Below are 144,179 nucleotides of genomic sequence, written 5' to 3'. Positions count from 1 at the left end.
ATGACTCTTTGCAATCTATAAACATTTTTTATAATTAAATTAATCAGTCTGGGTTTTTTTTTTACACTACACTTTCTGGGAATGAGAAAAAAAGTTTGGTACTTCAGCTTTCAAAAATGAACATTTAGAAACATGTATTTCTTTACTTTTAGAAAAGTGCTTGACTGACAACCACTGTGGAGCTCAAATTCAGTTCAACAACAAGCTGACACTTTATGGGAAATAAAACGTAGTGGGATACAGCGGTGGTGAAATGACTATACCACCCACTTTGTTCCCAGGCGCAGCGGGAGGAGCTGGAGGAGAAAGTGGAGGAGAGGTGCTCTGCTCGTTTGTTTGTGTGTGAGGGCGCGAGGCTCATCAGGACGGGCCTGAGCTCAGCGGGCCGCTCGACGGGCACTTGTCATCTGGAGAGAGGCAGCTGGGGTTATCCTCAGAGACACAGCGAGGTGAAGTGGGTGACTATGTCTGAGGTCCGCCCAGCTGTTATTGCCCAGGCTAATATTCAACAGATGTGTGGAGCTCGGCCGCTAAGTCCTAGCACATGCCGCTGCAAGAAATCAAAGCAGAAGGCAGCAGCCGGCCACAGCCAGTGCACACAGACAATCACCGTCATTAACCATTTAAGGCAATAATGGACTCAATTAACATCACCCCAGTGACACCGAGGCACAACCTCAATTATCCTCTACAAACTATGCTACGGACACATTATAATGTCAAAAGACTCAAAACATGTTTAATCATACTTCGTTTGACATGATCACACTCATTCAAATTTAGAGAAACTGATGTGAAATGTAAATCTTACCAGATTACCAAAGTATTTGCCTTCGACATCTGTTAGTAGCGGTTTATGTTGCAAAAATATTTGTTACTTCCCTTTTTATCAATTTCATAATATTAGCCCAGTTTTCATCATGTCAAGCTGACTTTCTGGAGTGAAACCCAACTCTTTTAAATGTGCAAGTGAAAATCAAGTCAAATCAAAAGCCCCTCTGTGTGCGCACACATAATCCATGCAGAGGCTCTCATTTGGGGGCGAAAATAAGAAAGTGGGGAGTTGCTCTGCTCCAAGTGGTCACAAGGGGGTTGACCGTTCTGAGCTGCGCGCTTACTTTGGAGAGCGCTACACAGAAGGCAACATTAGATATAATGAAACATTCACTGACCTGCTCCCTCCAGCCTCCGCTCATTTGCTGTGATAGGGAATATTCTAGCTAAACCTTTTCAGCACAACATCTGTAAGTCTAAGCAGAGTCTAAGCACAAGGAAATTACAAGACTTAACTATATTTGACATAATATTTCTGACCCTAAAGTACAGAAATTGCAATTGTAGATTAATGTGTTACTTTAGGTTTGTTGATCTCCAGAAATACACTCGTATAACGTATAAGAGCGCATCATGCACCCTACAGAATGTATTCATGACTTGGAATCTTTTATGAGGAAAGTGATGGCAGATTGACACCTGAAGTATCATGAATTAGTAGCAAAGGTGCCAAGACAAACATAAATATGCTGTGACTTGGCCTTTCTGTTATGATAGCATATTAAGATATTATTTGAATATGATCTAACGGTAATTTAAGATATTTACTAAACTTTATATGCATAGTATTTTTGTGTGTGGTTTGAAAAACGAAACATAATATTGATAGTTAACTTTGTTAATGGTCTTGTCTCATGTTTGCCTGTGTTAGGGATCGAACGACATTGTGAGCCAATCCAGGGCCTGCGGCAGCACCAGCGGCGGCATCATGACCATAGACCGTAGACTGTAATGGCGTCATGGCGTACATCAGTGAGGACCTGAGCCCGAGTGCCAGACCAAGCACAGCACAAGTGAGTAAAGAAGCCCTTCATAGCAGCCATCTCCTCAACTGCTATTAGACTTAAGCCTCAGGTAAGTACACTTTTGTCTGCTATGCAGTAATCTATACAAGTATATCCAAGGATCATCAGGGGGAACACAATTTAGCTTAAGCCTAAGCAATAAAATTGCCTTGTAGATAAGTAAATCAATAAATAAATATGCTTTTAATCATAATTATGATAATAATCCTTGTTATTGTTATCCTTATTACGTAGAGCATTACAGATAGACCGGTGGGCATATCCCCTTCATCTGATTCATCCCGTTTGGATTTCAATTTGTGACGTCAGAGCAAGTTGGGGTAAAGCTTGGAAATAAAGTTTCTCAAACGTGCATGAATCATTCTAAATACAACTTCGAGAGGGTCAATGAGAACATAGTTAAAAGCATTAAATCAGTCTGGCTTTGTTGCAGACAAACAGTTGCACACAATACTAAAGTGTATACTTCCTGGTTCTATAACTTCTACATAACCTAACCTACCGTCTGGCCCATTCTGGACCAAAGCTTCTCTAATTCAGACAGTTCAACTTTGTTTTTGTTTTTTTACAAATGGCCACATCACCAAATTTATGATTGGGGATGTCACGATTTCAAATGTCAGTGTAACAATTATTGTGTGAATAAACGTTGCAAGTTAAGAAGATAAAAAAGCGCTTTACATTTAGGGTTATTAAGGATGAGCAGGAAACACTTTGAAAATCTTTACATTTCTTTTAATTGAACTAAAACAGACTTAATTTGTTTCAATATGTTCACATCTCTATAAATTACATTTTAAAAACAAAAATTCTTCTTCTTTATTATTATTATTCATCACGATTATCGATTAACTTGGTAATCTTGACATCTCTACTTATGATAAATATTGACCACAAGTAAAACCCACCAAACAAAGTAATAAGTAAAAACATGAAAACCTGTCATATGCACTTTAAGTCACCTATAGTGTCAAGAATAACTGTTAGTCGAAGGGGAGCAACTAAAGAGCTCCTGTTATGAGCATTGTGTGTTGATTTAAGTGCTCCGAGCTGACGTAACCTGGGTTAAAGGTGTGTTAAATGGTCTGCATGAACTAATGCAATGTGACAAACTGTTTCCACACAAACATCGTGTGTTCACCAAACACACACACGTATGTTGTTGACCGGGCCAGTGGTTCATTTAAACAGAGCTGGAGTTAAAGACGCAGACTTTTACACGCTAACGTCTAAAAATATCCACTTCTGAAGTCCTTCATCTGGCACTTAGCTTAAGTATCTAGACAGGAAAGCTTTTGTTGTCTAAATATGAGTGGTGAATCCAATTAGCAGTCATATTTTTTGTGTGTTAAATGAGGATGTTGGTGTACTTTCAATGATTTAAATTAGGTAAATGTGTGTGAGAAATAGTTCACACAAGGGAGAGGAGTAAGCTGGCAGGAGTAAGCTGGCAGGAGTAAGATGGCAGGAGTAAGCTGTGTTGGGCTCATTATTCTATATTACATTAGGCCATCGAGTCGTTACGTTCTGCTTTCTCCGTGGAGGTTGAAATCCCTGAAGTTAGTGCTGATTTGGAAAAAAACTAAATCCATTGTAATTTTTCACAGAAAAATATCACAAACAATGATATTGTCTCTAAAATAATAACCTTAAAGTTGAGTGAACCATATTGTAAAAACATTTAACTAGCAACATATAAACACTTAAGTAGTTAACTTACTCTATAATGTGTGATATTTGTGACATTTACAACTCAAATGCTATCATAGGCATAATTCTACATAAAAATAAGAAACTATTCCCAAATACTGCTGAGAAAAGGTACACATGATATATATTGAGCATGAAAAAAATAATGTCCATTTATGAGGGAATGAGATATTACACCGTATTGTTCATTTATCATTTATTGAACGTTAAGTCGATATAGTGATTATCGTGACGGGCCTATGCCCCAGCTGCTTTCCTCCACGTAGCACTCTTGTTTCCTAATGTATTATAAAAATGCTATTATTATTATCACTTATTTCATCAAGATAATTTATTTATCAAATACATCAAACTAACTATAATGTATAAACGTTTGCACTTCTGTGGACTCTCTCCCACATTGTAAGAACCAGTAAACCAACTTCTACTTATTCTTAATCAAAACAGGTCAAGGCTGCACTCAATAATGTATGAAGCTTTCATCTGTCCCTAGTCAGTACAAATGTTGACCTTTTAGAAGACTCCAGAGGTCGGGCCATGATCAAATTAGGAAGTCATTTGTGCTGGATGTGAAAGGTAATATATTGCCCATAAATATTGTCTATAACATACCCTCTGAAAGCAGAAGTCCCCAGCAGCACTGCAGGGCTGGGTGAGCAGATTGGTGATGTCCCAGGCCAAAGGGGCACAGGAGCTGTGGCCTGTGGAGGTCCCAGTCGACCCCCTTCTAGGTGTCAGTGTTATGACATGTGCACTGCTCCACTGTTTTCTCTCACAACAAGAGCACTTCATCGTTCAGGGTGGCCAGCCTCATAAAAAAAGCCTGATTTACTGCTGAGGATCAGACCGTCCACATTCCCCTCTTCCTGTTGCACTTCGCTTCACTTCCTGTGGGCCTGCACGGAGCGTCAGGGCCGATAAATAATGGCTGAATGAACTGGGGAAGGCTACATCCAAATTCTATTTCATACAATTTAGTGAAATATGTCCATGTGTCCTTTTTTCTCCGCCAGTGTACAGTACCGGTATGTTAGGGTATGACAATCGTATGTTGTCAAACAGAATTAAAACTTGTTACTGAGAACACAGCTTTGATTTGAACCATACTTTGTATTATCGATCCAAGTGAAAATACACATTTGAAAGATATTTGCTAATCCAAAGATTATTGCTCTGTAGATGCCTTTGATGTGTGGATTTTTTTTTTTTTTTTGGCCTTAAGGCCTTCATTTCCATCACACTGAAAGCCTGAATAAAAAGGGTGCACATGTGTGGAGTGCAGAACATCTGAAATCTTTCATTTGGTCCAGTCTGATCCACATAATGTGCCAGTGACACAGGGACGCAACACTTGAACAGACAGATAATCACAAATGAGCACAGTCCTGAGGAAGCCCCCTCAGAGACACACCCACTGTCAACACGGACTCTGATCACCCGCTTAATCAAGCCATGGGCCATAAGGCCTGGCGCCAGCACAAAATACACTCATCTTGTGGCACAAATAGGGAAGACCTTATGCCCTGTTGCCATCGCCAATTTACCCAAACCATGATGATGTTCCCATACAAATATTCCATGTTGTACGTAACATCCAAGACACACAGTGCATAAATACAAGAGGAAACCTGCGTTCTATCACTCTTAAAGAGCAGCCTGCTAAAAGTCAACAAGGAAAGTCTCCTGACGCACCACCATGAAGGTAAAGCGCTTAGTACTGCTCTGTGTTAGAGAGCTTTTTCTTCACTGAGCTCCACTCATTGTAACTGCAGACACAGCCCATGCTTAAGCCTCTGAACTTTGGCCACAAGGCCACATCTGATTTTAACTAGAAGTGAAGTGTTCATTGAATTGGCAATTTAATTATTTAAAGCAAACAGGAGCTGAAGTGACTCCTGTATTTCAAATATGGCTAATATATGCACAGAAGGGTGTTATAAATGAGTTTTTCTTTGCCAAGTGTCCCAGTGTATTTTTGTATGTCAAATCAAATGATTGACTGCACTGAAAAAGAAAACACCTTAATGTAAGTGACGGTCAAGGGCAAAGCCATTCATACTCATTTGCGGCTCTAATCCGTCTCCTCTGGCTGGTTGTTTGTGCTGATGCAAAAGGCCAATTCAAAATATTTAATTTAGAAATAAAATTACTTGCATTGCAAATTGCAGTTTTTGTGACATTCTTTTACATGAAATGTTTATGGTGCTCAGTAAGTGCGAGCTCTAAATGAAGCACACTCTTGTCTGTGCAATATCTGTGTAACATCTAAATCAAACTAAACCAAAACTAATTTAACATCCATCACCTCTGGTTAGCATTACATCTAATATCTCCAGATCTACTAATTTGAAATAAAATCCCCCATTTAGTGAGTGGGTTGTTGAAATCTTGGCATAATAAGCAACCTTATTTATACTTCCCGTGTGTCAGGTCCAGTTCACAGCAGGGTGCCGTTCTTTCTATCAATAGCTCCCCTTTTTCCCCGTTTTCCTAAAGTGTCTGAAGTAGTGTTGGCAATTTTTCCTATAAAGGGCCATTTCCAACATTTTCTTTACACAAAAACACTTGACAAGAGCTAAAGTGGTCAAGTGCAGAGAGAGCTCTATTTAAAAAAAAAAAACACTTGTATCTTTTTCATGTATCCTATATAACAATATACACAACATGTTGACAGCAATGTGATTTTCTTTTGTTGCTTTGGACCAACAATAAAGTCTTATTTCAATAAAAGTTAACTAGCAAGCACTGAAAATGACCTCATAACTTTTGGCTTATTAGAGTTCAGCAGCGTGGGACTGTGGCAAAGCATCAGAGCCTCCCTGTATTTTGACAGGCAGAATTATGCTTCACAGGCTCGGACTCACCACTAAGGCCCATGAGCTTGTGGAGAGCTTTTAGGGCGCCACAGGGGCCCCTTGACTTGAGGAAGCTGGAAAAAAAAGAGTGACAAATTGGTACACACACGCTGTAACACAACTGATTGTGTTGTACTGTTTAGAAAAGGTTCACTTCTAATGATGTTTAATATTAATGCCAACCTCTGAATCTCTGCCACTCCAATTACCGGAAGCAGTAGGTCTCCTACACCAGCTAATGATGAATGAGGCACTATGTAGGGGAGACCAGTCCACTTTTTTGACTTGCAAAAACTGACCAAAATTGTTTTTATAAGGCAATAAATAAGTAGGCATGTATTCATATGGTTGTCTTTTGAGTTTGAGTGAGAGAGAAGCACTTGATTATGTGATGGCTCATAGACGGAGCAGGTATGTGGTAAAAGGGGTCAAGCGGCTTGTGCTCTGTGGCTGGAGAAGGTGCTGCTTCACCACACTGCTCACTTCATGAGGACCAGCCTCTAAGAACCCCCCCTGGGATGACTGAGCATTTGCCTCCCATCTTGTAATTAAGAATTTCCTCCAGCCCAGATACTTATTTCTCTATCATCCATCATGAGAGTGGTTTGCTTCCATCTTAGCGCTCCAGGCTGAAATCTTACAAGTATGTCTTTATAAATGTGCAGGATTTTGGCAGGAGTCTCTTCTCAGTTTGGGCACAGTAGTTGTTCAGGCTGTGATAATGATGTGCATCACTGCTCAGATCAGGGAATGCTGAGGTGTCTACACCCTCTGTGTTTCTGTGCTGGCCCAAGGGGCAGGAAAAGAATGCACGTCTTCATGGAACACTCACCTTGGTGGTCTTTGGCGGGGCGGCTGTCAGGGAATCCCCCGGTGTGCTGCTGACCTCTTCCCCACGTCTTTGCACTCATCTGCAGGAAAAGAAACAAGCCACGCGGCCTCCTCTGCTGCTGCTCCATGAAACTTGAGAAGGTTACTCACTTTGATCAGAGGGCAAGCAGGAAGTAAAGCCCGGTGCTAAATTCATTACTGAATCCAATGTGCTTCATCACTCACAGCGTGCAAAGCTTAATGGTGCTGATTCTACTGTTGAACTCAACATCCACTGACAAATGGAATCAACAGGTATCTTGTGTATCAATTAAAAAGCCTTTTTACATATTTGTCGTAACAATACAAAGAACAGATAATAAATCATATTTTCATGTTTAGGTGTTGCTCATAATAAGCAAAAAAAGAGCCACCAGTACAATGTAATCCTACTTGGTGTTCTCATTAGTGTAGTTCTGTGCACTGAAGACTGCGCGAGCAGCAGAGGCTGAGGCAGAGCGGCCCAGGGTCTGGCAGGTCACAAAGGGCGCTTTGTAAAAGAGCTTAATGAGCGTTTTGTGAATGTTCTGATGCTCTGCAGTTCTGCAACACCTCCGCTGTCCATCAGCTACAACTGTGTGAACGTCACTATTTTTGTAGACATGGTATTTGTTCAGAACATCTGTAAGTAGTGATTTATAGTGTTAATCGACTGTCAAAAGATTTTGTGGTTGGAGAGTTGATTGCATTTCCAAGCAGAATATTATGGAAGGTTTCATTTGACTGACGTTTACCTTAGTCAAAAGATACTGTAGTATCTTGCTGTTATTTCAGCCTATTATAGTAGTTTACTTGTTACATGGTTAACTTTGGAGAAAGATATTCTAAAAAATTAGAAGGAAGATGAGAAATATTAGCCTAACAATTTGTATTTACAATTTACAATGACCGTATAGAAGACAAAACATGAGTAAATTACACTGCAATAATTCATTTTTAATAATTTTAACCTAAAGGTAATATTGCTACGATGTATTTAAAAAAACAACAACATTGCATGGAATATAAACATGTTTTACAGAGCTCATGGTCCTGCTAAAGCTGAGGTGGAGGTTGTCTTCATGAGGTCAAAGGTCACACAGTCCAGATGAAGGAGCGCTGAATGACAGGAAGATCGCCCACACCTTTTCCACACGCTTCCACCCAAAAGCCTGACCCCTCTTGTCCCCATGGATCCTCACCCACCACACGCATTAGCCACTTTAAAGAAACCTTACACCACAAGAAGCACATGGCACCAGGATCTACATGACAGGAAGAGGTGACAGCAGCCTGAGCATGTGCTGTGCCTGCTCCACTAAAGGCATTACAGCAGCCCCATCCTCATGTACAGGACCTGACTGTTTGAGAAGCATTTTATAAACTTGTAAATGGGGCTGTTGAGAGAATGTTGGAATATTACAGTGATTTTACAATTTTATTGAAATTAACTGCATAGTACACATTTGAATTGAAAAGATAAATTTTAAAAACACATTTTATTATGCTCTTTCGGGTCCTCAGGTTTGAACTATGACATGTGTAAATATTTTTTTATTTTGTTTATTGTAAATAGCGATATTAATCCAAAACAGCAAAATAATATAATGATATTGTTCAAAATTGGAGAACTGATAAGCCCCGCCTCTTCACAGTTACGTTTCACTGTAACAAGCAGCAGATTGTCATTCACGTTTTTTTATTTTTCCATAGTGATTATGTGAGTTTTTATAACCCAACATGTCACTTGAGTCTTATTTTTTTTAAATAATCGCAACAAAGTTCAACCCAGTGGGCGGGAGGGGGTAGGTGAAAACAGACATTTTTTGGGGGGCACTCGAGCAGAACAATAAAGGATTACTCAAACGCACATGAATCAATCTAAACACAACTCTGAATAGGCTGATGATGAGGGAGCACTATTAAAACAGTGTTAAAAGTTCATACATGTTATGTTTGTGTAATATGTCTCCTTTAAATAAATAAAATACAATAAATGGTACAACTACATCTTCTTTTCTCCAGCAGGTTTCTCATCTTCACGGCTCATCTCGGAGCCCCTCCCATGCCGCCTGTGGAGATGCAGCACAAAGCATGCTGTGTTGAACTGCTGTCTGTCCTCTGAGAGCCGGACTTGCTTTCTTAGCTGGAGAACATAAGTGTTGACCCCAAGACAGAACCCTTTCTCCCCTACTGTGAGTGACAGGCCGGTTAGAAATGTGGACACAGGACCTTGTTGCCCCCTAAGGGAGGTAAGGGGCACGCTTCCTCACAACACTGCAGTGTGGGTGGGCTCTATCATGGAGCACATCTTCCGCCAGTGGTACAGTACATGCAAACATCTCCAGTATGAATCACTGTATTAAGTTCCCTTCAGTTACACAGTCATCACTAGCATGAAATAATATGTTTGTGAATGAAAAAACTGAACCGGCAAGAAGTTTTCAAAATGTTCTTGTGATGCTAGAATTTCTTGTTTCTTTGCTTGGCAGATTAAGACCAGTTTGTAAAACAAAAAATTTAATAACCGTTTAACTTGGCTGTTGAAGAGGAGCGCTACACACACAGCTCTGGCTGTTCATAACATTGTATGAAATCTAACCTGACTCACTAAATGACTGCCATTTAAAACATGCTCCTTCACTGGGCCAAAATCATTAGTGAAGTAATCCATCAGCTCGAGTATTCCTCACTAACCAGACCACAATGTGAGTTCACATGGGCCGAGTCACCATCAAACGCTGAAGCAAAGACCGAGCTTTTAAAGGTGAAAGGATTAAACTTCTAGTCACAGTTTGACAAAGTGCTTCAGCTCCTCCTCTTGATGTTGTAGTGGTCAGCGTTTGGTTGGGGACCTGCTACAAACCTTCATGCAGCAGATGTCACTCATGCACTGCCACTGTTTTTGTAGTGAAGTTTTGTGACGTGTCAGTTTTTCTCGTGTTTACTCAAAAATTAGCCACTTTGTTAGCTCGGAGCCGCACATGTTCAACTTCAACATGTTCAACTTCGCTCACCCAACTTACCAGGCTGATTCCAAAATGTGACATGAAAGAAAAAATTAATGAGAATGTAACTAGTGTTTTTGATGAGACCATTATTGGCCATAACTCTAGAAAACTATAATAATTATGATTTATTGATGGAAAAAAGTTGTTTTACAAGCCTGCATCAACAGGTCTCTTACTGTTGGTTTTTTAAGTAGGGGAAACTTTGCCCTGCATCTTGCCAAGTGTAAAGCTGTGTGGTGTACAAACAAATAAGGCCACAAGTCCAAATAAAGCAAAGCACTTGGCTTCATTTCTGTTTCTAAGTTTATTACAGTTGGAATGACCTTGTCTCTCTTTTAAGCTACCTGCTTCATGATGCAGTCTGGACCCATCATCAGACACAAAACATAATGGTTGCAGTGCACCTGAGAGCCACACACCACAGAGCAAGTGGCATACACTGGTATGCAAGAAAACCAGCTCTATTTCAGTCTCTTCCAAATTGCTGAGAGGCTTTCCTTGTAATGCCATCCTTCATATTTACTTCAGTGCTCCAAACATCCACAAGGGCTTGAGCCCACCCCCTCTTCAAACAAGCCCTCTGGACAGGAATCAAAGTGGCATCTGAATGAGATGAGGGCTAGAGGGCTAGCCGTGCTGATCGGAGCTCAGTGTCCCGTTTAAAATCAACATTGGTCAAGTACTGGCTCTGAGCATGTGATGCTGGTTGAGATGTTGGTGAATCACTTTGTTCAGAGCAGTAGGGCCCTCTAGGTCCAGCCAGCTCAGCCGCCTGTCAGCCAGTCCCACTCTTAAAGAGGCATTTAAATGTGTGCCTGCAGCAATGCGCTCACTCAATGAGCTCTTTATTTGTTAAAATAGATTATTTTAAATAAATTACAGAGCACTTTCACTGAATAAACAGAGACTTTGGGGCTGCGGCCGGCATTGCATACTTCCCACAGCCGCAGAGATCTGAAATGACTGGTGAGCTGTGTAATCGCTTTTGATTTCACTGATAGGACTCTTATTCTTGGGGCAAATTTTTGAAAGGTAACATTATCTGATGGGGAGGGTGCAAAGCCTCGCAGGAAAGATGAAGTTGTGATGTTTCTTCCCTGCTATGCAAACTCAGGAGTCTGCTAAAGAACAGGAGGAGGCTTAGTCTTGTCATTGCACTGCGTTCAGCTTGTTTTCACACTCTTACTGTATGTTTGGTATGTGCCATACCAGAGAAAGCTCCTGCTGTACAAGGCAGCACAAAGTGTGAGAGGGACCACAGCGCTTAAACCCAAAGTCAAGCTGATGAACAGTTATTGCAGTTCTGCTGTGACGGCTGCAGATGGAGGGTTTCAGTACCAGCCACAAAAACACACAAGACCTAATGTCTAAGTCAAAACCAGACTAAATCTGCGACCCTCTATTTACTAATGAGTTGATTTCACACGTGGGTGATGTTATTCTACCTCTGAGAATATTATGCAAAAGGTGGGAAGCGTACACTCTTACTCTGCTCTACATCTGTTTGCAGCTAATTTAGTGTGGCAGGACCTATGGTTGGATTACAGTTGCTCACGAGAAATCTTCAATAATAAAATGACAGGCAAAACACTGGCTGACCAAAGCTGAGAAACCATGAAGTAATTAGATTTGATTAACCTTATGAGTGCTTGTTTCAATTCTCCCAGGTCTATTTATTTTCGAACATATGGTTGACATTCCTTCTCCTGCACATTTCCCGGCAAATCTATTACATCTAATCTGTAAGTGGATCCAAAAAATAAGAAGCAGGACTTGTATGCGCACATACGTCATACAAGCAATTTGGAGGCTGACATTTGAAATGGTAGTGCTGCAGTGGCTGTTTCTACGGCTTAAGACAGCAGAAGACAGCAAAATTGTGCTTGTGTTCAACATAGCAGCTTAGCAACTTTTCAATTGTTTTATAACTTGACGTTATAATAGTACACTAAAGTTTTGAAATATAGTTTTTAGAACTGCGAATTGTATTAGTTTGTATGTAATTAGTAATTGCTAAAATATACTACTTCAAGTCAAATAAATATTCCAGGTAATTGTGTTGATTTTAAAGGCAAATATGTAATTACTTTTTGTTACCTGTGCTATTATGAATAATTAGGAGGAAAACTTAATTCATAAGTCATTAAGTGTTATGAATAGAAATTTCTGTGACTCTCTCAGTGGCTCTTTAAGGCCGTGCTGAATGCAGTACTCAGAGCCGGCTCAGTTCACCGTCTTTCTGGCAGCTATAATTGAGCCTAATAGCTGCTGCGCAGACATAGGGAACCTCTTTGACACCTAGACCAAATTTTCTAATGAAACGATCAAATAAGCTTGTACCAGCTCAGGCGTATCACAGCGAGCGGCCGGCAGCTGGCTGCATGTCACGAGGAGACGACTATTTAAGACCAGCCTTTCCTTGTGCCCTATGGCCTTGTATTAACACTAATAATAGGCAAAGGTCTGTGAGTCAATGAGATTTGATGAATGGAGAGTTTTTTTGCCAGCTGCGGAAAATGTGGTGCGCTCTGTTTACATCTGTAAGAGACTACGGCAAGTCTCAGCCTGCTTTTTTGAGAGGAAAGTAACAAATAAAGAGAACTGATATTTGCCCAAGTTTATTGTCTAAATTGTTGTTCCTTAATAATAATAATAATATTAATAATAATTTTAATATTCATAATAATACATTTGCTTTATTGCTCGAAGGGGTGAAACAACATTTTTAGTACCCCTTTTATAATAGCTACGCCTTAATTAGCCTTAATAAATATGCACAAAGTTTATTCAGAGTTGTTCAGGCTTATTTACTAGGCTATACTTACTTAGGGGGTTAAGGCTGGTTAGGAGTTAAAGTATTAATTAAGTAGTGACTAAGAATGAATCCGAATGAACAGTTTATTCATTATTAATCAAGTCTTTATTCATGATTTATAAAGTCTATTAAAAGTCTGGTTATTCAGTGTTACCCACGTTTCTCATTTGCATATCTCCAACACAACAATACAATAAATGTTTTGATACATCTCTCATCTCTTAAAGTTATTGCTTTCCATTGATCTTGCTCTTTGTGACCCTTCTCTCCACAATAGCTGTAGCACCTCTGTCGTTGATTTCTGCCGGCTGAAATTCCATGGGCAAATGCAGAAAGTGGTGTGCGTTGAATCGAGATTGGCTAAACACAAACTGTAGCATTTGTTGTGGCTGCTCTTTTTAAGTTTGACACCGCGGCCCCTGCAGGAGTGCTTCGGAGCCTTTCAGGAACACCCAAAGGGGCCCCGGGATGTCGTCAGCGCGTCGCCTGCTTATTTTACCGTCCTCTTCTGGGACCGAACACGCGCAGACCGGTGCCCACTTTCTCTGGCACTTTGTTTGGTTACGTTCGACTCGGCTTTGGATAAGAACCAGATTTAACTCTTATAGTGCTGGTTGAGAGGACGCTGACAGGCCAAGGGGCTGAATAACGTCTGACGGTGTCCAAAGTGTTGCCTGCTCAATTTCGACCCTCTCGCCCCGATTACATTTCTTTGGAGTGTTTAGTCACAGGAGAGGTGTGACTGGTTTCCCTCGGCAGCAGAGAAAACCACAACAGTCTTTTACATTTGAACAAAAACGTGATGCACGTTACACACTGTTTATGGAAGGATGTTGTCAATGGCTTATACTTTTTTATTGAAATATATTTGAATTTGGATTTATTGTTACTTTTAGTCTGTCATTGTTAACATTCTGTAGATTATGAATAAACATGATGACAAGTAGTGAAAAAATTATGATCAAAATATCATTGGTAAAGCTTCAAATTAAAATAAATTTCTTTGTAAACTATGTACAAGGAATTAATAAAAAATAGGTATTTGTTGATGCACTTATACACATGGTAGATGGCTTATAATAATTACATGTTAATAAGCCATTATTGTTTAAAATGTTAGTAAGAGCATTAATAGGCACCATTTTCAATAACTAAGTGATTAACGCTTAAATAAATAGTTTATTAAGGAACCTTGTATGATTATAATTATAATTTTTTCTAACTCAATCTTTTTAGCTTTTTTTATTTGAAATGTTTCTTGCAATTTCTAGTGTTTTGTAACTTATGTCCATCGTTTGTTTATGAGGTTTTTAATGTTTTACTGTGCATTCTAAGCTTTTTCTACAAGTTTTTCCAGTGTGATTTTAAACTGCAAATGGCAAATAAACAAAACTAAAGCATTACCTAATCATATTGAATGCGTTCCTAACTCATTTTTGCCATTGCCCAATATAATTAAATGACTCAGAATTGTTTTAAATACAGTTCTTGTCCATAAATACTGCTATGCAAACAATTACGCTAAACTGTTGCTTGAAATCGTTAAGAATCCTCTGAAAAACACGCAGCATAAAAGAACCTACATGACCATTAAGATTCCTTGGCCTTCAACATGTTCAGAAACAGCAGACACATCCCCGTCCATCTTTTGTCAATCTCTTTATGCTCTTTATTTGTCTTGACTGCTGCTCTTGCTAATCCGCTGAGGAGCGTTGACTTATCTCTGTTTGGACAGGATTGCCTCCATAGCACTCCACTGATTTGCCAAAGGCTCTTGACAATTAGTTCAAACACATCTTTAAACAGATAGGGATTTTTCTGGCTCTAGTATATGGTTTTTTCCCTGTCGCTGCTGACTAGTGCTGCCTGAGGCTTCGTCAGTTTGTGAAGCGCAGCAGTGGACAGGTAAAGCTAACTTAAAAGACTGGGAAATGACTCTAATTCTCCGTTTGACATTGAAGTCTTCTCTCATCTCTATCCCCCTTTTCACTTCATCCACGTCGCTTCACCATCTGGCGCAGGGTTCTTCCCCCCGTGACCCTGTTGTCAAGGGCGCAGATGTGAATTACGAAAAGTGGACTCGTTTCAAACAATTATAGAAATTACTTTAATATCTTAAAACAAAAACGATGTAGAAATATATTTGTTTGAGATGTTGACTGTCAGCTTAGATTTCCACTGGAGTGTGTGCTTTGTGTGAACGTTTGGCGGCTGAGATTGCGTTTGGTGTGGAATAGTCTTCTTGTTTGTGCGTACATTTTCAATCGGGCCTCGTGAAGCACCTGTTTGAGCTGCGCAGAAGAGCGGGTCGTGACCTTTTGCCTCCGACCCTGAAACCGACACCAACTAATAGAGCAGCGACTATTAAATTGTAATTGAATGTTACATGGCACTCGGGACTCAGAATGGTCTTTTTTCCCGTAAGCGTGCAGGATTGAGGCAGACGCTCCAATGACAACTTAATTTGAGGAGCGAGGAGCAGCGGCCTCTGCAAATACGCCTCTCATTGATGATAATTGGCAAACGGTGACACATGTCGGACTTCTGTTTATCTTACATTTCTGGATCATTTGAGGCACACGTTTTCACAAATTAAAATAGGAAGATTTTTTTACTTAAATAAGTAACCAAAATAATTATAAAAATTACAAATTCTAATAAGAAACTGTTTAAGAGAAACATGAATGATAACAATAAAATCAAAATACCAAGGAATTTCTTCATTTGTTAAAATAAAACAAGCAGCAATGCAAAAGTTAGAACTACAAAATAACTCACAACCTTGTCCAATCACTTTGCCATAAAATAGGCTATGTAAATATAAAAATATGCAAGACTTTACATTGATTAAGAAGGCGCTTAGATGAGTTACAAGTAGATAAACACATAAGTTTAAATGTAATAAATGATTGAACCTGCTCTGGCCTCTGTCATCATTCTTGCTGCTGCTGCTACATTGACTGTGATGTGTTTTCAGAGGACGGCAGCAGAGGGAGTCTGGCTCTGTTAACAGAATGTGCCTTTTATATTTGTACATATAGAAACAAAACTGCAGACAATATTTACAATGACAATTTACCCGCATGAGATTTTAGCAATTTTCAAGCAATTGCCTTGTTTATGTTTATTTGTGAAATAATTCTTTTTTTTTTTTAAATTTCCTACATCCAAATTGATATCCTTGAAAAATGAAATAGAAATCTGTTGGAATGAAGCTCGTCTAATGTTTCCAAATGTCTCACTGTGAAAGGCCCCGTAATTATTAGACAGGCCCCCAGAGGGCACGACTCCTGTCAGATCAACGGCTCAAAGGAGCAGGCAGGAAGCACGAGCTGCAAACGCCGGCTAATTAAACCTGCTTAAACATTTCCTGGTTTGAAGAACCTGAAGAGACTGGTTACAATTACAAGGACAATAGTTTCTCATTTAAAACTTCACTACAAAAAAGGACTCAATCAGTTAGTCTGGCTCTTTGCTAATTCTGTTTTAAAAAGATGCACGTCTGGTATTTATAATATAAAAATCAATAAAATAATATACATTCATGTTTGTGGTATTTTGTTGATAATATACTATATAGAAATGTATCAAATACTTCTCCCCCAATGGATAGTCAAAATGTGACTTTTTTTTAAATTGATAAATGAAATACAAAAACAAAACAAAATATGAAAACCAAAATCTACAAAAAAATATTTATACATTTGTTTCTACAATAGTAAACTTTTGACAACTATTAAGTAAGTTTAATGGTACAATTACATATTTATGCCATAAAATACTTGATAATGCAAAATGTCCTGCATTATTAGGAGCTGAAATATGTGTGTATTTCAAAAAGCTAAATAAAGAGGACCTTTAGCAGAGCTTTGGTGCTCCTGACAGTCTGGTGTCTCCATGCATAACAAACAGAGCGTGCACAGGACAATCGACATCAATAAATAATAACCTTCAGACCGAGCTCTGAATGCCAAGTCCACACAATACTTACCTGAAGGGGGCTTCACCCAAACACCCCTCCCACTCCAAAAACATCATTAAGAGTTCTAGTGTGCAGGCTCAGACACACACACTGAGCAAATAAGATTTTCATCAGTCAGATTTGGACTAAGCTCAGTGTCAGCAGTGTAAATACAGGATTAAACAATGCATGAATCACTATTTTCAATAATAAAATTGTGCTTTCTAAAATGCATTTACAACTAAAATGATGCCAACATAAGCTTTGTTTGTGTGAGTTTCTTTTTGATGGTGTTGTCTGCTCCTAAGTGGACAGACAGGTTGTTCAGTTATCTCATATCAGGTGTGTTTCCTGTGATCTTGATTCTGTTGCTAATCTTGTAGTGAACCTTGGTGCTTTGTGCTCCCACCTGGCTTCAGGTTAGCAGGTCGCCAAGTAAGCATTTAACAAGCCCTCCATTGGCTTGCCTGCGCCACTTAACACCTGACATGCCCCCCCATGCCGACCTCTGACCCCTGACCCTAGACTGACAACCTGGGAGATGTCTCGCTTACTTTCCTCTCCGCGACGCTGCTGTCTTTTCTTCTTTTCTCTTGATGAGTGCTGTAGACTGAGGCGGCTGAAAAGGCATTGAGGTATTTAGTGCAGGGGGGTTGTGCAGGTGTTCGTACCTCCACTCTTCAAGTTCAAATGTCTTCAGCAACAGGCTAAAGTCAAGCCTTGTGTAAAACACCCTTTGGCAATACTGTTCACTAGAGCTAATCCCAATGGCCCACATCATATCTACATTGAAATAAAAATGCTGTATTACTCAAGAGCATTTCCAACACATGTCATGCATGTTATATTATATTACAGTAAACTTCAAATGACAAGAACATGAGCAAAGACAAACATTTGTAATGCTCTCATATGAAAACACACACCAGTGACTTGAGCACATTGTGCCTCCTTTTTTCTTGACAACATGCCTCGTACTTCCAGCTCCTGCAGGTTTAAGAGTGGGAGCAGGTCCAAGCATTACTAGTAACATTAGTGTCAGTAATTTAATGCGCAGGTGTGAATGGATTCTCAAACAAGCCGGGGAGGCCCCCGGCGAGGCCTTCACGGGAGCACCAGGGCCAGCGGCAGGTTTAAATAAATATGCTGCTGAGCAGTGGTGTCGGCAGCTGGGGCCAGATACGGCGGTCGCTGTTTGTGTTGTGGCTTTGAAGGTCGCTGTGGAGAAAGCAGAGGCCCGTAGCAGGAATCCTGGGAGAAGGAAAGTGAAAAAAAGGCTGAGTGACACCTGAAGACGTCATAGAGGTGCTGTGTGGGGCCATCACTTTCCTGCATCAGACCTTTTGTTACTGCCAAGTCCCGTGGTGTTTGTTTCATTGTCTTTCCTTTTAACTACACTGTTCATTTATTTGGAGGATTATAGTGTATTCAACCATGTCAATATATGGCTGATGTCATATGAAGACATTGTTTTGTCTTCATATGACATCACTTGAAATGCTCCTTGACTGTCAAAACTTTACACAGGAACCAATGTTACCAGTTCCTGTTTCTGAATGACAATGTGGCAGAGGCAAAAAATAAATGACAGAAGAATATCAAGGATGTGCTGTACGTTTTAGAGCAACCACAATGGATGATTGTGGCCTCCCTTTGCTGGATACTATATATCTCAGAGATGGTTTATGGATTAAGGACCAAGCAAAGGTAGAATATCGCTTTCAGTGTATCTGTCCAAGCTGCCAAAACTCTCATAGATGCGCTGACAGCCATGGATACCCCGTGCATGCTGCCAGCAGTGGTCAGACATGAGGGCAGCTCTAATCCTCTAAAAGTTTATCCTGTAAATTCCCTTTGAGCCCCTTAAAAAAGCTGCAGGATGTGACAGAGAAGACTAATTAAGAATAGTACGTCCAAACTTAAATGTATTTATGCTCATTGCTATTCTTTTCGGTCATTGAGATTTTTAATGAAATGAAAAAATTGTATTAAGTATTTTGTTATTCAAATTTGTCAACAGCCGTTTTATTAGTTTAAAAAGTTTCTCTTACATGAATAGCTTGAATTTATTGGTAATTCTTCATATCACGTGCCAATATATTAGTCTCAGTCAAACATTTTTTTAAATGATAGCCATCCATCAGAAATATGCCTTATCGTCTTTTTAAATGTCTTGGCTGAGGTTGAAGTATCGCACACAAAAGAACATGCAAAAATATCACTAAATTGTAATATTACACTGCAAGCTTGTTATTTTTCCTAAAACTTTTAATCTGCCCTTATACAGCCTTTTGATTATGTTTTACCTACACCATACAGTCGACATTCTAATCATACTCTAAACACAACAATGGCAATATTATAGATTTTTTTTATATATAGTGCACCGCTGCTTTCTTGTTTTTATCCGCGTGTGTATCTACTGTGCTCGTATTGTAATTTGCCTCCACTGTATATAATGACAGTGATATTCTATGGACTTGGCGTGTCCTTAACTTCAACTGTCCATCACTGCTCTTCTAGAGGGGCTCATGTGATGGAGATGAACCTTTGTTGCCGTCTCCTCATTGTCCTCCTCTCAGCGGTGAAACTCGGCGTGCAGAACCCTATCCGCGGCTCTATGAATAGCCAAGCGGCATGAGGCTGAACAATAGAGCGGGTCTAGGGTGTTTCCCGGCATCACACACTCGCAGGAACACCTTTGGTTCATCCCAAGACCCTTATCAAATATTAAGGCCCTGTCAGTCAGGACGGGGCGCAGACAGGGCTTTTCACAGCTATTGGATCTGCAGGAAGTAGACGTATTACAGTCTGCGGTGTCACGCGATGCCACGGCAACTGTAAATACATGTGGAAAATGTTTGGGATTGGATGTATATTTTATGTCCAAGAAAAAACATAATAATTTGAATAACTAAATAAACCTTCAATTGCATTAGGCTAATATAAACAGCAGGTTATGATGTAAAGTCATCCCTTTATAATTACTCCACACACAAGCAGGTATATTTTACATATCAGAACAATTCTTCTATAATACATCTAAATTTATCATATTTTGTAATTATGAGCGTTACGTTGAAACTGTGAGTATTATTAATTATTACACATTTATAACTGCTTCAACTTTTTTTCAACTGTTTACAAAATAATGATCTGTTTTTCCTGATCCGCTTGATCACCATATTCTTTTGGTTCATACTTAAAAGATACATTTTTCCGGGTATTGAGTATTAAACTTTAACATACGTAGGTCATTATTATAAACTGAAATATTGATCTAAAACAACTTTATTATAGAAACTGGTTTATTTACTTCCTGTTCAAAACTGCCGAACTGATAAGACCCTTCTCGTCATTTCAACAGCATGCAACAGATTTAAATTCACATTTTAATGTTTAGAGCAGTGGGCGGGGATAGGGGATAGGTGAAAACAGACTTTTTTCTGAGCTCACAGGATTACTCAAACATGCATGAGTCAATCCAAACACAACTCTGGTAAGATAATGATGAAAGTCAAGTCAGTCAAGTCAGCTACAGTATATTTTACATAATGGAGAAGTGTTTTTTAATTGTGGTGTGCCTTTTTTCTTCTTTTTTTGCAAGAATTGTTCAAGCTTAATTAGACAGAACAGGTTAGCGTGAAATGGGGATGAGAGAGAAGGGAGGACATGCAGTAAACTGTCAGAGTCAGGTTTTGAGCTCCCGACACTGCGGCCGGCTGCACGTGGAGCTTTGCATGCGTTTGTTGAATGAATCTGTTTTGTTGTTTTGTTGAGGAGGATAAAAGTTAAAAAAATAATAAAAAATAGAAACTTGCATATAAAGTGATATTTTGCAAGTGCTTTTGTGTGCGATAATTGTAATTATGAATATGCCCTTATTTTTCTTTCTTTTTTACTTTATTTATTGCTTTTTCAAATATAAGAACATCACACAGAAGTACAGCAGTAAAAATATCAAACTCACTGTTAATGAAAAATAAGTCCCATAAGTTGCTGTATCACATGACCATTCACTAAATATGAAAATGCCCTTTTTAACCACAATAATTGCATTGTGCGTTAGAAAACCTTTGACATTTATTTAATTATGCGCGACATTCTGTATGACTGAAGTGGACCTGTTAAAAGCGGTCACAGATCACACTGAACAGGTTGTACTGGATTGAGTCGACATTGTTCTGAACAGGGATTAAGTCTTGTGAATTTGTGAATGTGAATTTGTCCGGACGACACTGAAGATGGGGAGACACATCACACACGCCTCCCTTCCTCTACCACTCCTTTGTCACGATTTTAGGGATTAGTCACCAGATACAAGGGATACTAATGACTTCTCATCCTACTGCCTGTGGTATGACTTCATTTCCACACTCGCAGCATAACGTAGGAAAATAGGAGTGCCGGGGCTGTCAGAAGCCTGTAAGTGCATGCGCTACGTCCTGTCAAAGAACAAAAAGGAAGAATATATTTTTTGCCGGATCCAAGAGGGCGATAGAGTTTCAGCTGACATTCTCCCGCGATACACCTGAGACCGGTGACTTTTGGCAGCCGGGGGATTAGCTGTTATGGGGTTTGAAGAGCGAATATGAATAACCAAGGAGTTGGCGTCGCTACAGGAGCTGACACAAAGGCACGATTAGCTCATCCGAATGTATGAATTAATAACACAGCAAGGGCATTTTGGATGAGAGGCTATAGGTGCATTTTGAATAAGTGATTGGGTTTCCAAATTTGACTCAATAATTCAGAAGATAATTGGCTCAGCTTAATTGCTAGTGGAGCATAAAAGATTCAAGGTAGCTCTTAAGTGCAGCACATCAGGCGCCACTTATAATGATGACAGATGGCTGTTTGTTGCCTGGGTGTCAGATGGAAGCCTTTGTCATATTCACACTTCCTCTTGTTCGGAGACAGATCAGGTTTTTGCTCCTGGAGCGCTACACTCTTTCTCTTTTTCATCGGCCAACTGTGACTGTTGTGAATTATTGAGTTGATCAAGTGCAAACCACTGGTCCTCTGTCAGCCTCCGCGTCATGAGTTTTGTTTGGTTTCCTTTGAACTAAATCAGCTTAATCAAGTACTTCACTGAAAAAAGGGTTACCACCTCAAGGACACGTTTTTGTATCAGTGCTAAAGGTTAGACAAGCTTTAATTAGCTTCTCATGCTATGATGCCCAGAAGGTCAGGCTTGTCTGGTTGCATTTTGCATCACCCTGCTAATAATATAGATTAGCAGTGTGTTTTCTTTTACAAAAAACACATTTTGAACATTGTGAAAGAAATATGCCGCTTGAGGTTTGTATTTTATTGTGTCTATGGGCAAGACTCTTCACTCAGTTTACCTTTGACTGTGTTGTGTGTGTCATTGGTCAGAGAGGGCCCAGATTGGCCACTTCCAACATGCAGTACCAGGGTAGATTGCTATATTAAAGGGGCAAAAACTAATTTCTTTAAATCTATTTGCCTCCACACACATTCCGATAGTGACTACATACGTACATACACACAACAATGGACTTCAACAAAATACTTTTCTATTACCACAACATAGAAAATCAGGGATGTGACTGGGATCATTTGTTGGTATATCGTTAATGGCATTGCTGTTATATCACAGGCTAGGTCAATAGCTATTTTTTTCTATCCTTATAATTACAAATCAGTATCAGTATAAATAAAACAACAATATTAATGGTATAAGGAGGGGCTTCGTGGTGCTGAACAAAGTAAGCTAAAAACACACAACTAGTTTATTGCTACATGTTCTGCAGTGCATTTAAAACTTAACATAATATGGAGCATGGAGGCCTGCTGTCCATAGTGAACCTCCTTCTGGCTGAAGTTTACTATAAACCTTGCTTCTTTGTTGTCTTCTGGGACAATACACTGGGCATGTGTTTTTTTTTCTCGTTTATCTTTCTACTTTTCATGTGGTCAAACCTTCACACATCCTACATTTTACAAATCCTAACACACAAATCTGCACGATTACACTTACACAGATACACCACACTCATATTCAAGAGAGTTCAAGATTCATCCAAACACCGCCCTCCGTTTCTCCTCTGATTCTGAGTCTCGTCACTGTTTCATGACACATGTCTGATGTACAATCAGTGTTAAGATTGTATTTCACTTGTGTTGTAAATGTACTGGTGTAAACAAAAGGTCCCTGGTCCGACTGGAAAATACATATCTGTCCATGTGTGTGGCTCCAGTTCCTAGTTCTCAATCTGTGGGAATTAAATGGTGACTGGAACAACAGCAAAACTTTACCAGGAACTGTTAAAGGTTCCTACTGTGCATAAAGCCCTCTTGTCTCCATGGTGAGGTTATTGCTTTGCCTGGAATGTTCCACTGTGCGGTATTAAACTTATCTGTTTTATCTTGCAGTTATCTAATTATAGTTTTCTAAGGTTAAAAAATAACATGAAAAATATTCTTACACTGAGTAGAATCCCCTCACCACAGATTTGACCCGTAACTTGTTTGTCTCCATGGAGATAGATGATAGATCAATGCAATATTATAACATTCTAGACAAAGTAATAACATCTCTATGGAGACAAGAGGGTGGTGGACCCACAATGATAAAAGTTACATTATTTCACCTTAAATGTATTTTATTATACATTACATGCCGTAGCTTTTTCATTTTTTTCTTTTCATATTTTACTTAGTCTTAGAGGGTGCTTTAAAATGTTTTCTATTAAGGTGTACCCCGCCTAAGGCCCAAAGTCACTGGGATAGGCTCCAGTCACCCGTGACCCCTAATGAGAACAAACGATACAAAATTAATGAATAAATAACCAAGGGTCTGGTCAATTTAACACGATCACTTCCATTTTTCAGTCACTAATGACAAACAAATTCACCACCGAAAAAACTGAAGGAACTTGATCATTTTCACTCCATAACAGAGTTTGTGCCACGTTTATAGACACATAGACACTTAATGCCACCCAGTGTTGAGTGTTTTCTACATTTCCTCTCTCTAATTGCCTAATAATTTAAGCACACTTAAGTGAGCTCATTAGCCGCGTCTGAGGACTTAAGGGGGAAACACCTGTTCATTTACTTAATTAAGTAACTGTGTTCACCGCCATGAAAATAAACCTGGAGCCAACACGGCTCTCTCTGGACCTCAAGGCCCTCAGTAGTGCTTTAATACTATAAGGTAAATATCTGTATCTATGTTTTCTGCTAATCTGCCTGCAGCGGCTTTGTGAGGCTGTAAATCAAGCGTTTCCTTCCTTTAGCCATGCGCTGGTGTATAAAGGAGGGATTCATGTAACCTGCAGCTCAAGTGAGTTTTGATTAAAAAATAAAGCAAACATTCACCTGGAACCATTTGGATTGTATTAATGAAGTTTGGGCGAGACGAAGCTGGTGATGTGTGGGCTGCGAAGAGTGCCAAGCTCAGTGGGAGGGTTTCATATAAAGTGTATTTTTGTTGTAATATTGATTAAAATGGTTCAATTTTAAAGCGGCTGACACCACAATACAAACATTATTCACTTTATTTATTAAGTGCTTTTCATACAAATATTGTAATCCAAAGCGATTTACAGGGCACATACTCTGAACCCACCCCACCATCCCCACATAAACCCTTAGCACACACTCACATACACACTCACACTGGGCCCAAAGGAGGGATGGAGCAGACCAAACCTCCACCAGGGGCCCAAGAGCCAGGCCCCAGCAGCTACAGCCAACCACCACTCCAGGAGCAGAGAGACTTATCAGAGGAAACTCTGGAGATTAAAAACAATGATAAAAGGATTAAACTGCAGTGCCTGTCCAAAAATAAAAGTTGCCATTTGGATTCAACTAAGCAAATCCAGTAGGTCTCCTCCTCCTGGAGAACTGCAGCATGTGATGATCTTTCAGCTGCAACACAGTATTTAAACCGAGCTAATGCAGGGCGTGGATTCTCAATTGTGAAACAACCGTGTGGAAAGACAAATCCCGTGACTATTAGAACCTAAATAACATAAAATAGTAAGCCTAAAATAAATAAATATAATATATACAAATAAATAATAACTATTAATCAAAAGCAACGTAAGCTAAAAAGGTGCGTTTTGAGCCGGGTTTTGATTGTTCTCTACGTCCTTCGAGGTCCTCCACAGACGAGGGCCTGGGGCCTGGGGTCTGGGGTCTGGGGCCTGCTGCAGGAAGAGTGGTGGAAGAGTAAAGGCACTTCTGACGAATAAGAAGAAAAACAGTAAAATAACATGTAAATCAATCCTTAAACACACAGGGAGCCAATGTGGTCCTGGCCTCTGGTCTTAGTCAGGATACGTGCTACCTTACCCTAGCCCTTTATTAAGTAGTTACTAAGCCTGAATCATCATTATAAAATAAATACATGAGTTAATTTTGAAGTAAGGCTTTGTTCATGCAAAGGCTGTAAATGGTGTAGTTATTATAAGTGTTGCCAACTTAATTATAAAGGTACATGGTGAACCTTTTGTGGCCTCTTGACTAACTTTGGCCACAGTCACAAAAGCAGTAGACACACAAGTGATGGTTAGCCCAATAATTATGTATCTGAATATATATTACACTGATTGAAACCTCATATGTTCCAGTATTCTCTAGGACAGATCTACCAGTTCACTCGGTACAAACCAGTGGAATATGGTCATAGTCGCCGCAAAGGCCACTTGTGTTCCCTGCTGTTTCCAGACATCTGAACTACTGCCCAGTCCTCAGTCAGACATTATAGTTGTGCAAATTGGTTTAGTGTCTAAAGCTGTGCCAGTGCTTGTTAGGCAGAGGCAATCCATAGCTGGGAAATACAGATGGAGCTGCAACGTGTTTTTTTTTTTTATGCTGCAAGTTGTTCATAAAGTTTTGGTTTACTTATTCTGACAGTAATTGTTTATTCCCATCAGTAGCATTATGGTATGTTTTAAGCATGGCTGTCATTAGCATCTACCATCCCCATTTCGTCTTTGTCTGTAAAAAAAATAAAAAATAATCACCCCAAAATTATATCTGATCTTTGTGGTTCCATGTCCATTCAAACTACTGTCATCTTTCAATATTCCCCTTTCAAATTCCTCACAGTTTAACGTTTTTATTTCACTATGTAACATTTCTAGTACTGGATCCAACAGCTTCTTATGGCTTTTCCTGGAATGTTCCACTGTATGGCATTAAACTTATCTATCTTTACTCACTAACTGGTGTTTTAGTGCAAAAAAAAAACTAAAAATATGTACGATAATCAAGGCTCGCCTCTGCACAGATCTGACCTGTAACTTGGCTTGTGGAGCCACCTAATTGTCTCTGCGGCAATAGATACGTCCAATGTCGATGGAACATTCTAGACAAAGCAATAACATCTCTTTGGAGTTGTGTTATTGCAATAAAAAAATGTCAAACTCGACTTCGATGCTAAGGCTTGATACTTGATACCGATTTTGGTACACAATTTAAAAACATATAGACAATAGAATATAATTTTCAACCCAAAATAATAATAATGTTTTTGATATTACCGTGTGATCTTACAGTATAGTAGGTCTGATATAGATGAAGATCATACTAAAACTACTCGGGGAAGGTCCTATTTTGTCCTTTATGTGATCTTTAGTATAAATTCTTGTTCAAATGATCTATTTTCTAGTTTTATTGTGTCAATAATTATTTTGACAACATAAACCTTGGAGACAAGCAGGTGGTAGACACTCCTTAAGTGAATTTGGCATGGACTGCTGTTTTACTGTAGACTTCCTACAGAAATGCTAATTCGATTAACTTCATCATGTTTTCCTAGTACATGAAAAATAAAACTGCATTGTGCCTAACTGCTAATAGAGCTAAACAGCATGTGTCTTCTCTTTCACAGCTCTGGTCGTATGTGTGGACTCCGGCGTGCACTTGTCCAACCTCGCCTGCGCCCTCTGCTCTCACCTCAGCGTCCCGGAAACCCGATCTGGCGAGCCACAAAGGGCCGTGTAAAGCATCTCCCCTTCCCTCTCTGTCTGGTAATTAACCTGCCTCTCACCTCGCTGTCCGCCGCATCCCGCAAAACAACAGACACTTCACACAAGCGCCCTGCACCCGGTAACACTAACTTCTCTTTTTCTCTTTCCAAATTACCGCACTCGGCCTCGGCGCGCGCCCGCAGCATGTCATCGCGCGCGGTAATGGCCTCGTTCTCGATTAAAAAGGTTTGACAGAGTGCCGTGAATTAGTAGGCACTCGTAAGTGAATTCATATGTTATAATAGGGATAAATTCATGTTGTGCGTCTCGGGTGGCTGAGGTCGATAAATCACGGGCTCCACTCTGTCCATAAGCAATTTTCAAAGTATGAAAACATTAAAGTTTAGTGGATTTTTAATACAGGTCAAGCAATGGAAACAGACTAAACGGCCAATGAAAGCATGAGCACTTCAATGGCCTGGGACATGACAAAAGCAGCTCCTAAATCAGATGTGAACAAATCGGCCTTGTTCGTGAACCAAAGCCGCATTATAACGCGTTTGGAGAACTAGAACTGGTCCAGCGCCTTCATTTCCATCAATAATTTCCTCTCGTCGGCTGATGATGACCCTGGAGACCTTTCAGAGCGGCCTGCTTTCGATTACGCCGCAGCCGACCAGAAGTGCTCGCAACTCCGTGATGGATACTCAGCGTTTCCACACTGCCCATATTGTGTCGGACAGAGGGAGGAATTCGAACGTCGCCTTGCATTATATCAAAGCTCTCGTGCCTCTCTGTACGGCGCCGCTGCTTTTTCCAGTCAACAATCTGAATCCGGTAAGAGAACATTGTCTGTTACTACCGAGAAATGGGAAAAGTGCTGTCTCTGGCGATTTCTCTCAAATACGTCGAGTCCGAGGGGGCGAGGCCGTGTCGTGCTGGTGCAGAGGTGGACCTTATATTGTGGTTGGCCTGAGCGGCAGGGTGGTGTTGTGATTAGTGTCAGGGGCCTACAGCGAGAGTGTCCGGGCTCAGTGTTGTCTGACAGAGAGGTTTCACCCTGCTGTGGGGCGGGGCGGTCAGGTATGGATACACAAATGTAAAAAGACAGTACTCCGGAAGTGCTGCTGCACAGTAGCATATTGAAAATCCATTGTGTACAAACTTGTATTCACATGCATTTAACTGGCAGAGGTGGGAAGAGTAAAGTCAAGTTACTATTACTCAAGAAGAAGTACAAAGTAGTGGTCCAGGAAATCTGATTTATAAAATGAAGTTAATGTAATTGAAAGGACAAAATATTAACAAATGCTCTAGATATAGTGTTTTTAATTGATAGTGTGAAAAAACAACACAAAAAAACAACCAAAATGATGAAAAATGCTAACAATGAACTCATGTTGGAAGGAACACAAATGTTCAAATCATTTCATATTGTCAACATAAAACTTTTGTCACAGATGTACGGTACTCACAGTGAGAAGAGGAACCAAAAAAGTGAGAGTACTGTTACTTCAGTAAAAATAATACTCAAGTAAGAGCTTGAAAAGTACTCTTTCTTTCAAAAGTTACTCAAGTGAATGTAACTTAAATTAGCCTCTGTTGTGATCTTAAACTCTTCATATTATTGAAAAGTCAATGGGAAAAATGAATGGGAACTTTACTTGCGGAACCACAACAGGTTCTGAAGTGAACAGGACTGAGCTCCATCAACTGCACACGACTTCATCCTCTCAGTCGCTTTGACATTAGGTGAGAGAAACGTAATATTCTTTCCTGAACCATGGACATACATTAAATACGAGCCACTATGGGTTGTAGAACATTCAAGAATACAAACACTAAGTTATTATTTTTGCCCATCACTATTTTATCTCACTCCTATTAACAGAGGTGGGTAGTACCATCGTTATGTGGTTACTAATGCCCATAACGTGTTTGTTTGTTTTTCAGTCCAAACACATTTAAAACATTGGTAGAATGATTTATTAGTGGGTTTTTTTAAGTTTCAATTTATTTTTTAAACATGTATAGGTCTTGTGGTTATTATCTAGCATCCCTGAGCAAACATTCAAACTTTTAATATAATTTTTTTTTAGGAAATTGACTTCTAGAACCTCGTGGTGGGCGGTCACTGTTGAGCTCCAAACAATACAAGTGTGCTAACCCTACCTACCATCATAGCTTATTTACATTATAATAAAGTAAATAAAAACCTTTACTTCAGTCATTGTGTATAGGTGACCTCATCTGGCAGGTTTTCATCTTTACCAGAAAAGAATCAAACTTTTTGTTGTTGTTGAAACCATTTACGTTCCATAAAAACGTCTGTGGAAGTCTCATCACCTCTGGCTTCTGTCATTTTAAACGTATGGTCAGTTTAAATGTACCATTTTATTTATTGTCTTTGGGCTGAGAATAGTATGGCTGTCTTGGCTCTGGTAAATCCCTTTGGATAACATAATGCCGCGCTGTCAAACTCAAACTCACTCATTTGTCGCGATGCAGAGGTTCAGCGATCACGTGCTGTCTTCATACACACGATGAGGCACACGGCGCATGTAAAGACACCTGTGGATGAATTCATTTTGCTGCCTCTTTTGTTAGCTCTGACAGGGCAGACAGACTGCATATTTTCAGCACATTTTTCCTCGCAGCGACGTGCACACCTGAAGCAGTCACTCATGGATGTCAATAAACACCGTGTGCCGCTGCGGATCACGCCATCTTCACTCCCCATTGTTTCCCGTCGGCGGCTCAAATGGCAGACATTTTTGAGGCTCTGTGCCCAATGAATTTTCCAGTCTAACGTTCCACACTGTCGCTGCTGGTATTGGACATCGTTTTGAGGCGCTGGTCAATGTGGAATTAACATATTTCTCAAACCCAAACGGGATGTGCCCGCTATAATTAGCACTTCTCTTCGCGACGACTATGGGAATTTTCTCTCTACTTAATCCATCTAATCCCAGAGCCAGACACTTACGGCGCTACTGTGCAACATCAACAACCAAATCTTGTTTTTCCAGTTTCATAACAGCAGCTCCTAAGTAGCCTTTTTGAAAAGTCCGGAGTGTCATCTTTGGATAAATGCTATTTTCAGCCAGTAATGAATAGCACTTAAAGAAGTCAATGGCTCCCGTATCAGGTGTGGTATCCCCAGTAGTTTGAGGGACAATGAGGCTGGAATCACAAAAGCAGAAAGCGACAGAGAGAGGCTGGGCTGAGTAATGAGTTGTAATCGTTCCCCGAGCATCAATTTTATGGATATTTATCTTCTGTAGATGCGGTCAAAACGTGACACCCGCGCTGGTCCCACCCAGGAGCTGCTCTTTTGTTCGGGGAAGACGTGGACCGGAGTGAGCTGTTGGGGAAGAGCCAAATACTCAGGGGGTGGATCATTAGTGCCATTTTTACAGGGTGAAATCACTGTCATCTTTTATCCAGCTCATGATCCAAACAGAGCTCCCGGTTATAAAGATCTCAGTTTCCCACAGACACATGCCGTGGAAAAGCATCCAGGTGTTGTTATAAGTCAAATGTGGAGTTTGGGTGTAACTACTGTAACTGTGTTCTGGTCTTTTCCTTTTTACTTATAATAATGCACATGCTTTAGAAAATGTATTAAACGCTTGTAGGGGTGGGCGATATTTACAAAAATGAAAATCTTAATAATTGTTTTGATTATCCCGTCACACTTTACTACTAAAATGCACCTGTAAATGTCAGGGTTGAGGTTGAAGTATTGCCCAAAAAGTGAATTGACCACAAATGTAAACACAAAAGTGCAAAAATCCCATTTTTAATCAGTTCTTTTTCACCCATTAAACTACTTTATATTGTCAGATTTTCTCGACATTCTAGTTGTGTTCAAATGCAAAACTAGAATTAATTTATTACGTATTACATTACATATCACATAAAAAATATATTATCCATTTTGTGATATATCTCCCAGCCCCTCTTGCATGAAAGTTTTATACAGGACAGTGGTACCAAAATATTCACATCTTCAATCCCAGTATCAAATATAGGCTACAGCTAATAATTTTGCTATTCAATTAATTGTGATTATTCCTTTGATTAACCGATTAGTTGTTTAGATTGAACATTTGTCCCAGATAAAGGGACATAATGTGACTTGAGTATACTTGCAAACATCTGAAACACCAAATATTCATGTTTCCTTGTCTTTTGCATATAGTGCTGTGTCTGGGCCATAAAAGCTGTTCTCTCAGGACATGGCATGATGTGGAGTCTGTGCATGGTTCAGATAATGATTCAATTACAGCAGTAGTTGACAATCATCTCAATTATTGATTAGTTGCGATTCATCGATTAACTTGTTTACCGTAAGTTCTAATTCGATGTAGTAATACAGTCACCTTAAAATCTCGTATAGAGTATAGCTTTTAATCTTGCCCGTAGCAATATGTTCCATTAATGATCATTTCTATCACTCTTGTTATAATGAGTATATAACCCCCAAAAGTTCAGTTTTTACATGTGCAGCTCAAAAATTCTAACAAGTGCGTGTCTTCATTTATACTTTACAGGCGGCAATTTCCAGTACATGTAGTTTTATACATATCGCACATTGCATGTCTTGTATATTTTGGTTGTATAGGTTGACATTTCTTCTCTCGGTATCATGCAACTTCACTTTTTCTCCTTAAGCTTGTCCAGCAGAATTTATGGAGAAAAAAAATGCAGTTCTCTTGTTTTAAAGGCCGTCTCCGTTTGCGCCATAATCACTGGTGCAATGTTATTCCTTTATCAGCACTCTATTAGAACTGCTTTACTGTTAGCAGTAAAGGGACACAGCACAAGCCTTCAGTCATATTTCATTTGCAGCTGCATGTAAAATCTGATACAAGAGCTGTTTGGCTTTAAGTGCTATTGAGTACAGCCCAGTGAAAATAGCACTCATCCATGGGCTCTAAAGAGACTTCGAGCTTTGTGTCCCTCTCTTTCAGAATCCCTGCTTTTACTGGCACTACTTCTCAGCAGACCGATGCACTATAAATACGACCCTCTGGACGGCCACATCCTTCCACCCAAAATAAATCTCGGGGCCTTTGAGCTGAAGCAGACGCACACTACGAGAACGGTGAGTTAGTGTTAATCCTACATAAGAACCAAACAAGAGACTTCCTAAATCACAACCTGAGGAGACAACAGGTGGTGATGCCTTGAGTTATGCCCGCGAGGAAGTGTTTCAGTCTGATGAGGTTTTCTCAAGGTTTTATTAGGAGACACGTCAAATCTGGAAGTAAAACAAAAGAAAACAAACTATTCTCTAAATTTTTTGTTTTTGAGTTTGTTCCTTTAAAATAATCCTTCACCTGGAAACAGATAAATTGCCCAAGCTACATTTAAAGATGTTTTGTTATTTCACAGAATCACCTTTGACCTTCAATGGCCGTTTTGTCATAATTGATGGTCACGCTCTGATATAGATCTTAAAGTATTGCCAACATACATATATATTTAATAGTTATTTTTTGTAGGTTGATTTATTGAGGGTTTAACTCCAAAAATAGTTCATTAGATACCATAATACCCCATGATATATTTCATCTAAAATTTCCAAACTTGGCACTAACCAATTTCTAGGTAAGCAATTTTGGGGCCAATTTACACATAAAACACTTATAAATCTAAGACATTTGTTTTTATGATTTAGTCAATATATCAAAAAAAGTTTGATTTGTTTTTTTAATTAAGGCTTTCCCCCCTCACAAGTGACATTGTAGCTGGATTGGACTGACAGATTTTTAAATAACATTTAAATAAGTTTCTCTTTATCCCCAACACTGACGTTTCTAACCACAAGCTTACCAATCTTTCCATCATCTGGACAAACCGTACAGCCAGAGGTAGTAGTAGTAGTAGATATGTATTGTATAAGCAAGTTTAAGTATTCTCTGTCCGTTATAATAACTTGAAGACTTGGGTTTTCCTCAGAGTCTTGAATCTGTCTGCTGGATGAACACAGTGGAGCTCCTGGGACGCTCTGGCCCTGATGCAGGTGGAGAACAGAAGACGGTGAGAGGCCCATCATGAGGGTGTTGGCTCGCTCTGTCCCGCTGCACACAAAAACTCTGCCCACAACTGCTCCCCTCTTACCAGCTCATCCTGTGTGCTTTTTACAACTGTCATCTCACATTTTCACTGATGAGAAACACAGACGTCAGAAAGAGGAGGAGAAAAATAACCAGACAATCTAAATTATGTTAAAACATATCATTTTTGTAGGGATTGTGTTGGCAAATGTTAATGCCATGGCTCAAAGTCCTTTGAATCGTCATCAGTCGTACCTGCAGTATGTGTTTGGATAATGTCACCAATTATTCACACAATTCAGAACAAATTATTACAGCGAGGTTACATTTGTGCTGGTGAGGAGATGACTTAAGCTCTTTGTTTCTTGTGGATAGGCCCAGTTGGTTGTCTAGTAATTGCCAGATAAAAATGTTTGTGTTTTACCCATGTTTATTCAATGTTCCTGTATGTGTGCGTATGCTTGGTGAAATGCCACAATGCAGTTTTGAACACAATCAATTATTATTAAGCCGTTTTAGATCAATATTGTGGTTTACAATAAACAAAATGTAAAATAATCATCTATATATATTAGATTATATATATATATATTATTACTAACTATGTAAAAAATCATCTTTGATCAAAGCGTTTGCATTTTCCCTGACCTCAATCTGAAACTATGGACTCTTTAGAACGTTGTGATGTCACACAAACCAAATGTTTGCATATTAGCGCTTAATCTCAAAAGAAACTACACTAGATGTGTACTCATTTTTCAAAGGATCAAATCTGCTTCATTTCCTGGTTTTATGTTGGAAAAGGTACGTGAAAGCACAATTCATTTTTCAGGACAGGTAGACAAATTCAGCCCAACTCAAACCATCCTTGTCTTCTGCCAATCTGTCACAAGCCTCACCCTCGTAACGCACGATACACAGCGCGATATTCTTTCCTTCCGTCTGTGTTGTTAGCTGGAATTGACCTGCCGTTGTTTTCTTTGCAAAAACACCTGTCTAAACAGCGGCAAAGCCAAGGGCACGTCTCGCCTGTCAGCGGCGGTGACAGCTCTCGACAAAAACTTCTGCCGAGACAATTCCTAAGACGTCCAGCCGAGCGAGACGACGCACGTGCTGCAGGAATGACCCCAGCTGCTCGCCCGCCCGTCTCCCTCCTCGCTCAAAACGCCAGCTCGCTCGTGGCGGAGTTGAACCTTTGTCACGGAGCACACCTGGATGAAGATTCAACAGCGGCATTGTGGCAGAGGAGACTTTGTTTTGTTTGTCCGTGTGGTTTCAGAATCCTTCCAAACACAGGAGCGGTGTCAGTGACTCGGCTACAAAATAATCCCAAAAGCAGAAGCCTCTTACAGTCATGTGGAGCCAACAAAAGACGAGACTATTTAAGCGATTCATTAATAGAGCTTACAAGCGTTTATGAAGGCGTTTGTATCATCTGTCCAGAGTGGATTCAGGGGCCGTTTCAGTGTGGATTTACTGAACAAAAACCAGGCGGCTCATTAGCTTTAGACTTAGGTGGATTTGTATAGAGGGGGATCTCAGAGGTGGTCAAGTTTCAGCCTATTGGTAGAATTTCAACACACGGATGCTTAATCTGTAGTGCCCTCATCAGCCATAGTGCGGTTCCCACAAGATGAGCCGCTCCAGGGCCCGTTTCTCTTTAGGTTCTTGTTGTTGTCACAGGATGAAAAATTGCAATGAAACTGAGGCCAGGAGGCAATGTACTTCTCTGCAGCGAACAAAGCTGGCGTAACGGGAGCCTTCGCCCAAGCTTTGATTTGGATTCAAGTGCTCTAGGTTTTCAAAGTCAGAAAATCAGATAAAAGTGTGTCAGAATGTTGAGCGGTTTATTTCAAAGCATGTGTTTATGATGCTTTAACCATACAAATCTTCTCATGTTTATACTTCTCTTTTCTACATGATCAGAAACAATACTACAAAGGCAAAGGCAATAGTTAATCAAATAAGAACATAAAATGTAATGTCTTCTACTGAGCTTAGCTTATTTTTCTCTACAAATACATATAGTACACATATGGCAAATATACAGTACTTAATCAGGTAGGTCAGATGCCTATTTTGAGAGAGTAAAGGAATAAAACAGATGAATCATGTAATTTGCTATAAAACTAAACTGAACTGTCCAATATTGAAGAAATCCACAATGGAGAGAAAGTCGGGACACTGACATGTGAATAGTATTTCAATTATCTTAAAATCTCATTAAAAATATATTTTAAATCGATAGAAAACAATAGAATATAGAATAGGTTGGTTTGAGTGCTTCCGTCCGTATTTCCTTGAGAATTTGGGGAATTAGGTTTATAATCAACACTGAAAAATCCATTGTCTCAATTTCTTCATCAAAGAAATACGATAACGGGACAAGGACCAATTAAATTAACTAAAGTATTATTTATGTGCAGTAAGTCATATATTTCGATTGGCATTCATAAATATGTGTATATATTTGTAACTCACTCTTCTCTTTCCTGTGGAGCTCCTGTGGAATGTACTAGAATTTTTCAGTAACTCTAAAAAAAATATCAGCAGCCGTATTTCCTGAAAAGCCAGCGTAATACCAACACACAAATCAAGTATTTACCACTCGCCTAGATATTAATAGTCGAAAAATTTAATAGCTGCGCGTAAACCTTAAAAAGGTGAGGTTCCGTTTACTTTTCGCTGAACCACCCAAGAAATCACTCCTGGTAAATATCCGAACTACAGACCAGGCCCTTGAAAACCACACAGTCTGTTTTTCATCTCATCAACTGGCAGCGCACATCTCACCAGTCGCTTTGAGAGGAGCAATACTGATGCACAATTTACACCTTTCAGTCACACGTTGGCGTTTTGGGCGGTCACTGCAGCGCACACATGGAGCTGCGCGGCGGGTTGACTGTCCGGGCCACCGAGTCCTGGCTGTAGTTCACGATGTCGGCCTTCACCACACGCTAAAACATCCAAACAGGGGAAAAACAGCAGATTGTTAGCGTGGATGCAACAAACAAATAAGAAAATAGTAACTTACAATTCAATACACTGCAAAAAGTACTGAAAAAGACTTGAATTAAGAAATGTTTTTCAAGATGTTTTTTGTTTTATTCAAGTGCTTATTATAAGATAAGATAAGATAAGATATTCCTTTATTGTCCCACATGGGGAAATTTCATTGGTGCAACGCAGGAAGATACAGAGGTAGATACAGAAGAACAGATCGCTTATAGGAAGTTTGAAAAACACTTTCAGTAGAAGATCTCCTATAAACAAAAACTCCCATAGACAAATAAATAAATAAATACCATTGCATGTGATCCCGACAGTAATTGCACATGCAATGGTATAAGTGCAAACAGTCTAGTTCCATTGGTAGATAATGTTACTTGTTAAGTCAAATTAGCTTAAATAAAAAAATATTCTTTATTCAAGTAATATTAACATACCTGGATATTACGCTTTGCATGGGTTGAAATGTATTCAACAGTTTTCAAAATATTACTCTGGATTTGATTTCTGGCATTTGGTATAATGAGCTAGAAATAAGGAAAAAAAATAAAAAGTACGTTCTTTTTTAACCCAATTAGGAAATAAATTAGATCAAATTAAGAAGCAATGTATTGAAACTAGTCAAGAGACATTTTAGCTAGTCTAATTTTTTAATCAAGTTCCATCTAAACTAGTCAAAACTACTACTACTGTATTTTCCGGACTACAAGTTGCACCTTTTTTCATAGTTTTGGTCGGGGTGCGACTTATACTTATGTACTTATACTTACACTCCGGAGCGACTTATATGTGACATTATTTGTTATTTTCACACTTGCAACTGCATTTCATATTCCAGTGCGACTTATACATGTTTTTTTCTTCTCTATTATGCATTTTTTGGCAGGTGCAATTTATACTCCGGAAAATACGGTATTTTAACTAAGCTAGATTTTTTTTTTTGCAGTCTAAGGACGTCTATCTATGGGTGACGACTACATTTAAAATACTACTTTAGTGAAATGTGTTATACAAGGAGATTTGGCATTTAAGTGGAGCTCCATGAAGTGATTTAGGAGTCAGTGGTCATAATGTTTGTAGACTCCTGCCCCACACCAGACAGGAGGCCGGGGGAGGCCGGGGGAGGTCAGGGGAACGGAGCCGTGTGCATTACCAGCGAGGAGCGTTTTCTAACCGCGTCACACTACTTAGTCAGCAAAACGCACAACCTGGATTCAACATTAGCTGAGAACGACGGATTAGACTAGTGCTGAGAATCTACAAAGCAACACAAAAGTTCTGACAATGTGTAGAGAAGTGTAAAGAAAACAGTATACTATGGCATTGTTTGGAGATTTTATATAGTATTTCAGTAACAAATGGGTGTAAATGTGTGTAGCTCCTTGATTGTATGCCAGCTGCACACACTGTACTGCATATTGTGAATGAAACCTTGTAGTTTTCTTTACATTTTACACATAGTCACAACTTTTACAGGTCTGGGTTTGAGGGGAAAACTACCTTGTGTGCGAAACACTTCTGACTATTGAACAGAACATATTTTGCTTTTCTGAGGGATCCTTTCTTCACTATTATGGCCTTCAACTTGGGGATAGTCCACCAAGCTAGCCTTCACAATCATCTGAAGAGCGCATGAGAGATTCAAAGACAAGAAACAAGAAATGGATAAGGAAGACATGAGAAGACATGACAAACGGCATGTAATGACTGGCGAGAGAGAGAAGAAAAACAACAGGTTAAAGGCAAGATTTAAAGAGCAGACATGCAGTGGAGAATGTCGTAATGGTGCAGGGAGGCCCACTGCCAAACCAATATTATGACATCATGTGAAGCTACAGTTGCTGCCTGAAGATTCTAATTGAAAAAGAAACCATAGCATAATATGTACACTTACTGCTCGAGATCTGTTCCAGCAATGTGAGAGTGGCCACAATAACCTTTAAGAAACTAATTAATGAATAAATGTCTTGGATTTGACGGTTGGAACAGGAGTCGTATCAATAAGACGAGGTTCCTGATTTTAAACCGTGAACTCACTAACTTGTTCTTAGCCCTCACAAAACCTTTTGGCAGATCACTCACATGCAGGGATTTGTGTGCACAGCTTTAAAACTACTTTTTTTAAACTGAAGCGAAGCAGAGTGGATAGAGTCACAGTCTAGGGATGTCAAGATGAATCAGTTAATTGGGATTATATATTTCACAATATAATCGTAAGAACTAAAAGTGTATTAACTACTTTTCTCTCAGGCTCTTTGTGTCACATTTACTTTATTTTGTCATTCAGAAAGTTGAATTTCATAAAGCTGGTCCCAAACTTGAGAAATAGAAAAGTGTTGGACGAGATTTCACATGGCATAATCGTGAATAATCGTTAAATTGTGATGTTTTTTCCCCCACAATAATCGTAACACTAAAATTTGACATCGTGACAGCCGATGCGGTCATCTTGAGCGTTGTAAAGATGACGTGTTGCATTTGATAACAATACAATCACAATAGTTGGACGCAGACAGTGAGCAGCGGTCTCATTTTGTCACATGGTCTTCTTGAATGCAGCCTTTGGAGGCGCCTGAGATAAGTTAATCTGCTTTATTGGTGGAGCGCATGGCTTAACGTGGGCTCTGGTTGGCTGCGGGACAGACGAGGTGTCAGAGTGGGCTCTGGAGCCAGTGAGTGATGCACGACTCGTTATCTGATCTGGGAGACACACAACCATGACGGAGCAGACTGTCAGGAAGATATAATACTGTCGGGGGTCACGACCTCTGTGTTTCCCTCTCTAATGCTGACAACTGATAATGAGGCTTCACTGACCAAGGGCTAAACCCAAAGCCATGACCTGCTCAGAGCGCTAGTTACCTGGGATATTTCTTCACATGTACAAGGTTTAAATAGTGAGAAGTAGAGTTGTAGTTCAAATTTGTTTAACCTGACCTGTGTCCCATCCAATATTGTTGTTACTGATAACAATTGTAATGCTGATTTATTCTTCATTACAAAAACATTGGACATGATGGACAAGCTGACGTTATCATTTGCTGTTTTGGTTCTCAAGCTAATTATCCAATCAGAAAGCAGAATGAACCTCACGCGAGTCTCTCATTTGCGTTGCCAGTTTCAAAGCTGAAATCCTGTTGTTTTAAACCTATGAGTCCCCTCTCTGGTCACTACCTGAAGCCCAGTTCCTGCACCAATCATGAGCCTGGACTTCTGGAGGAGAAGGAGCTGAACACGTGTTTTCTGTGCGGGTTAAAGCACTTGATTTGAATTCCTTTTTAAACCAGTAAGAGCACGGGCTACATACCCTCCCTTTACAGAGGTTAATATGCAAATGTGTCTTTTTGGCATTGGAGAGGCAGATACTTATGAAGCAACCAGACATGCCTCAGACATTTATGTTTTTCCCCTAAAGAACACTTGGTACTTGGCATGCACTGGAATTGTATATATAAAATAATAACACAAGCAATAAGAAGTTTCTCCTTATTCCCTGCACAGCACATGAGATTCTGGTGCTCATCTGTCTTGATTGGTCTACTTTGGATTATAACACTTGCGCTCACTGACACGGCGTTTAGGGAGGAGCGGAAAAGGCCGTGAGATGGACAGCTCCATTAGCCGTGGGCATTCTCAGTCAGCCAGGAGTCGTGTCACTGATGGGAGAGGGCCTTGAGAATTTGCCTAGACTTTTCCTTACATGCTTTCCCTTCCTCGAGAGTCCTGACCTCTGATGAGCCTCCACGCTCCTCTTCCCCTGTCCAGCCAGAGTGGCTCCAAGCGCCCATATCAGAGCCAGGATTAATGCCTTTGGGGGAGGTGGGCCTGTAAATCCTACAGCTGCCAATATTGGGAACCCTGGTCGGCTGGAGGAAGCTGTAACCTTGTCACCCCTAAACTGGACTACCTTTGACCTCACTTCACGCGTTAATGTGCTCAATGTGGGCCTATTTACAGATGGTCGGCATCACAACAGGAGTAAATGCAACAAACTCGTGTTTACACAAGAAAAGGTCATTTACTGACTGTGGTCGTGGGAAAGCTTCATTTACTGAGGCAGTGACGACGACTTCACCACGTCCGACTACTACGTCTGTAACTCTAAGACTATAGTTGTAAAACGATAAAACAAACATCAATGGCATTAAAACGATCTGCCGTTTTGTTCCAAATTTTACACTTTAGCCATGTTTGTACAGAAAACATAATCTGATTAGGTCATTCAATTCAAGATATTACGCAGTATACTGCATGCTGGAGGTTAAATAAACCAGAGAGCGTAAATAAACCATATTAATGACATTATATGTAGTGATTCCACAGACATAGACATTGGAGCACAGGGACATGTCTGACCTGGGACTGCTCAAGCTCAGCTTTGTTGAGTTTTATACCAATGATCTCAGCTGCCAGTTTTTGGAAAATGAGATGCACCTGTAACAGACAAAACATGTAGTTTGCAATGACCGAAACAACTCCAAGTTTAGCAGTTACTCCACTGTTGTACTTACGGAGTCGCCTGTCTTGGCAGAAACAAACTGGCTGAGGAGGCTGTTCTCTTGGCAGAAGCGCTGGTGTTTGTCAGCTTTCACTGCCCGCATGTGCTCCAGGTCGACTGTGAAAGAAACAGCGGCACGTGACAAAGATAATAAGGTAGATTTATACAATTGTTATTCTAAAGCTCTTGCAGGGTTAACTACCACACATCTAAAAGTAAACAAAGGAGATAACCGTTTACTCTTGAGCTAAGATGGCAGAAGGTCTGTCCAGTGTACAAAGATGCTAAGTCTTTAAACAAACTATAACTCAATGTTATTTGCAGTTAATATATTTTAAATCAACCAAACTAATTTATCTTTTAAATGACCCAAAGATGTCACTGTCAGCTCATGATACACTGACACATTCCACAATGTAAGCTTATAGGCTCTGTGCATTTGCACCCTGAAGCCATGTACCTCGATTAACAAACCAGTTTGAACCAGGAGAAAGTTATGGCATAAATAATATGTGAAAGACCAAAGACTTGGGGCTACAGTCCTAGTTCAGAGCGAAGATGAAAAAGATTCTGACTTATGAGATTCAAGCCTAAGAACCAAGTTTGTCACCGCTGTTGATTTAGTGCAGAAGTTTCTTTTTCACTATTGTCGAGGTGTCCCTGGTGTCAGTGATACCCAGCACTCTGCTTCTCACCTTCCTCACTGCAGGGTCATGCAGGGGTCAGTCAGCAAGGTCACCCGGGGGTCTGGCTCCTGAAAGCAATAGCCGCAGTCTTTATTTCTGTCTTTGTGTGCAAATGTGGCAACGCCCAGTATCTGGTGCATGTGTCTGTGTTAGCTAGAGGAGGTCAGGCTACTGTACGGTGTAGCATTTCGCTAGTCTCCCTCCGAGTTTTACTCTTTGTGTGTGGTTTCATTGAGTTTGTGAAGGATTTAGTCTGTTCTCATGCCCCTTGGAGTGTGTGTGTGTGTGTGGATTGGTGTGTGTGTGTGTGTGTATTGGTGTGTGTGTGGATTGGTGTGTGTGTGTGTGTGTGTGTATTGGTGTGTGTGTGTGTATTGGTGTGTGTGTGTGTATTGGTGTGTGTGTGTGTGTGTGTGGATTGGTGTGTGTGTGTGTGTGTGTGGATTGGTGTGTGTGTGTGTGTGGATTGGTGTGTGTGTGTGTGTGTGTGGGTTGGTGTGTGGATTGGTGTGTGTGTGTGTGGATTGGTGTGTGTGTGGATTGGTGTGTGTGTGGATTGGTGTGTGTGTGTGTGGATTGGTGTGTGTGTGGATTGGTGTGTGTGTGTGTGGATTGGTGTGTGTGTGTGTGTGTGTGTGGATTGGTGTGTGTGTGTGTGTGTGTGTGGATTGGTGTGTGTGTGTGTGTGTGTGTATTGGTGTGTGTGTGTGTGTGTATTGGTGTGTGTGTGTGTGTGTATTGGTGTGTATTGGTGTGTGTGTGTATTGGTGTGTATTGGTGTGTGTGTGTATTGGTGTGTGTGTGTGTGTATTGGTGTGTGTGTGTGTGTGTGTATTGGTGTGTGTGTGTGTGTGTATTGGTGTGTGTGTGTGTGTGTATTGGTGTGTGTGTGTGTGTGTGTGTGTGTGTGTGTGTGTGTGTGTGTGTGTGTGTGTGTGTGTGTGTGGATTGGTGTGTGTATTGGTGTGTGTGTGTGTGTGTGTGGATTGGTGTGTGTGTGTGGATTGGTGTGTGTGTGTGTGTGTGTGGATTGGTGTGTGTGTGTGGATTGGTGTGTGTGTGTGTGTGTGTGTGGATTGGTGTGTGTGGATTGGTGTGTGTGTGTGTGTGTGTGTGTGTGTGTGTGTGTGTGTGTGTGTGTGTGTGTGTGTGGATTGGTGTGTGTGTGTGTGTGTGTGGATTGGTGTGTGTGTGTGTGTGTGTGGATTGGTGTGTGTGTGTGTGTGTGTGTGTGTGTGTGGATTGGTGTGTGTGGATTGGTGTGTGTGGATTGGTGTGTGTGTGTGTGGATTGGTGTGTGTGGATTGGTGTGTGTGGATTGGTGTGTGTGGATTGGTGTGTGTGGATTGGTGTGTGTGTGTGTGTGTGTGTGGATTGGTGTGTGTGGATTGGTGTGTGGATTGTGCGCGCGTCTGTCTCGGAGATGACTGGACCAAGCCAGGGGAAGACAAAAAAGGGCAAAATGCAAACATTGAGCTCATCCATATTAATTAATTTCTCAGTAAACCATATGACCCGACCAAGCAAAGTGCAAATAGTAATGACAAAACACACAATTGGAAAAATAAATTCAGACTAAAACAGACCATTACAATCCTGTCATGTGCAGTTTCAACATAAAGCATTGTGGGTTAGGGTCGACACTTTTACATCAGCCCCGCAGACTGTCCAGTGCCTGTGCATAAACAGAACTGTCTCATAGGCGTCAGTGCATTATTAATTCCTGTCATTAACAGCAGAGGTACCCTGCATGCTACTAGATGTAAACACGACTAAGCCGTTGGATCCTGCACACTTGGGAAATGTTATTAATCATGTGTCATCAGATTGGGCAACATTTACTATTACAATGGTATGAAGACCCACAGGAGAGAAAGCAATGAGGCTGTAAACAGTTTTAAAAAGGCACTGTACCTGATTTAAAATGTGAATGTAGTGTCTAAAGGTGGATTTAGAGGGCACTTTGCTCCTTACTTAATTATTTTAACTAAGTTCAGGTTTGTTTTTTTTCCCTTAAATGCAAGGCGACAGATTTAGAGGAGTTACAAATGAGTTGTTAGAAAATGTAACAGCAAATATTTTTTATTAATAAAGAAAATGTACAAAAAAAAAAACACTGGAATTTTTAAAAAGAAATAAATTATTAACAATTAAACCATTATATTTGAATTATCACCTTCAGCCTATTATTAAGTTAATATATGAATACATTTGTACTAAAATATTGTATTGTTGTTATTTTATGCATAGGTCCAACCAATATCTACCAATGACACGTATATTGGGCTGCCCCACACTCTGCAGCCTGTGGCGTCTCTCTGTGTGGACAAAGCCCCAGACTAATCCCACTCTATTAGTGTTTTCTTCATTTTTCTCACTAATGTACCCATCTCTACTTATCAGGTTAGAACAATCTCGCTTCGATGATCTGGTTTCCTTCCATTTCTGTCAAACGCTACATCAGCTTAACAACCCAGAGGAAGTGACTGCAAACACAAAATGAACTGTTTAGGCCTGAGCGCGCGTAGAGATAGTGGAGGAGATCCTCAGCGTCTGGAGCCACGGCCCCCCCTCGCTCCAGCCACCAAGTCTGTTTATTTAAGAGCACCGCCTGTCACTGCCGTCACAACACAACACTCAGATAAATATCGGCTGGACAAATTGGGCTTTTAGCATAAATAATTGAATTGTTGTGACACGCTGTACAAATGGGAACACCAAACAAATGTAGACAAACTACTTGTTTTTCATTATCAATATTTGCACTCAAATACAAATTCTTCATTATATACATTATCACTACATTGCTTTATTATACTTACCGGTAATTATTTTTGAAATGTCTGGATAATGCGTGACAAAAGAGCGAAAATATAACCACCCCCTTATAAGAAGGCGTATTATTAATTTTCAGTTTTTATTTTTCTAATCTGCTATTTTTCTAGATTTTTTTTAACTTTAAACGATATGCAACATTTGAATATAGAGTATATCCTCAAAACAACATGCGTAATATCTTAATTTTATTGCCCAAAAATATATAACTCTATAAACGGAAAAAGTAAGAAAAAAAAGATTGGAAATGACTCTCCTGTGGGTAACATTTGCTGAAGGTCTCCCCCCTCTCTCTCCCCATTTCATGCTACAGCTGTTTACTAAAGCCATCAGGCCAGAAACATTTTAAACCACTGTCCAGATGACGACCTTTGAAACTTTTTCTGCAACGTTAATCAAGTAATTCTCAGATATTGATCATTAATAGATGGTGGTGGTGGCGATGGTGGTGGTGGTGGTGGTGGTGGTGATGGTGGTGGTGATGGTGGTGATGGTGGTGGTGGTGGTGGTGGTGATGGTGGTGGTGGTGGTGATGGTGGTGGTGGTGGTGATGGTGATGGTGGTGGTGATGGTGGTGGTGATGGTGGTGGTGATGGTGGTGGTGATGGTGGTGGTGATGGTGGTGATGGTGGTGATGGTGGTGGTGATGGTGGTGATGGTGATGGTGGTGGTGATGGTGGTGGTGATGGTGGTGATGGTGGTGGTGATGGTGGTGGTGATGGTGGTGGTGATGGTGGTGGTGATGGTGGTGATGGTGGTGGTGATGGTGGTGATGGTGGTGGTGATGGTGGTGGTGATGGTGGTGATGGTGATGGTGGTGGTGATGGTGGTGGTGATGGTGGTGATGGTGGTGGTGATGGTGGTGATGGTGGTGGTGATGGTGGTGATGGTGGTGGTGATGATGGTGGTGGTGATGGTGGTGATGGTGATGGTGGTGGTGATGGTGGTGGTGATGGTGGTGATGGTGGTGGTGATGGTGGTGGTGATGGTGGTGGTGATGGTGGTGGTGGTGATGATGGTGGTGATGGTGGTGATGGTGGTGATGGTGGTGGTGATGGTGAACACATGTTGCCACTGCCACACAAAAGCCCGTCTCCTCTACTTTAGCTCACCAGCCTGAAAGCGTACACTCCTCACTGGCCCATTTAAAAGCCCGCTGTGATGACAGAGACATCAGTGTCAGTGTTGGAGAGCGGTAGCTGGGGACCTATTGAAACAATCACAATCTACGCTTGACGTGGCGAGGTAATTGCCAGCAGCGTCATGTTAAAATTGGGTGTATGGTACTAACGTGGGACAGGAAATCTGAGGGGTCATATCCCTTTAAGTGAACGTTACAGGGTTGAGCCTAATCAACCCCAGGGGACAACCTATCACTTCCAACATTACCTCACGCTCCTTTAAGAGAGTTTGACTCGTTCTCCCTGATGACAACCACAAACCAAGACAAACTGTAATAATGTGGATTAACAATGCAGCTCTTATTAAAATGTTTCCCACTAAGCAGCTCCCTCTGCACCACTCCATCTCAATCACACTGACACGTTATGCAATTGTAACATTTATTAAAAATCATCATTTCAATGTGTGTTGATAGATATTACCGCGATTTCAAGGTCCACTAGAATTATTGTAACACTGAAATGTCGCTTGGGGTGTAATTTAAGCATATGACAACATGCTGTTATTCAAAGTTAAGCCTTGAAATGGGAGGTACATTTGGTATAAGAAATAATACATTCAAGGTGCAAGTCAGGCAGTGAAATACGTCAGTCTTTCACCCATTTGATAGTAAGTGACGGCAACACATTTATTTTCCTATAGAAACAGGGAGAACACCATTTGATATAAAAACAAGGTCAACACTAGATTAGGTTTAATCAAGTAGCCAATAAAAACTATAAAAGACCTTTTTTACTCTCAGGTGTTTTACAAGTCCAGAAAAAAGATTTTATGTGTGTTAAAGGCTAAATAATGGACACAGCAACTCACATTATAATTATTCATAACCATATCATATATTTCAGAAGAGCACCTACAATTCAGTGAAGTTTAATGCATAAAGAAATTATGAATTGTTCTAAAAATTGCTGTAGTCTACCTGATTTTCACTGCCTTAAAAACGTGAAAATCAAAAAAGGCATAGTTCATTTTCAACAGTTTTCAGTGGTCCAAACACATTCCTCCCTTTCCTGCTGGATTCATACCATCCTAATTAGTTTATAAGTGCATTTTACAAATTTCAGAGGCCAGAGCAGAGTTTGGGCATCACCACTGCTAACAAAAACAAGCATGCTAACAGCGCACCAGCATCCCTTCCTGGTTTGTGGCAGAAAATGCTTTATAATCAGATGCAAACAGCAGAGCTGGTTTTACAATATATTATTTGTACTAGGGCTAAACTAATGCTGCTTTAAACATCATATGGCCTTAGATGGGGTACAGTCCATCTAAGGCCATATGATAATATGATAATTCATAAAATATAGGCCGATTTAAATTGAACTCAAAGCTATAGAAACAAACAATAGAAGTGTGACAAGGTCCTGTTGCTATAAAGACATCTCTGGTGTATCTTGATATATCACAGTGTTAAGTCCAGCCTGCGCGTTAACAAGATGATCCCGGTTATGGAAAGTGTGCGACACAGATGAAGTGCTGTTAGCGTGTTAGCGCTGTGTACTGCCGAGGTGAGCAGACCCGTGCAGCGCTCCTCAGGGGAATCCTGACAGAGACAGAGCACTCTTTGTGCTGAGGCGCCCCTGCCCCGGTGGCCTGAAACGGGCCGGGACCGCCAGGGGACCGCCTTTCCACTAGGTCAGAAGTGTTCTGTCGACAGTTCATTGATCACAGCTCATCTTGTCATTTGATCGTTCTTCATGAAAGCTCTGTAGACACACACACACACGTGCAGCACCGTGTGCAGAGATTGACACTATCTGAAGAATCAGAGGTAAAGTCATTAGGGCTGGTCAATATGCCAACGTTATTGCAAGATATCAAGGAAATAACCATTATCAACCAAAAGATATCAGCCTTTTCCTTTTTTTTTATCTGGTTGAGCAATTTATGCCTTTAATTCATGACTTTTATTATTTGCTCATTTCATTTTTATTTTTATTTATTCATCAATTATGTACGTTTTGATTTCATTAATATTGATCATTTATTTCTTGTTGATATTCGATGTTTAAATGGTGTGATTAGTCGTAGTATTTGTGGAAAAAGTCAGCTCTCTGCCTCGTCTTAGCCAGAGAAATGTGTCAGTGTCAGAACAAGCATCTGATGTTAAACCGCACATGTAAGAAAGAAAAAAAACACTCTTGTTTGGCCGGGGCTTAAAAAGGTGAAGCGGCAGTAGCTAAAGAGGTAGAGGGTTACAGTCAGTGCCATAGTAAAAGCGAGGGCGAGGGCCAGGCCGGCTGCGTTATGGGGCCACGAGGACTCATGAAAAGTGAACAATTGGCCCCGCTCTGAGGCGACCGCACAAGACGCTGCCTGCCTTCCACTGGCCATGTCCTCCCAGCTCTCCCATCGCCGTTAAACTAAGTGGACTTTTATGGACGAGCTGTAATACATGCCTCCGTGAATCGCCAGTGGTTTTCTATGAGCTATAATAACGATAGGAAAGCCCTCTTAATTGTAAGCGTCACGTGAATATAAGTATTTTCATAATTACAAAGTCTCCGTAGAAGCAATGGCGCGTTGGTCTTTGAGTATATGTTCTAACTCGCAGCAGCAGCAGTGAACTGTAACGTGGAAAGTGAGTTCTGTGCAAGACTGCTTGAGTAAACAGCATCCAACTCTTAAATCAGAAGCACAAGCCAATGATGTAATATTTCTCACCGCAAAAAAAGGACATTTAACCAGAGAAATGATGGAAAAAGTCATGCTGATAGTTCACCAACATTGAAAATATATGGTTGTGGGTGCAGATCAATCGATTATTTACCCAGTCCTGTGTCAGCACGGCCCCTTCCAGGAATTCCTCCATATCAATGTTGTGGAGCAGCCCAGAAATAAAGTGAGGGCTGAGCTGATGAGGGTTCCAGGCTACGCTCAGGTCAGGTGGCTAAGCTGTGTTGTGCAATTCAAATGGCCCATGACATACCACACAAGAAGGTATTCCAGACTGATCATCTACTGCATGTGCAACAATATTTGCTTTATGGATGGCTAGAATGAGGACTTTCCATGTTTCGGCAGTCTGGAGAGTCCAGGAGGATGAGATGCGATGAAACTGGTAGTCCATCTAATATAAATAAATCATTTTCTTTGCTAATTTAATGCGATGATGAATGAAATGTTGGCATGTTCGAGTTTAGAAAATATAACGGCATGTCTTTCACTATTATGTATTATTATAATGTAATATTTCTGAGCAATGCGTTTATTTGCGTGTCTGTTGCAGCCTTAGTTATCATTTGAATTTTAGGAGCTCTATGGGAGATCCACAAAACCAGTGCAAAACAAAGGGCAAAAATTATGATTACTTTACATGTGGTACTGCATTCACATACTAATATTCAGAAGGATGTTTTGAATGCAAAAGATGACATAGATATACTTAAAACTTCCACCAGAGAAGTGTGTAATTTCAAGCAGTTACAGCTTTAAGCCTTCACTCATCCCTCTATTGCCTTAATGCAACCTAATTCTCCACTTCCTATCATTTTCCAGCGGAGTAGAGTGACTGCGGTCACAGAGACAATTTGATACACGTATCTATTCTGACCTCCTACCTATAATAAACCATGTGGGGAAACAGGAAGCACTGGATTTGCTGTAAACTGTAAACATTCCCCGTCTTTTGCGAGGCGTACTCTGAGTCTTACTGCAGCTCAATACTGTATATATAATGTTTTACAATGTCTAACTTGTGGTTGAGCTCCTCACGGTGCTACACAGACAGTGCTGACGTGTTCATCCCTCCTATCTGGGGAGGGCTGAGGTGCAGCCGTAAGAGTACTGGGCTTTTGTCCCACCACATGTCTATTGTGGCTAAACCTTTCCCTTGGGGGCAATTAGGACCTTTTAGTTTGTTGTAAGAGGACCTAAGTACGAGTGGGTTGAGCCAGGAAAAACATTTTTGAGCTAAACCAAAAACAGAAGCACATTGAGCTCCTCTGCACTCCTGGACTTCTGAACATCTCTCTATTAAGAAATGTGCAAGCCTACACTGAACAGACAGGAACTGTGGCAGCTTTACAGGGGCATGGAGGTGACGGGCGCGAGAGGCAGGGAGGGGGACGCTTCAGCCCCACCTGGGCCGTGCCAAGAGGGCAAACAACTCAAGACCAACAATGTTGGTGGCAAGGACGTACTTTAGAAAATCAAGATTAAGAGCTGACCCATGTTCTGCTTCAACTTTAACTGTGAAATGCATGTGCAACAATATGTGTTAGATGTGCTGAAACACATGCATGTTGTTTAAAACAACAGAGCCACGGCCAATGAAAAGACATTACTGTATGTAAAGGCCGACGTGTTAGTCTAACCGTGTGAGAGATAAGCATTCAGAGCTCACCTAAGCATGTGCCTGAAAGCACCTCTGTTTGCCCAGTGCTGAAAATAAACGTGTAAAGTGTCTGGAGATGGTGCATGATAGAGATAAAAAGAAAAGTGTGTCAAAGAAGACAAATAGAAAAGCAGGTACAACACAACTGCACAAACAGTGGACATGTGGAGACCTTCTCTGCACAAGGCCGGAGATGTTTCCCATGGCAGGCCTGAGTGAGTCGCCTGTGAAGAGTGTTAGAGCTCAGTGCAAAAGCCATGAGTGATGAGGAGAGGTTAAGAGAAATGAACCCATTTAAGTCACCCAAATAAGGGCTGTACAAGCGCATGATGAATGTTCTGGGCTCCCAAGAGCTCGAGCAATGAGAAAAGCAGTGACTGGGGAGCAAGCAAAGGCCCAAATCCCCATATCGTAAACACGACGTATGTATGTAAGCTGATGTATCGTGTCAGGTTCGACTGTCATGTTTAGAATGTGTACGATTGCTCTTTCAAACTATATGATAAACAATATGGAGCATCTTAAAGCTAAAGCTACACTATTTAGGGTAAACCAATCAAAATAAAATACGTTGCAGTAGTTTTATTTTATCATGAGGATTTTTTTCATGGCCAATGAAAGCCAAAGGCCAGAATAACCGATGGTGGATAAGCTCTGCAGATATGTCGGGTCTGATTTTGATCATAGAAATTTGATGTGAAATTAACCATTTGGTCTATACAGCGCACTGTTCAACACAAGACAATATATCAAGACCCTTCACATGAGCATCATCAACTCCATCAACTGGAGCGTCGTCTGAGGTTCAGTTACTCAAATGAGACTTGATTTGAACACAATCTGACCATAAATAGCTTATTTAGTCGGAACTACGACGGTTGAGCTGGTTTGTGCAGTTGAACAAGTCATTTTTTCAGTCACATTCACCTGTTTTGTTAAAAAGCAAACACCTAAACAGGATCATGAACGCTCGTATTGATCGCTGCCTTCTGAAAAGGCTCGTTTAAGTCAATATAGTATTTCTTGGGTTGTCAGACTATTTGTAGAAACTTTTTGTCTGTGTTTACAATGTGTTATCATGGTCAGAGTGGAACTATCCTCCACAGAAACACATTCAACTCGGAGTAATTTAACTGTAAAGTATCAATAGCTTTATGCATTTTTTAAGTCAAGTTGCGCATTTTAAAAGGGGAAAATTATGCATTATTTGTTTCGTTATTAGCATTTAAACATGCTCTTGAGTACATTTAGTTTGGCATCTGATGTTCTAGTGCTAAAAAAGAAAATATGTTATGGACGTTACACAGATTTATGATTTATGGATTTAAAAACAGTCACATCAGAGCTATTTCAGATATCAGGATAACAGGATTCCTCAAACTGAATGAAGCTAAATGCTTCTCCAGGTATGTTGTTGTTGTTGATGATGGAACAATGTTAGAACAGTGTTAAGAGCTTAAAAGGGTCAATATTTCATCATTTGTGTCTGTTTAACACTGACCAAAGCTGCTGCTGCTGCGAGTCCAATCGCAACGTCAAATTAACCACCTGATATTGTGTCATGATTTCAAAAATGTGAGAAACATTTATGAAGGGACGAGGAGTGCACTATTCTTAAATAAACCTGCCCAGCCTGACCTTTACGACCAAGAGAATAGTTTGGAAGACATAGTTAGTTTTACAGTTACATCTGAACATACAGTATATTGCATTTGACAAAATACTTGGGTGCAAGGTGATAAAAGCTTAAACACCGCTTTGTAATCCAACGTCTATAATAGATGCAGCAGTTCCATGGGCTGCGGAGCGTGACTTCTACGACCACTGTTAACCTTAAGTTTATCTTAGAACAGGCAATACAAACCTCTCACCAGAATCTCCCCTCACAGAGACATAAATCCACTCTGTTTTCTTAAGACTCTTGTTATGTTATGTTCTATTTTCGCTGTGACAAACAAACTACCCAAAGTCATGGGAACTATTTGAAAAAAAAAAATGATTGCAAAAATGACTATAATGAAAATATAAAATGCACTATGTTTACGCTGAATGAATGTGTACAAATTCTAAAACGCTATGGTGCATGAGATGGTTCGGGCATTCTTAAAGTCTCTAAAGGTAATTGATGGGTCCTTGTGGGTCGATCGGTGTGGGATATGGTTCTTCTTTTTTCCAGTTTGCAGTAACAGAAAAACACACGTGAAGCTTTCTGAGCGATCGAGCTATTAGAGGAGGAGAGTGAGTGTGTGAGAGCCGCATATGGGGCCTAACAGTGCTATATACACTACTTAGATATTAGAATGTACACAGAGCCCCAACGTAGCCTAAATACAGAGGCGCCCTCAGGCATTAAGAGATGCTTGGCCACGGACAGGAGAATGCGCTCGACGCAGACACATTTAAGTGTGACCTATGCTCCCTGTTGAGTAACTTTCCCGAGAGCTTCCTGTGTATATCACCGCAATCAATGTCTATCACGAGTAAAGGTGGATCTATGCACCCAGGCTGTCAAATCCAAGTAGCAATGGTCACAATTGAGCAAATTGTAAAAAACTGCCACAATATCCTCAGTCACTTCTTTTTGTGCTGGGTAAAAGTTGTAATCCTGATCATGGGTTTGAGTGTCCTGCTATAGACGCCATTTGGTGGAATGAGTCAAGCGGCAGTTTGTGAAGAAAGGTTGAGGGAGAAAAAAAGGAAACCCTCTGTGCCATCAATACAGCAAACCATCAAAAATACTGGGACAATTTACGAGTAAGGAACTCATTTATTCAGACACTTTAAACGCTCATTATAGAAAATAAAGGTGTTGTCACATCGATTGCCTAAGTAAGGTGAGGTAACAGTCATGGAATTACCTCTACGTATGTCACACCCCCTGAAACAGAATCTTAATTTTGTGACAATTTGCAAACCTAATCGCACTGCTGGACGTTCAGCTCTTGTACTGGGCCATTTGCAAATAACACTGCAGAAAGCGGGTGTAAATTGGACTGAGAAATTTTACTTTTACAAAATGTCAATACTCATACTGTCAGATTTTGAGAAGTTGAGACTACAACTTTCATGGTAGAGATGATAGGTTTCATGCCATGAGCTGAGAAAACCTGTTTTTATGACGGAAATTGAGCCACGAAAATGATGTGGAAAACCGATAAATTTAGTGTTTATGTCCATAAAGTGCTCCTCCAGGATCCTCAAACAGCTTCACTTCAGCTCCATCTGGGTCAAATTTAGTTAAAATCTTTTCATCACGCAACTTTTGCGTTCTAAGCGACTCATCGATGAATCAAAAGAATACCAGTAATCACTAGACTAATCGATTAGAAAAATGATCCTAAAATGTTATGAAAAAAACGTTCATCATCTGAGATTGTAGTACATAAGAGTTATTAAATGTGTGAGTGAGAAGTGATTTAATTACAAACTAAATCATAAAGCCATTTTGACTGACAACAATACTATATATGAAATATAGAAAAGCTTTCAAACTTCGTATGACCTGAATTGGGCAGCACTCAACTACATTTACTTCAACTTTATGAATAAAATTGTACTGGGATTGGTTTTATCAGACTCCTAAATGTACACGTAACGGGAGAAAACGTTTTGGTCGAGTAACAAAAGCTTTATGTTGATGATATTAAATTATTTGAATATATCGTTTCTTACCTTACCTTAAGATATTATTTAGTTTTTCACATTTGTTTGTCTTTTTTGTCCAATCATAAATCAGGAACATCCAGACGGTTCCATTTTCACTCTTACTTGACTCACTTTTGGACCACTCCTTTGTACTTCAGCACCATCATTTTGACGTAACTCTTACTTGAATACAATTTTGGACTAATCTACCCACCTCTGCACATTCCCATAACTCTTGTGCCTTGTCACGAGTCGTCACAGTCTGGTTAACGTCTGCTGCTCTCACGAGGGACGCCGCAGGTCTCCGGTGAGGAGTAAGGGAGCGGCGGTCGATAAGGAGAGCCGCTCGACGTCCGACGGTCTGCGCCACGTTCCATCACCGTCAGTCCCTCCCCGAAAGTTCAAACATTGGCATTCCCTTCGCCGCCGAACCTCACGCGCCTTATCACGCTGATCAATGACCGCTCACTCCCACACGCACACAAACAGGCGCGCGGGGTGAATAATGTCCCGGACGAATAGGGAAATGCGGAGTGGTGTAAATAGAAGATAACCTAACGCTGTAACTGATGTTGTTTGAATGAGAAGATAAGGGTTTTAGTGGGGTGGTGGAATACTCACTTTTGTTTCCTACCAGCGAGATGACGGGCAGCACGTCGGACTCCTCGTTGGCCTTCTTCACCATGGTGTGCCAGTCTTCCAGGTTCTCGAAGCTTTGGTGGTTTGTGATGTCGTACACGAGGAGGACCCCCTGTGGAGAGGGAGAATCGCGTGTGACGTGGGGAAAACTGACAACGTGTTTAATATCCCGCTTGTGTTGAAGTGTGAGTGACAGGTTTTGAGGATTTTCTCATTTTCAGTTTATTTGGTGTGTTATTAGTAGTTAGCAGTTTTGCACCAATCGAGCAGCTATTTGTGGAGAAAAGTTGACAAATCTGTTGAAAATGACAGGAAGTGACATCGTTCCAGCCGACGTTTATGCATAATTTAAACAAACGAAACAACTTTTTTAACTCTCTAAACATCAATTCAACAAAATAAAAGGTGCTCACATATATTTCTACTCGTCAAATTTAAAAAAAAAATGATTTGTGGTTGCAAGGTAATCCCCTAATATGATGTCATCCAACCAGGAAGTAACATTATAAACCTAAAAAATTGCTCTTCTGGGATAAAATTTGCATATATCTTTTAGCAAAAATTTGAATATATTTATCTTAACTGCATTTTAGTTCACTAAGTAGTCTAACTTGTCGTAGGCACTTTAAGCCTGATGGAAAAAGCATTGCCAGGTCTGAGTCAGTAAGGAAAGGGAACAGTAGGTGGCACTGCTTCACTTTTTAGGCCATGGGACATAATAAAAGGACTATTCCTCACAGAACTGTCCAAGCTGCGTGATATTAGCCACGTGTGATGTGGGCAGCTTTTGGCAGACTAGTGTCCTCTTTGTTCACATGCTGTTTGACAATTGAATCATTATGTCATTTCATTATTCTATTAAAAATGCATGTTTTTTGTTTTTCATTTATTTATTAGTTTTATCTGAAAGGGACACATGAACATAGAAGAATGGAAAATCAGCAGTGTGACGTTTGTTTTATAATGCAGAAGCTAACATATCAGGAACTCTTATGGAAAACCGCATTCGAATAACATTCATTTATTAAACTTATTAAAAAAAATAATCATAAAATGTATTTGGATAAGCGTAATCTGGACTACAAAGACACATACATTAAAACCTTTTTATAACAAAGACAGTGGCATAAAATGTCAATAAAGGCAAAGCAATTTCAGATTTTAATCAATAATTGACTTAAATTGTAAATATTATCTATCTAGAAGACTTCAATCGCCATATTATGATCTTAGTTTGGTTAAAAATGTATTTTAAAAGTCTCAATGTACAATAGAAATAATCATTTGCCTGGTCGAATACGGAAATAACAGTTAGTTTTATTATATTAACGTCCGAAATTAAGAAATACACTTCAATGCGAGGCCATGAAAGTGCTCATTCAAATGCCTTAATTTTGACGGATTATTTTAATGTGTAAATAGTGTTTTGTTTTGTTTTTGTACTGTTTTTTGTTCTATAAATACTGTTTTAAATATACTGTAATTTCCTAATATTGAGCCATATGATTAAACCAGAGAATTGAAAGGTAAAAATGAGCACAATATTGATACAGACAAGGCCTTAGTGTCGGAAAAGCAATTATGCAGCAGCTCGGTGTTCACCTCTTCACTTAATGCCTTTTAAGAGGGATTGGAAATGTGCTGTCTGGCCTCCTCGCGCTTTGTGATGCAACACGACGGAGCTGGTGTCTGTCGCTTTTTGTTCCACTGTCACAACAGGCTGCTCAGCGACGACAGCTTACACCTCGCACAATTACTGCTGGTTTCTCCAAACAAGTATGATTGATTACCTGAGGCGCAGGCACAACAATAGGTGCGGAGGTTCCATACAGTGAAAACACTCCCTCAGTCTCGTGTTGTAACTTCAATGATGTACGAGGCTTTTCCATCACTGAGAAAAGACCACTGCATTCCTTTTTTACTTAATTGATTCAATGTTTAAATGGTCATTATAACTATGCTTCTAGAGTGTGATCAGGAGCACAAGTGTGGGCTAACGAAGAGGATTTAGACAAGAGACGTGCTGCAGGTGAGCAACACAAACAAGTAAAGAGAGATATAGAAGTGTATATGGTTCTTGCTGTGGTTCTGGAAGTAATAGAATACATTTCCCATTCATTTTCCCCATAAACATTTAAAAAAATCCATTATTAGGAGTCCAAAGGCACCAGCTTTACGTTATCTAATGTCCATAACATTTGTTTTCGGTCCAAAAAGCACACTACCGGTAATTTAAAACTTAAAATTTGGTGAAAGTCTCAAATTGTTTGTTGAGATAGTTCCAGTGGTAAATAATTACCATAGTTTTTCATCCGTTGCATACCTCCACCTCAATGTCATCAAAAAGTGCCATTCTATGAAACATGCAGACTATTGCATGCAACTCGCACCTTTTTATGACTATGGTATGTTTAAACAATCAACAAACAACAAAATAAACCTGTAATTATTCGTCAAATCATAACTATTGTATAATTTAAAATGGATTTTGGCCCTTGTTTACAAGCTGGTTGCTAGGAAACATTTGTGGAATTACCTCTACCGAAGTCATATTTGCTACCCATGTCAAAGCAGGAAGTGACATTATACCGTAAACGTTGCCAAACTGGTGAAAAAACAATCTTATATATCATCATATTCCCTTGAAAAGTGTATTCATATGGAATTCAAATGAAACGATAGATCTTGTGGTAAATTTGCTGATTAACAAGCTATCAAACTTTTAATTATCTATGGGAAAAATTAATTCAATGTATTTACAGAACCAAGAGTTTGAACGGATGAAGTGAATATGATTGTAACAATAAAGAACCACACTGATGAAATATGCCCGATATTGGAAAAGATTGCGATTGAGCGTTAATTACTGTGATAGATATTTCAACACTATAATTTCAGTTAAATTGAAACTAAAAATGTGCATGACTTAATTTACAAGACAGTTGTCAGTTGTCTTGTTGACTATTCCAACTAGGTAAAGTGTCTTTGAGTTACTCTAAAAAGCACTACAGAAAACTGATGTATTATTATTATTTATTTATTTTTATTCTGTCAACTGGACTAAAGTTTAAAAGGTGAACACGTTTGCTTCTTGTTCAAAGTGTTTTCTTCAGCTCAAACTCTCTCAAAACCACAACAAAATCAAGGCTGATTTAGAAAGTTAGGAAAATAATAATACAATCTGCATTTTTCATGTAAAAAGACACATTTTCATAAAAAAAAAGCACTGTAAATCTCTGCGATATCGATACTTTTGGGATACATTGTGCAGCCCTAACACTGAGGGTGGTTTCTGGGTCTGTTTCACCAGCTAATAATGTTCAAGCCGTGCCTCAAAGTGCAGTGAGTGCAAGTTTAACTGTGTGTCACCTTACGTGAGCCCCGTAGACGTATTTATCCAGCATTTTTCCTCCCAACGTTTGGCCTCCGATATCCCACACCTGCAGCGTCACGTTCAGATTACCTACAGCAAACCAAAGACAAACAATTGGACCCGTTTTTGGACTTTACAACAGCGTGTATATTTCTTAAATGAATACCTTGATTGTTTTGACGAAAGCACAGAATTTGCTGTAAACAAGAAGTCGGCTGAAACTCAAGCCTACATTTTGTGTGAGCGACTTCTATAATAAAACTCAAGCTTGTTGTTGTACATAATGAAATCTATAAATCAGCGATTAATCTTTCAGGCATTGCGCTTTATCTGGCAGTTCACTCGCACTTCAAATCCAAGAATATCCATCCAGAGGTTGAATAGGTATGCTCAACTATATTTAACACTTTCTCTGCACTGAGTTACAATAATGTGCATTTCTGTGTGCGTTGTGCCCGGACGTAAAGAAAGATTTACACTTCTAATATCGTGAATGTTGTTTTGAAGTTATGCAAAAAAAATATATTGAGTATAGTTTATAGTGGAATAAATTGCTACAAAAGATCTTCCAAATAAGTGTATAAAATTATATTTCTGCACTTTTGTCATGCATCTGACTGATATTTCACATTTGTCTGATAATTAAACCTAAACTGATACGTTTAAATACATGTTTTAACACATTTAGTAATATTGTTTGACTATCGTTATAAATCAGATATTCGTTCTGTTTAAAAAATAGCAATAACTTAAAAAAAGTGAGAAAAACAGACAAGTTGTCCTTTCTAGGAAAAAGGGAGTTAACACAAGGTGTGGTTGAGGGACGGGGGACAGCGGAGGCCGAGGGCCGAGGGCCGAGCTGGAGCCAACACTGTGGACACGGCTGGACGACTCAACCCTCCATAAGTCGCCTTTTTAAAACGCAGGAGGAAGTGTGGCGGTTCACAGTCACTACATCCAGACTATACAGTGTCAATGTAAAGCTACAGAGAGGGGCACCACGAACAACGCTCCCTTGGTGTTATAAAAAGCCATCCCGGCCCATCCGCACCTCTCAGACACCCTCTTTATTTATGTTCCGCTGCTCCGTGCTGATTCAGGGCTTTTAGAGAAAGAGCAGCCCAATAGAATCACTTGAAAAATCCCAATTCCTGTATTTGTTTATTAAAGCAGGATAAATATATTACAGTACCGGTAATAAAGCCATTTTACAGAGCACAGTTTTGTGCTCATAAGAGTGAATAAACCTTTTTATGTATGTAAAGCAGGGTAGTCTAAACTATTTAAATATCACTACTGTCCAAAATAAAACATCTTAAAAATGTATATTTTGCATAAAGACATTACCGTATATTTTACTATTGGATTAAAAATACTTAAAAAATGTATTTTATAGTTACAAAATACTGAATATCTGCATTAAAACGTATTAATTAACAATCAAAGAGTACCGTCTTCTGTGTTTTGAATACTTTCATGATGAGTAGCATTATATTTGATGTAAAATAAATGTGACATAGGATTAAAACAGCTTTATGTTGTATTTTCGGTACATGTATTTAGTTACTTTCCAACACTGCACATGAGAGCTGAACGATTTTGCCATAACAATTGTATAAATCTGTTTTTTTTTTAAAAGCGATGCAACTGTAATTTTTCTTTTGGATTCCGGATTATTTTCAGAGAGCAAACACTTTCAGGCGCAACAACATTTGAACTGAAATTCAAACTGCTAAACCAATAAAACAATCGTGTGCATTTCATAACCAGTTTCATACGTCTAAATTACAGGTTCACGATGTTGTTTGCAGATGACTTATGATTCTTGTCGTTTTTGCAATTTCCCCCCTAATTGCGAGCGGTCAAATTGCCGCCTTAATTGACTGCGTGTTGCATAACTCCACCGAACGACACCTGACAAAGACAGGGCCACTTCAGAGACGTGTCCGCTCACTCCAGGCTCTTGTCAAGTCTCCTTTAGCACTTGCACCTCTCTGGTTCGGCCCGGACATCTGGAACACGTATTGTTCTGTGGAGGCGGACACAGAGAGGGCTGTTTGTGCGCCCGCTCGCCTCACCTCACCTCTTCCCGCGCTGGAAAATGTACATTAACTTTGACAAGCCGGGCCTTCATGGTGAGAGGGGGCCCGCGGCGGCTATAGGCTACTCTCCCCTCCTCGCTGCAAAGAGATCCTTACAGCCCCAGTGAGACCCACAGAGCCGCACGCCCGCGCCGGCACAACCAAAGGGTGGTGGTCCTGACCGCGTTTGGGACCACCCTGCTCGCTCCTCTTCATCAGCTCATCAACACTCAATTCCCCAGAAAATGGCCCATTTAACAAGTCCTGTGTCGGCCCAGTGTTGGTGGTGCTCTAATGGGAAGGATGGACGTAGTCAAATAAAGGTTACAGTCAGATAAGTGTGGCCGGTGGAAATAAACTGTGAGGCGTCAGTCCGATGATTAGTCGGCTCTTATTGGGAACGGCATCCGCAGAAGTTTGTTTTTCATTCCATCTCCACCGCCACATTTTTGGGGTTAAGTTCTCCTTAGAATTTTAAGCTGAAAAGGACACAGAATCTAAATACAATTCTCCAGCCAACTCACAGTTACTCACTACATATAACACTTCATCCATCCTCACCTACAGTTAAAATATTGAAATAAAAGGATAGTGGTTCCAAGCTTTAGAAATGATTTGTAAGTCGCATTAAGGTAATGCTGTAAATTCACATTTATGGTGAATCAGGGCGCTTTCATCTAATCATGGCATTGGTCAATAAACATGTATTTTACTAATCTGAAGGAAACATAGAATGCTCTGTGACTTCTATAAACAAATATTAGCATGACTGTTTTATGCGGTTCAGCACAAAGAAGAGTTGAACTTGGGGGTCTGTGATAGGAATATAAAATCTTTATATATTTACTCTGCCCTGAGCCCACAGAGTTATGAGCATGACTTGCCCAATTGGCCTGAAGTTGTCAACTGGCCTTGAGGAGCAGAAAGAGTGTGGTGTTTTCTCTGGAGAGGAGATTTCAAAAGGCAGAGAAGTGGGACAACCAACAATAAAGGACAAAGTCAAATATATTTCTGGAAAAAATTAGAACAGAAAACTTTAAATGATCTATTTAATAATGTAAATGGAAAACACAGGATGTCCTGGAGTAAAACTGTTCAATTAGTTCTTATGTGGGGTCCATGGCAAATCCCTGAACAAACAGCATTAATATTATACTACTGTGAAGGTGTCTCACCTGGAAGGCTTATTCTCTTCAGAAAGAAATCCAGACCAATGGTCTGTTTGTACTGCTTCCCAAAGGCCTCCTGTGCAAACCTGGTGGCGAGTGATGTCTAAAACAGAGACAAAAGAAGACAAAAAGAAAGTGAGAGGCTGTTTTTGCAGTGTCTCACCTGAAGCAACATGGAAGTGTTAAAACATTGGGACAGTAGATGATGATACTGGATACACCAGCAGCTCTGACTATCAGTGCACTCAGTATGGGGGAATGTAAGATCCTGCTAAACTTTTTCCAGAGTAAATACGCATATTAAAGCGCTTCCTGAATCCTTTATTTTGATGGTTTGCAGAACTACTAGATGCATACCACGGCATAGAACTAAATATTCACCCTGTCCACGGGCCAAGCTAAGCTTTTGGGCTATTCTGCTCTCTGTTAACTCCACTTTCATTTCTCCAGCTGCACACAGCTATAATTCATGGCAATGTGAGTAACAGGCTATTAATCTCATCATTACCAATCCATTTCAAGCACCTCTAAATTCTCCATGATTGACTGGACAGTAAGCTGATGTCAGCCTCAGCACTCAGCTGTGGAAGTGACATGTGAAAATGGATGTGGATTACAAAAACAGGTGTCACCTATGTGTCATGTCTCCAGACTCCAGACCTAATAATTGCCACAAATTATAAAGCTTCCATCACTGTCCCTGTTGTGCTGAAGGAGGGAGCAATTCTCATGTTAGGGCTTTTGAAATCCCTGGGAATTCACAGCATGGACCTGATGTGCCAAACAGAACTCTGTTTGATGGATGAGGACAGGGGAAAAAAGTTCTGAATGTCTATTAACTATCTTTAGAGGCATATGCTGTAGACATACAGGGTAAACTAAACAGAAAATTCAAGTAGAATTGCCCAGTTGTGGGGCATGGCATCGAAATGTTTGTTTTTTCCTCCATATACTACTGTAAAATGATTCAGAATCTGGTCATTTCTTTAATAATGCATGAACCTTTGCTCAGATTATGATGAACTATTTAGCTCTGGATAAATTATAACTAATAATGACAAAATGCAATGTTGTAAATGTATTATTAATATTTTACAGTGCACATTTTAGAGAATACTCTGGTCATTGAAGGACTGGACACTGACTGGATGTGACTGACGCAACAAGAAGAAAATCAGGCATTTAAGTAGGCTAAACAATCACAGACAACACAAAAATAACAGGTTCAGACAGCAACAATCTATTCCACATGCTCACTTTGGCCTAGTCGGCCATTTGTCTTGGCATTCCAGTCCCTTGGCTTTCCTCCCTAAACGTAGTCCTTTTTTTCCACCATACAATTGAAACTAACCGACGAATGTAAAAGCTGGCGTAATCCTCCTGACTGGGTCAATGATAGCAATGCCGGGAAATGGGAAAACGTCCACTAAAACAAGAGACGGGGAGGGAAACACGGCTGAGCTATCAGTGCTCAAGTGATGCAACCGAAAAGTGAGAGCGCTGTGTGGCTCTTCTCTTTGTTCTACTTAATCTGTTCAAACTGTTGGAATTAGAGTGTAACGCAGCGAAGGATTCCATTAGAACGGGATTGTTTCATTTTGTCTGCGGGGCTGCACGAAGGTCCTACTTTTACCACTTCAGCGCAGAACAGTGCTCCCCTGTTCAAACGCCTAGTTCAGCTGGACTATTCCCTACGTTTCTGAGCACAAACCGCTGAAAATGGCAGTCCAAGAAAAACTGATCCAATGTCAATTTGCTCAACAAATTGACATTAATAAGAGGGAAACGGCATTCAAGCCGTCAGTCACAAATGGCTGCTCAAAAAGGGGGGCAACGCCGCTGTTCTGACCCCCCCACAATGCAAACAGGCAGGTCAGTCATTCACACGGCCGACACCTGGCAACACTGTGGAGGGAGGCTTATTAATGCAGCGTAATATGAGAAGGCTTTGTTATAACCCCAAGAAAATCTCATTTTTTCACAAATAGACACACTGGGTACGTTTACATGGCCAGTATAAATCAGATCACTCGAATGATCAGATCAGATTTTTGGTGTGTGTTTACATGCAGGAGAGAAATCTGATCATCCAAAAGTCAGTCAGTTAGTGGATCTTTAGGGTGCGTTCACACTTTCAACACACATTCAAAAATTGGGATGAACCAGGACTAAACCCAGAACTAACCCTGGACTAGAACAGGACTGTGCAGAAAAATAGGATCAATTTAAAACCAAAGCACGAATATCTATTGCATTTTGAAGACACATTACCAGGAATTGTACAATAGATTTAACATTCTGTTTCATTTTGCCACATTAGTTTTTAGCCATTTTTGCGTCATTTTCCTCACCTGCACTAACACCAACAGTCAAAAGGAAATACAATGGCCCTCATCAGATGTCTCCTACCTGTTGTCATTTAGATTATCTGATAACTAAGATTTTTGTTGTGCCTGTAAACATAACCTGTAATTTGTTTTCCCTTTTGTGCAAGTGCTAGTCATTTACTTTCCTCAGGGGACAAGGAGATTCATTAATGACCTGGAGGTTTAGCTAAACAAAGCACTGCATGTCCCTAGCTGACATCATTCCCCATGCTGAGCTCCACATCTTTATACAGAAGACATAACCATAGAAGAACATCAGGGGCCACGTTGTTTTAATCTGTTTACCAACCACAAACACATCAAAATGGATAAACAAATCGGCTGTAATGGTTAAACGTGTTCCATTTTCCTACTAAACGTGAAATCCCTTGTGCTCTTTCTACTAAACTGACAGTAGTGTGCAGACAGAGGTTCGTCACGCATGCACATTAGCGTCGTCGCCATGGTGACCGCTGGATCAGAACGCGCAGACAAAACAACAGCGTGGCGAGTGTGTGCGCGGGATTCACGACGACAACAACAACAACAACAACTGCAGCGTTTTGTGAACATATTCTAAGCCAAAGAGGGCACAGCTCCCGCGGGCTGACCATGGGGCTGACGTACCTTTCCACACGCACCGTCTCCAATCACCACGATTTTGAGCTGTCGTTCTTGACTTTCCTCCTCGGAGTCCGACATGGCGATGCGCTCCTCGTGTAAAGACAAAGAAAAACCCGCGCCTTAGAGATGTTGGACGGCTTCAACGCGCATTTCTGGGCAATTATCTGTGGATTAAATATGTGCTGAGCGGAGCGACAGACGCCATTTTGACTCTTCCTCCGGCACGGCGCATGCGCAGTGGCGCGGCTCTGAACTGCGCGGCGATGATTGCGGATGATTTATTGTGTCGAGCGCGACGATAAAACACAACGTTTATCGATGAAATGTCTGTCAAATACTGCTGTCCGAATGACTGCTCTGTGTAGACGGTTTCTCTTAGCCGGAAGTCAACTGATGGTGGTAACGCGCTCCGTCTGACGCGCTCCGGTTGCCATGGGGATTAGAGAAAAGGCATTAAAGCGTCTCATCTTTGGCCTGTGCACTCTGGAACACGCGGGATAATACTAATACTTATATGGGGTCAGGGAATAGTTTTCTCAGGTTAGGCTTTTTATCTTTATTTTGTAGATGGAAATGTATTATTTTGTATTACAACATGACATTTTAGCCTATTATTTAAACACACTCCCAAATCGTACGCGTATAATTGCATATAATTTAACCTAATACCTAATGTTAGGTATCACAGCAATATCCTCAAAATATTAATTAATATAAGACCATCGTTTTGTTTTGATTTATTTTATATCCATCTATGTTTGTTTGTTTCATATTTGTCTCTGCATGTCTTATACCAATTAATATAAATAGGCAAGGTATATAAGAAAAAATACTATAGAGGCTTGTCTGAAACATGGAGATACACATTTTGTTCTGTTAAATACTTCCAAATGAACAACGTTCCTCGCCCGCGTGATACTCGCATAAAACTCTGCAAAAGAGCTTGCAGAAGTCCAGGAAGAGTTTACATTTTGCACTGCGGAAATCAAAGACCTGAGACTGGCTTTGTCCCTGCGGCGCGTGCAGGAGTCACCACCTGACCAGCCCGGTAATATAAGATTATTAAAGAAAATACTGCACTTGAGTCAACTGCAGTATCCTGTCCTTTGCACCATGACAAGAACACTCTTTACAGCCCAGCCATAGGACAGGCAAAAAAAAACAATATATATCTCTTATAAATTTGCCTGGATTTGTGTTTAATGGACAGTAAATTTGAGCTTCTTCACGCCAACTGATAAACCTAAATTCAATGTTTTATATGATTTACTATTGTAAGATAAAACACTTACCGCGTGGTAAAATGCATTGGTCTAACATGAGTATTCCTTATTAAAACAATTAATGATTATTACAAACCAACATAACTTAATGTACTGTAGCTCTAGGGGCTTTATACTAACTATGCCTATGAAATGGAACGACAATAAAACGCATAATGCGTAATAAATAAGTCGGACACGCGTGTGCGTAATGACGGTGCCAGGCCAAATAAATCCTACACATGAGATATGAAATCTTCCATGATTTGACCGTATCGAGTGCATGATCAAACGCACATATAGAGCTATAACAAGAAGACACAGGAATGTGAATGTTTGCATTTCAGAGACAGCGGGTTGAAAGGAGAGCACGCCGCAGAGTCCTTGTATCAGACATGATCTGCACATGTATGAACACAACTCTGGCTCTGGAACTCTCCTCTGTGTGGTCTTTGGGACATCTACATCAAACAGTCCAAACTCTGTGCCATAGACAGTTTTCATGCAGACAAACGAAAGTCCGGATGTGTCCTGAGCTGGACGCACTTGCTTTGTGCGCGGGGCTCATTTGCGTGACGGGTGCGTGTCTGCTTCTGTCAAGTCTATGAGGAACACAATCCAATCTATATGAAGCACGTGTAAACTGCATCAAAACCGTCTGCGTAAATGTGACTTCTAAAATCTAAAGTGGAATCAGCAGCAGACTGAGGGTGGTTCCTCTGCTTTGTGAACCTTTGTTCACCTCTGTCTCTATAGAGCAGGTGACATGGGCCTCCTTAACCCCAGAATACTCCTCTCCTCTTGTTGACGTGCAATTTTAAAGTCCCAGGGCTATTCATCATTGTCAGACAGGTGTGTCTGGGAAAAGGGCAGGAAGAGAGCTGCTGCTGCTAAAATATAATGTTAACTTTTCAGATATTGGACGTGGATTATGCAAAACTAACATTTGAATGTAGGCTAAATATTGCTTCCATTCAAATGTAAAGAAGAGGTCTCGAAGTGCTAAAACCTGATATGCAGATATGTTTTAATAGTTTCAAACAGCACATACATTTCAGAGGGTTTGTCTGTTTTGGTCTCTTTCAGCCACATATTGACCATTTCTTTTTTAGCCTAATGCATGAATACAAAAATGCCTTTAACATAGAAATAATGTGTTTAAGCTCAAAGTGCAGATTTTTATACCTTTCCAAACGCAAAAATACATTCCATAATACAAAGATTTTGCCTGTTGCCACTGCAGAGGTAGGAAGGTGAATCTCAAATAGAAACCAAGCATGTTTTTTGTTTTCCTTTCATTCAGAATTATGTTTACCACAGCTCCACCCAGAAAGGCCTTCAGAGGTTTACACACTGACACACGTTTACAATGTCCAGTTCTTGGCCAATAGTTTACAGTTCACTTTGGAGAAGAAGACGTTTTTCCACTGGCAATGGAAGATGAGGTTTTTATGTTTAGAAAAGGAATTGTATTTCCTCTTTAAACATTGTTCAATTTCATATAGATCAGTGGACTAAAACAAAAAAAATAAATATATAATAGGAGGTGTTGTCACTGGTTGCCAGTGCATGCAGACAGTGTCCATGCAGGCAGGCAGTAGGCATATGGGTAGTAATAGGGCGCCTGCAGTGAGAGCAGCGGAGGCCGCAGGATCTCTCCCGGGCTGTACTGTCTCTGGTCGTCCCGCACCAGAACCTTCACTGCCACTTTCTTGGCCGCGGGAGTGGAGGCCATCAGGTCAGCGGCCATCTGGCGCCGCTTGGTCTTGTATCTGCGGTTCTGGAACCAGATCTTGACCTGAGTCTCTGTGAGCTTGAGAGAAGCCGCGAGGTCCGCGCGCTCTGGGCCGGACAGGTACCGCTGGTGATTGAAGCGGCGCTCCAGCTCAAAGACCTGCGCGTGGGAGAAGGCCGCTCTGGAGCGCTTCTTCCTCTGTTTGGGCTGCTCCAGACTCTTGTCCTCCATCGTGCTCGAGTCTGTCAGGAACAACACAACATCTGTCACTTTCAAGCTGCTGAGCTTTAGGTTGCGAATTCAACTTAGGTCCACGTATAAAATGGATAAGATACATTTTAATTTACAGTTCAAAATAATAAAAATGTTTAAACATAAAGCCATTCAATGGTCCTGTCGGTGCTATTATTATGTATAAAGTAGGAACGCATAGATCTAAAATACAACTAAATATAACTAAATAATGGCTAGATGTGCCTCCTATGATGAAGAAATGCGCACAGACAACACTAAACTTTGCTTAAGTTATAATGGCTGAATTCAAACCTTTTACAAATGAATGAACAGGCGCCGCGCGCTGCAGAGACCTGGTGTTAAATATGGTGCGTGCGCGTCCATGGCTCGTGCTCACGCGGTGCTCAGTCTTACCTGTTGCATTATTGGGCTCGCTGTCACTCTTGGTGTTTTCCACACACGTGGACTCGTGGTCCGTCTCCTCGTGCTGACTTTCCTCGGGAACATCTGACACGGTGTCCACGTCCTTCTCAGATTTACACGCGGACAGAAGTTTGCTCTCGGTGTCGTCGCTGAGTCCCGAGTCAGAGTCGTACATCTTCTGGTCCGCGGGATCACAAACTGCTTCTCTTTGAGAAACATTGTTCATATCACCAAATATTTTCCAGCACGCCGCCTTCGAGAAGCACATGTCCACATCAGCGAAGTGTCGGCTCTCGTCCTTCTTGTTCAGGATGGCTTGGATGGAGAACGGCATTAGGGAATTGCCGTGAACGGCCATTTTATTATAGCAAAGTTGCGCGATCTTCAACCACAATAATTTACTAACCGTGAACGTGGAAATATCGACGGTTCATCCGTGTTATTCGCGTTTTCTATCTTGAATCGCACCAAAAGTACTTCCACAAAGCTGTTTCCTTGTCGCGCTCCCGGAGGATAAGCGGTGATCAGTCGTTCCAACATCCGCGGGAGAAACTCTGCACGTCCTCATACTTGTGCCATGGGCACAGGCGCACTCCGCTCTCCGGCCCTTTTCACTCCCGCTCCACTGTCCCCCCTCACCTGGGACTGACAGGCTCGTGCTCTGCCTCCCATTGGTCCGCAGAGGAGGGCAGGCCTTGTGCCATTGGTCCACCAGAGCCACGCTGCTTTCAATGGGATGAAGTTGAAGTAGGGGATTTGGAAACTTCATATGGCAGAGTATTATAGGCAAATAAACACTTCTGCTTTAGTGTTTTTATTTATTATTTCACAACAATAACTCACAAGCAAATTAACTAGGCCCAATTGAATTAGTTAAGTTATGCTAACTGTCCTCAAACAAGGACAAGATTACCTCATAAACAGCTCGTTAAGACGCGTAGAGTGCGTGGTTATTTTGTGCGTAAAATGAGTTCATAGTGCTCGGGATGTCAAATTTACAGAAGTTTTTTATTTATTTCAATAGCTTAAAAGAAAATTATTCCTGTGCTGAATTTTACCCGTGCAGTTTTATGCAACATTAAAACAATCCTGTCATATTTTTGATAAATATGCGTTTTACGCGTATTTCGTGCAGCTTAACTTGAAGGGGAAAGGTATTAAATAAATCAGGCCTAATGAGCACATTTCTGAAGCCGAAGACTCCAAAACAACAACTCTGCCTGATCCAAAGAGCCAGGTCAGTGGCACAAACATTCGCACCACATTTTTCTACGTGGTGTAATTTTATTTTTACTGGATGTGCTGTGGCATCTTTTCCACGATAATTTAGCCTCAACTCAAAAAAGATTGAAAACAACTTCCATGCACTTGTAACTGTTTATTTAGCAAACAAAAAATGCTGCTAATTATTGACATATTTGTGTTCATATTGACTGCCAGTGCAGCGGCCCTTCATGTGGACAGACCGGCCGTGTAAACCCATTAACCATTCCATAACTAATATATTCTATTATGTGGTCTATTTAGGTTAAATCGCCAGTGACTTTTATTTGAATACAATTGTAAAAATAAAGTCAAATAAAATCCAGTTGATGTTTTATCTGCATATTAAAGTTAAAATAGCAGACACTGCAGAATCTTTCATTCTTTTTCATTATGTGTGTCTTGTGAGCCTTATGTTTGGCCTATTAAGTTTTAAAGTAGCCTAATTAGCCTATACATTTGTGCTAACGGCTTTGAAATCCCGTCCGTTACTTACCTCTGACCAATGTGCAAAATACAGACTAGACAAGAGACACAAACAAGGAAAAAATGTTAGTCCTCCTAATTACCGACTTAAGTGTTAAATAAAGCCATGATGCAGTTCATTCATGAGATGTAACTCATCACAGTCCTGGGCTTAGGCTCGCGGCGGCTTTGACCTTGGACACAAAAATTGTATCAAAGCCGGAGCAAAGAAAACATAAGTGGAAAAGGGTCCAACACAAACCGCCGACACTGTCTGGATGTCTTCAGCCCGCGCGCCTCTGCCTCCAACAGCCCGACCCAAGGCCTCGGCCACAGCCACACACCGTTATGAGGCCTCTGTCCCAGCCTCACACACTCATACACATGTGAACAACATGCCGCACCTCTAACAATAAAGTCAACCTAAACCTTTTATTGTTAAGTGTAATTTGAGCCTCTTAAACCGTCTGTAAATAAACAGAGCTAAAGCGAAACGTTGTTTCTTAATTATGACATTAAAAGTGTAAACCTTTTTTAGGATTAGGCTTATATAATAAATTACACATTTTCTCAATGGATTCTGGAGGCCAAGTTAAGTTAAATGTTGAATTAGGCCTAAACTGACTGAGGCTGACTAACACTAACAATCACCCCCATCTTTCTTCAAACTGAGTCAAAACCTTCACTGTCCGAACATGTGGGTTGAGCGATGACCTTTTTTTTAATTTATTTTTTTATAACGTAGTCTATAAACTACAGCCTTTTTAACAGGCGCAAGCCGTGTGCGTGTTTTAAGCACGTTTATAGTTAAAAAACAAACAAACAAACAGATTGTGCTTTTATTATTTTGATTTATTTTAATTAATAAATATATCAATAGCTGTTCTTTCGACCACCTTCACACTGGATCAGGGGTCTCCAGCTGTCTCACAGGACCATCTCTATCTTTCCAACGATAGGAATTCAACACATTACGTTGAATTATTACAATTTTATGAATCACATGGCTATTATAATTATGAATTCTACTTTAGATGCCTAACTTTGTGTACTAATGAATGGATAATGCTTCAGGTTTCATAGCACCTCACTGTAACCCACCTCTCTAGGACTTCCTGTCACCACCATTAGGTTATTGGGCCCATCGACCGCTAAAAGTAGAAGTTCTCTGCCATTTTTGTTTTGTAAAAGCAGCTCTCCGGGGCAAAAAGTTGGAGACCCCTGCCCTAGACAACGACCTGGCGCCCTCTGCTGGTGTGGGAGAGACTGCTGCCCAGACAGAAGGAAGAAAGATGAGATATTAACTACATAATGACTGTGCCGGGAAAAGGCATATTTTGCTGTCTTTTTCTATCTACAGTGACACTTCCTAATGTGCCCAGACTCTTTGTCTACTCTGCCTCTTACAGCCGTGCCTATAGCAGCCCCAAGTGAAACACGGGGTGAAGTTCCCACCACCTTTCCAGTAAAGAAATAAACTTTAATTGAAGATTATAGCACAGAGCATGGTCTGCCTCCGCACAGCTCCCTTTATCCTGCCTCCTCTTGTAACCGTAATCCTAAATATCACAGAAATGTCTCCTGAAGCAGCACTTTGACAGTTCCCATAGTAACCTCGGTGTTTGGCCTCCACTGCAGGGTGTGTTTATGACAGGTCTTGACTTTCTTATACGCGCTGCTACGTACAAGGGTGCACACCATGGCCCCTCACACGCAAACACACGTGAGAATAGTCACGAAATTGTGTTCAAATGGTGCAAAACTCAAAGGGGAAGTGCCATTTTCAATAAAGGCTCCCAAAATATCCGCTCTATATTTGTTGTCAGCCTAATATCAGAGCCACTATACAAAAGCAACATGAAACAAACTGTTAAAAATACAAGGACTGGTGGCAGGGTTACCGCTATAGTCTTACACACGCTAGAAGAGTAATGACTGTGCCCTCCTTTTCTTTTTTTTTATCTCCTGAAGAAAAATATCCTTGCATGCAACAGTGAGAGCTCTTGGGATTCAAAACTTAATGCGATAAATGTAACCACGAGACATGTAAGGAATACTGCTTCTATTTCCTGGAAACTGTTCAGAACACTTTACCCAAGATTATGAGCAATACAAGAGCCCAAGCACTTTCTTACCGGGGCGTTACAGTCCAATTAATTTGTGTAGATAGTGCTGACGTGATTTATAGACAGTTGGGAGGCACGCCAAGCTGACAAATGGATCCTCATACATACACGCAGTAGATAATGTCTGTGCCTTATTCTTCTCCACTCACTCTTGACTAAAGGCATGTTTAAGAAAGCAGTCAACTTTGTGTGGTCATGAAAAACTTTTTAGGGAATGCGTTGGCTAGTTTTTCAAATTTTGTACAGCGTTTTGAAGTGTCTGGTGGTGGGGTTTTTCTCCAGGTATTCCGGTTTCCCACACAAACCAAACATGCTCACAGCCGAGGCTGCGATCCTACATCTGGGAAAGATACTTCTGGCTGGAGATGTACTGCAAAAAATATCCATCCTTGCTTAAAATGACTAGAATTTTATCTTTTGTATTTTATCTTTATAAGTTTATAAGTAATATGTAGTTTTGACTAGATGATATTTAATTGCTTATGTGACGTAGAGTATTTCACTGGTTATAAAGACCATTTAACAGATTAGGCTAATAATGTTTGCTTCAAGTAAGAAGTAATGTAAGTCAGTCTGAAACCATTTGAAACAAATAAAAAAATCCAGGTCCGACAAAAAATAGATTTTAAGTGGTAAAAATGTCTGAAATCAAGACATTTTACTCTTCTATAAATTCCGGTCATGCAGTGATGGGCCCCTCAGTGGGTGATGGATGGGTCATATACAAAGGACTAATTATTGCTGAAAATATTTCATTCATTTTCTACCTCTTGTTCCCATTAGTCGTCGCGGGTGACTGGAGCCTATCCCAGTGACTTTGGGCCTTAGGGGGTACACCTGGACACCCAATACAAACATTAAATTAGCTTTACAAATCTTGTTTTTATCATTTTAAAATCTATTGGATTTTTTCATGCAGTCATCTTTTCCACAGTATTTTGTGAGGACTTCCCACTGACAAGTCTTTCTAAAGAATAATAAAAAAATAAGCTTCACATCCAACACATCTTTTGATAAAACTGAAAACACAAACTCGGTGTAAAAAAAAAAAAAAGTATTTTGTCCAATGGTGGAAGATACAGGAGCAAAACATGAAAGCAAATGTAGAATATTTACTTAAGTCAAGATATTGAAGTACTGGTTTAAAAATGTACCTGAAGAGTAAAAAGAAAGTATTTGACTTTATTTTGAGGTTTTAAATGTAGTGATTATGAAGATCCATGTGCAGATTTTGGTCAACAGGAGCAATTCCAATAAATGTCTTATGAATTGTATGTGTATATTTTGCTTAAGAGCATGAACTCAAAACCTTGATATACTGTAGGATGTCACCTCCTCAAACCATATGAAAAGTACTTTCTACTTTCAGTCCAGTTTAAAAATGTAATTGAGAAGTAAAACTGACTTATGTTTAGGTGTCTGTGCACTTTTACTTTTGTACTTTACTTTCTAATACCAATTTCAACCAAAATATTTCCCAAGTTTCCTGCAGATGTGAAAACCCTGATCTCGTGTTCAGAACTCAAACTATGCAAGGGGAAAAAAAGCTTGTCATTGGACATTTCTGCGACTCTCATTCGAAACACTCCTGACGTTAAACACCTGTTAACTTTTATGCCTTATGAGAGGGCTGAACGGGCTGACATTATTTTCAGTGCCAGTGAGCTCGGCCAAATCCCCAGTAGAGGAAAGACCACTCCCCGCACAGAGTGGCAGCAGTGGGGCTGACGGAGCCCCTCGTCCCCTGCTCTGCGGCGCTCCAAACCCCCAGAATGCACGGCTCAAACGGACAGCTCCATACTGCACCTGTCTGACCTCAGCGACCTGCCGTACCAAGTGGAAAAGTATGGCGTAATCATAAAACATTACTCAGTTATTATTCCAATTGTTCAACATATTTTACATACCGGTACATACATTTGATTTGAACACAGTTGATTTTTTTTCTTATAACTGTAAACTCTGTAAAATGATGAATTGTGACAATAAAAAAAGAAAAGTCACATTTTCTAACATGGTAATTGTTTGCTGGACTACACACTCTAAAAGACATACAAAATATCTTTTTATATAACAAAGACTGTGGCATTTCTTAATAAAAATATAAAAAAGGAAAAAGTGTTTTTACCAATAATACACCAATAATACAATTTTACCAATAATACACTTAATTCATAACTATTCTCTATCTGGAAGCTTCACTTGCCATATTTCAACCTTTATTTGATTGATAATGTATTCAAAAAGTCTCAATGTACAGTAGAAATAATTGTTTGACTAGTCGACTACTAAGAGAACTGTTGAATCATTTTATGACAGTATCAATTACTCACAACTTTACACTTTCACTCAGTCTTTGTAATAATGCTTTTAACATAACTGGACTGCCACCTACGTAATCATCTAAAAATACCTTTAATAAATTACCCAGTGCTGGGAAATTCTCTACATTTGTCCCATATTTTATCATCATTAGTTTCATACTTAAAAACACTTGAACATTTATGTCGTCCACACATAAAAACGTACATTTAAAAATAATATAAAATAATGTGGCGTCGGCTGGCAAAATCCAAAAATCATTTAGAAGAATAAAGACGCCTATAATAAAAAGGCAGAAGTGAGTGAAAGGACTGCTGTTTGTCTGCCAGGGCTTAATAAAGGACCATCCACAGCATTGAGCGAACAGTTAAAGACAGGAAATACCTGATATGAGCTGGTTGTGGTCAGAAAACTGCAGGCTTTTTGGAGGTGCGTGTGTTCAGGTGCAGGATTCAGCCTGACGTGAACATGATGGTGGAATATTTCATCTTTAGTTTGTCAGTTTCTCCCCCATTAGCAGACAGGAATGTCCTTTTCTGCCTCTCGACTCACAAATGTGTCTCTATTTAGGCTCTGTAGACGACACAATCACTTCGAAAGGCTCCATATCGTCAAGATCCTGATGCAGGCAAATGCCGAGATCAGGTTTGTTTTGGATTGAATATTGCTTTGTGGAGTCTTGATTGTATAAAAAGCAGCATTTACTATTTAATTGAGCTCAAATGTGTTCACAGACTCAATTTACAGATTTTAAAAGTCAAACAAATAAGGCGATGGAACAACCAAGTTTTATAACCTCAGGATTCAACTTGAAAATAGACAAATTTAACAATGGACAAAATAGGACAATTATTCTGAACTTAATTTGCTCTAATTCTTCTTTATTTTTATGCCTCTCCCTTATTTTATACTTCTATTCCTTTACTTACCTTATATTCTCCCTGGTCCTGCTCGTTCTGTGTATTTTTTGTGTCTCTTATAACATTTCCTTTTTCTTCTTCTTATTTTGTTATTATTATGTTTTATTGTAGTTTTTGCTCTGTTATTTTGGTGTTCTGTGTTCTAATACAAAAATAGGAACAACAAGTTTTAAACAAAAACATTTATGTAAAAGTAAATGTTCTATGGACACACAAATGACAAATGTATTGTGTTTCCAATATAAAACATAGAAGTATAAAAAGAAAAACTATCAATGAGCAACAATACTGCGGTTCTATATCATGTATAAAAACAAAGTAAAACAGGATACAAAGGCCTCATCATTCACAGAATGAATAATAAACTTTAGATTGCCTCATGTGGCTCGCAGTACTCTCGCAGTAGTCATTAAAAGTGACTTTTAACAATGAGACGTAGAAAAGTGAACCTGGCGTACTTTTCACTTCAGTTCATTATCTCGAAGAACAACAGAACTCTGTATTAGGCTTAGCACTGACCCGAGACTCTATTACAGAGTATCACAGTCAAAGTACAGGACAATGTGATTCAAACCACATGGCTGTAAAGTCCAAGGTTTTCTGCACAAATCTTCAGGTTTCGAAGGAATCAAATTGACTTGCACATTTCTCCCCCCCAAATATCAACAAGTTACCTTTTTGTTGACAGCTTTTAGGCGGAATAAACCAGCTTGGTTCTTGAATATGCGGTGGTGAAAACGAGTGTTGAAGGCTGCAGTTTTTCAGTGTCAGACATGTTAACGTTTAGCCCGCTTGGAAGGGGGCTCCTCTGATTTCTGTGCTCCCCGCGTGCGCGCCACAGGGGGGCTGCTCTCCCGTTTACGGCCCCTCGCTCCACCGCTGCACGGGAAACAAGGAGCAAGTGTCAGTCTGTCTGCGAGTGTCATGTTTAAGTGCTGTAAAAACTTGTCTTTGTTAATTCATGGATTACACGCAGCAAATACCCAAAGTGGAACTGACGGCTCGACATGAGAGGGGTCAGACGAAAGGGAGACGCATTTCAAACACTCCATTTGCATTTTGGCCGGCTGAATAGACCGCTTGTTATGTTCCCGATTTGTAATGGCTCAACACTTCACAAAAATATGAAATGTGAGTTTAAACCGTGACCTGCCTCTAACCTGAGAAAAGATTAATGTAAAACGAGCTCCCAAATGTGTAAAAGTACTACAGCGTCATCATATTATAAAGCATCTTTTATCTACTGTTTATTTCAGTTCGTCCAGTGTTATGTTTAATAAGAACATTTGGAAATTCTGGGAAAAAATGCTAAAATGTCCTTCTTCGACCTCGCTAAAGCCTGTAGTGCTCAGATTGCTGTTCTAGGCTCGTCCCTTGCGCCGACTCTCGAAAAGCCAAACTCACCGTGTGCCAGCGGCGGCCTCCTCTTTACCGCTCTGTCGACTTGCCCGGGTGGAAGGTTTACTTGGCTTGTTTCTAAAATCAATAAAAAACAAATAAGCGTCCGCGGCCAAACGCTTTTTAGAGAAGTGAAGCTTTGCAAGTTGGTGTAATAAAACGTGATGAGAACGCCGTCTTTAGCGGTGCAACAGGACTGTGAGAATGGAACAAACGTGTCCATTGTGACAGCCTTTTCTTAATGAACTATTTACGCTTTAGTCTGATGTACCTCTCCGCCTCCAGACGAGACGCTAATCGTGTTGTGGCTCGAGTCGCCGTCTCTTTCCCGTCTTCTTCTTTGTCCTCATCTTCATCCTCTTCGTCCAGATCTCCTTCGGCTTCTACATCCTCTTCCTTTTTATTCTGCTCATCTGGGGGTTAAAGAAATAGATGTTTGCACCTGTACTGATGATATACGATGTACAGTACTTTACTGTAGAACGTCGTAAACAGAAGAACAGGAGCTCATCATTTCAATGGGAAAGGAAATCCAGAAAAATGTAAACATACACAGAGATGTCTAAAATGTGATCAAATGTATATTAAAATAAATTTTAAATAAATAAGGATGTATACATTTTACATCAATGTTTGCATGCAAGTATGTCTAGAAGCACTTTTATACAGACAGGTCGGACGACTCATTGAACTAAAATCCAGTTAAAGGTTGAATGGACGATTTTTTTGGCCCAAATCTGAGTCTTATTTCCTCGTGGCGTGGACTGCCGATTACTCCTGCCACGTATCAATCATAAAACGCACCTATCGCTCACCTGCAGCCGCGTGCGGATCGTCCCACATTTCCGCGTGTCTAAGCGCATTGATCTATCATAATATAGTTCCCTCAGTGTACGGGGCAAAATGAAGACGGAGAAAGACAGTTCGAGCTGACTCAGAAGTAGACAGAAATCTACGGGAGACGAGAGATGCGATGCGCTCCGTCGCGCTGATAAACAAACGCACGTGTGTGTTGTATCAGTCCGCACGGGGGAGTGCACATGCGCACTTCCACCTGTGTTCTCAAATCGCCGAAAAATCGTCCATTACGCCTTTAAGATAAATATATTTAGAGTTTAACTAAATTTTTATTTTTATTTTTCAGGTTTATAATTTCACTTCCTGTTTGTAATTGATGACATCACACTAAGAAATTACCCAGCAAAGACTGGCCAAAACTCATTTAATAGCACCAGTGTTTTTTTCTATTTGACAATTAAAAATATTTGAGAGCACCTTTATTTTGTTGAATTAATGTTTAGAGTCAAAAAAGTTTCTTTTGTAAAAATGATGGATAAACTTTGACTGGAATGAGTATCACTCGTGTGATGTCACTTCCTGTAAGTTTCTACGACTTTTCTCAACAAATACCTACTCGATTGGTGTAAACCTTTAATTCATCTGTACAACAGGTATAAGTACACCAAATAAAGTCAAAATTTGAAAGTTGTACTCCTAATGGAGACATAATATGCTGTTTTTTAGGTTCTTAGTATTGAACTATAACATAAGTAGATCATAATATTACATTTTGTTCATTGTAAACAGCAATATTGATCTCAAACAGCTTAATAATGAATAGAAACAGGTCCTTGACTTTCATATTTTCCAAATAATCACAAGTACGTACAGGGATGTGGGTGGGGATAGGGGGTTGGTGAAAACAGGTATTTTCTGAGCACTTGTTCCTCAGTTGAAGGATACAAAATACAACTTAAATTAATGAAAAAACACTGTTGTAACAATGTATGAGGCTTGTTCAAGTTAATTTTGCATAACATGTCTCCTTTCAATATACCCTCAAACACACAAAAACAAAGGTAAATGTCAAGTAGTGTTTTTGCACCTGAATCTTCTGCTTTTGCGTCAGACTCCTCAGTCGTTACTTTAGGAGGTCTTCCCCGCCGCGCTGTCTTGACAGTCACATCTTGTTCATCTCGTTCCTCGTCTTCAGTCTGGAGATACAATAACACGTCGACTTAGCAAATGTAGAATTGTTCTAAATAACTGCAATACTTTCTATTTACATCTTCTTGTATCTCGGTATCATCTTGCTTGGTTCCGTCTTGGTCCTCTGTGGGTTTCTCTGAAGCTGAACAAACTGCTACAAAAACACATGACAAATAAACGTTACAGAGTTCAGTAAAGCTCGTTTTAGTGTGTTCTCACCAGTGTCGCGCTCAGAACGTTCCTCACCTGTTTCTGGTGTTACGTCTTGCTCTACGTCACCTTTAACATCCGGAGCGGCTTCCTGAAAGTAACGGGCACAAACGCGTTGCATAAAACACAGCTCTTTTGAATACAAAGATCAACAAATCCAACCTGGATAGTTTCTTCTGAGCACTTCCTCTTTAGTGAAGGTTTATCTGGTGATGAGTTACAAGTGTTACAAGTGTTACAAGAACATACTTTTACTTATAGAACTGCACAGAAAACTCTCACCAGTGTCGGCCTCAGTGGCTCCTGGAACAACCGTTTCGGCCTGACTCAACTTTGCTTCTTCATTCTAAGACAAATTAAATTGAACGGGCTTTAAGAACAAATGCAATAATATGAAGTAGCAATAGTTTACAATGAAATGCTACTAACCCGTTTCTCCTTCTCCTCTGTTTTTTCAGACTGTTCCTCGTTGGCCTTGTCTTTTTTTTTGTCTTCTTCAATTTTATCTGGAGAATGTTGTGGATTCAAACTTGGTAAAGTCGTTTCTAATTGTAAGTCTAATACTACTGCATGACATTACAATAATGAAATAATCAAAGACAGAAAGAGAGTTTACCGTCAGTGGTTTGTTTTGCTGCAGCGGGGCGTCTTCCTCTCCGTGTCGGTGTTTCGACCTTTTCGCTTTGGCTCTTCTCTGGCTCTTCTATCCGTGTAGATCGTCCTCTTCTTGGGGTTTTGACTTCCACATTTCCCTTATGAATAATTGTAGAAATGTATATATTATTCAGATTTAAATGATCTGCAGCGCACCCGGTCTATTCAGCACTTACCTCCTCTTGGCTTTCCTTTCCGTCACCTTTTGTGAGAAAAGAGAAGAAAATGTGTCATGCCATGCTGTTATTGGCATGTACTATTTGAAATAATATGTTTCAAATACCTGATTCAGACATTTTACGGGTTGACACCTTTCGCTTGCGTCCTCCTCTGCCTGGAGCTTTCTCCTCCTTAAAAACATCAAACTTATTTTAATAAAACGTATCAGAGCGATTCTAGCGGTCGTTTTATAAGAACAGACCTTTTCTGAGTCCCGTTCTTCTTGGCTGTCCGAGCTGGATAGAATACCTAAAAAACATGAAAAAATACATCAAATAAAACTAAACTGAGAGTTGAGGTGAGAAAACCAATCCTCACACTACAACTTACTCGTTTGTTTTGTTAATTTGGACTGACATTCTACTGAACTTTCAGGCCTCTGCTCAGCACTGTCTGGCTTCTGAAGAAGAATTAGATTAATTATATAAAATAAAGGATTCAAACGGTGTCTTTTTAGAGGAGTGCACTTTTTATGGATACTTACAATCTGTGGTTCACTTTCTGCAGCTGCAACAGTTGTCTCCTCATTCACCTCAGTTTCAACTTCACCTAGAGGATTAAAAAGCGTGACACTTTGCTGGCCTTCAATCACTTTTAAATGGAGTAAACGTGCACACATCTTTTTTGTCTTCTTCCATTTTCACATTTAATCTTCATTCGCAGTAGTTTGAATTCATAATATGAATTCAAACTACTACTATTGTCATCTACTGGTCTCTTATTGTCGTCAACTTCCTACATGTGAGAGCTTATAAAGTGGTTGTAATTGTGCTAAGACAAGACATTTACAACATTCTGATTTTTTTTTTAATCTTGATTAAATATTGTGCAGTGGTTCTCAAACATTTTTCACCTCATTATGTGGTACGTAGAGAGCTGTAACAAGACTAAACGGGGCTAAACCAGGTTAAAAAAAGAAAATAAATAATAATTGTGCATTCCACCAGAGGGAGCCAGTGGCACCCTTCAGCTGGTAAACTTCAGAAGCTCTACTTACTTCTGTCGATGTCCATCTTAGTTATGTGCTCTTCTGTGGTCCCCTCTTCAACCTATATTGAATGATTTATTACTATAACCATGTGACAAAGATAACATGACAATGCTCAAATGAAAGCGTCTTACTTACTTTATGCTCAGTGTCAATGTCACTTTGCTCTGAAAGCCACAATAATCCTCATGAAACCACCAATAAACATGATGGATATTTGCAAATTGTTGAGTTCATTTGAGTGAACGTACCTTTTCCAGATATTCTGACTGGCAAAGCATCGCTCTCTCCTGTCACATTTTCTTCAACATATTCAACATTTGAAGCTGTAATGCAAAATCAGTATCAAAGTAATCTTTTAATCCTGATAAAGTACCGGTAAATAGGCTCCTTTACCTTCTTGTTTTGCCTCTTCTTGTGGAACAACGTCCGGCAGCTGTGCTTCCTCTGTATCTTCTTCCTTTGTATCTTCTTCCTTCTTTGTAGGATGGAGACTGGTGGCCTTGTCCTAAAGAACAAACAGCCAAAATAAAAAGAAATGTCAATTTGAATGTGAAGCTAAAAATGGACAGGCAAAACATAAAGAAGCTTATCAAGATTGCTCTGACTACCTTTGTTGAAATCTCTTCTGTTGCTGCTTTTGTTGCCGTGTTTTCAGACACATCTAAACAATGAAAGGACAACATGTTATATTATACTGTGTCTGTCTAAATGATACTTTGTTTGCCATTTTACCTGTTATAACTTCACTTTCTTGTTTGACTCCATCGTTCTCAGTAGGCAACACCACATCCTCGGCCCTCGTCTCCACTGGTGCTGCTGCGTTGGCCGCTTGCCCGATCAGACGAGATGGCACCGTACTGTCCGGGTCCATCGAGAGCAGTGTGAGCGCCGCCTCCTTCATCTTCATGTCGGCCTCCACATCTGCGATGACCTCCACATCTGCGATGACCTCCACATCTGCGATGGCCTCCACATCTGCGATGGCCTCCACATCTGCGATGGCCTCCACATCTGCGATGGCCTCCCTCTGCTCGCCGGGCTCGGGCAGACGGGCGTCCTCCGAGGTGCACGCGTTCATGAGGGCGAGCAGTGCGTCGGCCTCGGCGGGCACGGCGGGCGTTTTGGGCGGGTCGGTTTCGCCCTCGGAGGGTTCTGGGGTGATGTCGCTCAGGGCGTCGCACGTGTCGTCCGATACGGAGGTGGTGACCGCGGTGGGGAGCGGCTCAGAGTCTGTGCTGGTGTCGGGGAGAAGAGGCGGTTTCTTCTGCTGCTCCTCGGTGGAAACGACAGGCTTTGGCGGTTTGGGTTTTTCAGGTTTGGATGGCTTTTCCTTCCGGTTGTCATCTTTACATTCAAGATCCTTTTTGTCGTTCTTTTTCTTCAAACTTTTATTTTCGAGCTTCGCCGTTTCTTCTTTTCGCTGCTCCTTTTTACCCTCCACTTTTTTCTTCTCCTTCACAGCAGCGTCAGCTTTGATACTAGGCGAACCTGCAGAAACACTATGACTTTTCTTATCACTTTTGGACAGCGCTAGACTTTTTGCGTCTTCCTTGGATTTTAGCTTGGTTTTTTCCTTCTCTGCAATCTTGGCCTTTTTGGAATCCTTCTCGCCTTCTAAACCAGAATTGTTTGCTTTCTGCGGATCGTTTGCTTTTGTCTTTTCGACATCTTTACTATCCGGTTTGGACTTTGGTTTCTCTTCAGTGTGACTCTTGGATCTTTTCAGGACGTCTTTTGGATGTTTGTCCTTCTTTTTGGTGACATCTGAGCCCGGCTCCAGGTCAGATTTGTCCTCAGAGGAGCCGCCTGACTCTGGGCGAACAAGTTGTTTTGAATCCGTTTTAGTTTTCTCTCCTTTAGCCTTGTCCTTGGTTGAATCCTTTTCTTTATCCTTTTCTCGTACTTTCTCTGCTTTCTGCTCCACTGAAGGAGCTTTCACCTTCTTTACATCTTTAGAACTCACATCTCCGGTCTCCTTTTCTGATTTCTTATCGCTTTTGTTTTTGACCTTCTTATCTTCTTTTACTGTCGCACTTTCCTTCTGGACATTTTCAACTTCAGCCAGCTTCTGCTTTAGTTTAGCCCGCTGGCTCAACAAACTACGTTCTTTTTCCTTTCGGTCTTTTAAAACATGCTCTTTGCGGGAATTTGGTCGGTCAAATTTACTGACGGAGCGATACTTCAGGGCCTCTTGAGAACCTTGCTCCAGCTCCAAAATGAAGGAGTGCGTGCGGTTTTTGTCGCTGATCTTTTTCGGTTCAGATTCCTCCGAGACGCTGCCACTCATCCTCCGGCTCCTCTCGTCGGGCGACACCGACTCGGACCGTGGCCTGCTGAGCTTTTGCTGCGGGGTTTTGGAAGAGGACGGCTTCATTTCCTTGTGGTGGAGAAATAAACAGAGTTACATTTAATAACATTGACAAACAATACTAGCCTGAATGGGATGTGACGTACTTTCTTTGTCCCTTCTCCGGTTTCTTTCTTCTTGCTTGTTACATCATCATCTTTCCTGCAGGTCAAGCAATGCCCAGTTTACAACTTTAAAATGCCAACAATCAGGCGTTAAAAACATACCTTGAATCCAACTTCCTCTTCCTGTTTAAAGCCATTTTCTTTTCCAGAACCTTTCGTTCTTTCCGTGCCTCTTTGGCTCCTGGACGTTCGTTCGCTGCAGCATCCGCGTTCCTCTGATTCCTCTTATCTGATTGTAAAAGTAACACTTATTCTTAAAATAATACGTATGTAATAAATCGCAATTACTGTTAAACTAAACGCATACTTTGTTCTTCAGTCTGTGCAGCCTTCTGCTTACGCTTCTCTTCCATTCGTTCTCTGTTTTGCTGCCGCTTCAGTAATCTGTCCTCTTTGTCCTTGGCCTGCAAATGTCAAAACATACATCAATCACATCTATAACATTTAAAGTGCTACATTTTATTGCTGCGTTTCAGATGACACCACAACATTACGCAGGCCAATAATATTCAATAAAAATGAGGGGCAGCCTAAATAAAAAAAGAATTGAAATAAATTACTGAAATGTATATTGAAATCTAGTAAGTTTAGAAATGATCAGGTTCAACGTTTTTTGTAAATTGACCTTTTAAATGGTAAAGTACAACGTAATCAAACATCCAATACATGACCGTTCAACGCAACTCACCACTGATCTCCGACGCTCCTCCACAGTGACCTCATCATCAGAGTCGCTATAGTAACGGGAATACAGAAAGGGCTTATGCACGTAGGCCTTTCGTCGAGGCTTTTGTTTTTCCTCGCCATCGTCACTCGCTTCTTTTTCTTTTTCATCTGTGGGCATAAAGGGGGGAAAAAAGATTACTACAAATAAAATAAAAAACGTTGACTAAATAAAACCAAGAGCCTCACCATCCAGAAGCTCTCCCTCATCAGAGGATTCGGAGGGTGTCTGCGCATCATCACTTTCCTCCTCAAAAGACGACAGGTCACTGGTGTGAACAGAGCTCACCGTGATGTCACTCAGTCCCTCCAGATCAGAGTCCTCTAAAGAATACTCTGCACAAAATGAAGAGGAACTATTATTTCATGCTCATAGACAAGTGCTCCAAATCATTTTTGTTTTTCCAATTAGTACAGAAGCAGCTCACCCTCCTTAATCCTCTCTTTGGCTTTCTGTTTCGCTTGACTTGAGGATTTTAGCTCCTCATCGTGCTTCTCCACCGACGTCTTTGCAGCCGTTTTAGTCGCAGCCTTGTCCTTCTCCTCCACCGTTTCATTTTGAACATCAGACACATTCTCCTCCACCTTAACCTCTTCTTTTACCTCTTCTTTTTCCTGTTCTGCTTGCTCGTTATTCTCACTCTTCACCTCTAATTCTTGCACCTTGGGCGTCACCTTTTCTTCATCCGTGTCTTCGGGCATCTTGGCTTGGGCACCCTCCTCTTCCTCTTTATGACTCGAGTCCGGCTCACTTTCGTCTATCTCCATGCTTTCCTCTGATGGTTCGGCTTTGGGTGCATTCTCAGTGGTGGCCCTCAGCGTAGTGATGGTGTCCAAGATTGACATCGCTCCGCTCGTACTCGTCGCAGTGTCCGAGGGGGAAGACGGCGCTGCGGCTGGACACGTTCATAACGCATTAGCAAATGAGCAGAAACTGGATTGTGGCTTTAAATAGTGGTAGATTTGACATAAATACCTTGGTCAATGGAATCCGTTTTAGGTTCTGTTGCAGTAGGCAGGACATTAGGTTCATCTACGCAACTTCCAGGCGACAGGAACTCACGGACCACCCTCTCTACCTGGGGCCTGAAGATGTGATTTATTTTGGGGTCGACCACTTGAGCCACTATTCTGTCCACTCCCTGCTCCAGCATCCCAGATCTGATGGGAACAATTTGTATTATAAAAACAATAGCTAAAAACAGCACAAACCTCTTTAAATGCGATGTCATCAGAATGTTCAAAATCACATAATGGAGGCAAAAGGAGAGCTTTTTTTTCAACAATTAACTGCCATCCGATGGAAATATGAATGGTTTTAAGTCTTTATAATAAACCCTTTAAAATGTTCAGGGTAGAAATAGTAATTAATAGTTTCTGATATAATGAAAGGCTATTGTGTTACATTTAACCCTAACTCAAGTATTTGTCCAGAACAACCTAAAAATCCAGATTCTGTTTTCATAAAAAATGCATAATCTAAATAAACAGATATTGTTAAACACAATAGTAAATGTCTTAAAACCAGGCTTCACGTGTATCTGGGTGATTTTAATTTGCCATATTTGGTGATATTCTGTGGGTAAACCCAATTTCCATATTGAAAAATGCAGTTATGTTTCACTTCACTTTTGCCTCCTGTTGACAGCATTCCGGAATTTAGATTTTGAAAGGGTCAATGATCAAATGTACTGCAACTTACTGCAAAACCAGCTGACGGATGTTGTTCCTCAGCTGGTTCTTGTTCAAATGTGGACTCCATGTGTGGTTGGACAGGTGATTTGAGACAAAGTTGTCCACTCTTTGCTTCAGGTTCAAGTAAGCAGGCTGAAAGGACAACTGGACTATTAAAGCAACAGTCAATGTATAAAATATGTCAACTAACACGTCAAACTGTAAACCAAACAACAGATACGTCTTGGTACATGTACAACCAAGACGAATCTAACAGAACATGATAGTTTTCCTACTGTGATTAATCTAAAAAAGTGACAGTTACCTTTGTATCCACGTCTGCCAAGCACTCCCTCCGAAATTGGTCAAACAATCCTTGTGTTTTTAAATGATTTACGATCATGGAGACCAACTGTGGGTCTCCTGGAGGCAAACCCGCCATTTCTAGAGAACTGATGCAAAATAAAAAGGATAAAGAATGAAATGGCTAATCATTCATATGGACAAGAGACGAGTCTATTTTGGTTCTTGATGTTCGAAGTAGAATTGAGCCGGAAGAGAAAAAAAAGAAACCGGAAGAACACGAAAAGCCCACTTGTGTTTTCAAAGTAAATGTTACTTTAACTCACTTTAAAAGTTGTTGCGGTCTCACGGCTTGCACTACAATAAACATGTTACTAGAATACATCCATGGTTGTTACTTACTTCAGCTGGAAGAGATTACTGACTCAACTCTAATGGATATATAATATAATGTGAATTAATCGCATGATGTTAGCGCCCTCAGGTGGACACAGACCACAGCCAGAATTTGAACGTGTTGATCATTCAGTGCATATTTCTTAAACCCGAAACTATTTCCTTTTCATTTGCACAAGATTCTAGAACAATGTCCTGGTGTTTGCGTAAATTTGTTCAAAATGAATGACCATTAAAACTAAAAACATATTGGCAGCGGTGGGATTCGAACCCACGCCTCCGAAGAGACTGGAGCCTTAATCCAGCGCCTTAGACCGCTCGGCCACGCTACCATGTAAAATCTTTTCAAAGTAAAAGACCTTTTTATATACAGGTGTTACGCCAGACTTTCTTCTTTTTCGTCTTGTTCTTTGGTGTTTTACGGCGGCTTGTTGTTGTTGTTGTTGTTGTTGTTGTTGTTGTTGTTGTTGTTGTTGTTGTTGTTGTTGTTTTATGGCAGTTGGCATCCAATTGTTGCATTACCGCCAGACTTTATTTCTCAGACTTTTCGTAGTCCTCAGACTGTCGTAGTCCGTAAAAGTACTCCTTCCATTGCTTTGGTGTTACAAAGCCCATGAGGTCATGATATGTCTTTGTGACTAGAATAGTTGTTGTTGTTTCAGAGACCAACCGGCTTTATTCCAGGGAGACTCTTCTTCATCTTACGGCGGCTTGTTGTTGTTGTTGTTGTTGTTGTTGTTGTTTTATGGCGGTTGGCATCCAATTGTTGCATTACCGCCAGACTTTATTCCTCAGACTTTGTTGTTGTTGTTGTTGTTGTTGTTGTTGTTGTTGTTTTATGGCGGTTGGCATCCAATTGTTGCATTACCGCCAGACTTTATTCCTCAGACTTTTCGTAGTCCTCAGACTTGTTGTTGTTGTTGTTGTTGTTTTATGGCGGTTGGCATCCGAGTGTTGCATTACCGCCAGACTTTATTCCTTAGACTGTTGTTGCTGTTGTTATTGTTTTATGGCAGTCGACAGCCGAGTGTCGCATCACCGCCAGAGTTTGTCCTTTAGACTTCTTCTGCTCAAAGCCCACGAGTTCAAAGCACATGCGTTCCAAACCCACGAGTTCCAAGCACATGAGGTCTTCTTCTTTGGTGTTTTATGGTGGCTGGTACCCAAGTTGTTGTTGTTGCTGTTGTTTTATGGCGGTTGGTATCCAAGTGTCACGTTACCGCCAGACTTTATTCCAGCTGGCCTTCTTCCACGCCAGACTGTATTATTTAGACTTTTCCAATAGACTCCATTCTTCAGTTCTCCTTCTACTACTTTGGTGTTTCAAAGCCCACGAGTTCAAAGCACATCCTTCAACACACCCCAACTCTATAAACGGTGGCTGCCCACGAGTCCGCAGGTTCACTGGTTCGAAGGTTCACGGGTCCGAAATGTTAAGGTTTGAGGGTCCGAAGGTGTGTCTCCGTGCAGCGGGCTCTCCTCGCCTCCCTGTGCCCTACACACTGGCTTTTAAGACTTTTCTAATGTTGATGCACTTTTTATGATTAAACTCACGTATTTTCCATAACCGACTTGTTTCTGTGCATAGCCTGAGCTCCTTATCGTATAATTAATGAATTAATTAACTCCGGGATTAAACTGTTTTCCAGTAGCCGCGGCGCGGTTAAATAGCCCAGCAGTTTCAGGAGCCGCGGCACAAAATAGCGTAGCAGTTTCGGCCTTTTTGACTACCAATCCTACGGTGATCGGATCACGGGTATTTCTACACTTATGATCAAATGAGGGCATAAAGTGGAGGATTCTGATGTTCCCTTGTTATTTTCACATACACAGTACAACTTGGGGTGCCTCCTGTGAGCAGCTGGTACACAAAACGTTGTGACGAGCCCCAGTGCGTGTCTTCGTGCTTCGTGCACATTTTACAGACTGACTACATCACGATGCACCTTCACTTTAGCCCTATGAGGAACTTTCGGACTAGCGAACTTTCGGACCAGCGAACCTTCGGACCAGTGAACCTTCGGACTAGTGAACCTTCGGACCAGCGAACCTTCGGACCAATGAACCTTCGGACTAGTGAACCTTCGGACTAGTGAACCTTCGGACTAGTGAACCTTCGGACCAGTGAACCTTCGGACTAGTGAACCTTCGGATTATTGAACCTTCGGACCAGTGAACCTTCGGACTATTGAACCTTCGGACCAGTGAACCTTCGGACTAGTGAACCTTCGGACTATTGAACCTTCGGACCAGTGAACCTTCGGACTAGTGAACCTTCGGACTATTGAACCTTCGGACCAGTGAACCTTCGGACCAGTGAACCTTCGGACTAGTGAACCTTCGGACCAGTGAACCTTCGGACCAGTGAACCTTCGGACTAGTGAACCTTCGGACTAGTGAACCTTCGGACCAGTGAACCTTCGGACTAGTGAACCTTCGGACTAGTGAACCTTCGGACTAGTGAACCTTCGGACCAGTGAACCTTCGGACCAGTGAACCTTCGGACCAGTGAACCTTCGGACTAGTGAACCTTCGGACTAGTGAACCTTCGGACTAGTGAACCTTCGGACTAGTGAACCTTCGGACCAGTGAACCTTCGGACTAGTGAACCTTTAAAACCTTCAGACCAGCGAACCTTCGGACACGTGAGGGGTAACCGTAGTTGTTTACTTGTATGACACCCCGGGGGGCCGACTCTATAGCTTTTATATAGTGCCCATGCTCATACACAGGTTTGAAAAACCACCCCTAATCACTGACCACCTTACCCCTGAAAAAGTACCCCTTTTCACTGACCACGCCCACAAAGTACCCCTTTTCACTGACCACACCCACAAAGTACCCCTTTTCACTGACCAAGCCCAAAAAAGTACCCCTTTTCATTGACAAAGCCTGAAAATATACCCCTTTTCACTATAAAAGTTAGAAAAGTGCACTGAAACATATTACCATAGTATTGTTATACAAATTTACAATTCAATGACATGAAAATTCTCAGAAATAACTTTATTTCAAACATATATACAAGTACACAATGATATTTATAGCAATGAGTTGAAGATAGCTTACTGTATGTTCAAGCACATGAACATAACTCACATATGCAAGGCGGACATTTTATGTACAGATAGTTATTTAGCACATATAACAGTTTTTTAATGTACACAAGTTTCATAGCACAAAACTCAGCACTCTATTTATAAGCCAAATGTATTTACATTATCAGCCTCAATCACAATATCCTTATTATGAGCATCTCACAAACATTTAAAACATACTGGCAGTCCAAACACCAATTCATGAACATCAGTCAATGAAAATTAATTGTTCAACATTTTACTCCCTAAAAGGTCTTTCACTGTAAAATAAAGCACAGTTATAGCTTTTTTATTCACCTGTTTAAATTTGGAGGAAAAGTCAATGCATATCTTACACTGTAAAACATAGTACTAACATTAAAACAACCCATCTGAAGGAGTTCACTGTATTTAAAAGCATGGTACCATAGACTGGGCCATCATGCTCAAGACTAGCTTTTAATTGACATGTAGACATCTGGATGATAAAAAATATGTAGCGCCACTCAACAGACAGAAACTGCTAAATAATATCTCTAAATGAATATACAATGAATAATGCTTATCTATAACTTCTGGTAGCAATAATCATATATCAGAAGAAGCGAACAAAATATAAGTTACAGCCACATTTTGCAGGACAAATAACATACTGTTTGACTATGAACAGCTTTCAATACTGGTTTGAATTGTATGAGATTTTTTTTCCTGTAGATAGAACCACAAAATATCGCAGGTAACATGACAGAGTTTCTGACTCTATAATGCAATCAATACTGGTTTGTTTTCCATGAGCTAAAGCACCAAAAAAGTGCAGTGGAATGACTTAGTTGACAAAACTGTGCAAATGAACATAATCTCACGTACACCATCTTCTCATGTACAAACTAAGTTTGAAATATGACACATTTTCTTGCTCGATCGGATCTTCTTTGTCCAGAATTGTTCACAACTGGTTGTACCTCTACTCTTCATCCTCCATCACTGATTGTTTCACGTCTAGCTTGGTTTACACTTGGCGCCCTTGCAGGTTTACTTCTCTTCTTTTCTAGGTAGTCAAGGATCATCCGCTCATCCTCCCTTGCAATGTGAAACTCCCTAGAAACTGCACTTGATGTAAGGCACACTGCAGAGATCAACGATTCTATTGGATACACAGCAGAGGACCCTGGTTTATATGTGAAGTTTCCCTCGTTTTGCTGCTACATATTGAGATGGACGTCAATTTTCTTCTCTTGAAGGCTTATTGGATTTCTGTATTCTATTTTGCTTCTCAGACCGTGTTTCACTAGAGGTTGCACTCTGCCAATCCTGTACTCCTCTCTTCCTGTATGAACTGCCACATCACAGAGTCAGACAAACTTCACTCTCAACCCTCTCCTCCTGGACAGCATCTGATCAGGTTTTGTTTTGAGCGAACACGCCTCAGGTGATCGGTTGAAAGTTTCCCATCTGGGTTGCTGTTGAGGAGCGACACTAATGTCGACTTGTGAATGGTGCCTGCATATATAAGATATAAAGCAGTATTAAATTAAACTAGTCTTCAAATAAATGATTAAAGATGTGCATATAAATGTGTGGTTATTAAAATAAATAAAATACTATTGTATTGTGAAATTCTGAGCAACAAATTTGACTTCGTACATTATATTTAATTTTCCTCCTAATTGAATGGTGAAAGGGGTGGAGCGGGTATAGTGGGTGGATGATTTTTTTTTTTTTTCATACGCTGTAGGCCCACGTGCTTTATAAGATTAAAGATTTTTTTAAAAATAATAATAATTTGGGGGTGGGGGCGGCGCCGAGGGGTTCAGATAAAATGCTTTAGTACATCATCATAATCAACATTCCTACACAAACAAAGATTATGGCACACAAGATTAGATTTACAGCCCGGATTTACAGCTTTGATTTCGTTTGTGCCATTTTGATGGATGGATTATCTTAACAGTCAAATAAAATTGGATTTTGCTACAAAATTTTATCTTTCTCTTCCATCATTGATCTGTTTCCTGTTGATATGCCCATCAGCCAATCAGAGACAAGGATATCTCCAAGCAGTGCTGCCTCCTAGTGAATGGGTTTGTAGTTGGGCAAACATTTCTAAAAGTGATGCAGTGCTGCTTCCTATTGCATAGGCTAGTAACAGGCTAAACATTTCTGACATATACACAAAAAAACTTTTGACTGTCAACAAACAAAAAAATCACCAAGATTGCTTGAAAAAGTACCCCCATTTGCAGAAAAAGGTAAAAAAAAGGACCCTTAATCATGTAAACGGCCGGAAAACCGCGATTTTTTGTACGAGCATGGACACACCTTTCCACAGAGTCAGCCCCCCGGGTATCACACACAGCCTCACACAAACCCTGTGACTGGAATGTGAGACTATTCCGCAGATTGAATTCCTGCCTGTTATTCCGAAACCACAGGGCCAACCCGGTCCTTTCTCTTTCATTGGCCGCACAGCGCATCAGCACGTGCTCGACAGTCTCTGGCTCTTGACCATGGATCTATTGCTCTTGACGGTGATTACACAGACCGGTCAGATGTTGGCCCATCTACTCACTGACCATTATTTTACCATTATTATTAGTATTATTTTGTCTTACGCTAGCTGTTTTTTATTTTATTTTATCTTTATTTTACCCCTCCATTCCTTATTAAGAAATGAGAAGTTCTGTCTATAGGAGTTCTTCTATTCTATTTTCTATGGTTTTTTTTTTTAAACTTCCTACAAGTTATCTGTCCTTTTCCTCTGTATCTACCTGTGTTGCAACAATGAAATTTCCTCATGTGTGGACAATAAAGGAATATCTTATCTTATCTTACCAATTGCGTCCAGTATGGCCCATCCTCATGTGAGCAAAGGCCCTTTCCTCCCCCGCGTTCCTGCCCATAGATCTGCAAGGACCAACTCTACCTTGTATTTGTTGTATTTGATAGAGATGCCGTCCAGTATCACGCCGACTACAAAAATCCTGCCAAAGGCCGAACACGTGACTCTTGATAATAGGCTTGATTTAAGATTTGCTTCACTCAACCGCCAGACTTCTTCTTCTATGGTGTTTCAGGGCGGCTGGTATCGAGCGGTACATTACCGTCAGACTTTATTCTTCAGGCCCCAACCGCCAGATTTTATTCCTTAGAATGTATTCTTCAGTTCCAAGCCCACGAGTTCAAAGCACATGAGATCCTCTTCTTCTTCCTCCTCCCCAATTAAATAGAACGATCATGTAAAAGGAGGACTCTTCAATGAGGTTTGATTGAGTCAAGTAGAAAATTCACAGTATTATCTAACAAATCAACATGGATCAGCTGTGTACGGACATGTCTTAAGCTCACTAATGCAAACTAAATAACCTTAGCCTCTGCTAACACATGCCTGGTACAAGATGTGAATGTGTGATGAAACTTAAGTAATCTTACCCGATTTTTATTCTTGTCCATACGCTGAACTGTAGATAAGCATTATATTTTTGTTCTACCAACATAGTTTTAAGCATTTTTGAAAGTCATATTTGCATTACCTGCTGTCCTGAACACTGGACTTTCTCCATTCTGGCACAAATAAAGATCATCTTATTAAACTTTTGATTTGGTAATGATAAAACATGAATGTTTGTAGCATTTCAGCTGGAGTGTAAGTAAATGATTTATTGTAGTTGGTATTAACTGCATTTACTTCTGCACCACCTGTGTACACTTCTATAGCCTCCAGTCTCTGCCTGTTCTGAGCTGAAATAGTCAGTGGAACAGGATTTCACAGATGGTAGATATGTTACTCCATAACTCTAGTCACATGGTTCAACGAACAAACATCATAAAACATGGTAGTCTGTAATAACAAATCAAAACCATTTAAATATTTATTAGAATTTAAAGAATGATATGGAAATGCAAACATGACTCCCTGAACCATTTTATTAGATAAGAACCAGAAAACAAACACTGTGATTCTGTTCAAAAGATAATCCGAAGAGATAAAAATGTACATAAAAAAAACACAAAAAGCTTAACATCTGACTAAACACAGATAATATGCCAGGATAATGGCAGTTGGGGCCCGAGGCACTGGCCAAGTCTCTTGTGACAAGTCAAACGGGCACAAAATGGGAGGTTTGGAGAGTATCAGTTCGACTCAGAGCTTTCGGATGGGCAGATGGGAGGAAAACACCGTCGCGAATTTGCTTTGACCCAAGGGTGATTCATAACACTCTGTAACGGCAGACGATCCGCGGGGTTGTGTCGAAGCAGTTTTGAAATCAAGTCCTTAGCACCTTCTGAGACAATTCTTGGGAACTTCAAATCCACCTAGATAATAAAAAAATAAAGTAACCAATAAAACATATGATTTAATATACAAAAATAAACCTTTGGCCCAAACCAACCTTCGTAATTCTTTTGTAGGTTTCTGGATGACTTTCTGTTTCAAAGGGTGGGTTCCCAACCAAGCATTCGTAACAGAGCACCCCAATGCACCACAAGTCCACCTTCTCACTGTGAGTGTGACCCTCAATCATCTCTGGAGGAAGGTAATCCAGGGTGCCACACATTGTTCGACGCCTTAAAAATGTATGAGATTGATTGTAAGGAGTGGGTTTCACGGACAAAAAAAAAATATCATGCAATTATAAGTGTTCTCATACCGGAGTGACGGAGCATGAACAGACCAGCCAAAATCTGCAATTTTCAGCTCCCCACGATAGCCTAGCAGCAGATTCTCTGGTTTGATGTCACGATGAATCACTTTTTTCTCATGACAGTAAAGGAGTGCATCCGAAATTTCCTCCATGTACTAACACCACAAAGACATAATTTAGAACACTTAAACATTTAAAGACCACATATTAAATCTCACCGTGGCAGAGCGCTGATCATCAAATTTTCCACAACTTTGTAACTCCTTATACATCTCACCACGTGGGGCATACTCAAGAATCAAAAACACCCTTGTGCGATCATGGAAATAATTATAGAAGCGCAGAATATTGGGGTGTCTGAAACATACAAAACATTATAAATCCACCCATCCATTAGAGAATACTGTTAAGTTAAAAAATACCACTTACTTGAGATGAGCCTGAATCTCGATCTCCCTCCTTAGTTGATGCTCCACCCCCTCCTTCTCCATTTGTGATTTGAAGAGCACCTTAAGTGCCACTAAGGCCTCTAGCTTCTTGACTCGAGCCAAGTAAACATTTCCAAATTTGCCTTTCCCCAGTGGCCGACCTATATCGAAGTCATCGATTGTAAATTTTCTGTAAAAGGACAAAGGCGTTTCGTTACCTTATATTGAGTCACAAAAAACATGTGAAGGCATTGAAGACTTAAGGTGTAATTTTAAGTAAATACATTTCTGCAGGACATCGTCACCTGTGTAATCTACACATGATGGCGTTTTAATACTTTTAATGATGTGAAATGACAATTAACTCAAAGTGTTAATCATGGTTGAAAAGTGTGTTGGTCAATGACTTCTCCAGGGGCCCTCATATATTGAGAAATATCAGATCTGGTGAGTGCATGGGCCATTCTAGCAAGAGGATTTTCAAACCAAACTAATATTAGAATTTCCTTGGCCTCTCGGGTGATGGGATGAATACACTTTTGGGCTCTATTAAGGTATGTTGTCCTCTGCTAAACTCAAGGTGAACAGCTCTGTTGAGACAGAGAAATCGCTACCATTTTGAGTGGAGGACTCAAAAAATGAGGTCTGTGTGTCAGTAAATATGACCATGCGTCATGTTAAACCTCTTCAAGAATCCAGGTTCATTGAGCTGTAGAGGCTGCACTAGCTCCGAACGGTGCCGGTGCGCAGAGGTTTTATTGGTACTTTCATGTGTGTGTGTCTAAACCATAAATACAAGTTTCTGACCCTAAGTTGCACACAAGCGCCACACTATTTCATATTAAATGAACGATAACCTTTGAAGAAGGTACAGTAAGCAAATTATCTGCTCCAATATGCAGTCTCACAAACCGATACAGAGTGTGTTCTCTGCATCCGACTAAAAACACATGAACACACAGGTTCGGGTGAACAAGCTCCATCCTCATAAAAATCTTCCATCATAACTGCCCGACAAGCGCATGAAAGCAGCATTAAACCAACTGGCCATCTTTCTGTTTGGATCGTGTTGTGAACCAAAACACCAAATTATTATCAAGTGTCCATCACGGCCAATGTTTTGTAATTAAGAATAAAACAACAAAAACGATTTCACACCTAAATCTCAACAGCGCTCACTGGAACATTATCAAGTTTAGAAATCCTTCTGAAGCCATTGCAGAGATTTCAGGCGGCGTCTTGGCTTTCAGTGTCTTTTTGCTCCTCCCCCATGTGCAATTTCTCATTTCACACAACATACAGATTTCTACATAAGCTAGGTTGTCATTGATATTGGCTGAAACTTAAATAGCCTTTTTTTCCTGCTCAAAATTGTGAAGGATCCAATGCATTTTGTGATTTCTTTTGCATACAGAGAAGTTAAATTCATTCGTGACTTCCGTTTTGACCGTACCTTGCCATGGAACTGGATGATGCATCTGCTCTGGGTTTGGCCACTGGAACACGCTGGGGAACCCTCAGATTAGGTGTTGCCATCTGAATTATAACAAATAAGGAATCAATATGCAAATAATTTACCAGAATACTCGAGTTATGAATCAAACAACTACAAAGTAAAACACAATTTCCCCAACTTACTGGTCTTTGAAATCCTCTGGGCTCATAATTCTCTTTATTCTGTAGAGAGATAAGAGTATTGGAAGTGTCAGTTACATTTAGTAATGGCCGAATAACAACTTATGTGTACAATTTAATACAATTTGAATTGTTAGTTTCCGTTTTAAATACATAAACAGTTTAAATGCTCGTTAAATTTGAGGCCATTTACCCCACAGTAGCTTGACTGCAGGAGCATTGATGTAATGTTGGAAGTTAAAACATGGTGAACATGTCCGGAACAAACACAAGTTAAGTTGGCTTGATTTGTCTTTGCTACACGATAGTAGGATCAGATATTAGTTGGTGTGGTGGACATTAGGCAAACACGACACGAACGTCAGACCGCTAACGTTAGCTCCCGAGCTAACAACATAACTTTAGACTAACAATAGTTTTAGTTTGACTTTGACACGATGACAACATTCTCGACGAATAACACATGAATTACAATTTACTGCTCAACATCAGCGTGAAATAAAACCAATGGTTACCTGCATTTTGCCACGATACTATTGCACGGAGCAGCCAGTTTATGTGTGTGTTTCATGCTCAACCGCCAGCTGTTTCAAATACTCTCCAATGCAATTGGCTGACTGTTTATAAATCTGCTCCTCCCATTGGCCAAACTACTCTTGAAGTTAATACGTGATTGGCCGACACATAAGACTCGCCCCCGCCCCTGGTTGCGTCACAGACTAGTGCACAAATAACTATCAAAAACTCCCCTGGCATTCTTATATAATATTATATAATATAATAAAATATAAAATTATATTATAGAATATTATATAATATTCTATAATATTATGTTGTTTGTATGTATATAATATGTTATATTGTTTGTTATAACTGTTCTGTTGTATATATATTTTTAAATATTTACTATAATGAAGAAAAAAAATAATAAAGAAAACAATTGATCTATCAGAAAGAACTAAACAAAAAAAACATTCAAAAGACTCCCTCCAAAACATTTACCCTTCATACACCATGGATGTGTTAGCCATAGGTAGATACATAAATACATAATAACAAAGATCAAACCTATTATAAAGACCACACATCTGTTCAAAAAGATTTATTTACCAAATCTGTATTGTTCAAACCATGATCAAACGCACTAAAACGCTATAAAGTTGTATATAAGCATTAATACATATGTATTTTTCTGTATATAATCAAAAAGTTATTTTTTTAAGTTCGGGTCAGAAATGGGACACTACAATGCACCAATCTCTGGGTGATAATTAAATTAAGATTCATAATTATATTTTTAAGCATAAAAAGTCATAAGCTTTTGATTATTATTTTCATTTCATTGTGTTGCCTTGTATCTTGTGAAAACAACCATTTCACTTGTTTTAGTTTGTGTTTTAGCCTGAATACTAACTGGAGCAGTTTGTATTTATTCTGCATTACTCTGAGCAATTAGTGAAAAACCAGAGTGCAGCATGGCAGCATGGCTCCAAGTGTACGACGTGAACTTAGAATAGGATCCACAACATCTAGTTTCCGATTTTTATTGGTGCTGCTATCTTCACTCACGGCTTCTTCCTCATCTTGCTCCGCTTCAGCGTTACTTTCCTCAGACGGACACTGACGAGGCTGGAAGACTACATCTAAAAACTCAAGGCGCCGTAGGCCTCGAAGCATCCTGCAACTTTTGCAGATTTGTAAATTACAAAGCGTGCAAGATCAGAGACATAGGCGTTTCAAGTCTTTTAGACGGCTGGCACAGAGCAGACCCGGCCCCACTTCTGTACTTCCAGTCTAAGCTCCTCCAGGCCGAGCCATCCTGAGCCTAAACCAAGAGAAGCCATCTGCAAATGGTCGCCCTGTCGACCGGTAATGCCCAACTCTAAACTCCTGAGCCTGAATAGCCCTTCCAAGCCTGACATACCATCTTTAGCAGCACAGTTTCTCAAACCATTTGCTGTTATTCTAAATGTGTCACGCAACTCCAAGTGACGCAGTTTTTGCCATGATGTCAAACTTTGCAGGTGCTGGTCTGTAAAGGATGGCACATTGTTAAGTATCAAACTCTCAATAGTTATCCCAGAATTAGTTGAAGGGCCTTTCCCAACTCGTTCCCGACTCGCTGTTAGGGGGTGAAGTGGGCAGGGTTTGATCAAAAAAGCTACGGGTCAGCTCACAACCACGAAGTTCTAAGACCTGCAGAGATGGAGGTAGAATCTGGCACAAGGGGAGACTTCTGAGGTCAGCATGCAGGAGACAAAGACTTCTTAGACGAGGGAACTTGGTGGACAAAGCTTTAAGCCACGACAAAAATGTCCCACCTCTGGCCGATAGCAGCAAACCACGCAATCGAAGGCCCCTTAGGCCACAGTATTGGCGGAGTAAGACCCACAGTATCTGAGATGTGACCTAACAATGAGAAAAGTAATTTCATATTTGATGAGATTATGGGAAAAAGAGACACCATTTCTCTATGAATACTCAGCCTTGCTTTTAGCTTGTGTAGTTTGGCTTTCTAAACAACTACATTAAACTTTACTTTAATGCATGCCCTTTTTATTTTATATATGTTGCTTTATTATTGTTCATCGTTTTATGTTGCACCGAATCACCAAAGCAAGTTCCTATGTTTGTGAATTTTGTTCATTGGCAATGGCAATAAACCTTTTCTGACTGATTCTAAACAACTGAAAGGCCTTTGGCTGCATTATAGATCCTCTTGGACCAAAAAACAAAAAATAGGGAACGATTGCGTTAGAATAAAAAAACGTTTGCCTAGTGATAAGTAACGCTGTGTGTGTGTCTATCTTTAATACGTGTAATAATGGCGACATTACTAATGGTTTGTTGTGGCATAACATAATAAAGAGACTGGAGCCTTAATCCTGTGGTTTGCTTGTTTGGCCACCAGATGACACCATAGATGAGTCAAAAATATCACCTCAATTCCTGATTCCTGAACTTTTGTCAACTTAAGATTTTGACTGTATCACGGTTGATGGAAGGTGTATTTTAATATGAATTAGCACTCGTAATCAGTTTGAATTCATAAAACTGTTGACGACAGGAACTTTTAATAACGAGCTCAACCAAAAATGAATATGAAAACAAACTGCATCGAGCCAAAATAGTCATTAAATATGTTAGAATATACAAAACAGGGTTAAATAGATTGTGGGGTTCGATTCCCGGGCCAGATCGCCTGCATCTCCCCCATGTTACCGGGGGTTCTCTCCAGGGGCTTCCTCCCACCGTCCAAAGAATCAGAATCAGAATCAGAATCGGTTTATTGCCAGAGTCAATGACCACAATTCACAAACATAGGAACTTGCTTTGGTGATTCGGTCCAACATAATAATGAACAATGACAAACTAACATATATAAAAAAAGTCAAAAATGGCTATAAGATTAAAAAAATGGGCTTACACAAATGTACAGTTGAATTTACACATGTGGTGCAGAAAGTGAACAGTGCAGTGGGCAATTATATTATGGTTAATGTTAATGTTAATGAGTCCAACAGCAGAGGGAAAGACACTGTTCTTGGACCATCTTGGCCCTAGTGAACAAATACGAGAGCGAATACGTTTGTCTGTGCGTGTGAACTTGAGTACTGTGTTTTGACCCTTTAAATACCACAACGTACATTTTACCGTAGGCCTCGGCTCAGAAGTTGGTTTAGTAAAATACAGAGACGGCTTACTCCTTACTTACTACTTAGGTCTGGCCTTGTAGATAGATCAGGCTACCGTCTCGCTGTATTTGTGGACATTCTCCATTTCAGGCATCATATTTGTAGTTCGGCTTCTGTCCACAAGGGGTGGCTCTAACTTGACAGTTTCACATGACAATCCTCTCCCAATATTTTTTCAACATACTTGCATTGTGACATTTTGACATGATCGTTAGTCTGCTCACATTCAATGCCCAGAAAATATGCTCCTCCTCAGAAGGGAAGTGGAGCTGGAATCCTGGTCATCGGCGTGAATTGGCAACCCTTCCTTCTAGCCAGTGCTCGTCGATGACCGCTCCAACTCCTTGACAACATTTCTCCTCATTTTCTCCACAAAGTTTCCGCCGTGCCTGAAAACAGAAAAAAAGACGTGTTTGGTAAGCCGAGAGAAACAACCTTTGAACATTTTGAACTCTCCCTGGAGTACGGAAGCCGGACCGAACGAGAGCCCTCTTCTCTCCCTGGACATGGACTTTTTGAGCCACTCCCCTCAGGCAGGAGACCACTCCCCTCAGGCAGGAGGCCACTCCCCTCAGACAGGAGGCCACTCCCCTCAGACAGGAGGCCACTCCCCTCAGACAGGAGGCCACTCCCCTCAGGCAGGAGGCCACTCCCCTCAGGCAGGAGACCACTCCCCTCAGGCCAGAGGCCACTCCCCTCAGGCAGGAGGCCACTCCCCTCAGGCTGGAGACCACTCCCCTCAGGCAGGAGGCCACTCCCCTCAGGCAGGAGGCCACTCCCCTCAGGCAGGAGGCCACAGTCCATCCGAACCAGAACCTCCCGCCACAAGAACAGTTTCTTTCCGTCTGCCGTTGGACTCATGGACACTTCTCAAACACTGTCTCTTTAACCATAATTTAATCATTCACTGCACCGTTCACTTTCTGCACTAAATCAGTTTATCTGTACAACTGTAAATTTGTGTGCATATTAAGCCTATTTCTTATTTTTATTCCATTTATTTTTTTGTCTGCTAGCTTGCTGTTATGACTTGTTCATTGTTCGTCGTTTTACTGTTTTGTGTTGCATCGATCACCAAGACAAGTTCCTATGTTTTTGAATTTTGTTCATTGACGATTGAGGATTCACAAGAATAACCTCCTCGAGACCCAGTGTACTTTTATTTTATACTAATTTCGAGCCAGTACAGCCAGTTATTAGTTTTAATTACTAAGATTGAGTGACCGAGTTATCGCATATTTGTTGCTACTCAGAACATATTCCGAGTCGGTGTTTGCATTTTTTAATGAACAAACGTAGTGTTGTGTTATCATGGGTGTGTCATCACTGTCTTACGTCAAATGAGGACAAAACCGAGGTTAACGTTTTTGGCTGAAAGAGACAAACTGTGTGTGAAAAGCTCAATGCTCTGTCCTTTACCTGCAAAGACTACGTGAAGAGTCTTGGGGGTCACTCTAGACTGTAACTGGAGTTTTAATAACCATTTTAAAATTATTAGCAGGTCGGCCTTTAACACTTCAAAAAAATGCAGCGCGACTTTATATTTAGACAAGATCTGGAAAAGTTGGTCCATGCATTGTGTCAAGTAGACGGGACTATTGTAATGGCCTGTTCATAGGTCTCACAAAGTCCTCAGTCCGACAGCTACAACTCATACAAAATGGTTGTCACCAAAACAAAACCAGAAAAGACAGCACATTACCCAGTAGTACACTGTTTGTCAATGTTACACTGGCTTCCAGTCCCTCGCAGAATTATCTTCAAAATTCTCTTATTGGTCCACAAATGACTAAATGGTAGAGGTCCAAAAATATCTGGTGGACCTGCTGACCCCTTATGAGCCTCGTGGACCCCTGAGATCAGCTGGTACTGGTCTCTTGGTGGTGCCTAAAGTTCAAAACAAACAAGGTGAAGCCTCTTTTTCTTTTTAAACCTCCGAGATCTGGAGCTCCCTTCTAGAAGATCTATGTTGCGAGGCCTAATATTTTTAAGTCTAAATTAAAAACTCATCTTTTTAGCATTGCCCATGTCTAATTTAGTAACAAATGTGTGTAGTATGCATCAATTTATTTCAAAATACTCTTTGTATTTACTGCAAATGTGTAAATTGTGTGATTTTTGTTGTTGTCTGTGTGCATTAAAAAGTGCCCTACAAATTGACTTGACCCGACTAGAGTTAAGGCGTCTGCTTTGGAAGCAGTGGGCCTAGCTTTTTCACACCACCAGATGGTGCAATAGAGGGCACCAACACGATACTGGCAGTGTGTAACACACATCTTGACGTGGCATCTCATCTAAAGAAGCCAAAGTAGTTTACAAAGTAATTCAAATAGTCCAATATGAGTGTATACTTACACCTCGTACCTGTGAACGCCGGGGAGCCACGAGTCCAGCCCTGTATAAGCCCTGACATGACAACAGTGTCAGGAGTCAGAGAAGGAGAGCTGGATGGAGCGCCACCTGGCGGCAGAAGACATGGATGTATTATATTATCGGCACTGCTACGCCAGCATAGACCGGAGACTTGGGTTTCAGAGTGTGGAAAAAAATAAGATAAGATAAGATAGCCTTTATTTATCCACATAATGGGGAAATGTCGGCGTTGCATGCAAGTACATACAGAAGTAAAAGAACAGATAACTAAAAAAAACAACAACAACACTCTTAATAGAAAAGCGCAATTAAACTATAATACAAAATATAATATCTTTTCAATGGGAAAACGTTCATTTAATGGCATATTATTCACGACAATATAATACATCCATGATTATTCACCTGACAGTCGGGTTTTCCGGTTCGTGTTCTGAAAGCTGATTGGCTGCTCGCGCTGTCAGTTAGGCCTGGGCGGGTTCCGTCTCAGCCCAGAAGGAAACGACAACGTCTAAAAAAACAACACTGGATGTCACTTGTAGGTAAGTGTTTAGTTGTCTAATGCTGTGGGCATTGTCAGCAGTGATCGGTGTGTTAAGTCTGCAGACTGTAAGAAGTTAACGGGGCTAAAGCTTTTTTTTTCTTCATAATTTATTTTACATCATATGAGAAACAAGATAACATACATGTCATTAAGAAGTGCCTATAAAACAAAGTGCAAAGAAAGTAAAGTGCATAAAAGGCAAAGTAAAAAGACTTAATGGAATTCAAATTCAGCTCAGTCCAGAGAGTCCAAGGGGATTTCACACATATGGGAGCACATTGTCTGGGCTTTAGATCCATTCATGCATTTCAAGGATTTAACATTTGAACTCATTTTTGAAGAAAATAAAGTTCGGGGCACACTTTAGGATTTTACATTTGTGGATAAATAATTTAGCAAGACATAAAATAACATTTATACAGAATTCCTCTTTTTTTACATTTAATTAACATACCAAATATTATGTCATCCCAAGTTAATGCAAATGATGATGGAAATACAGAATTGATCTAATTCTGCATTTCCATCCAGAAAAAATGGACTGTAGCTCAATAGAAAAAAAGATGATCCGTGCTTTCAATGTCCTCCTCACAGAAACCACAAGTGTTTTCTTGAATTTTGAATCATACCTGAAGCAATTCTTTGGAAGGGTATATATTGTTCATTATTTTGTAATGCGTTTCTTTTATTTTAGGAGCGATGGGAAACGCCATGTACATAGTTCTAAGTTTTGTTACGGTCTTTTTATTGAATTTATTAAGAATATTATTTTTATTTGTCAGACCTGGGAAAGTTTGTTCACACAAGCTCTTTCTAATAAAAAGGTTACTACATTTTTTGTCTATTATCAAGATTCCTTGTATTGAAATGGTTGGTAAACATGGGTTTATGGTTTGGTTTGCCAAAGTATTACTTTAGGGAGGGCTTTGAGTAGACTCATAAAGTCTAAAAAGGAAGGAGAAAATCATGTTTTGTGCAGAATTGATTGTAATTTAGTAAATTTCCGTCATTGTCCATGAGGTGTGCTATAGACCAAATATTTTTCTCAAACCAGTCTTTGTAAAATAAGGATTTGTTACGATGTAGAATATATCTGTTATTCTGGATGATTGTGGAATGCGGAGAGAAGTTATGAACATATAACATTTTCCAGTACAATAAAATGTGCTTATCGAACTCAGATAAGGACACAGGAAGCTTACTGATCACATACTAGTAGAAGTTTTAGTCCGCCCAATTTGTTAAAAATAAAGTTAGGGATACAGTACCATAAAGAGTTACACATTTTTAAAGATTCAAACATAGGCCTGAAGCTCTAGAGAAGTTTTCAATTTTTTCAATGGATTTCTTAATTTGATGCTGTTTTTTTAGAAATAAAGTTGTATCATCTGCCAGCTGACTGATGATTATTTCGGAGCCCAAGACATTTAATTTTTCAATATCAACAAGAAACAGTGATAGCAAAACCCTGAAACAGGACCATTCAATTAAGGCGCGACCCTCAGACCGTTGACGTATGGATAAGGACCACGGAACATAGTCTTGTGTCCCTGTTTCCTGGCGTGTTCCACTTTACACCAAACCGCTCTCTTCTCTGTCTTCTTTGGTGAGGTCTTCCACAAATCAGATGCTTAGGTCTTTGCAGATCTGAGGGTTTTTTGTCGCTTGCCAAATCTCATCTCTGTAGATCCTCATGGTGAATTGCATGATGATCTGTCGGGGGTGGGTGGTAGTGTGTGGGCCCAGGCGAGGCACAGAATCCAGAATGAAGCCCAATTTCTCCTTCCAGTGTGGGACAATCTTCAGGAGAAGATTTGTGTGTTCTCCTCTTTGTCATCTTTTAGACATTCACTCTTAAGTTCCATCTCCTCTTGTATCTTTCCATCTCTGCTGTTCGACTTTCAACCTCTGCTGCCCTTTTCTCCAGTTGTGCGTTCTTCTCTTTAAGATGGGTTACTTCAGCGTGTTGTCTTTCTTGTTCTCCTTTCACATCTGTTTCCATTGCTATTTGTTCACAGTAGTCATGGGAGTCGAGCGCTTTAGTTTTAGCGTTAGCTGCCCCCTTAGCATTAGCTTTGGCCGACATTACGGTCAGAGTTAAGTCAATAGTGGTTTTTAGCTTTATTTGTTCCGGTCCCGGTGGAGGTAGTGTTTATAAAGGTGTCAGAGAGTAAATCTTGTTGATGAATATTGGTCCAGTTTGAACTTAATTAGGGTTTCGCATCAGAGATATTTACACATGCGGTTGGCGACAGGGCGTTACCGCAATTCTGGAGAATCACACACTTCCTGTTTCAGCGAAAAATCACCTGATGTGTTGGCCCAGCGGTTAGAGACACGGCTTTGTGTGAAGAGGGTCCGCAGATCCACTTCCCGTGAAACCCTAATCCTTGCATTTTCTCCCCGTAGAGGACAAGAATATAGTCGTAAAAGAGGACAGAATGAACTAACATTGTTATTGATCATCATCATGGTCATTTGTTATTGAAATAAATGGGAAAATGATTTGTTGTTTTTATTTGTGTTTCACTTTCCTCATATGATATAGGCCTATATTCGACAAAGCCCAAAGATCTACCTATAGATCAAAATGATGGTATAATTTAGTGATGATGATTTTTATTGTCAGTATCAAACAGGTTTTTATTTCTGTTTAACCATAATTAGACTATAGAAACACTATGTAGGCTTTCATTAAAGGTTGAATGGACGATTTTTTTGGCCCAAATTTGAGTCTTATTTCCTCGTGGCGTGGACTGCCGATTAGTCCTGCCACGTATCAATCATAAAACGCACCTACCGCTCACCTGCAGCCGCGTGCGGATCGTCCTCACGTTTCCACGTGTCTAAGCGCATTGATCTATCATAATATAGTTCCCTCAGTGTACGGGACAAAACGAAGACGGAGAAAGACAGTTCGAGCTGACTCAGAAGAAGACGGAAATCTACGGGAGACGAGAGATGCGATGCGCTCCGTCGCGCTGATAAACAAACGCACGTGTGTGTTGTATCGGTCCGCACGGGGAGTGCACATGCGCACTTCCACCTGTGTTCTCAAATCGCCGAAAAATCGTCAATTGGGCCTTTAATAGCCTAATATCTGTTGTTCAACTCGACCATTTAATACAGCTGAGTTTTTTGAATACTCGTCTCCTAACTACATATAGTAAAAGATGTAGTTAGGAGACGAGGGATATGCATATATTGATAATTATTAGACAAAATTGAAAGATTTCCTCAACATCAACCATTTTAATCTTGGCAGTTTTTATTGTTAACAAAGGCAGAACAAGTATACGGGTCCTGAGCTACACATTGGACACATTTTGTGAATCCAGAGGTCACATTGACTACATGGTCCACTCCACCAATGCATCATCTGAAATCATGTCATCTTCCTTGAAGCAAAACCCACAAACAGTTTGAACAACATTTTCCATATCCTTCTTCATGGAACTTTTTTCTTCAGCAGTTGGCCTAGACAATGTTGATCCTGCAGGGCCACTCTTCTTTTTTTTGGTACCATAAAATCTACTTTGAGTTTCAAATGTTTTGTTTGAAGGGAAGTTGTCCTTTTTCTGATAGTCATCACCAGGTAGGGTAACTGCATGACCTTCCATGGTAACGAGAGCAGCTTTGATGTGTTTAGTACAGCTTTGCACAGCATTGAGGTCTTGTGATGATTGAACAATGTCCAACTGTTTTTTAACATAATTTAATGCTGCTTTCTTGGCTATATCAAGGTCATGTGCTACTCCTGGTTTGTGGATGATTCTAGACAGGTTCTGCGGATTGATACATGTATTAGGTCGACTGGTATCGTCCGGACTTTCTGAATCCATTACTGTTTTTCTACCTTTTTGTTGCTGTACATTTTTGCAGAATGTACATGTTTACAGGCCACTGAATGAATAATGTAGTCAAGACAAGAACAAGAAAGCACGTGTAGGCAAGTATCACACTGATGACATTTTAGTTTACAATTACAAGAATCTTTTTCTTTTTTCACAACAACAATAATAATAATACTAATAATAATACATTTTATTTGTAATGCACTTTACATTCCAATGGAATCTCAAAGTGCTACATAACAGAGGCTAAAAACAACAAGCAAGTCACAGTTAAAACAATAAAGCAATGTAATATGTGTCTTGAGAGGTGGAAGATGGTACACTCCAGACTTTTCCATCTGTGATTACACTGATTTTACTCACAAGTTCAATGCCAGGTTGATGTCTTATCCTGGTTTGTTGGATTTGATTAGTAACCTTGCCCTTCTCAAGTTTGATGAATCGTTCATGGGCTTTGTCATTTGCTACCAACATTTCATCAACTCTTCTGTTCTGTTTATTCCAAAAATACACATCCTTAAGTACCCGATTCAGTGCTTCAACATGCATATTTGTGTTGACTAGAGTACCTTTCCGGAAACATGCAGCCCAGAGTTTTATCTTTTCGTCAACAACATAACAGGTGGTGAAGTATTTTCCAAAATCACGTGAAATGTCCTCTAGCTTTGTTAAAAACTCTGAAAGAAGTTTCCTGAAGTTCTTTTCATCAGGCTCATAAAGAATGAGGTCTAACATTGTACTGACATCTTTTTGAGATTTGTCACCTTTAACCTTGGCAAGCAGATTTTTTTTGCCAGTCACGTGCCAGGTACAATATAATCGGTCACAGGCTTTTGGAAAATACAGCACCAGGCATTAAAAAAGTTATTGGCAAGATCACTCATGAAAATGTGACATTGGAAGTCACCAACCTTCTTCATCAGAGCTTCCATGAATGGAACTAAAACGCTTTCATCCTCTCTGTCAGAGACGAGCCATGCTGCTGGAATGGCTTCTCCATAGTCATCAACGACAGCAATTGTTGTCACAAAAAAGTCATATTGTGTTGTTTTCTGTGTAGAATCTATGCATATAGCATGAAGGCCAAACTCTAACATTACATCCCTTTGATATTCTGTTTGAATTCCAAGCAGAAAATTATCCTTTCCCAGGTCAAATTTGGTCTCCCTGTTCTTTAAATATGACAATAGGATCATACTCTTGAGATTGTAAATCATTAACACAAATTTTGGTACTAATGCTGTCATTGTTGTCTCTTTTTGCTGAGGATATACACACCACACCATCTGACAGTTTCCTTACTATAAATGATCTCAGGTCATCAGACATCTTTAGATGAGCAATGTTTTGTCCCATGAGTGTGGCCTACACAGTATTCAATACTGACCCTTCCAGTAACTTTAGATTTTGTACATTTCAAGAATGCACAACGGGTACCGTTCATCTTTGATGTTCCTTGAGACTTCAGTGCTCGTTTTCCTGTTCCCTTACTCTTTTAGGTACCTGTTCGATTACAGTAATAGTACTGGCTTACATGATCTTGACAGTTGTTTCCTCCATATGACTTGACAAAACTGGTACCTTACATCTTCTCTAAATCAGATTTGAAGTCCTCAAATTCTCCAGCTGACTCTAACTCTGTATGCTGAATCTGATGATCGCATCCGTGGGCAGAGTTAAGGTGACTTATCTTTCATTCTGGTACATCTGAAAATAGAATAGAATAGCTTTCACATGGAATCCTGTGAAAATTTGCAGCTTATTCTTTAATGATTCAACCAAAATTAATCCACTGCACATTTAATTTTCTTGGGCTAGATATTTTAGACAGCCTTCATATGGGTGTACAACGACTTATTTATTTGATGTACTTACCGGAATGTCTTACACATGTCTTTGCTATTCGGTTCCTAAAATCAACAGAAATGTGATTAGGACATGATTTATATAACCGTCATGATCAAAGGATTCTTACATTTCTTTGAGATTCGGCTGTAGTTTCATCTTTGTTTGGATCATCCACTCCCTTGGATGTTGAGGGGCTTTTCTTATCGAAGGACCGAGGCTTCCCATCTTTTAGCAATATGGTCTTCTTACTTGACTGAAATAAAAAAAAAAGAGAAAATACATTTTCTTTGTCAAGATCAAGGTCTTCATTTATCAGCCATCACCAAATGGCGGACCCCAGTCCGGATCCGGACCGAGTGATGGTTCTATCCGGACCCGTGACCGGTAATAAATTTACGAGATAAAGTCATTTTCATGGAGCATTTTTTTTTTTGTGTACGGCCGTGGCTATATTGACACAGCGCTGCTACTCCAATAAATACAATGATACGGCATGCCCGGGGTTCAGCACCTGTACGGGGCTGAACAGCTGTCAGCTCCGCCGCGCGCCGCTCCCTCTGCCGCGCGAGTGAGTGACAAACGATAGAACTTCAGATCAACAAAGTGTCTACCGCCTTTTAAAACTGATGTTAATTCTACAGCGTGTGCAGAACACGATAAGACTTTTTATTTATATATATATATATATATATATATATATATATATATATAATTTATATATAATTTATATATAATTTATATATATATATATATATATATATATATATATAATTTATATAAATAATATATATATATATAATAAATATATATATATAGATAATTTATATATATATAGATAATTTATATATATATATATTATTTATATATATATTATATATATATATATATATATTTATATATTATTTATATATATATATATATTTATATATATATATATATTATATATATATAATTTATATATATATATATATTATTTATATATATAGATATATATATATATAAATTATATATATATATATTATATTTATATATATATATATATGTATATTATATATATGTATATTATATATATATATATATATATATATATATATATATATATATATATATATGTGTGTATATATATATATATGTATATGTATATATATATATATATATATATATTATATTATATTATATATATATATATATATATATATATATATGTATGTATGTATTATATATATGTATAGTATATATATTTATATATATATATATTATATATATATGGTCGTGCCGCGGCTTCGGAAACTGCTGGGCTATTTGACCGCGCCGCGGCTCTGTAGCCACGGCCGATTGAGACAACTGACCCTGCTACTTTCTGGTTACAGACTGTTTCTGAGAGTGTGTTCCCTGGTCTAACCAAAGTAGCACTGTACACCTTGACTATGTTTGGATCGACTTACAGCTGTGAGTCAGCTTTTTCCACTATGAACATTGTCAAAAACATGTACCGTTCTAGGCTCAACAATGAACACCTAGATATGTTTCTGAGAATGGCACTAACTTCATTCCAACCAAGATTTAAATGACTGGCAGGTCAGCCACGTGCTCATTTTTCTCATTAAAGGTCCAGGACCCATAAGAAAAGTAAAAGAAAAATAATTAAAAGAGAAAAGTTCAGAGAAAAGACTCGGTTCTGTTTGCATTCCTCCCCCTAAAAATCCACTTGTTTTCTGAAGATGTGGACTTTTTTTCTGGAAAAGAAGGCCTTAATTTTTTTGGGGCTGGGACCTTCTTATTTTAAGAACAAAGATGAGAGAATGTTAAGTCAATGCTCTGTTTGCACATTTTAGTTTGTATAAGTTATTTAAGAGAACAATTAGTTATTCCACTTTGCACTTTTAAACATTTTTTTTATTCCTTATATCCTTTAATCTATTTGCCTGGGACTACTTTTATTTATGGTGAAAGAGATAGTTATGCACCCAGTTCATTTCCTGCATTGGAAATTAACAATAAGTATTGTTGAAACCAGATAAAAATGTCGACGCAAGCTGGACTTCGGTTCGGACCTTCTACTTCAGTGGTCCCCAAACTTTTTGACTCGAGGGGCCGGGCCAGGAAAATATGGTGTGTTTGTGTCGGTGTAATCCCTCATTCGTCCAGGCGTGTTCCATAGTAGAAAAAGCTTCAGTTGTAGTCATCTGGACTCAGTTTGAAAAAATAGACGTTTCGACTCTCATCCAAGAGTCATTGTCAATAACAGAATTTAGGTCGAGAACTCCGATATTAATACTGTTCTGTGGTAAGACCCGCCCATTGGGAGGAGCCTTCCTGAAGTAGAAAGAGTTGTTTGTTTCAACAGAAACTCCCCCTTGTATCTACCGAGCTAGCCTATTCAGAATCTTAATGGGCTATTAGAATCCTCTTTGTCTTTGTGAGACCCTGGCTCAACCACCCTGAGTACCTGATTAGCATCTGAATGTCCTTTACCTTTCCAGGGGTTCAGAATCCCATTATAAATAACAGGAAGATGAAACCTAAGCCCTCCATTTCTGTTTAAAGAAGGTCTTTCTTTATTAACAAAAATAGCTTCCTTGACTCCTCTTTCAAACCATCTTTTCTCCCTGCTTAAAACCTTCACCTCACCGTCTTCAAACGAGTGATTAGAGGCTTCAAGATGGAGATGCACGGCGCTCTGAGGTCCTGAACTAGTATTTCTTCTGTGCTGATAAAGCCTCTTGTGTAGAGGCTGTTTCGTCTCACCTATGTACCGTTCTTTACAGCTTTCTTCACTGCATTGGATCGAATAAACTACATTGCTCTGTTTTTGAGTCGGCAACTTGTCCTTTGGGTGAACCAGTTTTTGTCTTAAAGTGTTTCCTGGTTTAAAATAAACAGGGACTTCGTGTTGTCTAAAAATTCTCTGCAGTTTTTCCGACAGGCCAGACACATAAGGGATAGAAACACCCTTCCTTCTCTGTTCAGTTTCCCTTTTGTCCTGCTTCTTGGTTCTCTTCACTCTGTTGAGAGCCCAAGCGGGGTAACCACAGGCTGAGAGGGCATTACGGACATGTTTTTCCTCTTTCTTCTTGCCCTCTGAGCTGGTGGGCACACCTTGAGCTCTGTGTTGTAAGGTTCTGATCACACCCAGCTTGTGCTGTAGTGGGTGGTTGGAACCAAAGAGCAAATACTGGTCCGTGTGTGTAGGTTTCCTATATACTTCTATTTGGAGTTTCCCGTCCTCTCCTCTGATCGTGGAACAATCAAGAAAGGCCAAGCGATTCTCCTTAGCGTCTTCTCTTGTAAACCTAATATGTGATCAGAGAAGGTTTCCAGCTCTTGTTTCTTGATTGTTACAAAAGTATCATCGACATAGCGGAGCCACAGTTTTGGAGCTATGCCTGAGAATGAGGACAGTGCCTTCTTCTCAAAGTGCTCCATGTACAGGTTGGCCACTATGGGAGAGACGGGCGAGCCCATGGCACAGCCATGAATCTGTCTGTAAAATTGTCCCCGGAATTGAAAGTAAGTGGTGTTCAGACAGATGTCCAACAGTTTACATATGTGTTCAGGTGTCAGTTTGGTCCTTTCCTGTAGGGTGGTGTCTTCCTGCAGTCTGATCCTCACTGCTGCTACTGCATCAGAGGTCGGGATGCAGGTGAACAGGGACACAACATCATATGAAACCATGAGGTCATCTGGGTCCAGTTGGAGATGTTTCACTTTATCCACAAAGTTGTGCGTGTTTTCCACATGATGTTCCGAATTCCCCACAAGCGGAGCCAATATTGTTGTTAAATGCTTGGCCACATTGTAGGTGATGGAATCTGTGCTGCACACTATGGGTCTGAGTGGAACCTCCTTTTTGTGTATTTTTGGAAGGCCATAAATGCAAGGCATGGCTTCACCAGGATACAGTCTGTAATACAGAGGCCGGTCTATCGCTTCCTCTTTTTCCAGCCTTTGTAAACAGTCTATCACTTTCTTCTTGTAGCCACTGGTCGGATCTCTTTTCAAGCGCTCGTATGTGGTCGTGTCCTCGAGGAGGGTGTGGACTTTGGCTTCGTAATCAGCTGCGTTGAGAATCACAGTGCAACGTCCCTTGTCTGCTGGGAGGATGTTGATGCTATGATCTTTTTCCAGTGCTGAAAGTGCTTTCCTCTCTTCAGCTGTGATATTTGAAGGCGGTGGTTTGGCACTCTTCAGGGACGCTGTGACACGTAACCTCAGGTCTGTAGCCTCCGATTCAGTCATTTTGTTGTTCCTAATTGCAGTTTCAGTGGCTGTGATGTAGTCCTCTGTAGGGATGTGTTTAGAGGTGACAGAAAAGTTGAGCCCTTTAGAGAGCACCTCCTTTTCTGCCTGTGTCAGAACACGATCTGATAGGTTCTTAATCCAATTGTTTTTGCTGGTCGCTAATTTGTCTGTCTCAGTCCTAATGTCTAGCTCGACCTCACCTGCATTCTTTTTGTTCAAAAGAATGTTGAACTTATTGATTTGGCGTTCTTTGCTCTTCCTGTGCTGTGCTTCTTGTGCTGTCTGTGTAAAATCCAGCACTCTTTTGAAAGCTTCTTCAGGGAGTATGCTGGTTAATTTCTCCTGTAAAGTTCCTGTTCTGCCTTTCAATTTATCAATTCTGACGTTGTTTTCCTGGAACCTTTCACTGAGCATCTGCATAAGGCTCCTTCTCCAAATCTTCTCTGCTCTGTGTCCTCTGACCGGTGATTTGATCTGCAGGCTCTTCGGGATCATGTTGTTCTGTCTGCATCTAAGATTGAACCTCAAGTGATTCCTGTTGTCTGCTAGTTTCCTGGCTACAGATTCGAGTTCCCGAACTAAATCCAAGGTTTTTGGCCCAAAATTCTTGGAAATATGTCGGTGTAATCCCTCATTCGTCCAGGCGTGTTCCATAGTAGAAAAAGCTTCAGTTGTAGTCATCTGGACTCAGTTTGAAAAAATAGACGTTTCGACTCTCATCCAAGAGTCATTGTCAATAACAGAATTTAGGTCGAGAACTCCCATATTAATACTGTTCTGTGGTAAGCTTTTTCTACTATGGAACACGCCTGGACGAATGAGGGATTACACCGACATATTTCCAAGAATTTTGGGCCAAAAACCTTGGATTTAGTTCGGGAACTCGAATCTGTAGCCAGGAAACTAGCAGACAACAGGAATCACTTGAGGTTCAATCTTAGATGCAGACAGAACAACACGATCCCGAAGAGCCTGCAGATCAAATCAACGGTCAGAGGACACAGAGCAGAGAAGATTTGGAGAAGGAGCCTTATGCAGATGCTCAGTGAAAGGATCCAGGAAAACAACGTCAGAATTGATAAATTGAAAGGCAGAACAGGAACTTTACAGGAGAAATTAACCAGCATACTCCCTGAAGAAGCTTTCAAAAGAGTGCTGGATTTTACACAGACAGCACAAGAAGCACAGCACAGGAAGAGCAAAGAACGCCAAATCAATAAGTTCAACATTCTTTTGAACAAAAAGAATGCAGGTGAGGTCGAGCTAGACATTAGGACTGAGACAGACAAATTAGCGACCAGCAAAAACAATTGGATTAAGAACCTATCAGATCGTGTTCTGACACAGGCAGAAAAGGAGGTGCTCTCTAAAGGGCTCAACTTTTCTGTCACCTCTAAACACATCCCTACAGAGGACTACATCACAGCCACTGAAACTGCAATTAGGAAATACAAAATGACTGAATCGGAGGCTGCAGACCTGAGGTTACGTGTCACAGCGTCCCTGAAGAGTGCCAAACCACCGCCTTCAAATATCACAGCTGAAGAGAGGAAAGCACTTTCAGCACTGGAAAAAGATCATAGCATCAACATCCTCCCAGCAGACAAGGGACGTTGCACTGTGATTCTCAACGCAGCTGATTACGAAGCCAAAGTCCACACCCTCCTCGAGGACACGACCACATACGAGCGCTTGAAAAGAGATCCGACCAGTGGCTACAAGAAGAAAGTGATAGACTGTTTACAAAGGCTGGAAAAAGAGGAAGCGATAGACCGGCCTCTGTATTACAGACTGTATCCTGGTGAAGCCATGCCTTGCATTTATGGCCTTCCAAAAATACACAAAAAGGAGGTTCCACTCAGACCCATAGTGTGCAGCACAGATTCCATCACCTACAATGTGGCCAAGCATTTAACAACAATATTGGCTCCGCTTGTGGGGAATTCGGAACATCATGTGGAAAACACGCACAACTTTGTGGATAAAGTGAAACATCTCCAACTGGACCCAGATGACCTCATGGTTTCATATGATGTTGTGTCCCTGTTCACCTGCATCCCGACCTCTGATGCAGTAGCAGCAGTGAGGATCAGACTGCAGGAAGACACCACCCTACAGGAAAGGACCAAACTGACACCTGAACACATATGTAAACTGTTGGACATCTGTCTGAACACCACTTACTTTCAATTCCGGGGACAATTTTACAGACAGATTCATGGCTGTGCCATGGGCTCGCCCGTCTCTCCCATAGTGGCCAACCTGTACATGGAGCACTTTGAGAAGAAGGCACTGTCCTCATTCTCAGGCATAGCTCCAAAACTGTGGCTCCGCTATGTCGATGATACTTTTGTAACAATCAAGAAACAAGAGCTGGAAACCTTCTCTGATCACATCAATGCGGTGGACCCACATATTAGGTTTACAAGAGAAGACGCTAAGGAGAATCGCTTGGCCTTTCTTGATTGTTCCACGATCAGAGGAGAGGACGGGAAACTCCAAATAGAAGTATATAGGAAACCTACACACACGGACCAGTATTTGCTCTTTGGTTCCAACCACCCACTACAGCATAAGCTGGGGGTGATCAGAACCTTACAACACAGAGCTCAAGGTGTGCCCACCAGCTCAGAGGGCAAGAAGAAAGAGGAAAAACATGTCCGAAATGCCCTCTCAGCCTGTGGTTACCCCGCTTGGGCTCTCAACAGAGTGAAGAGAACCAAGAAGCAGGACAAAAGGGAAACTGAACAGAGAAGGAAGGGTGTTTCTATCCCTTATGTGTCTGGCCTGTCGGAAAAACTGCAGAGAATTTTTAGACAACACGAAGTCCCTGTTTATTTTAAACCAGGAAACACTTTAAGACAAAAACTGGTTCACCCAAAGGACAAGTTGCCGACTCAAAAACAGAGCAATGTAGTTTATTCGATCCAATGCAGTGAAGAAAGTTGTAAAGAACGTTACATAGGTGAGACGAAACAGCCTCTACACAAGAGGCTTTATCAGCACAGAAGAAATACAAGTTCAGGACCACAGAGTGCCGTGCATCTCCATCTTGAAGCCTCTAATCACTCGTTTGAAGACGGTGAGGTGAAGGTTTTAAGCAGGGAGAAAAGATGGTTTGAAAGAGGAGTCAAGGAAGCTATTTTTGTTAAAAAAGAAAGACCTTCTTTAAACAGAAATGGAGGGCTTAGGTTTCATCTTCCTGTTATTTATAATGGGATTCTGAACCCCTGGAAAGGTAAAGGACATTCAGATGCTAATCAGGTACTCAGGGTGGTTGAGCCAGGGTCTCACAAAGACAAAGAGGTTTCTAATAGCCCATTAAGATTCTGAATAGGCTAGCTCGGAAGATACAAGGGGGAGTTTCTGTTGAAACAAACAACTCTTTCTACTTCAGGAAGGCTCCTCCCAATGGGCGGGTCTTACCACAGAACAGTATTAATATCGGAGTTCTCGACCTAAATTCTGTTATTGACAATGACTCTTGGATGAGAGTCGAAACGTCTATTTTTTCAAACTGAGTCCAGATGACTACAACTGAAGCTTTTTCTACTATGGTGTGTTTGTGTGAACGAATGAATTACTATAAATTACACGCAAGATTTGACCTGTAACTTGTAACAAAGCAACAAATGCAAGGCTCAATGTACTAATTGTTTTCCAAATGCATTAAATAATGATTAATTATCTACTGTCTTCTATTGGTTACCCCCCACGAGTCCGAAGGTTCGCTAGTCCAAAGGTTCACAAGTCCGAAGGTTTTAAATGTTCACTAGTCCGAAAGTTCGCTAGTCCGAAGGTTCACTGGTCCGAAAGTTCCTCATTGGGCTAAAGTGAAGGTGCATAGACGGCATCAGGATGTAGTCAGTCTGTAAAATGCGCACGAAGCACGAAGACACGCACTGGGGCTCGTCACAACGTTTTGTTTACCAGCTGCTCACAGGAGGCACCCCAAGTTGTACTGTGTTTATAAAAATAACAAGGGAACATCTCAAATCCTCCGCTTTATGCCCTCATTTGATCATAAGAAATATGCGTGATCAGAATCCTCCACTCTATGCCTTCATTTGATTATAAGTATAGAAATACGCGTGATCCGATCACCGTAGGATTGGTAGTCAAAAAGGAAATTCATCTCGCCAAGACGGGTGTGTCTACAGAGCCGCGGCGCGCGGCCAAAACTGCCATGTTATTTTGTGCCGCGGCTCCTGAAACTGCTGGGCTATTTGACCGCGCCGCGGCTACTGGAAAACAGTTTAATCCCGGAGTTAATTCATTTATTAATAATACGATTAATATTCCGTCTGTGACGGAGTGGGTCTGTCCCTGTGCGCCCGTTTCCCTGCTGCTGCACGCCTTTATATCGCAAATACACATTTTAAACCCGTTTACCACATATTCTTGAGCGCGTTTTGCCGTGACTGGGTGGGTGGGGGTGGATGCACACTTAAGCGTCAGTTCTGTCTGTCTAAAACACGCTAAATCTACAGTTACACGCTCCTGCGCGCCGCGGATTAATCCTTATAATCCTTAAAAGAAGAGATGGTAGATGGCAATATTGGCTGATCTACAACACCACTTGGGAAATTACATGAGCTGAACCACTGTTCCTCCCTCCTTTTCTCATGGCCAAACTCATCCTGACGAAGTAGTGCACTACCTCCTGGAAAAATAGGTTGAGTTTGATTAAATGAATGAAAATGTTGATAAAAGTAAAATAAAAGTACATGTACATGTTGTATTGTGGATAATCGCAACCGAAAAAATATTTGAACAACAAAGAATTTTGCAAGTTTTGGATAAAGAGTTTCAAGCAAATCACATTTCTTATTGAGATTCAAAGGTATTCATGTGAATTTGTTAATCTAGGTACACTTGCACATAGAACGTTGCTGACTCGACACTGCTTTGGAAGTCTGCAAACTCACAAAGATCTCTGGCCACAACTGTATCTCTGTCACGATATGATTTGCCTGTTAGAAAAGGATTTCCAAATCTATTTTCAAGTACTCCCCAGGCTGCAATATACGACGACGAGATTCAGTTTGTTTACTCGAATGCTGAATAAAATACAATGGCACAACAGCATGTGTTGTCTGTAACGGGCATAAACTGACTTTGTTTTAGTGGGAGGAGCTGAGAAACTGTCCGTTCGAGCTGAGACGTTTTAATATTATTCTTATTTGTCTGATAACCTTTCCCCACAACAAAACTAAACCTAAATTATATGGCCTTTGATAGTTTAATTGTGGTCCACAGTTACACAACTTCCAGGAGATTATAGTGATTGGTAAATTGGTAAACATTTGTTATCATCTTTTATTATTTTGTGGTTCCACAACAGCTGAATGTGTTAATTGCCCTGCTGCTGCTTGAGTCACGAGGAGACCAGTGAGAAGAACATGCAAACGTCTACACGTGCTTTGTGGATAGAAGCAGCAGCAGATCGACTGTGGCAAAGCTCTGATACACTGTATGATTCTAACGAATGGATTCATCAAAAAGTTAAACGTAGTTGTCTGCCCCGCAAATTCTTATAATTCTTGTTTTTCTGTCACTTCAGGAGCCTGAAGCTTGAGCACAGTTCAAAGTTTACCGACCATAACCCTCCACATCAAAACTCGCAAGGTAAGCACTATGCCTGGCGAAGGAGAAGGAGAGCGTGTGAGTAGAGGCTTTGGCTGAGGCTTTAGCACCACGGACAGCTCCTAAGGCTGGACACCTACATGTAAAGATCAGAAAAGATGGCCTTTATTTGTCAATTCCAGTGAGTACAGATTAGGTAAAGAAACATATTAGGCACAGAAGTATGATAATAAAAAACAGATGAATTATATATATATATATATATATATATATATATATATATATATATGTATATATATATATATATATATATATATATATATTTTTTTTTTTTTTTTTTAAACATGTATAAAAAACTCTTATACTCTTAATACAAATATCACTCTTATTTCCAGCTGTTATTTGGACAGAAAATATTTCACCAGGATAATTTACATTATGTCACAGTTTTGCACATGATTATGAAGCTGAATGACACGTGTTCAGGGCTAACAGTGTTTGTTGTAGAGTCTGACAGCAGCAGAAGAAAAGACCTGTGAAACCTTTCCTTCACACAGCGAGGGTGGATCAGTGTTACTGAAGCTGCTCTCCAGAGCGGACAGAGTGTCCTGCAGGGGGTGAGACTCATGGTCCAGCATAGATGTGAATCTAGCCAGGACCCTTCTGTCCCCCACCTCCTGCACCGAGTCCAGAGCACAGCCCAGGACGGAGCTGGACTTCTCCCACTCTGTGATGCTGCTGCTCCAGCAGACCACACCGTACAGGAGGGCGTGATGCCACCACAGAGTTGCAGAAGGTCCTCAGGACTCTGGTCTTTTGGAGCGACAGGCCCTGTCACTCCAAAAGACCCGAGTCTCTTCAAGAGGTAGAGCCCACTCTGGCTCAAACTGGACTGGACTCATAACACAGACGCACTGTACAGTTTGTGGTTCAGATGAACTCCCAGATATGAGCCCACTCTCAATGTCCCGTCCCTGGACGGTCACTGGGGAGGAGGGGGCAGCAGAGTGGCGTCTGCGGATGTCCAACACCATGTCCTTGGTCTTCCCCGCGTTGATGAGGAGGTGGTTCTGCTGACACCAGTCCACAAAGTCCTGCTCCAGTCCTCTGTGGTCCACATCATTGTCGTCGGTGATGACTCCGATGATGGCAGAGTGGTCAGAGAACTTCTCCAGGACACAGCTGTCCATGTCGTGTCTGAGGTCTGCAGTGTAGAGGGTGAAGAGAAAGGGCGCAGGTACGGTGCCCCCACACTCCAGGTCAGTGTGTCAGACACACAGTCCCTGTCTAAAAGCGACGCTGAATACTTAATCCATGCATTTGTAACGTCTAGATTAGACTACTGTAACTCCTGCTCACAGTGTGTCCTAAAAGCTCCATAAAAAGCTTTCAACTGGTTCAAAATGCAGCAGCAAGATTACTACAGGAACAAAAAGAAGAGAACACATTACGCCGGTGCTCAAGTCCCTCCATTGGCTCCTGTCGAGTTTAGAATCAAATCCTTTAAAATCCTCCTCTTGACTTACAAAGCCATAAATGACATGGCCCCATCCTACCTCAAAGATGATATAGTACCATATCATCCAAACAGAGCTCTTCACTCTCAAAATGCTGGCCTTCTGGTGGTGCCAAGAGTCTCTAAAAGCACAGTAGGAGGTAGAGCCTTCTGGTGGTCCCAAGAGTCTCTAAAAGCACAGTAGGAGGTAGAGCCTTCTGGTGGTCCCAAGAGTCTCTAAAGGCACAGTAGGAGGTAGAGGGTTTAGCTCCCAAGCTCCTGTGTTATGGAATCAGCTCCAGTCCATGTTAAAGAGGCCGACACAGTCTCTTCATTTAAGACCAGGCTTAAAATGTTCCTCTTTGAAATGGCTTATGGTCAGGCCAGTTAAGAACAGAAATATAAAGCTACAGTTTCAGCTCTGCTGCCCCAGGAGCAACTATGGGGGAAGTATGGCAGCTTGAGCACTATCCTCTGCTTCGGACTACTTATTTTATCAAACAATATTTAATATTTAATTCCACTTGCAAACTGTTAATTGCCTTTTCTTTTTCTCACTCCGAGGACCTGTGGACCCAGATGCTCCTTTCCTGGTGGAGCGGTCTCTACCCCATATGGATGGTTCTTCATCTGCCTGGAAGATCTGGTTCTCCTCCTGATGAACTGGTTCTCCTCCTGATGAACTGGTTCTCCTCCTGATGAACTGGTTCTCCTCCTGATGAACTGGTTCCCCTCCTAAGTGGCTCCAGCTCCACTGTCTCCCTCGCGTCCGTCTGTGAGAGTCAGATCTCTCCTTCACTGTGGAACTGCTCCAGGTTTCTATTTTTCCCCAAGGAGGTTTTTTGTAGTTTTTCCTGGTCGAGAAGGAGGATCTAAGGACAGAGGACTCTGGAACATTGTCTCCCGCCACCACAGACTTTGATTAATTCGTTTTTTACTGTCGCCCTCAGAGGCAACTGTTATTGTGATTTTGGGCGTTACAAAAATGTATTGAATTGAATTGAAACTGGGATCGGTCTGTGAGGTAGTCCAGGATCCACTCTGCCAGGTCGCACTCCACACCAGCCGTCTCCAGCTTGTCCCTCAGGCACCAGCAGGGCTCCTGCTGGTCAGGACTAAACATGGGGAATCTGTTCCAGATTTTAGCTGCATAAAACTAAAACACAGTCTTCCTGAAGATGTGAGACAGGTTGTTTTGTGCAGCTCTGCATATGACTGAAAGGATTTTTTTGCACTCTTCTCTTTCATGTCTTAAACTGTGTTGAGAATTCTGTCATGTCATGGCATTTTTTTCATTTTTCTGTTGTGTGAAAGCACTTTGAATTGCCTTGTGTGTGAAATGTGCTCTAGAAATAAACTTGCCTTGCCTCGCCTCAGGCTCCTCTAAATACACATACACACATGCATGCAGTGTCGGGAAAGTTCACTTTCTACATGAACTAGTTCAGTTCATAGTTCATAATTACATTTTTTTAACTAAGTTCACAGCTCCAAAAAATGAACTAGTTCAGTTATTTTTTTCAATATTATGCAATAATTGTTCTAAATTATTTCCACAGCCCAAATACAACCACAGGCAGCAATTATTTTATTAGTTTAATGCTGAAAATATGTGTCAGATTTCATCTTCATATCCAATTTTTAATCCTTACACAACCAGGATTTACATTCACATTGAAGAGACAGACTTCCCCCATGTGTTGCTGTCCATTCAGTCCACACTAGTGGTAGTACTAGCAGCAGTAGTAGTAGTAGTAGTAGTAGTAGTAGTAGTAGTAGTAGTAGTAGTACTAGCAGCAGTAGTAGTAATAGTAGTAGTACTAGCAGCAGTAGTAGTAATAGTAGTAGTATTAGCAGCAGTAGTAGTAATAGTGGTAGTACTAGCAGCAGTAGTAGTAATAGTAGTAGTACTAGCAACAGTAGTAGTAATAGTAGTAGTACTAGCAGCAGTAGTAGTAATAGTAGTAGTACTAGCAGCAGTAGTAGTAATAGTAGTAGTACTAGCAGCAGCAGCAGCTTTCAGCCCCACAGTATATTCTCAAAAACATGAGGGAAAACTTGCTGGGCAAAGTTTGCACAGAAATGTTAGATTGTTCCCATCCTCACCGACCGTATCATAAAACTCAAGTAACTGGTCGTAGGGCGACTCCTGCTGCTCTGTAGCTGTCGCGTCCATGCTGCTTTTTGTTTTAATGCGCATGCGCAGTGTGGTGCGACACGTGAAATCTCTGTCTCCACGATCTATCGCCTCTACAGCTCCGGAGCGCTCACACTTGCCAGACATAGGCTCTTTTTGGGCAACATAACCGTGTGTTTTTCGCCTGGAAGTCTCTAGAAATCTGACACTTTATTGAACGAAAATAAAAAGAATTTGCCGTTCACAGACGCGTTCATATTATCATCGCCAGCAGTAATACAGTGGGTTCAGTTCACGTTCACCAAAATTATGAACGCGTTCATTGAACGAAATGCATGCACACACACACACACACACACACACACACACACGCACACACACGCACGCGCACACGCGCACACACACACACACACACACACTCACACACGCACACACACGCACACACACACACACGCGCACACACACACACGCACACACACACACGCACACACACGCACACACACACACACACACACACGCACACACACGCACACACACACACACACACACACACACACACACACACACACACACACACACACGCACGCACGCACACACACGCACACACACACACACGCACACACACACACACACGCACACACACGCACACGCGCACACACACGCGCGCACGCGCACACGCGCGCACACACACGCGCACACGCACACACACACACACACTGCTGGTTAACAAACCAGTGAACTGTAAACTTGGCATTGATTCAATTAAACTTAATATTGCACAAACTGAAGTACTTATTGCTCTTGTATGAATGACGAAAAGACAACGGAGAAGAACTATGAAAGCTCCTGCATGTATTCCTAATACACCACTGCCATCAAGTGGTGAAATGAATGAACTGTAGTAAAACATTGTCAACTTTTCAGGGTGATTGTTTTTGCCTTTAAGCCAATTGTGTGTCATCACCGGTCGCTGTAAATGTTTAGATTGACGGATGAAATGGCTGATGGCAGATATTTTGGGACCCGGTATGTCATATGTGTAGTGAAACCTCTGCTAAGGATGCTGGAATGAACGTCGCACTGCCTCTGTCTTTGGTTTAATATTTTATTACAAATTATTCACATTTAAATGGTGGATTTGTGATGTCAGTATTTTGCTTCACATAACGGAGAATAGAATAGAATAGAATATTCCAATTGTTAAGTTTCCTTCTTTGGAGGGACAAATGTTTCATAATGTCTTTGTTTTTGTGTTTTTTGTGTTCAGATCAACCTGCTTAGTCCATTGTTGAATCTGTCTTTCACTGTCGCCCTCCGAGACAACTGCTGTGATTTTGAACGTTTCAAAAATAAATCGAATTGGAGGCTTTAAAATCATATCATCATCATTCATCAGAAAACACGTACACCAAAAGAATATGCTGTCAGGGGGCCGTCAATCAGGATCTGGGTTAGTCCCGATTGCACGTGTGGCAGTAATAACACGCGCTCGGACAGCATGGGCGTGGTAAGGGGGCGTGGTGAGGGGGGTGGGGGGCACAGGGCACAAGGTGCAGTTGTATACATTTTCTAATATGCACTTTGCGACCACCTTGATGTCGCGGGACATCAAACCACCCAAGAAATCTTAATCCAAACAAACCACGACTTGAGTGACAAAGAGAGAGACGGCTTTGATCCGCATACTATTCTATGAAAATCGCCCTCATATTCAGTTAAAATCCATGAAAAAGGGAGAATGAAATGCGTCAGCTGGCGCGGCAAACCGTGTTTTCATAAATGCAACAGGAAGCGTCCACAATGTGCGGCCTGTGGCGTTTTCTTTGTGCAAGCTTCAAAATGTAAAGTATTCTTCACCAAATGATTGTAGTCATTCTGAACCTGGGCTCAGAACGAACTGAACGACCCTGTTAATGTGTCGCACTGATGGCAGTCTATTCTTTCTTCCATGTAAGATTATGGCAGGACAGTGGCCTCACTATATGCAGAAGTATACTCAGAGTTATTGTCTCATTTTTTTATTCAATACAACATGAAAACAATGAACACACTGATATCTTTTGATTACAGGGGGGAAGCTGGCTCAGATGAGTACATTAACCCAAATATAAGGACATTCCTCTCAAATAAACTATAATGAATGAACACTTTTGAGTCTGTTTGATGTGTATAGGGCATTTATTTAGGGAATGCATACCTCCATTTTCATGCTGTTATTAAAGTGGGCATTGAAATTAAATATTGTTAGTTTAATATACATTTATTTATTTTTATTGACGCTCCTAGTGTATGTGAGAATTACCAATCAAAGATACATTGGGTTATGATAACTTGGATACCATTGCAGATGTTATATGTTTATACAACTTCAAATTAAGGCTAGGCACAGCTTTTATACGTAAGGACACATTATATTTGGTAAAGTTGAAAAAAAAATAACAACAAATAATGTCCCTTTAAGGTTTCCCAGTCGTTATCATTTGCGCACGTCCTCCTAGCTTCTATAATCCATAGCTCAGCTTTTGGGTAGGCCCAAAAGTCAAAATATAAATCCTTCCGTTAGTTCCAATTTTAAAAACAAAGTATGAAGCGGAGCGCGTTCTCGTGCCGTCACCACCGCGCGTAGAAAACAGATATAGGAACGCTCTCACCGGTGCTCACTCCTAACCAGGGTCATAATCCAAAAGGCAGGCCTGGTGAGCGTGAGTGTGTGTGTGTGTGTGTGTGTGCGTGTGTGCGTGTGTGCGTGTGTGCGTGTGTGTGTGTGTGCGCGCGCGGATCCTAGTGGCGGGACTCGGGAGGTGCAGGAGGGCGAAAAACACGGCTGGAATCTGGAGGTCATGGGTTCAGGGTGAGGGTGGCACGATGGTGCAGGGGCGGCTGGTGCTGCAAAATATTAATTTTCCATATTGCAAAGTTGTCTTTGATGAACCAGTATAAAAATGTTATACATATGTAGTTCCGGTTAACTAATGCCACTTAGAAGCTGATCTTTTTGAAAGTGGCATCAACAATTGTTTCTGCTTTTGTTTTTTCTCCTAATGTGGTAATTGCTAGTATGCACAATAAGGTGCAGTATTACTGAGATTTCTTTTAACTTTCTCTTTACAATCTGATATTTTATAAAGTGTAAAATGAAATTGTATGTCAAATGTATTTCCTCACAAATGGTATTTTGTTTACTTCATTAATTCAGTTGTAAATGTGTATTTTAAAGTCAATGTAAAATTGTGTTCTTAAAGACATGTCTTATATAGCATTATTTCATGGGTTCATGGGTTTCAAATAACCGAAACATCTATTTATGAATAGAAGTTAAAGGTGGTATGGACGATTTTTTTCAGCAAATATTTTATCATATTTCCTCGTGGCGTGGATAAATCCTTTGTCCTGCCACGTATCAATCATAAAACGCACCTGTCGCTCACCTGCAGCCGCCTGCGGGTCGTGCCGACGTTTCCACGTGTCTAAGCGCATGGATCTATCATAATATAGTTCCCTCAGTGTACGGGGCAAAATGAAGACGGAGAAAGACAGTTCGAGCTGACGCAGAAGTGGACAGAAATCTACGGGAGACGAGAGATGCGATGCGCTCCGTTGCGCTAATAAACAAACACACGTGTGTGTTGTATCGGTCCACACGGGGAGTGCGCATGTGCACTTCCGCCTGCGTTCTCAAATTGCTCTACTTGTTCTACTCTAATGCAAGAACGTGGGTTTGAATATAGGTAACAGCTGATAACCGCAATCCAAACAAACAAACAAACAAACACACAGACACTTATAAAAAAAAACATCTATAAATACAAAACGTTTCGACAGGTGACTTCATCTGAATCTTTTTTGCACAATGGAACACTATTTTTACACTGGGCGAATGAGGTATTACACCGATATGAGAAAAAAAAAAAAAAAAAAGCAGCTTCACTTCACGTAAACGCAGCTATAGGCGCTGAGTGTGCGCTTTGGTTCCACTGGCTCCGCACCGTGGGCACACGTACCACCGCAGGTATGGGCACCGCACCTCCCCGGTCCGGTTCTGTAAACTATGCGATATGTACACACGCTCAGTTTCACCGTTATATTTGCAAAATGTGCAGAACTTGTCAGAAACGGCCACGTATTTGAAGCGTGGCGCCTTTTCGAGCTCCATTGGTCCCCTGGCATTGTGAAGTTGTTGTGCCGGTTTCCAATGCACCCCTGTCCAGGAAAGGGCTGTGATAGTTCATCAGTCTGTGGATCAGGAGCAGGTCTGGGATTGTGCGTCTCGCTGGCGCTGCAGCAGCCCATGATCTGTTTGAACCTGTCACACAGACCCTTGTAGTCTCTCCAGAGTTGGAAACATTTGCCCTCTGACTCCATGATGCTCGGCTAGGTGAGGTTTTTTTGTTGTTGTGGTTCTTCTTCTCTTGTTTGTGCCTCAGCGGCGAATGTGCTGCTCTGTTTGTTTGAGAGCACCTTGTGGCCATAGCAGCTGCACTAACCCCTTACCCGAAACCCAAACCCTTACACTTACCCTAACCCTTACCCTAACCCTAAACCCTTACCCTTACCCTTACCCTTACCCTTACCCTAACCCAAACCCTTACCCTAACCTGTGGTCTACAAAACATCAAAATGTATGTGTTATTATCATAGAGATAAACTTGTAATAAAACAGTTTGGCATAGTTGGCACATATTTGGATCACTTGTTCCGAATATACTTTTTGATACAAAAAGGTCAACAGCAACATAGGGGATAGAGAGCCCTTGGGTGAAATCTGTTTTTAAAAAATGGAAGGAAATAATCAAAACATAGAAACTAAACAGAGATGTTAAAATCTTAAACTGGTTGGCTTAACATCTAACAGCACAGACTCAAGATATAAAGTTGAGACAATAAAAAAGGTAGGTATAGATATAACAAAAGGTCTAAAGGTCTTTTACCAGATTTAAAAGGAGAATCATCTGAAGAGTTTTGATGAGTGGAAAGAATCCTTTGGCTTGGATGAACAGGACATTTATAGGTATTTACAAATAAGGAGTTATTATAACCAAGAAATTCAAAATTATGATGACCATCATAGCCTTTTGACTGAAACATTAATTCAAGTTTATAAATCTAAACTCTAAAGGGGATTAATATCTAAATTATACATATGTATTAACAATCTGGGAAATCACCCCGGACGCAGAACAGCAGTGTAAGACGCTCCTCTGTCGCTGAGCTCCTGCCCGCTCTGGCACAAATTAAGTGTTCAGATTCAAGGCAGATAAAGACTGTGTGTGTCCCACGTGCAAATAATGCCAAAAAAGTCAAACCTCAAAAAAAAATTCAGGCGTCGATTCAAATAACTTAAGAAAAATAACACTCACAAATGATACAAATAACTAAGCATATATAATGTGGACTGCTAAACAGGTAAATTTCCTCCAAATCGCTTTTAGTTACTGATTATTTAGTGATTATAAAATTAACTGAAATTTGGTTTCAACAAAATTATTATGTCAGACTAAATGAGTCCACCCCACCCACCCATGTTAACCCCACCCACCCATGTTAACTTTCAGACCTCCAGGAGCACAGGCCGAGGTGGTGGTGTGGCAGTGATCTCACACTCAAGTGACTCATGAGCCCTAAAATTAACAATGCATTTCACTCATTTGAAAGCCTCATGTATCAATCATAAGATAAGATAAGATAAGTGATACCAATAAGCATGTTTGAATACAAACAAACTGTATGATGCAGTACAGCTGGCAGCCCGGTGTAAACGCTCTCTCTTCTTTCTCACACTTATTGTGTAAATATAGTTAGTATATTTTTTCTATTTTACTGTACGATAGGGACACGCGCTGGAATAGTTTTTTAATTCAACTGTTTTTGACTTTTTTCGGCTGGATTTGAGCGTTTTTCGTTGCGTTCGTTGTGTTGTTGTGACGTGAGCTAGCTCCGAGCGAGCCCACCAGCCCCCCCGTGCCCTCCGGCCGCGCTAAAGTACGGCGTGTCGTCGGTACACGTTTATATACACGTTTATATGAAAGAGGAACTTCACGAACGATCGGGACACGCACTGGAATCGCTTTAAATTAACTTGTTTTGACTTTATTCGGCTGGATTGAGTGTTTTCGTCGTGTCGTTGCGATGTGTCTTGGCTCTGAGTCCCCCGGCTCCGGCCCCGCCCCCCGGCTCCGGCCCCGCCCCCCGGCTCCGGCCCCGCCCCCCGGCCGGCGCCGTACCGCGTTTACACAAAGGAGGAACTCATGAAACTGCGGACAACAGTCGTCTTACCCGGAGATCGTCACGTTATCCCGTCGCAATACTGACCTAACCTAATACTGATGTGCAATTCTGTCGTATGTGCAATTGCTGTTGGAATTCATGTGCAATTACTGTGAAATTCATGTGCAATCTATGTGCTGTCGTGACACATATTCATGTGCAATTACTGTCGGGATCACATGCAATGGTATTTATGTATTTATTTGTCTATGGGAGTTTTTATTTATTTATAGGAGATCTTCTACTGAAAGTGTTTTTCAGACTTCCTATAAGTGATCTGTTCTTCTGTATCTACCTCTGTATCTACCTGCGTTGCACCAATGAAATTTCCCCATGTGGGACAATAAAGGAATATCTTATCTTATCTTATCTTAAACACTACAGTTTTATGCAAAGCCAGAAAAGTGTCTGTGTGAGAGGTTGTGTGTGAAGAAGATTTATGATCCAAGGTCCAGGGGTAGCACATAAACCTATTCAGAGTGCACACTGAGCATGCAAATATGAGCATATGTGTCCATAAACCAGTGACATGGAGAGGGTTACCTACACCCTCAATCTACCCTCACCCAGCTCCACTAATGTTTAATACATAGCACACCTTTCAATACAGACGCCATACATTATATCCATACAATATCCTGTCCCTGCAGCCCTGACATATTCACAGAGGCGTGTTTATTCAGATGCCATCCCCATGCACTCAACCAGACCCAGTGCACTTCCCCATCTGATAGCAAATGTGATTTCCTGATGCCTCAAAACACAACTTGATAACTTGTACTTTATAGGAAAATGTGTTGTATTTAAAATAGTCCATTAATAATTCAGAGTATTGATGTGTGCTGTGAAATACGAGGCAAGGCGGGAGACATGGATTTGATGAATAGGGTAAGAGTAGGAGATGGAGGAGGCAAACTCCAAATTATTCATAAACATTCAAAATATTTTCTTGATGGATTTGGGTCTAATCTTGGATTTAATATGTCTGCTATTTTTCAGATTTACAGATATGTCCCAAATATGACACGCAAGTTTTTTGTGAGCTAGCGATACAAGCTTTAGGAAGACAGCCAAAGTCTTTTGCACCAGATTCACAACGTGTTCTCAGACAAATAACTTCTTAAATGAGAGTTACATCTCATTCACCAACAGCTGCAGTGCATATGTAACATACTCACAGCGCTTACCTGTTATGTTTGCTTCAAAATTCTACAAACAATACCACATAATCCTGGAAAAAAAAGGCCCTCACAAAAAAAAAGAACACAAATTGCACCGACTATCCAGGACAGGACAGTGCCTTGAGTTTATTTTATTTTGGATGTCTACTGGTTTAGATTTTTGTCTCTCCCTGGTCTTCTTCTGTTTTATTGTTTTTGGCTTATTATTAGTTTTTCTTTATTTTATTGATAAAAATATATATAAAACATGCACTCATACAGTGAGCAGGGTAACCTCACAGATTTGACCTGCATTTGAAAAGTAATGCACCAAATCAAAATTCTAAAAAAGCCTAAATTAAATCCTAACCCTAATGTATTTGTAGAGCACGAGACATGAAGTACAGAATGCAATTCAAAGCGCTTTAAAGAAAAACTTTAAAACTTTAAAGACAAATGCATGAAATAGTACAATTTAAAATCACAATGCAAAAAAAGATTACCCCAAATAAATTGTCTGTTTGCTATAACCCGAGTCAACATCTTTTTAAGTGGGTCGGACGGTAGGCAAATTCTTATTTTTTTTACTTTGAAGGCAAAAAAAAAGATCCAAATGTTGTCATTTTTTGAGTCGGAGTGACCACCAGGGGTCAGGCTTCAACAGTCAATGACGGAAAACGCCTCGATCAACCCGATCGGGAGACTAAATCTCACGATTTTAAGATATTTCAATCAACCTTTTGTACGCCGCTATCCTTTATTTTGGTAGCGAAGGCGAGCGGGGGGAACATGCGGGGGACACGGGCGCCGCCATGTTTGTTGTGATGACGCTGCTGGGCGTGTTTCAATCCCAGAATGCATTTGCATAAGTCAAATTTCACACCCTGACAGATGGTGACATCACTATGGACATGTCAGTGGCGCCGACAGAGGCAAACCAACTTGTAAAAGGCAATATGAAAACTCCTATGCGCGTTCTGTTTTATTATAGACGCAAGTGGAGGACTGAAAATGAAGACGCACATGCGGTGCGCAGTGCGTTATCAGTCCTTTAGGATGACAGATATGAAAATATTCGACACAGTGGTTCAGGAAAGACCGGTCGGTGAGTCGGTGAAATAATTGAAAAATAAAAGATTTTGACGTTTTTTCAACAAAATGCTGATATTTTTTTTTCAGTCGGCTAGTTTCATACTGGGTCGGTCAGGTTACGGCAAACAGACATATTATTTTGCCTAGCCTCAGTTTGAAATATTTTTTTAAATATGAAAATGTAGATAACAAAACACATTTGGAAAAAATCACAACAAAACAAGAAAAAACGTATGCTATGTTAATTTTCTTTCCCATTTGCCTTGTATTTTACAGGCCAGTCCCACCATTAACACCAAGCTTGAATTGCCAGAATCACATTTTCCTTTTAGAAGTGGAGCTTTTATCACCTTGTGCTTGGCCCAATATATTAGACAATCTGAAATAGCTTATGCTGTTTCAATTGACGGGACAGAACATAAGATTGCCTGCTATGCAGATGATGTCCTGTTATATCTGACCAAGCAAGAAATGTCCATATCCAATGTGATGCATCTCCTTCATGATATTGGTCCAATGTCTGGATGCAAATTGAATGTGCAAAAAAACTGAAATAATCTTTTATTGGCGACCCCCTCTCTCCTTTAAGAAGACTTACCCATTTAAATTCAAACAGAATCCCTCAAATATTTAAATCAAAGGATTTAGCTACAAAAAATAATCTTTTGATTATATATTTCAGACTCTCCCGATTTCCATCCCCAATTGGCCATTTGATGAGTGGAATAAAACAATCTTAAGATGTGTATGGCAAGGTAAGAAGCCTCGAGTCTACAATTATCCAAATAAAAAGGAGGCTGGGGTATGTCTTGAAATCTACTTTATTTCAGCTCAAATCAGAGCATTGTTGTACTGGTGTGACCCTATACAGACCTTACTGGCGGATGGAAAATGGTTAGAATCCCTGGGTGAGATCTGTGCTTACAACGTGGAAAGGAGCTAACATACAAACAGAACAAATATGTTAAAATCTTAAATTGGATGGTATATGACCAAGGTTTTGTATCAACTATTATTGGTTTGAGATGCAAGGTCTGGATTACAAAAGGTCTAAACGTGTTTTACCAGATTGTAAAGGATAATCACAGACTGTGACAATGAAAAGATTTGATATATTGAAAGAATACTTTGGCTTGGAGAAGCAGGACTTTTATAGGTATTTAGGGAGTTATTATAAACAAGAAATTACCATCATAACCCTCTGATTTAATATTTTTTATCAAGGCCTGTAAATCAGAACTTTCAAGGGGAATAATATCTAAATTATATTTTCAATACAATTCAATTTATTTTTTGTATTGCCAAAAATCACAACAACGGTTGCCTGAGGGCCAAAGTGAAAAACAAATTAATCAATGTCTGTGGTGGCGGGAGACGATGTTCCAGAGTCCTCTGTCATTAGACTCTCCTTCTCGGCCAGGAAAAACTACAAAGAAACCTCCTTGGGAAAAAGTATAAACCTGGAGGAATTCCAGAGTGAAGGAGAGATCTGACTCTCACAGACGGACGAGAGAGAGACAGTGGAGCTGGATCCACTCAGAATCGTTCATATGGAGTAGAGACCGCTTCTCCAGAGAGTCGAGGATCATCTGGGTCAACAGGTCATCAATGTGCCTGATCCACACCCAGCGGGGAAGTGGGAATAGAAGAAGGAAAAGCGATGAACAGTTTGCAAGTGAAGTTAAATATGAAATATAGTTTGATAGAATAAGTAGTGTTTATCAGTGGATAGAGCTCAAGCTGCCATACTTCCCCCATAGTTGCTCCTAGGGCAGCGGAGCTGAAACTGTAGCTTTATATTTCTGTTCCTAACTGGCCTGACCATAAGCCATTTCAAAGAGGAACGTTTTAAGCCTGGTCTTAAATGAAGAGACTGTGTCGGCCTCTTTAACATGGACCGGAGCTGATTCCATAACACAGGAGCTTGGGAGCTAAACCCTCTACCTCCTACTGTGCTTTTAGAGACTCTTGGGACCACCAGAAGGCCAGCATTTTGAGAGTGAAGAGCTCGGTTTGGATGATATGGTTCTATAGCATCTTTGAGGTAGGATGGGGCCATGTCATTTATGGCTTTGTAAGTCAGGAGGAGGATTTTAAATTTGATTCTAAACTCGACAGGAGCAAGTGAAGGGACTTGAGCACCGGTGTAATGTGTTCTCTTCTTTTAGTTCCTGTTAGTAATCTTGCTGCTGCATTTTGAACCAGTTGAAAGCTTTTTTGGGAGCTTTTAGGACACACTGTGAGCAGGAGTTACAGTAGTCTAATCTAGACGTTACAAATGCATGGATATGTTTTTCAGTATCGCTTTTAGGCAGGATTCTTCTGATTTTGGCTATGTTGTGCAGATGGAAATAAGCTGTTTTACAGGCTTGATTTATATATGCTTTATATGAGAGCTCCTGGTCAAATAAGACTCCGAGGTTTCTTACAGTAGAACTGGAGGCAACACTGACATTGTCCAGTGTGACTATCTGCTCAGATAAAGCGTCTCGTAGATGTTTAGGACCAGCACAATGACCTAGTTTTTTTCAGGGTTAAAGAAGCAGATAGTTAAGTGTCATCCTGGTTTTTATCTCCTTCACACAAGCACTAAGTCTGTCTACTTGATCGCTCTGATCAGGTTTCATTGATAAATACAGCTGAGTGTCATCTGCATAGCAGTGGAAGTTAATGCCATGCTTTCTGATCATGTGACCTAACAGCAGCATATAAAGAGTAAACAGAATTGGACCGAGTACTGACCCCTGAGGCACACCGTAAGTTACTTTAGAGCAAGGTGAGGAGCTCTGGTTTACATTAAGAAATTGGTACCTATCAGATAAATAGGATTTAAAGCAGCCGAGGGCGGGGCCTCTGACACCTACATCACATTCTAACCTCTGCAGTAGAATGTTGTGGTCGATGGTGTCAAACGCTGAGGTCAGAACCAGGATTGAGACCAGTCCATCGTCTGCAGCTAATAACAAATAATTTGTGACTTTAACTAGTGCAGTTTCAGTGCTCTGGTGGGCTCTGAACCCTGCTGTGGTGGGCTCTGAACCCTGCTGTGGTGGGCTCTGAACCCTGACTGGAAAACTTCAAATAAGTTATTGTCCTGTAGATGGCAACAAAGCTGTTTGACTTCAACTTTTTCAAGGATTTTAGAGACAAAGGGAAGATTTGAAATAGGTCTGTAGTTTACCAATAGGTCAGGATTGAGTTTAGGCTTTTTCGGTTTAATGACTGCATGTTTGAAGGACTGTGGAACATAGCCACTTTCTAGTGAAGTATTTATTATATTAAGAATAGAGTCTATAATTAGGGGGAGAATGTCTTTGAGGAGTCTATATCAGTGCATTATTAATCTGGACAACTACTTGACTGAATACATCAAAAACAAATGGGAAAGAGAAAGTAGGTGAAGGAAGTTGTTTGTATATCCCAGAGGAGGACCATGGGATCACATATCTGGAGGGAATTTTGTTGGGAAAATGTGTCACAGTTTTTAATAAAACTGTGTCCAAGTGCCCATTATTCACAGGGAAATGCTGATTGTTAGGCAGCCCGGAGGCAAACCACTTTACCGTGTTTTGGGCCTGTCCTGTTGCTCAAAAATATTGGACTGAAGTCAACAAGGAGATTATTTTTCTTTTTCTCACTTCCCTCGATCCCAGAGGGTGTGGGATAGACCCATTGATGACCTGTGGACCCAGATCCTCCTCTTCTGGTGAAGCAGTCTCTACCCTGTATGGATGGTTCTTCATCTGCCTGAAGAACTGGTTCTCCTCCTGAAGAACTGGTTCTCCTCCTGAAGAACTGGTTCTCCTCCTGAAGAACTGGTTCTCCTCTTGAATGGCTCCAGCTACACTGTCTCCCTCGTGTCCGTCTGAGGGAGTAAGATCTCTCCACTGTGGAACTCCTTGAGGTTTCTACTTTTTCCCCAAGGAGGTTTTTATAGTTTTTCCTGGCCGAGAAGGAGGTTCTAAGGACAGTGGACTCTGGAACATCGTCCCTCGCCCCCACAGACATCAGAGGCAACTGTTGTTGTTATTTTGGGCGTTACAAATATAAATTGAATTGAATACAGACTGTATTTGACGTTACCATCCCATTAGATTTCAGAATTATTTACTTGGGCCTCAGGGCCCCTACCATGGGGCACAATAAATATCTTTGGAATATAATTTTGGCAGGAAAAAAGGACATCACAAGGAAACTGATTAATGTGTTTAGATTACACATGTTTATGTCAGATTTGGTAAGCCGTAGCGTTATTTATGTTTAATCATATTGTGCTATCCACCCATCTTCTTCCGCTTATCCAGGGCTGGGTCGCAGGGGCAGCAGTCTAAGCAGGGACTCCCAGATTTCCCTCCGCAGACACTTCCTCCAAGTCCTCCAGGGGGTTCCCAAGGCGTCCAGCCGAGAGACATGGTCCCTCCAGCATGTCCTGGGTCTTCCCTGGGCCCTCCTCTTGGTTGGAAATGCTTGAAACACCTCCTCAGGGTTAGGAAGCATCAAAAAATGTTAATGAAGTCAATGTTTTCATCCCATTCAAAATGCCTGTAAACCAACACACATGTACAGTATGTCTATGACAGTGTTTGTCAAGTTGCTACGGTAACATGCTTGCAGATAGAGGTATGCCCTCATTGACTTTTTAGTTTAGAATGGCGCAGAAAGGAAGATAAGATTGTTCTTAAGTTTTGGATCTTAAGTTTTGGAGCAGGACCACACCCCTTTCATGCCCATTCCTGCGGCTAAAGTTTTTAGGCATTCATGTCACACACATCAGCGTTCGTGACGTCGTGCCCCTCCCTCTCCTAATTATTCTAATTAAGCTCCTAGATTGGAATATCATATTGCATATAAACATGCCAATAAACACTTTGCATCTTATCTTAGCTGGGTTTGTGGTCCTTGCTAGTGAAGGATGTCTGTGCCAAATTTGATTTGTCTACCTCAAAGTATATTTGTTGTCTTAATTCAAATATTCAAGGGGGCGCTGTAGAGCCTTTGTAAAATATAGCTGTATATACTGTATATCATTGCGTTCAGCTTATCACTTTGCACAAAACGTATATTTGTGCCAGGAAATAGGACATCTCATGCCAGAGATATGCAAGTTTTAACACTTGAAAAAAAAAAAAATTGTTAACGAGCTTGCCACGCCCACATTTGGAATTGTAACAAAAATCAAAACAATTTCTAGTAATTACTAATTACTAATCACACATGGGTACATTTCATTTTGATTTCAAGCCTTTTGTCTGAAAATTCAAGGTGTAAAAGAATAACGTATGAGGTGTGAACATTTTTTTAAATTGGGTTCCGCCCACAATAGCTGACTCCTGGTGGGGTTTAGGGTGGGGTCATAATATATTTTTTTACATGTCCTCACTTGAACAATTTTTTGGAGTGAGCGTCATAATTTTACTGCAACTTTTTTGGCGTCGAGCTCCCATTGGCCCTATGTTATTTGATTTTTGAGGTGGCGCTACTGAGCCGTCTTTCAATATTAGAACTCACAGAGTTCTAATTTTTGATACCACACACTGGAATATCCGTTTTTGTTTTACCACTCGATTTTTGCGTTTTTTCCAGCCCCCGGATACAAATTTAATAAGTCCCTCGCTGGGACGATTCTCGTCCTTTTGCTCGGGCCTAATTATAATTATGTATGAATAACAAAAATTATGAAGGCAAATGCTGTTTTGTCTCATTTTGTATCTACCAGATTAGAATTTTTCCAACCATGCAAGTCTAATTTTGCGATGACATGAACATATATTGACAATACCAACAGACTCTCTTCCTCTCTCATCTCCTCTCTTCTCCTTCAGGACAATCACAGTTATGGGAAACAGGTTATCTATCTCTTCTGTTCTTATTTGAAGGAACATATCATTGCACGTTTAAAAACTTGTACATTGTCACAGATCGATCAAGATTATCTGCACAGTGTGCATACGATAATTAATTATATAGCAGGTTGTTCCTGTTTTTGTTTTACATGAAAACATTTCAGAAATCTTTCAATCTCCTCTGACGTGAAAAAAGCAAGCAGGGCTTTACAGGGACAATAGATGGAAACTAGCATGTGGCTAAAATCTGGCATACTTATATATGTATCATATATAATAATATAATAAAACATAAATACAGACGCCACAGACAAAATTCATGAAATTGTCGAATTAATTACAATTGTTTTCTGTCAAACAAAACTTTAATATCATTCTATTGAATGGTTCGCAACGATTATTTCATGAATCAATAATCGCATATGTTAAATAGTCTCCATTCAAAAAAATTCCATCATTGGCTGGAATTTTATGCGCCCCCCCTGCCTTCACGCTACGGAACCCCATTTGAGGAAGCTTAATGTGGCTGCTCCATGCAAACATGTTCCAGAAAGAAGTTATTTTCTTTTTTTTGTTTTACTGACATACATTTTAACATTGAAAAGAACGAAAAAGGAAAAAAGTGCAAGTCACTTGTTAAATTACTTCAAACTCCGTTCACTACACCTATATGCTAGTGTCCCCACATTTAAACAGTTATTTTTTCTTTATTATCTCTGTAATTCTTGGCACCAACTCAGTGTTTACACCTGCTCCACTGCACAGGCCTTTTGTTTCTCCTTCTGAATCTCAATCCATTTATTTTTTAAATTTATGCTGTTTTGTGCTTTCTTCATTACCTGAGCCTGTCCCCCTGTGTGCGCCTCACATTGTGTAAACTGTGCTGGCAATAAACAGAGCTGTCAGCCACGCCTGTAATTAAGATAAGGTACATCCATACTGTGTACGTGGCCTCACCTACTCCGACATAACGTACTTTCCTCCCGGTTCTCCACCACTCTGCCGTTTGGACTCGGATTAAAGTAATTGTGCTTCTATTGAAATCTTAATTAGATTGTCTTGAGGCACTAAGCCAGTTAATGGAGTTTAATTAGTTTTGCTGTGTACTTTAGCCACAGAAAACAGAATTGATCCATCTCTCCTCAGGAATGGACATTAGAGAAGGGGAGTTGTACCATGCAACACTCAGTCATGGTGTTACTTACAGTAAATAATTGAGCTGATGTAGAGAGAGAGGAGGCCCTAAATCATACAGGAAGTCGGCCATATTGGCTCAAACCTGGCGGTGACAAAAGTGCACGTCACTGTACTTTTGGCATTTCCTCCTACAGTTTTCATCTAAAACATTTCAAATTTGGCACAAAACCCACGAGCATTGAAATATTATAATTTTGAAGCTGATACATCTTCGGGTATGGTCATCTTGAATATTAAACTAAATCACAATTTTTGTTTGTTTTAAATGCCAATTGAACGTTGGTGAATATTTACAAGCTGAATGCAATGACATGCAAATGTAGTGGCTCTATATGACAAAATCACTTGACTCCAGCTCGAGTTTTGATAGTGGAAAAAAAATGGCAGAAAAAAATATTTTCAATTATTATTATTATTTTTATTTTTTTCTCCCACAAACCACCCCAATTTTGACTCCCTTAACTTTAACGAAAACTTTATTTTATTCGACAAAAAAAAAACACCGGGCCGTCGACAGAGAACGCTACAAAGAGGCAAAGTACGGGTTTAGCAGGGAGGTATCGAGAGCTAGAGCTCGCTACAGTAAAGCGTCTGAAGCAGCAGTTCTCTGACAACAACCTCTGTTTGGAGTGGGCTCCGGCTTCTCACCAACTGCAAGCCCCGCGCCCCCCCCCCCTGCTGTGGACGATGTTAAACTGGCACAACAACTTAACACTTTCAACTGCAGATTTGACTCCCCCTCCCCCACTGTGGCCACTTCTGCCATCTCAACCCCGCTCCCCCCCACCTCCTCGACCCCTCTTACAGTTCAAGAACAGGACGTGTGCAGACTATTCCGCAAATCCAACCCGCGAAAAGCTGCTGGACCAGACAATGTCACCCCGGCCACCTTAAGACACTGTGCAGGCGAGCTGGCCCCTGTCTTTACTGGCATATTTAACACCTCCCTGGAGTCATGCCATGTCCCAGGCTGCTTCAAGTCGTCCATCATCGTCCCTGTCCCCAAGAAGCCGCGCATCACTGGACTTAATGACTACAGACCTGTGGCGCTGACGTCTGTAGTCATGAAGTAATTTGAGCGCCTGGCTCTCCCCCACCTCAAGTCCTTCACCTCCTCCCTGCTGGACCCCCTGCAATTCACCTACAGAGCCAACAGGTCTGTGGACGACACCATCAACCTGGCTCTCCACTTCACCCTGCAGCATCTGGACACCTACGCGAGGATCCTGTTTGTGGACTTCAGCTCGGCTTTCAACACCATCCTCCCTGCTCTGCTCCAGGACAAGCTCTCCCAGCTCAGCGTACCCGACTCCACCTGCAGGTGGATCACCAACTTCCTGACGGATCGGACGCAGTGCGTGCGGCTGGGGAAGAATGTCTCGGACACACGGACCATCAGCACAGGAGCACCACAGGGCTGCGTACTTTCTCCCCTGCTCTTTTCCCTATACACGAACTGCTGCACCTCCAGCCACGCCTCCGTCAAACTAATCAAGTTTGCGGACGACACCACCATCATCGGGCTCATCTCGAACAGTTTCTTTCCCTCTGCTGTTGGACTCATGAACACTTCTTGAACACTGTTCACTTTCTGCACTACATATGTAAATGTACATAAAAATAAAAATAAGCCTATTTTTATTTTTTATCTTCTGGCAGATTTAAAGTTTTTCTTTTATGTTGCACCAAAGCAGGTTCCTATGTTTGTGCATTATGTTAATTGACATTGGCAATAAACCTTTTCTGATTCTGAGGTGCACTTTTGTCAGCGCCCTGTTTGATCAAATATGGCCGACTTCCTGAACTATTCAGGGCAGGGTCATAATATAATTTTTGCGTTGTATTTTTACTGCGACTTTTTTTGCTTCCGGCCCCATGTTAATACATTTTTGAGATTGTGCTACTGAGGCATCTTTCAATATTTCTTCACGGGGTCTTCACTCAAAATTAGAGCTTACTGATTTTAAATTTTGCTGATTTTAAATTTTTGATACCTCATTGGCAGATTTGTCCTTGCTTACTAATCGATGTTTCGTTTTTCCAGCCCAGCCCCAGGCTACTAATAAGTCCCTCGCCAGGATGATTCTCGTTCAGCTCTGGCCCAATAAAAAACACAAGTAGACATCAATTTAACACAATTAATGTCGTTGGACATTTTTGGAGTTTGACAAGTCCAATGTAGGTTGAATGCAGAGACTCCAATTGGCGCCACAGACCAGGGTTCTCTCAGATTAGTTTACCATCAGGTCCACAAAATCAGTATAAAAGTTAATATCACTCCGTGCTTGAGCTTATACATTCAACAAACACTACAAAAACAGGAAACAGATGAACATGCACCAAACCCAAAACCTGATCATGTAAATGTTTTTAAAAAGTGGAGGGAAGTCCATTCCTAATGAAGGGCTCCCGAAAGCTCCCTGGCCGCTCCTGACTCCAATCCTCACAAATAACTGGATACACTACCACCCCAGTTCACCACGGGTTGTGTGTGAAGGGCACAGAGGCAGACATGTGTGAGGGGCACAGAGGCAGACATGTGTGAGGGGCACAGAGGCAGACGTGTGAGGGGCACAGAGGCAGACATGTGTGAGGGGCACAGAGGCAGACATGTGTGAGGGGCACAGAGGCAGGTGTGTGTGAGGGGCACAGAGGCAGACATGTGTGAGGGGCACAGAGGCAGACATGTGTGAGGGGCACAGAGGCAGGTGTGTGTGTGAGGGGCACAGAGGCAGACATGTGTGAGGGGCACAGAGGCAGGTGTGTGTGTGAGGGGCACAGAGGCAGACATGTGTGAGGGGCACAGAGGCAGACATGTGTGAGGGGCACAGAGGCAGACATGTGTGAGGGGCACAGAGGCAGACATGTGTAAGGGGCACAGAGGCAGGTGTGTGTGAAGGGCACAGAGGCAGACATGTGTGAGGGGCACAGAGGCAGACATGTGTGAGGGGCACAGAGGCAGGTGTGTGTGTGAGGGGCACAGAGGCAGACATGTGTGAGGGGCACAGAGGCAGGTGTGTGTGTGAGGGGCACAGAGGCAGACATGTGTGAGGGGCACAGAGGCAGACATGTGTGAGGGGCACAGAGGCAGACATGTGTAAGGGGCACAGAGGCAGGTGTGTGTGAAGGGCACAGAGGCAGACATGTGTGAGGGGCACAGAGGCAGACATGTGTGAGGGGCACAGAGGCAGGTGTGTGTGAAGGGCACAGAGGCAGACATGTGTGAGGGGCACAGAGGCAAACATGTGTAAGGGGCACAGAGGCAGACATGTGTGAGGGGCACAGAGGCAGACATGTGTGAGGGGCACAGAGGCAGGTGTGTGTGAAGGGCACAGAGGCAGACATGTGTGAGGGGCACAGAGGCAAACATGTGTAAGGGGCACAGAGGCAAACATGTGTAAGGGGCACAGAGGCAGACATGTGTAAGGGGCACAGAGGCAGACATGTGTGAGGGGCACAGAGGCAGACATGTGTAAGGGGCACAGAGGCAGACATGTGTAAGGGGCACAGAGGCAGACATGTGTGAGGGGCACAGAGGCAGGTGTGTGTGAAGGGCACAGAGGCAGACATGTGTAAGGGGCACAGAGGCAAACATGTGTAAGGGGCACAGAGGCAGACATGTGTAAGGGGCACAGAGGCAGACATGTGTAAGGGGCACAGAGGCAGGTGTGTGTGAAGGGCACTGAGGCATATGTGAGCAGTGTTGTACGCGTTCATAATTTTGGTGAACGTGAACTGAACGAACGGTATTACTGATGGCGAACGATAATATGAACGCGTTCATTCTGGTGTCTGTGAACGGCACCTTCGTTCTTTATATTTTTTCGTTCAATAAAGTGTCAGATTTCTAAAGACTTCCAGGCGAAAAACACTGTTAAGTTGCCCAAAAAGAGCCTATGTCTGGCAAGTGTGAGAGCTCCAGAGTTGTAGAGGCGATAGATCGCGGAGACAGAGATTTCGCGGAGCGTATGGTGCTGGGCGTTAGGCCGTTTGGACAGCAACTTGCGGTGTTTGAAACTAGAACATGTTTTTAAACTGGCGGCTCTGCTTCAAAGCGCCCACTTGTGTGCCAACGTCAGAGGTGAAAGCCAAGAGAGAGACGCAGATGAGGAGGCTTCCCTAAATTAGCTTTGCGTCAACGTGATTGGCCAGCCCGCGGATGTGCGTGCCACTACACCCTCTTCATCTCCCCTGCACAGCACACTCATCACTCATATAAGCACTTTGTGTGCAGCCTTCATCCTGGCACTTTCTAATTTAAATTTGCATCGTTTGAGTCATGTGGCATAGTTACATAACACATTATAATGCATTAAACTTGTATTACTGTCTATATCTGTTACATTATTCATATGTTCTTTTGTAATGAAGCAATTAACTGAGTAAATCTTGAGCACTGCATTCTTTATTTATTTACTTGTGAGTCCCACTGGGGAGGCAAATGTCAAACTTTAGACGAGGTAACGGAGAATGTGGTCAGGTTGGCTCTATATTGTGAAAAGGAAATTCTAGATTTTAGATCAGGGGTGTGCAAACTACAGTTGGCCCGCGGTCCAGTTTTTATTGGCCCGCAGCAAATTCTGAAAATATAATTGAATATGGCCCACACAAGAAGCTTGAGCTCAACTCCATTGCACTTCTCAGTTTCAACACTAGATGGAGCCAGCCACAGAAACGAAACTAAGCGAAGAAAAACTTTAAGTGCGAGTCACCAGAAATGGCAGCACCGAGAAAAAGCAAAAATAGCAAGTGAGTGTAGAAGATTTTAAACACGGTGGGAAAATTAGTATTTCTTTAAAGAAATCAAGAGAAAGTGTGTCTGTTTGATTTGTAATGAAGATGTTGCTGTGGTGAAAGAGTATAATGTCAGTCGGCACTATGAGACCAAACATCAGAGCTACACATCGCACACCGGTGCCGAACAAACACAGAAAATCAAGCCAATGACAGCTGGCCTGCAAGCTCAACAGCAGCTTTTTTTTTCGTGCTAACAAAATACAGGAAAATGCCACAATAGCAAGTTATGAAGTCGCTAAACTTATTGCCCAGCACGGCAAACCGTTTTCAGACGGTGATCTCATAAAGCAGTGCCTCATCCAAGTCACAGGAATAATGTGCCAGAAAAAGTGCCGGATTTCAACAATGTGAGCTTATCCAGAAATACAGTGGCGCGGAGAATCGAGGACTTGTCAGCTAACTTGAAACTTCAGCTGAGAGACAAAGCATGTGCTTTTGATTTTTACTCGATAGCGTGCGATGAGAGCACAGATGTCACAGACACAGCGCAACTGTTAATTTATTTGCGGGGAGTAGATGATAATTTTTGCTGTACGGAGGAACTGCTTGATATGATGAGCCTAAAAGGCACAACAACGGGAAAATATATTTTTGAAGCTGTGTCAGAGGTAGTTGAAAAGATGGGGCTTAAATGGGACAAGCTCTGTGGAGTAACAACGGATGGAGCTCCGGCCATGACGGACGAGCGCAAAGGAATGGCATCGTTGGTGTGCGCCAAGGTAAAAGAGAGCGGAGGTGAGGCTGTTAGGATGCACTGTATAATCCACCAAGAAGCACTGTGTGCCAAGACTGTCCAGCCGGGCCATGTGATGAACACTGTTTGAAAAAACTGTCAACATAATTTGAGCTAGAGGACTGTACCTGTACCTTTCTGATGCTGAATACTGGGATGTACTCTACCACTCTGATGTGCGCTGGCTCAGCCGCGGCTCTGTGCTGCAGCGGTTTTATTCGCTGAGATCAGAAATTGACCAGTTTTTAAAAGAGAAGGGCCTCTTCACAAACTCTGTGGCTGGCAGACCTGGCATTTTTAGTTGACCTCACGCATCATCTGAATACACTGAACAAGAACCTATAAGGCAAAGAACAGCTGGTGCCACTCCTGTATGCGCACATTAAAGCCTTCTGCGTAAAGCTCTGCCTGTTTGAGACACAACTACGAGGCTATAATGGTGCACACTTCCCTGCGCTGTCTGAAATCAAGTCTGCTTTTCCAAAGGCCGACCTTTCTGCTAAAAAGGAGAAATATGGGTCTGTGATTGCATCTCTCGTGACAGAATTCAACCAGCGTTTCCAAGATTTTTCTGTCATTGACAAACAAATCAAGCTGTTCTCGACCCCCTTCCTGGTGGATGCAGAAGAAGTGGAAGAGAGTCTGTAGTTAGAACTGATTGAAATGCAATGTGATGATTCACTGAAGAGTCAACATCAGCTTCTCTCCCTCCCTGAATTCTATCAGGGTTTGGATAATGCCAAGTTTCCTCTGATGAGACACCACGCAAAAAGAATGATGAGGCTCCACATACATATGTGAACAAACATTTTCTCTGTTAAATCAGAACAAAAGCAGACTGAGAACCAGAATTACTGATAGCCATCTCTGTGAAGTCCTTCGTGTCTCAACCACCAAACTTTCTCCTGAGATGTCAGCCATCCTTCAGTGCAATGTTCTTCACATTATAGGTGAGTTAGAAACACACACGGTATTCATGCGTCAATATGTCACCTCTAGTGTGCGGCTCGGCCCTTTGTTTATTTTTTTTGTATTTGGCCCCCACTAAAAAAAAGTTTGGACACCCCTGTTTTAGATCAATATTGATTTTAAGGACACATATTCTGCAAAATGTATTTCTTTCTGTTTTAACCCGATCATAAAATTGTTATAGTCCTCTCCCTCCGAGCCTTAAAAACACTTTGAATCGCCTCCATAACTGACGTTTTTTAAACTCCAGAAATCATCTCCAGACTCACTCTGAGAATTTCTCCCATCTTCTCGCGATCAGCACAACTCTGTTTTGAGACTCTCCCTCTGCAGCCAGTATATGGCACCAACACTCAAGAGATTTTATATCTCAGTGGGACTAAACAACTTCAGCCTGCCCAGGGACAAAAAGGTTGAAATAAGTACTTGGGCTTCAGCCTGGTACAATGCATCTCTCCTGATTACGTTATGTGTAGTGTGCACTGTCCCTGTCTCAAAAAATAAATAAATTAAATAATGCATCATATTTGTCATCTGTTCAGAAATATCCATAATGATCTATGGGTGACCACTCCTGAAGACCTTCCACGACTCTGTGGTGGCATCAGCTCCTGTACGGTGTGGCCTTCTGGAGCATCAGCATCACAGAGAGGGAGAGGAAGAAGCTGGACAAAGCTCCGTCCTGGGCTGCGCTCTGGACTCGGTGCAGGAGGTGGGGGACAGAAGGGTCCTGGCTAAACTCACATCTATGCTGGACCATGAGTGTCGCCCCCTGCAGGACACTCTGTCCGCTCTGGAGAGCAGCTTCAGTGACAGACTGATCCACCCTCGCTGTGTGAAGGAGACGTTTCACAGGTCTTTCCTTCCTGCTGCTGTCAGACTTTATAACAAACACTGTTAGTACTGAACACGTGTCATTCAGCTTCATAATCATGTGCAATACTGTTATATTCATGTGCAATACTGTCATTTTCATTCACAATAATGTCATTCATGTGCAATACTCTGACATAATATCAATCGCATTGGTGCAATATTCTCCATCCATATAACTGCTGTAAATAAGAGTGTTTACTTTTATCTTATTTTTATTTATTTTTTTCTATTCCTTATTAAGAATATAGCAGGTTTTTGTCTATAAGAGTTTTGTTTATAAGAGCTTTTCTATTTAGAGTGTTTTTTTTAAAGCTTCCTATAAGTTATCTGTTCTTTTACTTCTGTACCTACTTGCGTTGCAACACTGAAATTTCCCCATTGTGTGGACAAATAAAGG

General features: G+C 40.8%; 5 protein-coding genes, 1 non-coding gene and 1 pseudogene across 8 annotated transcripts; all 7 read right to left on the bottom strand.

The window, feature by feature from the left end:
• Positions 1-34,900: 34,900 nt before the first annotated feature.
• rab28 (RAB28, member RAS oncogene family) lies at positions 34,901-63,731 on the bottom strand. 2 transcript variants are annotated; one of them, XM_072436001.1, is made up of 8 exons: positions 63,519-63,731; positions 60,532-60,628; positions 57,277-57,365; positions 53,885-54,014; positions 40,593-40,696; positions 40,438-40,515; positions 37,598-37,702; positions 34,901-36,029 (listed from the first exon to the last, which is right to left on the bottom strand). In XM_072436001.1, the coding sequence occupies exons 1-7, from the start codon at positions 63,591-63,593 to the stop codon at positions 37,604-37,606; spliced, it is 672 nt and encodes a 223-aa protein (XP_072292102.1). In that variant the 5' UTR covers positions 63,594-63,731; the 3' UTR covers positions 34,901-36,029; positions 37,598-37,603. The 2 variants fall into 2 exon arrangements, with proteins under 2 accessions (XP_072292102.1, XP_072292110.1); XM_072436009.1 differs by lacking the exon at positions 37,598-37,702.
• Positions 63,732-65,787: 2,056 nt separating this feature from the next.
• Positions 65,788-67,833, bottom strand: nkx3-2 (NK3 homeobox 2). 2 transcript variants are annotated; one of them, XM_072435990.1, is made up of 2 exons: positions 67,144-67,833; positions 65,788-66,731 (listed from the first exon to the last, which is right to left on the bottom strand). In XM_072435990.1, exons 1-2 carry the CDS (start codon positions 67,525-67,527, stop codon positions 66,330-66,332), a joined length of 786 nt encoding a protein of 261 aa, XP_072292091.1. In that variant the 5' UTR covers positions 67,528-67,833; the 3' UTR covers positions 65,788-66,329. The 2 variants fall into 2 exon arrangements, with proteins under 2 accessions (XP_072292091.1, XP_072292082.1); XM_072435981.1 differs by having other exon boundaries at positions 65,788-66,754; positions 67,161-67,833.
• Positions 67,834-74,432: 6,599 nt separating this feature from the next.
• On the bottom strand, positions 74,433-79,793 carry LOC140345414 (uncharacterized). The gene is made up of 16 exons (XM_072432256.1): positions 79,733-79,793; positions 79,220-79,284; positions 79,066-79,135; positions 78,938-78,984; positions 78,800-78,866; positions 78,693-78,718; positions 78,479-78,614; positions 78,292-78,368; positions 78,145-78,208; positions 78,025-78,068; positions 77,899-77,953; positions 77,730-77,806; positions 77,549-77,657; positions 75,935-76,076; positions 75,670-75,741; positions 74,433-75,144 (listed from the first exon to the last, which is right to left on the bottom strand). Exons 1-16 carry the CDS (start codon positions 79,746-79,748, stop codon positions 75,042-75,044), a joined length of 1,170 nt encoding a protein of 389 aa, XP_072288357.1. The 5' UTR covers positions 79,749-79,793; the 3' UTR covers positions 74,433-75,041.
• Positions 79,794-79,804: 11 nt separating this feature from the next.
• Positions 79,805-85,168, bottom strand: bod1l1 (biorientation of chromosomes in cell division 1-like 1). The gene is made up of 14 exons (XM_072432255.1): positions 84,921-85,168; positions 84,624-84,748; positions 83,898-84,082; positions 83,350-83,817; positions 83,111-83,257; positions 82,887-83,032; positions 82,506-82,602; positions 82,301-82,427; positions 82,181-82,235; positions 80,459-82,103; positions 80,335-80,387; positions 80,120-80,231; positions 79,975-80,049; positions 79,805-79,890 (listed from the first exon to the last, which is right to left on the bottom strand). The coding sequence occupies exons 1-14, from the start codon at positions 85,035-85,037 to the stop codon at positions 79,805-79,807; spliced, it is 3,438 nt and encodes a 1,145-aa protein (XP_072288356.1). The 5' UTR covers positions 85,038-85,168.
• Positions 85,169-85,544: 376 nt separating this feature from the next.
• trnal-aag (transfer RNA leucine (anticodon AAG)) lies at positions 85,545-85,626 on the bottom strand. The gene has a single exon. It is a non-coding gene; the product is annotated as a tRNA-Leu (tRNA).
• Positions 85,627-92,487: 6,861 nt separating this feature from the next.
• On the bottom strand, positions 92,488-95,645 carry LOC140346891 (aurora kinase B-like). The gene is made up of 8 exons (XM_072433115.1): positions 95,593-95,645; positions 95,081-95,119; positions 94,896-94,978; positions 93,444-93,632; positions 93,233-93,371; positions 93,021-93,169; positions 92,763-92,937; positions 92,488-92,685 (listed from the first exon to the last, which is right to left on the bottom strand). Exons 1-8 carry the CDS (start codon positions 95,596-95,598, stop codon positions 92,503-92,505), a joined length of 963 nt encoding a protein of 320 aa, XP_072289216.1. The 5' UTR covers positions 95,599-95,645; the 3' UTR covers positions 92,488-92,502.
• Positions 95,646-96,516: 871 nt separating this feature from the next.
• LOC140345381 (uncharacterized) lies at positions 96,517-98,869 on the bottom strand (annotated as a pseudogene).
• Positions 98,870-144,179: the final 45,310 nt, after the last annotated feature.

Source organism: Eucyclogobius newberryi, unplaced genomic scaffold (assembly GCF_026437365.1).
Source record: "Eucyclogobius newberryi isolate DKJ021-1_F unplaced genomic scaffold, fEucNew1.0.hap1 SCAF_11, whole genome shotgun sequence".
NCBI lineage: Eukaryota > Metazoa > Chordata > Actinopteri > Gobiiformes > Gobiidae > Eucyclogobius > Eucyclogobius newberryi.
The sequence above is the reverse complement of the archived record's forward strand: the minus strand, read 5'-3'. Positions and strand labels throughout refer to the sequence as shown.

What these genes read in the sequence shown, in the direction of transcription:
- rab28 (XM_072436001.1), bottom strand. Translation starts at nt 63,593, where the DNA reads ATGTCGGACTCCGAGGAGGAAAGTCAAGAACGACAGCTCAAAATCGTG. An exon ending in GAGACGGTGCGTGTGGAAAG is followed by an intron (nt 60,629 to 63,518) that starts GTACGTCAGCCC and finishes TCTCTGTTTTAG; the next exon opens with ACATCACTCGCCACCAGGTT. An exon ending in AATACGTCTACGGGGCTCAC is followed by an intron (nt 54,015 to 57,276) that starts GTAAGGTGACAC and finishes CCCTCTCCACAG; the next exon opens with GGGGTCCTCCTCGTGTACGA.
- nkx3-2 (XM_072435981.1), bottom strand. Translation starts at nt 67,527, where the DNA reads ATGGCCGTTCACGGCAATTCCCTAATGCCGTTCTCCATCCAAGCCATC. An exon ending in CGAGCCCAATAATGCAACAG is followed by an intron (nt 66,755 to 67,160) that starts GTAAGACTGAGC and finishes TGTTCCTGACAG; the next exon opens with ACTCGAGCACGATGGAGGAC.
- LOC140345414 (XM_072432256.1), bottom strand. An exon ending in GAAAGGAAAGCCAAGAGGAG is followed by an intron (nt 78,615 to 78,692) that starts GTAAGTGCTGAA and finishes ATTATTCATAAG; the next exon opens with GGAAATGTGGAAGTCAAAAC. An exon ending in ATACCGAGATACAAGAAGAT is followed by an intron (nt 77,658 to 77,729) that starts GTAAATAGAAAG and finishes TTGTATCTCCAG; the next exon opens with ACTGAAGACGAGGAACGAGA.
- bod1l1 (XM_072432255.1), bottom strand. Translation starts at nt 85,037, where the DNA reads ATGGCGGGTTTGCCTCCAGGAGACCCACAGTTGGTCTCCATGATCGTA. An exon ending in ATCCGTCAGCTGGTTTTGCA is followed by an intron (nt 84,083 to 84,623) that starts GTAAGTTGCAGT and finishes TGTTCCCATCAG; the next exon opens with ATCTGGGATGCTGGAGCAGG. An exon ending in AAGAGGAAGTTGGATTCAAG is followed by an intron (nt 82,236 to 82,300) that starts GTATGTTTTTAA and finishes CTTGACCTGCAG; the next exon opens with GAAAGATGATGATGTAACAA.
- LOC140346891 (XM_072433115.1), bottom strand. An exon ending in GAGATTCAGGCTCATCTCAA is followed by an intron (nt 93,372 to 93,443) that starts GTAAGTGGTATT and finishes TGTATGTTTCAG; the next exon opens with ACACCCCAATATTCTGCGCT. An exon ending in ATGATCAGCGCTCTGCCACG is followed by an intron (nt 93,170 to 93,232) that starts GTGAGATTTAAT and finishes TTGTGGTGTTAG; the next exon opens with TACATGGAGGAAATTTCGGA.